This window comes from Epinephelus fuscoguttatus, linkage group LG13 (genome assembly GCF_011397635.1).
Source record: "Epinephelus fuscoguttatus linkage group LG13, E.fuscoguttatus.final_Chr_v1".
Taxonomy (NCBI): domain Eukaryota; kingdom Metazoa; phylum Chordata; class Actinopteri; order Perciformes; family Serranidae; genus Epinephelus; species Epinephelus fuscoguttatus.
In genome coordinates, this window is record NC_064764.1 from 38597458 (window position 1) to 38716408 (window position 118951).

At 42.2% G+C, this 118951-nt stretch overlaps 1 protein-coding gene across 1 annotated transcript; it reads right to left on the reverse strand.

Annotated features, from left to right (window-relative positions):
• Positions 1-10375: 10375 nt before the first annotated feature.
• On the reverse strand, positions 10376-75652 carry LOC125899237 (SH3 domain-binding protein 4). The gene is made up of 5 exons (XM_049593349.1): positions 75506-75652; positions 44099-44316; positions 39545-41898; positions 17281-17469; positions 10376-13569 (listed from the first exon to the last, which is right to left on the reverse strand). Exons 2-5 carry the CDS (start codon positions 44220-44222, stop codon positions 13345-13347), a joined length of 2892 nt encoding a protein of 963 aa, XP_049449306.1. The 5' UTR covers positions 44223-44316; positions 75506-75652; the 3' UTR covers positions 10376-13344.
• Positions 75653-118951: the final 43299 nt, after the last annotated feature.

Here is a 118951-nt window from a genome sequence, read left to right on the forward strand (position 1 = left end):
TTGGCGTGTCATCTAGGCAAGCTGCATGCAAATGTTGGAGATCAATTGACAACACAACCAGCTGTGTTTTTGTGAGTCATTGCTGGGTTTCCAGTGGCTTTTCAGGGACCTGTTGCTGCTTTTCCAGCCAGGATTGTGCCTCAAGAAATGGGATTCAAGGCCAAAACATGACCTTTTCCTAACCATAACCAAGTGGGTTTCTGTGCCTAAACATAACCTCACATTAACCACAGTGTTACATAACGCTGTGGTTTGCAGAGACATAACATGCCACCATTTGCTCTGGCGACTGGGTTGCGGTATGACCAAACATTCTCACATTAGACTGTTTGGTCACTGTTTGTGTAAAACATGATTAGTGCAGCTTTAAATACAACAAATCTCTGGAAAGTGTTACAGCATGAACTGTGCGTCTCAAACTCTAATTGTCATTCATAACTCATCTGAGACAGTTGGATCAACATGGACGTGTCAGCTCTCAGATGAAGTGGAGGCATCTGTCATCAACATAAAGAATGTTTATATAATATCAGCTGTGGACGATGGATTGACTCTGTTGGTTTATAAAATGTCAGACAGGCATATTATAAATCGTGTTTGATCTGACCTTGCATACTCTCCATGTTCCTCTGCAGGATTAACAGCAAGTTTCAGATGAGACAGGATGTTGCCAAAACCTGTTAAACCTCCGAAGAAGACAAGAGAGCAGGGGTTCTAAAGACTAGGGTTTTCAGAGACAGAGGAAAATGGTTCCATTAAGCGACTCAGAGGCTCTCGGGCTGAGTGGTTCATCCAGACATTGACCTTTTCTTGGAGCTGCTGATAGCTGCCACAGTGAAATGACAGCACAATGATAAAAAATGACTCAAATTACACTGAGCTCCTCTTCAGCTGGCAGGGATGTCGCAGCTTTTGCCACAGTCTCAAATGTAGTTAAAGTGACATTTGGCCGTTGTTGATGACAGAAGGAGCCGTCGCTCTTCACAGAAAAACAAAACATCACAATCATTGTGTCAGAAGACGGCCGGGCTTTTTTCTGTCAATGCTTTGTTTACATTCTGGGATGGATATCGGAGAAAAGTTGAAGATAAAATGCAAAACTGTTGAACACTTTGTGAACACTGGAACTCTGTTGAGAAACAATAAGTTTTGACTTAGCTGTCATCGTTGTATCCAAAAATGGGTTGTGTGGCATTTGGTGGTTGCAATACATATTTTATGAGGCCAAAAGTTTGTGAACACACACACCTTTCGTGCATGTTTGGTCTGAGCTGTTACTCCAGGTTTGGGCCTCTTAGTTCCAGTGAAGGTAAACTTTAATGCTGCTGAATACAGTGAGATTTTAGACAATAGCTTGTCTCCAACTCTGTGTCAACAACGGATGTTTGTTCCTTTCCTGTTTCACCATCACAATTCCTCTGTGCTCAAAGCCAGCTCCATGAGGATGGAATAGTTTCCCAAGTTTGGTGTGGAAGAACTTGACTAGAAAGAAAGGAGTCCTAAATTTAACCTGATGCAGCACCTTCTGGATGAACCGAAACACTGACTTTGAGCCAGACTTGATCAGTGTAAAGGCCCTGACACACCAAGCCGATGGTCGGCCGTCAACCAAAGTCGAGCCGTCGGTGTTGTGGTGTGTCCCGCGCTGTCTGCACTTCGGCTTTTCGGCCGATTGAGCATGTTGAATCGGCAGTGGAGCTTGTCGGTGAGAGAGATCACTCTGATTGGCTGTTCAGGTTTTATTTCCTCGCCCCCGTAGTGAGTGAATCTGCCTGTAGTGAAACTGGGGCTAACCTGTGCTTCCTCCTCAGGCTCCACTTCACTCAGCTGCCCACAGATCAGCTACTTCTTCCCACTTTAACCTGAATAACAAACTGGAGCTAGCTGGGAGCGTTAGCTGCAGCATGACCAGAGGGAAGCACAACCAGTTAGCCTCCACTAGTCTCTGAGCTAGCCCCGGCTCTCCGTTTGGATCCAACCGGAGCACCGAGCCCTGGTTTGTTATTCAGGTTAAAGTGGGAAGAAGCAGCAGGTTTATCGGGCAGCTGAGTGAAGTGGGGACCGTCTGGACGTAATAGTCTGTGGAGGTGCTGCGGTGCTCGGCTGCACAGATAGGAAACCCCTCGGCTGACAGGATGTACCACTCTCCCACTCCGCTCTCTCTCACGCAGGCGCAGAACGTACGTGCCACTTGGCCGTCGGATGTAGTCCGTGTAGTGTGTTCAAATGCAACTGGCACAGGGCGACGTGAGGCGACGTAGACAACGCAACAGTTGGCTTTCATCGCCGCTAGTCCTTTGATGTCGGTTTGGTGTGTCCGCACCTTAAGACCTCTAACGTTGGTGTGTGAATGGGAGTAAATCCCCCGCTCATTCACAAGAGGAAAAAATGTTTGCATTGTACATTTCTGCAAATTATAGATCCATCACTTTTGATGGTATTTATGAAGCAGACACGCTGAAATGTTGCATTTCATATAGTAGTGGGCTGTATAATACTCTCTATTAATCACAACTTGTTGATGTACATGTAACTGTAAATGTCACTATATCCCCAGTGGGAAAACAGCGATGGGTCACTAAAACACAACCAGTTCTATTGTTAGTTGGTCTTGAACAGTGGTCTGTAGCTTGACAAAGTCAGCTCATGTACTATGTTACTTCATAAACAATGATATAATGCATATAAAACCGTATGCATGTGCAAAACGTTTTAATGGTTTGCAGAAACATACAATGCAAGCATTTTTCTCTGCTGACTGGAGTATTCTCACGCTCTCGTCTGGATGGGAGCAAATCTCTGTAGCAGGTTCAACATTCAGTGGAAGACTTAAACTAAAGGAGGGGAGTCTTATAGAGCAGCAGCCACTCTTAAATTTAAACCTTTGACTATCACATGGGGTGGGATGTTTGAGCGTCTACAACCTTCTGCCCTTGTAGTGCACCATGTAGTGGTTATAAAACCTGGGCAGAGACTCATGAGAGTGACGGCAGGTGTTGACTTTTCTGCTGTCAGAGAATTATTTGAATGAGCTGTATGATTCAAGTCTGGTCCTGGACTCCAGAGACTCCTCGTCTCTGTTTGGCTGCTGACTACTGACCTCATGCAGCCCACCTTGTTTCTCATTTGTTCTATTTCCTGTTTTGTATCTTATATTTACTGCAGGCAACAAGTGGAAAATGAGTACAAAGTCTTGTTTCGGTTCACACGGCCCGCTGCACCTTTCTTACAGTTGGGAACACATGTCCTGTAGTGGCTGTTGTGTGCAAGGAAACAAAGGAAGGACCCAGGTGCAGATAGCTCAGGCAAAAATGAGGATTTTCAGTGAGTTTTTGAATAAATCAGCTTGCAGACAGGTAGAAAAACAAACATGCAGATGCACCAACAATGTAGCAAAGCAACTGTGATGAAGTGACAGAGTACAAGTAGAGATGAACCAGTATATGTACCACTGGACTGATTAATGGAAATGGGAAGCAGGTGAGTGAGTGGGCGGGAAGGTCAGGTGTGCAGGGCAGGAGGGAGGGGCTGGAGTCAGTGGGTGCATTTCATCATGCTAACATGGCTCCTCGCTTCCCTCACGTGCTTTCTCTCCTCTTGTCTAGTCCCTCCTATGGGAGAGGCAAGCGGGGGAGGCGAGGAAGGGACGCAGGGACGAAGGAGCCGAAGCTGCTGAATGAGAAATCCTTGGTTCCATATAGCATCAGTTACACATGATGTGCTGCACAACTGTATGACCTTACAGTATAGATTAGATCGATAGATAGATAGATAGATAGATAGATAGATAGATAGTTTCAAAAGTCATGAGGTGTGTAAATCTGTGTTTCAGTGTGTCAGCAGATGCATGAGTGGGTATTGTGTGTATGGTGTTGCAGGGTGTGGAACTCAGATTTAGGGAGAGAGGAAGCTGACTGAACAGGCAGGTCTTAAATAAGCTGCTCCTGAGAGACTGGCCAGGTGCTCCCAGTTGCACCCATTAGCTCTGCCCACCAGGACCTGCAAGACAAGAGAAAACAGACAGACCAGGGGAAAACACACAGCAGGCCCTGCTGCTTCAGGGCTGTCACACCCTTTGGACAATACTAAAATGTGAGCAGTGAATAAAGAATCATGAGGAGGGGCAGAATACTATGTCACAGAACGTAAGAAAAGGATCTCACCATGACCCCTGGGGAGCTCTGTAGTCACACTACCTAATAAAAATGTAGAATACACCAATGTTTCCCCACTCTTAGCTCCACCTCTCTTCTTGTCTCCTTGAAGGCCCTGACACACCAAGCCGACAGTCGGCCGTCGACCAAAGTCGGGCCGTCGATGAGCGTTTGTCGCCCTAGTTTTTGCGGTGTGTCCTGCACCCTTGGCACTTCGGCGTCTGCGGCTTTTCAGCAGATTGAGCATGTTGAATCGGCAGTGGAGCTTGTCGGTGAGAGAGATCACTCTGATTGGCTGTTCAGGTTTTATTTCCTCGCCCCTGTAGTGAGTGAATCTGCCTGTAGTGAAACCAGGGCTAACCGGTGCTTCCTCCTCAGGCTCCACTTCACTCAGCTGCCTGACAGACCTGCTGCTTCTTCCCCCTGAATAACAAACCGGAGTTAACTGGGAGCGGCTAGCAGAGCGTTAGCCGCAGCATGACCAGAGGGAAGCACAGCCAGTTAGCCTCTGCTAGCCTCCCAGCTAGCCCCGGCTCTAAACAGAGAGCCGGGGCTAGCTGGGAGGCTAGCGGAGTGTTAGCCGCAACATGACCAGAGGGAAGCACAACCAGTTAGCCTCCACTAGTCTCTGAGCTAGCCCCGGCTCTCCGTTTGGATCCAACCGGAGCACCGAGCCCTGGTTTGTAATTCAGGTTAAAGTGGGAAGAAGCAGCGGGTTTATCAGGCAGCTGAGTGAAGTGGAGCCTGCGGAGGAAACACCGGGACCGTCTGGACGTAATAGTCCGTGGAGGTGCTGCGGTGCTCGGCTGCACAGATAGGAAACCCCTCGACTGACAGGATGTACCACTCTCTCACTCCACTCTCTCTCACGCAGGCGCAGAACATACATGCAACTTGGCCGTCGGATGTAGTCCGTATAGTGTGTTCAAATGCAACTGACACTGGGCGACGTGAGGCAACGTAGACGACGCAACAGTTGGCTTTCATCGCCGCTAGTTCTTTGATGTCAGTTTGGTGTGTCCGCACCTTAGGGTGCGTTTAAGGAATTGGAGGGTCCTCCATGATGGCAGAGGGGGAACGATTTCCGGGTCACAGCAGGAGAAAGGAGGTGAGGAAGCATAAATCAGCATGATGAAAAGGACCCACTGATAGGGCTGAGGCAGGTGGAATCGTCAAGGGGCATTTAATGGACAGGTAGAAAATGTCCATGGGCAGATTTGGAGAAGTGGAAATGTGGCTGGAGAGTGAAGATACAAAATAATGTGCTAGCAGCTTGTTTCTGGTGACAACAAGTGGACAAATGGAACAGTTACTGCAGGTTTATTCGATGATGATCTGTCTCTTGACTTTGTCTCGAGACTGTTTGGACTCTTGACTCAATCTTGAAACTGCAGAGGCATCAAGAAGGACTTTCTCAGATTCCACTCCAGCATATTTAACACGTGTTAAAATCTGGTTTGCTGCCTGAGATGGTGCGACTGTTGAGGAGTAAAAAGGAAAACGAAAGTAAAAAATTATGGGTTTCTGGTTTGGAGGAGGATAAAAAGCAACTTGTGTGCTTCTGCGTGGCCTGTCTGCATCCCAGGGGAACTTTGATTTCCTGCTTCATGCTCAGTCACCACAAAGGGCCAAATTTAGAAACAGCATTATGCGAACGGAAATCTATCATTCAGTGAGCAGGAGCCAGGGAGGGAGCCAGAAACATCAAGACTTTATCCTTTATAAAAATGTTCAGCATGCGTAGCCACTGTGATTCAGGACAAAGAAACAGGGAGATTATTAATTTCCAATTTTCCATTCTGACCTGCGTCTGTGTGCAAAGTGAGACCTGCTGGTTTTTAGGAGGCTTAAACTATAATCCACTCATTTATGATACAGCGTCATTTGCAAGTAAAATATTTAAGGTTAAACTAAAACCTTAAGTCCAATGAGCCCGGACACGTCGGACATGACAATGAAAAGTCAACATGTTGAATGAGCCGCCCCCGAGTCCCGTCTTTGTACAGATTATCCTTGGATCTTGAAGCTGAGTGCGGAGCCGCGTGCTGTTCTGTGAGCCCCGTCACCCTGGGGGAGCTAATTACCGGCACTCCAGGCTAGGATTTGAAGCATGTCAGCCCATACTCTGCCGTATTTAATTCCAACCCTTTTGGCTCTTTTTTTCTCCTCCATTAATCTGTGTATTTAATTAAGGTCTGCTTGCTTTAACGGCACAGAGAGAAAGAGAGGCAGAAAAAGGACAGAGATGAATGGGAAGAGAAGATGAGCCTTTAAGCTCCAGATGATTTTATGGAGAAGTCTCCCAATTATGTGAGTGAAGAAGCAAGTCTTCCCCAGCCTCCTCTGACCCAGACACTGTATCTGATGCACTGTAGTCACATGACCAGTGACCAGATATCTTCATCTTCTTCATCCTGTCAAGACATGAGTAAGATGTTCAGCATGTGGAGCTGCCAAAACTCTTTTAGCAAAGCTCTAGGGACGGTGATGTTGGTTGGTCCAGAATGAAATATCTTGAACACTGTTGGATAGATTGCAATGATATTTTGTAAAGACTTTCATGTTCCCCAGAGGATGAATCCATGTAACTTTAGTTATCCCTGACTTTTAATCCTTGTTCACCAAGAGGTCATTTTCTTGCATAAACATGCTTAATATAGGAACCTTAAAATGTTAACGTTCATTCCATGTCTACAAAAACATGGGAAAACCTCCCGTCATAAGGCAACAAAGCAAGCAGAGTTATTTCAGGCGCTCCTGGTTTTGGAGGCAAATGTCCCATTAATTTTTCCATTGAGAGTAAAACATGACTTGGAGCTCTTATACAACTTGGATCAGCATGAAACATTTGTACAAAACATGAACAACTGAGTTCCTTAATATCCTTCCTAAAAAGGTCAAAAGTATGTGTCTGTGTAAAGCTACACAAAACTTTGGGGAGGAAGTTAAAGGAACACTTCATGGACCATATTTTCACATGTTGTGTGTAAGTGACTCATGGAGACAATCATTTCTGAAACTGGTCCAGTACTGAGTGAGAGTGCTGCAGCCAGCAGTTGAGAAACAGGCTGCAATGTAACCACTTGGGGCAATTATACTCTGTCAGTGTAGGTCCATTAAAAGTGCTTATTTTGCCACTGACAGGATCAGATTGATATTATAACCATCTGACATAGAAATAAAATGTTTTTCTTCACCTTTCGCTGATCCAGTCTGTTGTTAGAGCGTGTAACCAAGTCTCACTTAGAGAGAAGAATCTCATGAACTTTTCCACATCATCAAAATTAGTTAAATCTTCAGCCATGACACTGAAAATCTTCTAGATAATACTAAGCTACACTTTCTGTACTTGCACACAACAAACTCTTCCTAACACTTCTCTCTCCAACTCTCACTAAGTTCTCTACAGTTGTTTTCCTGAAGCAAGATTTCAGAAGGTAAAGAAAAGCATTTCATTTATTTGTAGGGATCATTTCCATAAAATTGTCAGACATTTAGAATAACAGTCTGAATCTGTTGGTGACAAAAGCTTTTAATGGACGCACATGTTAGCCTGCAGCCTGGTTTGTTTCTGTCAGCTGCAGCCTTCTTACTTAATACTGGAACAATCACAAAACTTGGTGTTCCCATTCAGTGTTCTCTCATAGAACAGTTTGTATGATATCCTACAAAAATAATAGGTTTAGGCAATAAAAGTTACTGTGGTTAGGTTCAGGAAGAGAAACATAGTGAGGACGTGCCTTAAAATGACTCAAGTTCACGCAGATCCAAACACGCAACTTCAGGGGAAAGTTCTGGGGGACAGTCTGGAGTTTAGTTACCCATCCACCACCCCATCACCCCAACCTGCCTCCTTACAAGTGAGTGGGACTGCTTGTTTACTGCCGTCAGCACATTGGTCATGTGATTGCAGCCTTTCAAAACTTGCGAGATATTTGGCTGCTGCCTCTCTGCTCTTCTCGTTTTCTTTTCTCTTTGTACCCTGGCTTGTTATTGTTTAGGACCTCCTGATTTTTACTGAGGCATTCTGACTTACCTAATCAGGCAGCAGTCCACCATATATATTTATATTAGCGGCACTTGTGAGTTTTGCACATCGCGCACCTGACCCATGTCAGATGGACCACACCATTCCAAGGTACCTGCAGTGGGTGGGTAACCTGGAAATCCAGATGCCCCGCCCCTAGCAAATTTGCTCTGCACGGGGATCTGGCCCCGATGAGCCGAGCCGAGCCTGTTGAATCGCCATCAGACCAATCAGATCAGTCTATCTGACAGAGGCAGGCTCTGAGCAGGCTTAACATGATGAAGACAGCCAAGATGGCAGCTGCCGAAGGACCACATCCATTCAGTTTAGCTTTGGAAGAAACGCGAAGCCAGCTACACTTATCTTTTTCCTTGAGAGAGGAACAGAAGACTGCCCTAGAGGCCTTCACTTCCAGGAGGGACGTTTTTGCCGTTTTGCCAAGAGGATACGGCAAAAGCATGATATATCAGTTAGCCCCACTGGTCGGCAAACCAATGGTGCTTAGTGCAATGAATACCTCACCTTGTTTTTTGCTCTGATTGGCTATCGTGCTATCCAAATGCGTGCGGCAGCATTTGATATGCCTCAGTTAGTGCCGCCCCTTGGGTAGGAAGGGTGTATCGGTGAGGGCCAGACTCAAAATCTTTCTAGATTTGAGTCTGGATTTCCAGGCTAGTCGGAGTATCAGATGGCACACTGAAATGTGTTTTAATGAAATAAATACATTTATCTATCATGTAAATACATGTACCTTGTGTTGTTAGCCATCTAAGTCTGTAAGTAAATTGTTGTACATGATCCCATTTTAAGGTCAACCATAGACCTTTTCATTGGCCGCCCCTTGGCCTTGGGCCGGGCTCACCTGCAGTCTTTGAACCCACCTGATGGCAGGCCTGCTTAGCATGTATGTTTAGCACGTCATGATAAGCTGACATGCTACTTGTCAGCATATTAAGAGTCTTTGTATGTAACCATGTGAACATGCAGTGCCATCCAAAGTGTTCCTGCCTCTGCCAAGGAGATTATGTTTCTAATTTGGTTTGTGTATTTGTTGGTTTGTCAGCAGTAGCATGGAAAAACTACTGGAACAATTTTCATGAGATGTGGTGGAAGGGTGCAGCATGGGCCACAGAAGAACCCATTAAATTTGGGAATGGATCCAAATCACAGGGTGGAAACCAGAGAATATGAGCAGAGCATGTGTGAAAGCAACAGATGGATTTTGGAAGGACCAAATAGGGAATTTTTCAAATTCCAATTTTGCTGCAGTACCACTCACACCATGAGCTCAAAGCACACCCAGCCTGCCTGTGTGTAGCACAAAGTCTGCTGCTGCAAGCTCTACAACTGAGTTTACAAAGTACTTTCAAAAGGGAAATGAGAAGTCATACAGGTGAGCTACCTCCATTTTTCAGAGCCAGCAACGAGCGATGTGAGAGGAGCAGGGTGAAATCTGAGTTGAACGTGGAGCGATATTGAGTGGAGCAGCCTGGAGAACCTTAGTGCGGAGGTAAAGAACAGCTCCGTGAGTGAAGAGAAGAAATTCTCACCACTCTACGCCACTCACATGCTCTGGTGAATAAACTACTTTTCACTTTCATTCAGATGATACAGCGTTTAGCCTGGGCACAAGTGTGCGCTCTCACGGTGCCCTTCTGCTTCTCTCTATGTAATGATCAAAAGGATGCCTGTAGATTTTTATTCTTCCTCTAGTATGAACATGATTATCTCTCCCTCCAGGAGAGCTCTGCTGTGGGGAAATACGACAATAAGTCAAGCTCCAACTTAAAATGTAAGACCATTTTTTGAAGCAGCAGCAGTTTGATGTCTTACACATAAGACGTGAAACGATGAGGGCAGTGTGAAGATAAGAGGACGAGCCGCTGGAGGTCATCGAGACTTCTCTGCTGCAGAATCCTCTTTTTCACTTATCTTTCCCTCGCCTCTGTGTTCTGACCTTGCTGTCTGCCCCCCCGAGGCCGGCCTGTCTTCCCTCCTGCACCGTCCCCCTCACTCTCCCCTGCACATTTTCTCAGATGCTGTATTTTCAGGGTGTTTTCCACAAACAGAACGCTGATAACACACAAAACATGGCGGCCTATCACTCCTGCTTCAGATAAGGCACTGATGCACTGCTCGCTGTATGCTGTTACAGAGAGACTATCACAGCAGCCAGAAACAGGTACGATCTCACAAATGGTGTGTACAAATATTTACATTTTATTTAGAGTCTTTTCCACAAAAGTATGCAGTCACAAAAAGGTTTTCAAAGTCACCACATTATACAGTATGCAGCACTGAGACAAAACTGAACCAGAAGCTTTGACAGACAGTGTCATCACAACAGTGGTCTCAACATTGTACAAGGTCGTGTGTGTAGAGCTGGAGTCAGTTTTGGCAAGCTTTGGTAAAAGGTACTTTGATGGGACAAAAGAAGAACAGGCAAGAGACAGCAAAGAGTAGAGACACGAGTGGAGACAGTTTGTGAGGAGGTGAGGCTGAAAATCTTTCATTGATTAATCAAAAAAATTATTAATCGTCGACAAATTCTAACTCAGTCTACTCACTCACTTGTTCTGGAGCTCTTAGTCTCACGGGCAGATTTTTCATCCATATTGACTTAGGCCCAGTTCCACTTATTTTTTTACCCCTACCCCTTGATTTTGAGTTCCTCTTTGCCCCTTGGAAAGGTTACAAGGGGTAGTGGTTGAAATCTTCCCCTATGAAATGGGTCACCCCTTCAAGACCAGTCAAGAATAGTCATCAGTGACATCATTGATGGTGTTTACAACTATGGCAATAGTGTCCTTATCACAGTAACATTTCACACAATCGATCAAACAAGTCATTAAACTAGAAAATGTGTGAATTTCCTGCAGAAAGTAAAACAAATATGTTGCACTTCACTGCTGGAAAACCTGCAAACTGAACTGTAAAACTGGAGTTGGAAGCTGGATTTCATTACCTAAAGAAGTGCACAGCTGAATTACATTGCTAGAAAAGCTAGAGGCTAAACTGTAATACTGTCAGATGTAAAAAAAAAAATTTTTTTACAGAAATTAAAATTACGTACAGGCTGTCTAAAGCTTAGATGACAGCATGGAGAGCAGTAGAATTTCAAAGTGGAGTAGATTGAAGATTTTAAGATGCTTTCAATAAACTACAACTAATAAAATCTGTTTGAATACATAACCATCTTGGAGCTTTTATGTTGAATGTTCAGCTGTGGAAGAATCCTTAATGGCTGAATGTCAAAGAGGCTACCTCAGCCAACTCTGCAGAAGGACTGTTCCAATGTCAAGGATCCTTCGAAATCTAATGAGGACTGAGTCCTTCCTTCAGGGAATTTTCAAAGATGCATGTGTGTATCCTTTGCAGGTATAAGCTGCCCATAATGCTTTGCACATGATTTGCCAGAATTGAAGGCGGGGCCTTTTCAGTGAGGCACATCTGGGCACTCACCAGCCTGTTCCAATGTGTGTTCACCGAATGTTAGGAAGAAGTCTTGTCTAGCCTCTGTGGGACCCGATTTGGAAGGACCTTTCCTACCCAGGAAGCATCCTTGACTCTGAGAAGCACAATCTGTCTGTCTGTCTGTCTGTCTGTCTGTCTGTCTGTCTGTCTGCTTGTCTGTGTGTTGAGCACTCGTCTCTCTTGATCTCTGTTTAGACACAACTGAGAAAGCAGTGATACTAGGCTGTTCCCAAAATCAAATAGAAAAGAAAATAGACCAGACACCAGAAGTATCGATGCTGCAGTGATAGTTAAGGCAGCCTCTGGACTTTGGCCTTCTCCCTTTCTTTGAGAAATTTTGTGGCACTTATGCATCCTTTCTGAGCCTGACAGCTCCAGAGAGCTTCGTTTGCTCCACTGAGAAGCGCCCTAAACTGGGGAGTTCTATGAGTGGCTTCTTGGTGCTTCCGCCTCCTGTCTGATCCCAGTGTTGTCATTAGATGCGTCCTTTGGGACTGAAATTTGCCACCAATTGATTTTACACAAGCCAGCACTTGGTAGTACTGACATTATTCAGTTGGTATCGTGTTCAGTACCCAACCCTGTAAGGGCTACGTGGTAGGGGCAAGGGGTGTATTGGGATTGAGCCTTAAACTCACAATCATGGAGAGACTGAGTGAACTGAATCTGCTGATGAAGAACCTGAGATTTGGTCAAAAGCACCAGAAGAAGTGAGTGAGTAGATCTTGAGTTGAGCCTGTTTCTTCAACGGCTGTTTGGGTCAAGGATGAACTGTGTGGATCGATACAAGAATAGTTTAGTCAGAAAACTGAGAAAAATGTCAGAAATAATTTCCAAAGGACTTGTTTTGTCCAACCAACAAACATCTTGTTAATGAGAATATAAAAGAGAAAGCAGCGAATTCTCACATCTGCGAAGCTGAAACCAGAGAGGATTTAAATCCAATCAATCTAGACATTTAATCTGCTGCTGATTAACCTCCTGTTCAGTGACAATTCAATTAATTGACTAAATATTTTGGCACTAGTGGAGAGCTTCATTCAAACAGGATTAAAGAATGATTCTGTTTTCTTCGGTGCCAGGTGTTAAACACACAGACTGACAGCCGAATATTTGGATGTGTGAAATGAGCGGGACCGCAGTGAGAGAGAGAACCTGAAGAAGACAAGAAAAAGTGACTTTTCTCTTTGATGTACAAATAAATACAACAGATTGGACACATGTGACAAGGCTACGGTAACAAGGATACGATATCTAAAAGTGTCTTTTCTTGAAAAAGTGTCTGTCTTGGCGTTCAATCCAGAAGTTCTTAACCAAAGGGTTCAAAGTGTTGCTTTAAAAAACGCTGTGCCATAACAAGAGTACAAAAATACAGAACTATGCAAGACAGGAACTATTAAAAGAGTCTTTGTGAATACTGCGAGCTCCGTACAGCACTGTGTTGTTTGGCCGGCAGCCACGGAGATGCGGGGGCGGTCCGGCGACGTTCCCCTGGGCACGAGGAGCTGAAGGCAGCACCGCAGGAACAGCACAACACACGACAGCAGTAGTGGCATTCAGAGTGAGCAGACAGCTGATATGCAGCATTTCAAACTGTGTAGCTTTTCAGAAGCTCCAGGAGAGCGAGGTGAGCTGGTGTGGGGAGGGAAACACCAGCAGGATTAACAAGGGGCGGTGAGGGAGGGGCTTTCAGATGGCGTAGTCGTCCTGAGCGGCGGGGCTGAAGGCGGAGCTTCGCAGGGCGTCCAGGCAGTTGACCAGGATGAGCGAGCCGGTCAGGTGCTTCCAGCGTTTGGTGATGGGGTTCTTCATCTTGTCTAAGCCCATGTGCAGCTCCTGGATCACATCTCTGTAGCTGTCACCGATCTGAGCGGCCCATGTGACCAGGAAGTCATATGCCGGCTTCCACATGGCCTGTAAACAGAGAGAGAACAAACATCCCATAATCCCATAATCTAATCTGCTAAATATTCATGAGGACAGAGTTAATTATTTTTTAATACAATAATACTTTCTTCATCACAACAAATATAATTATTCACCCCTCCTTTGTTATTCTTGCATGCCTCCACAGTGAACGGAGAATCCAAAAACTGAGAAAATTCTTGATAAACTACATCACAACATCTGTTTAATAACTCTCACACAACTTGTGTGTTTTTGGTGTTTTACAGGGTTCGTTCAGAAGTCCCACAATAACACAAACTAACTGATCGAGGCAGCAGACCAGCAACTCCATATTCAGCGAGGTAAAATTGTAGTTTTTGTCAACGAAGTCTGGCTTTAAAGAGAGCATAGATAACTTTTTACTTTTAGTTCAGCCCCCCTGCAGAATGGATTATGTTTTAAAGAAGTACTGAGCATATGGCTGGATAAATGAAACTTGTGTGAAGCGCTTGTGTGAGAGTTTTTACACAAATTTTTTTATATGGTTTTGCAGTTGTTAAACGCAGACGTAAACCTATGACTTCAGTTCATCAACAGCTTTCTCAGGGTTGGATTCTTTGTTCACTGGAGGCATGAAAACAGGGTCCAAAACAAACTTTTTCACTTACTAGCCAGGCAGATATTTTATCAGCCAACCAAATAAAAATTGCTTTTAAGCGTTGTAATTTGCTATCAGTATTATTTAGCATGTCATTTGGGTCTTGTATGTGATTCTCAATCAATATTTTAGTAGTGTGCACTAATATTAGTAATAATGCATGCTAAAATATGAATAACTGTTTCAAGTGTAATATTTGGGTTAATAAATTCTGTGGTATTCTTACTACAGTGCAAAAAGAATCTTTCATTAAGGAATTTTACATGAATCACTGACTTCATTCCCCTTTGGACAACTGAGACATAAGATTTTAGCTCGACCAGACTGCAGCAGCAGGGCCTGCCCTATATAAACATGAATGTCTGACCAGTGGTGGACAAAGTATCCAGTAAGTAAAGATACTCTTGGTCAAATATTACTCCAATACAAGTGAAAGTTGTCATATTTTTTTACTTAAGTGAAACTGCACCAACTGATTAACATAGTGAGGATCAAAATAAAATAAATAAATAAAATGAAAACCAGCCACCCTCCTCCCCTGACAAGTTAAGAACAGTCCCTTCAGTGCGGTGAGGTTTGTGGGCCGTTACCTGCCACAAAGAGAGAAATGTGAACGGCTCGTTTCTCCTCTGACACGCCACATACCTGTGTGCCGCCACGGCTCGGCTGTTCGGGTACTTTCGGGCAGTCATGACACCAATTATTGGACCTGGAGCCCAGACTTCTCGGTCGCCGGTAAGCCGTTATCATGCGCTGCGGAGCACTATGGCCGCCGTATTCGACAGGAATAGGTATTCCTGTCTGTGTCTGTGACCCCCGTTCAACCCACAACCGGCAGGATTCGCCTTTCGTTTCTGCTGCTGGTGGAAATCTGTACTTGCATAGCGTGCTGAATTTTGCCCGCACTAAACTATTTTTAGTCGCAAATGCATGTGACACACTTACGTGACCAAAGATCATCTCTGCCTGAAATACACATTACTCTGCCGATACCAGCATCATTCTCCAGTAACAAAAAATGCATTTTTCGCTGGTAAAAAAATAACTTGCCAGAGTGGCGAGTGGTCTTAAAAATTTACCAGCTAGAGACAAAATCTACCCTTAACTGGCGAGTGGCGAGTGTTAGTTTTGGACCCTGCATGAAAATAAAAGTTTTCTTTATCTTAACTTGAGTTATGATTCACTGACGTATTTTATTTCTGTGCCCTCAGTCATTCAAGTGGGTATGTTTACTAAAAAAATGTTCTGTGCTTTGTCTCATAGTGGCACTTCACATTGCAGCTTTTAATAATTGCTATGGAACACATGATGGGACACACTGGTTTTGAACTAAGAGCACGAGTCTGTTTATTCTTGATAAACCAACACTACAAATGCTGCACTCTGCCAAAAATTCTGTAATTCTTTTATTTTCTTGGCTTTTTGCCTTTCTTTGACAGGACAGAGTGAGGCATGAAAGGGAAAAGAGAGAGAGAGAGAGAGAGAGAGAGAGAGAGAGAGAGGGGATGACATGCAGCAGAGGGACAGTGTCCCACGTACAGTGCCCCTGTACGTGGGACACCTGCTCTGACCACTGACCCACTGGGCGCCCCCAAATTTTGAAATTCTCAACATTTTATCGGCTTTAGGTCTGTGTCCAGATAGGATGGCATCTGGGCCCAGACCCAAGGGATAGAGCGAGATGGCAGATAAACAAAGGAAATGCATTTTGGTCATTTTGCTAAAAGGGGGATGCCATACTTCTTCAAATCACCTCCGACTCAGACACTTATATAATATCACATTATGACCCAAAAATCAAGAGTAGTAATGGCAACTTTGTGTTCAGGACTCCCAAAAAGATTTCCACTAAATCAGAATGGACACACCAGCACACTGAGTGTTGGGTTGTTCTCTCGATAAAGTGCTCGTGCAGAAAGAGTAACCTACTCTTGTAAAGTCACACAAATCATCAGTCAGCGACACCTAAGCTGACAAGTCGAGCAGTTTTGGTTTGCTTTTCTTGTCAACTGTCTCGATATTCTTTAGTACAGGCTGCAGTGGAAACGATACATGTAAGGCTCTGAGATAACATCATCTTCTCTCTTCTGCTTGGAAGTCTTGAATTTACAGCTCACAGCAACTTAATACGACACAGTCTTTGGCTTCTGTTTGAGCTCTAGTGTCGGAAAAAATGTTACTGCACATTTCTGATCCACTGTTAGCGCCATCAGCTTGTTTTACATGAATGTCGTTGTCACACTGACTGTCCGGCTGAACCTGTTCAAACTTTATATGGAAAAACGTAACTACCCAGAATTGTCGAATATTTGTATTGAACTGCCAAATCTGATTTGACTGACATGATTATAGATTACAGAATAACCCACTGTTTGCTGTGTAATCCTGCATGTCCTCTGCAGGAGGATGCTCGCCAAAGCATCAGGATACTAAGATTTATTTCCCAAAATCAACTCTCCAGATACATTTGTGAATATTATGGAGATGTGAATATCTTTATCCAGTTATGAGTAATGACTCATTAGTCATAGACCCATTAGCAGGTGTACAGCGGGCCATTATAACCTGTCACTTCTCACTGTTACTCTGCTGATACCATCGAGCCAACGCAGCTCCTCTAATAACCAAACCTCATGTGCTACATTTTTCTTACTTTCAGATTTTATGTTCCTGTCATGTCGTGCACCAAATCTAACAGTATAAACGGTTCCTAAAGCAAAATTTAAATTCAAGACTTTTTTAATGTCACTCAGAATGAAATGACTAATTTTACAATGATGAAAATTGCAGGAAAAAAACATGAACCGACGTCAGTTACCTAGGGTTAGAGACATTTCTGCCCATAGGTAACAAATTAGCTAATAGGGCTCAGTGTCATTATAATAAAATTCAAATCACATGAGTCAGAGGCCACCGATCTCTCCCACGACAATCCTTACCAGATGGCAGTGATATTGTATGCTGCTGTTGACCATCCACCATTAAACTAAACGGTTCCAGTTGCTTTATAACACGGACAGCCAGCCTGAATTAACAAACCATTTCTAAGACATCAGTAATTTCCTATGAGACAGACGTACCTCACTGTCCACCACCCCGTTCTTGTCACGATGCGGCGCCTCGTAAGCATCCATCTGCTGCCGTGACACCTTGACGAGCCTCTCGGCCAGCTCCCTCCAGCGTCCGGCCACCTCCACCGCTGTGGTCAGGAGGACAAAGTCCATGACCAGTCTGGCCACGAGACCCTGACAGTCCATCTTCAACAGAGCCTGCAGAGAGAGGACACGAGACAGATATAGACTGAGGTGAATAAATAAAAGAGGAGAGAAAAGTACAGCCTGAAATGGTGGAATCAGATTCTAGAGACATGCACGACTTGAATATTACAGAATAATCAAATATGAGCTCTGACTGGGAATCAGTGGACGGGGTGAGAGAGAGGACAACGCTGAATTCTTAACGAGGAGTCCGGTGAAGTTTGACTAAAACCAAACACTACATAGCGACTAATAAATGTACATCTACAGGTTTCATTCCAGTGACTTGATCCTCTGTTATTTTCCAGCCTGTCTCCACAATCCCCCTGTAAATCTCAGCTTTGTGCATTTTTCACATGCTTTCTGCTGGAAACAGAAATAAGAATCTCAAGTTGCTTCAACAGCAACACTCAGGATTTACGTCCCATCTGAACTGAGGGGAAGAAACGCCTGGTGACCAATACTGATACGACAATGCTGCACAGCAGGACACAACAAGGCTGTATTTACCAAGAATGAAGATTTGCCAGCGTCTCCTGAAGGCAACATACTGATGATTTATCTGTCGTCTGTCCTCAGGGGGGCGTTGGAAACGTCAGGGTCAGTGATAAACAATAATTGTCAGGTTATCTTGCTCTGCACTAAAGTTTAGACAGCTCAACAATAAGTCTTGCTGCCAGTGAGGCACAAACTAAGAAAACACATGCAGATACATCTGACCAACACATACGGGTACTCCGCAAAATGTCAAGGCCATGCCTTTAAAGATCTGATACAGTCTGATGCTGCGATGCTGTGGGACTGTACTACAGCAGCCTCCCACTCAAGCTAACATAAGCAATCCAATCAGCAGTAACTGTCACCAGCATCATTTAGCCATTTACCACACTGACAGTGGATATTCACGTATATTATGAGCCACAGATCTCAGTGTGAAGTCTCGGTAAACCTGCTACATATAAGCTTTTCATATTTTCAGTTCCTCTCCTTAGTGACAGCGGCATTCCTTCCGCTAAAAGGGGACAAGATCATGGTGATGGCAACAGTGATGGCACGATGCTGCTCAAGTCTTTAGCTTAGAGCCAAAGCCCTTCTATCCGGATCATTTTTACGACATGATAAGGGAAGAAATCGAACATTTTTGGATTTAGTGTTGGTAGGGATGAACCGATTTGTCGCTAACATCAGTATTGGCCAATATTGACCTTGTTGACTGCCATCGCCAAATAAGAGGACAATCACCGATGGCAGTGACCGATGTTTTTCTGTTGTGTCACATCAGTTTTGCGCAGGCTTAAAAGCAGGGCTTGAGACTAACAGCGTCCCGTTGTCCTGTCAACAGTAGGAAACTAGTTTGGGATGAGCAGAGATCTTCCCTGGAACGCCTTAGGAATGAAAGGACGCAGTAAACTCACAGAGGACGCACAACAAATCTGTGTTAAGATCAGCTGGATGAGAGCTTGTTAATGTTAGCTGTTAGCAGCTGGTGGCCAGAACTAACAGCTAACGGAGGTTGCAGTGAGTTTCATTATGATGTGTTCAAGCTCTATTCAGTACAACTAGTATTAGGCAAATTATAAGGTTCTCATGATGTGTTCAATGTAATCTTGTAAAATAAATAAATAAATATAATATAAAATAGATATTGGAGAGGGGATTATAATATATTACATATAGTAAAAAGACTTTTAATACAACTATTTCTTTAATTTTTAAAAGACATTTTTCATCTGAAAGGTTATAAAAAAAGAAGTTGTTTCCTATATGTGTACAATATAATCTGTTCTCATTTAAAGGTCGGGTAATAAAGTGCTGAATGACTTTAAAACAGGTTATCTTTTATTATTCAGATTTCTTTGTTGCGCTGGTGTAAATAAATAACAGCATAGGGGCGTTGGTGGGTTAGTGGATAGAGCATGTGCCCCATGTACAAGGCTGTCGCCACAGCGGCCGGGTTCAACTCCAGCCTGTGGCCCTTTGCTGCATGTCACTCCCTCTCTCTCTCCCCCTTTCACACTTGTCTGTCCTATCAAATAAAGGCTGAAATGTCCAAAAAATATCTTTTTTTTTTTTTTTTAATAAATAACAGCATAAATAAAACAAACTGCAATAACAAAAAACAACAATGTCGGCTATTGGCTAATTGTTATTTCAAACATCGGTATCTGTAATGGCCCACAGTTTCACAATCAGTGTTGAGTTTGGAGACATGTTTCAGCTTCCTCTGTTTACACTGTTGCCATCTACGTGGACATGCTGAATTGTTTTCCCAATAGGGGGCGTGGTGATGAGCGCGTACTCTGAGTGATGCATTTTCTGTCTGATGTATGTGGCTCCTGTTTGTTTGGGTCTCACTGGTCTGAACACAAGTCTGGCTACTCCCATCAGCCCCTGTAACCTCCCTGTCTCCATCAGTTCTGCCCAGATTAGACTGGTGTTAGTGGGAACAGAGAACACTGTGGAGACTCAGTCTGTTCCTGCAGCCGACACAACCCGCAGCACGTCACGGGGGATTTGCAAATACAAATGTGGCACATGCAAATACATGTGCATTTGCACTGATGGATACACATGTACTCATTCATAACAAGTCTGTACTGTTTGTTTTTTCCAAAGTTCTTAAGTGTTCTTTTTATTTTAAGAGAGATTAATCTGGATGTGGACCACTTTATAAACAAGTCCTAACTTTACAAAAATGTCCCTACTTTCCACGTCCTCATTCTGCAGGTCTAAAACTTAAACTGGTCCCCACAAAGACAGAAGGACACACACACACAGATGGCCCGCCACACTGGGATGCAATGACTTGCAGACTCAACAGAGCGAAGGTGAATTTAAAGCTCCACTTTGGGCCTCAGCTCCATGTGCAGGAATGTGTGGAATGACAGGATATGAAGGGGGGAGGAGGATGGAGGATGGAGGGTGGAGAGGGGGAGGTGGGGGAGGAATGCAGATGCCATGCTCCAGCAGCCTCTCTCACTCTGAGACGAGACCAGAGGATGAGATAGCAGCGGCTGTGGGCCAATCAGATGCTGCTGACTGTTCTTCAGGAACGCTGAGCTGCCACCAAATCAAAGACACAAACAAATCCGTTCTATTCTGACTCTGAGTCAGACTGGAGGCGTCTCACAACATCTGTTTGTTTCTGGGTCTGTGTGGATGTTGGGGGGAAGAGGCTGTCGGGGAGATAAACTCTTTGACAAGCACCTGTTTCCTCACTGGATAACAACGACAGGAAATTCCTACCAAAATAAAGGGGACCACTTTCTGTCTTACTACAGGTTTAAGTCTATCAGTGCACAGGAGAGCTGCTTGGTAACAATACTGCATAACAATTACATTTATTTGGTGTAGCACCTTTCACAAAAAGAAAATTCACAAAGTGTGTCACAAAAAAAGATGGTTAAAACACGCAATCAATAAAACAAAGACAAAACTACAATAAAAACAAAAGCTACAAAACAAAAGCAAAAGAAAGACCATGAAACAAACAACAAACAGGCTACTGCAGACCCCCAAAAAGAAACACACAGAAGCACAAGCACTAGACATCTTAGGGTGGAACAAAAGACACTTTGAAAAGATGGGTCTTCAGGTGTTTTTTAAGGATTTCTAAGGAGACTGCAGGGTGTTTACCTAATGGAAGAGAGTTCCAAAGGGTCGTAGCCACCACCTCAAAGACAATATCAGCTTTTGTTTTCAGTCTGGAACAGGGAACAGCCAGCAGGTCCTGGTCAAGAGACCTAAGAGACCTACTGGTGATTTAGGGATGGAGAAGGTCACAGATGTACTCACGTGACCATGGAGGGCTCTATATGTGAGAATAAGTATCTTAAAATTAACCCTGAACCTGATGTGAAGCTAATGTAAAGAAACTAAAATTGTAGTCATGTGTCTTGTCCTGCTGGACCTGGTTAACAGGCTAGCAGCGGCATTCTGGATTATTTGCAGATGGTTCAGAGATGATTTAGAAATTTACAGTAGTCCAGTCAGGAGGACACAAAAACATTAATAATCATCGCCAGCTCAGATCAAGACAGAACAGTCCTGAGCTTTGCAATATTTTTACTGTAAAAATACAAGTACAGATAATTGATTTGATATGTGATCAAAATGCATGCCTGATTAAATATAACACCAAGGTTTCTTAGATTTGACCATTTTACTGAGAAGAGGGACCCGACACTCCAAATGCAAAAAGCTGCTGGACACAGTTGGAAACAGTTGCTAACAGGCTTTAATGAGACATACAGCTGAATGTTGTCAGCATAACATAGGATATGCCACCTAACTGGCTAATAATATGATCAAATTACGACATATTTAAAGCAAATAATAAAGGACCCAAAACAGAGCCTTGAGGAACACCGCAGGAAAAAGCAGCCGTTTCAGACTTGAAGGGACCAAGAGACACAGAGAAACTCCTCTCTGAAAGACAAGAGGAATACGAGTCGAGGGCACTCAGAGACACCCGCCCACTGACTAGGCCTTTCAATCAAGATACTGTGACCCACAGCGTAAACAGCTGTGCTTGAGATCCTAAAGCACCAAAATGAAACACTCAACAGTGCCAATATACAGTTGGATTGATAAAGTCAGGCAAATATTTTAATACAGAATAAACATCAAGATCGTGTCTGGGGTTGCTCATAGTTTGAACCTTCTGCAAATATAGACCTTTATTTCTTCACATCAGCTCAGTTCTAGTTGGCTATTTTAGGAAATTATTCACTTTCTTTCCAATAGTCAGACGAAAAGATTAATTTCACTCTCATGTCTGTGTGGTAAATATGAAACTGGAGCCCGGAGACATTTAGCTTAGCTTAGCATAAAGACTGCTTGTTTGTGTTTATGGTTTTGGCAGTTCATTAATAACACAGTTTATGATTTAAGAACATGCAGGAACAGATTCATCATTTTAATGAGCAGCAGGGCTTTCTGTGCACTCTGTTGTTGTTGTTACTCTGTAGTTTGCATTCTTCACATGCAAACTTGGCGTTTGCTGCAAGCAGAGTAAAATCTGTGGAATTTTTATCCATCAGAGGACCTACTAGTTTCCTCCTTCTCTTTTTGTATTTGTCTGTAATTGTGAAAAAGAAATGAGTCTGAACAGTCAGATGTGTGTGTCCCCTCAGAGCCTGCTGCACAAACACTGCTGGAAAGCCTCCTCTGAAGTCATCATGTGATTTCTGCAGTTCTCAGAGGCCAGTGTCGGACTCTTTACTTAGTGAAGGTATAAAAGCATCAAACCTCTCCATTATGAAAAGACAGACGGTGAATTAAGGAGTGACTCAATCAATAATTCCTCCTGCATCACTCCCTGGTGCCTCTTTTTGTTCTCAGCAGACTATTAATTCCTCCAGATCAAATTTAATTGCTTAAAGTAAACCTGATCCGTTCTTCACAGAGACATGGTTCTGAAGCTAGAGGAGTCTGGGAAGTTTAACATGAGCTTAAAGGCATTGTGAAGAGATCTCAGATGACGGTCCGTCCCCATTAACTCAAATATTCAATCACAATAAGACACGTTTAGTAACTCTCTGAAATCACACAAGAAAGATTATCTTTATTTTTGCATATCTTTACTCATTAACATCAAATTCAGACTTTTTTCTTCAGCATCAAATCTAAGGTGATTATAGTCCATGGTTACAATCAATCAAGAACTAGTAGCTAATGCAGCATGACTTGACATTGTGTAGATTCACCAAACTGTGAAGACATGCAGGCCTCAGGTGCAGTGTTGGTTTAGTTACCCTAAAAACAAATCACTTTTTACAACCTTACTTTTGTTGTCTTCCCTCTTTAGATTGGAAATCTAACTATCGATCACATCACTGGATTCACTTTTGTAATTGTTGCACGTTGCATTACTCCGATTTTGTCTAGAGGAAAGAAATGAGGAAGATTGTTGTGCGACTCTTTCCACTGCAAAAACACAACCTCAAACCTCTTGAAACACTCCGACAGCACAACATGAAACTCCAGGAAATACACTCCGACAAAGGTGTACACTAAACAGTCAAAATGGATTTTAATCGTGGAAAGCTGCAGGCTACAAGAGACAAAAAATTAATGAAGCTTGTGGCTTGATATGTGTTGGATGAAATGTTGCCACAATGGACTCTGTCTTTCACACAGATCGTTGGGAAAATACCACTCAAAGGCAACAGAGAACCTAAGGTAAAAAAAATCATTTGAAGCTATCTAGGACTGTCACGACAACAAATTTTGCTGGGCAGTTAATTGCATCAGAAATTATTGCGATAAGTGATAATATTGCGTAATATTGTGCTTTTAAGAGCATTTTTATTATTGTTGTAATTTTGCTGTTTTTAGACCTTTCTTTAAACTTATATAACGATAATAAAGGCATATTGATGCAAGTACACCCTTTTAAAGAAAAATAAACATTTATTTAACATGAATATTTAGGAATGCAAAAAGAAAATGTAAATATCCGAAATAGCACATAAAAATATCGAAATAAATAAATACAAAAAATAGACTGAGTCTCTCACTCTCAGGTGTGCAGTTAAGTTGGTCGTATTCGCTCTTTTTGTTGAGATGGTTTTAGAACAAACCCAGCACACCGGCTCGTCCAAAACCCCATAGCCCCGCCTCCCCCACAGAGACAAAGACACTCGATGACAAGAGCTTTCCCTCCGTTCATTGCGCTAATGAACCAACTCACCTGGCTGCCAGACGATGCACGACAGTGAACGCTCTTGTCGTCCAGTGTCTTTGGTGGAGAGAGACGAGGAAAACAAACAAGCATGAATATGGCAATTAATCGAGGCCGGAAAAGTTACCGTCTCCCTTTAAATTTACTGTGCAATTAACCGACTTATTGCATATCGCGACAGGCCTAAAGCTATCCACAGCTAGCATCAGCTGCGCTTATTGGAAAGTACCTTGACATTCACACAGACACACACATTAAAAGTCCAAAAAGAAAGGATGCGTTGACCAATATGTGGGGTAAGACAGAAAAATAATATAACGAGTAGTGTAATGAGCTAGCCTGCGCCACACTGCCTATGTCAGCAGCGCATGTGCGTCACAGAACTACTTGTTGTTTTGTTTCTTTTTGACTGCGCCCAAGTTAACAGGTCAGGGCAAAAACATACAGTGAAAACAGTCTTTTGATGCTTATATTGACATTCTACTTTGTTTCACCACGCGTCAACAGTTTCAATGTCTACATCTGTCACAGACATGACAAAACAAATATTTTTCAACTCAACACTTCATGTTTCTGTTTCAAAATAAAAGCCTTCTGACAATGTTTCTGTGGACAGAATCCCTTCATTTGTTAACAAAAGGCTTTTTATTGTGAAATATTTGCAGGATTGTGTTATTAAAATGCAGTGGCTTGCACAGCTCCATAAATTAGGGAAACACCAGCTTTCAATTGTGACAATACAGATCTCATAGCAGCAAGTATCTCTGCAGCAGCAACACTGTCTGCTTGAACAATGACTGAGACAATTAGGTGACTGTCAAAATAGTTGCTGATTATTTTTTGGTTTCACAGGGTTAAAACATAAGATAGAACACTGATGAATAATCTTATCTCTGTTACTGACCACACACTAGCTTTTTCAGAGCTTTCAAGTGCATTTCATGGTCTTTGTTAGCAGTTTGCTCTGGGCCTTGAGATTATTATGTCAAAATAATACTCCAAGGTCAAGAATGAACTCTTGCACTGCAGGCGAGAGATGGTGGTCAACAAAACTTTTATGAAGTGTGTTGAATTTAACTTTTTTATATGTAATGAAGTTGACTGGTCAGAGCTTTAAGAAGTTTTGTGAAGCTGCACTTTGGTCTTTTCCTGGTTGGAAACATCCCGGCTGCTGTAAATCTTTGATGGTACGTTGTAAAGTATTTATCACTGAGCGTTGTGCCATGTGAGTCTCCAGACTGATTTTAAACTAATAATTGCACTGCAGAAGATGGCGGCGGGCGCACCATCATTACAGCAATTCAAACAGCTCCTTTGCACCGCAACAATACACCGAGACAGAGGAGGAATTAATGCTGTGCTGTGTTTTTCTTAAATGTCAGCTGGTCTATAAGGATGGGTTATGGGACTCTGAGTGTGTGTGTGTGTGTGTGTGTGTGTGTGTGTGTGTGTGTGTGTGCGCTTTAGTTAAATGCCACAGAGTTTGTTTCACAAGCTCAGCAATCAGTGCTCTGAAGCCCTGCAGCTCCCCCCACTGCATAAATCATCTGCTTGTCAAAACGAAAAGAAAATTCCTGCAGACATATTTTCGGAGATAACGTTGATGTGGAAATGAAGCGGGCGCTTCAATCATGTCTGTCGCTGCACAGCAGCGCGCGCGCACACACACACACACACACACACACACACACACACACACACACACACAGTCCCTCCCTGCTCTCGCGTTCGGAGAAAACGGCAAAACCAAACCCTCGGTGTAACCAACAGTGAGCTTTTTGATAAATGACTTGTTTCTTCCGTCCTCCTGTTTCTGTTTTTCCTCTCTGACACTCAATCTCTCCACTTCAATCTCCACTTTATTATTTTTCTATCCCATCTTCATTTTCCATCTGACTTCCTCCACCTTTCCCATTTGCTGCCTTTCCACTCCATCTTAGCCGCACTGTGGCTTTGCAATTTCATTCCTCTTCCAGTTTTGCTTTAAAACCTGCTCGCTCGTCTCTTCACCTTTTTGTGAACAAACCTAAACCTCAGGGATTACAGACTGTGGGTGCTGATTTTGGCACTTTACCCAACACGTGAACTCCCTTTATTCTCCATAGCCTGGCTCCGAAACGACTCCCACATTCCCAAACAAGACCAAAATCTCCAGAGAGTGAGTGATCTACTGTTCAGTCAATTATTCCAAAAGCAGCAGCTCACCACACCCAGCCACAGAAGGAAGGGAGAGGAGGAAGTGAAGGGAAAAAAATGAGGAAGGAGGCCGGAGATGGTGGAAAAACAAAAATCCAGATCTGTGTACAAGAATGGCAAAGCAGTGAGCTTATCGCACATAATGGGCCTGACTGTCAGAGTCCTGCTCCAGAAATAGGATGTTGTTATTATTCCCGGCTCTACCTGCCACTGATCGCAGTGCAAATAATTCAGAAGGGTCAGACGCTCGGCTGCAGAGCTGAGCGAGAGCTTCAATATGAAAATCTCCTCTTAGCACCAAGACACAACAAAAGTTCCACCTCTGTGGTCTCAGGCTTCAAGATGTTATAAAACCTGCTGTCGGTTTACTGTCCGTCTGCAACAAGAGGAGGAAGAGGAGGAGGAGAAGCACTGGAGGAAGTCAAACAGAAGCAGCAGAAGAGAAGCTTCAGTTATATTCTCATCATAGGAAACTGGAAATATTAAATAAGAGAAAACTGTGCACGCAGGTTTCAGTGTTTGGTCCTTTACTAACAAAGAAAATATACAATAAATGGCTTCTTTTAAAAACATATATTTAGCAATAAATGAATCAGTGCCATTACTGATGATAAACATCAACACTAACAACAGTTTTCAGACACAGCAGTGACTCTTGGGAGGGCACTCATTTCTGGTTGGTCTCTAATGCACATTTTAATAGGTAAAGCACTAATTAGTCAATTAGTTTATTAGCTAGGATTATCTATGAATGCTGGCATGGTCTCGTTCAAAACAAAGCAGCTTTTCTTTCAACTTAGTTTTTCAAAACAAAGCGTCTACAGTCATGCTCGCAGCTCTGCGAGGTTATATTTAGCCAAACAGAGCTTTGAGATAAATACTGGGGCTGTACCCGGCTCAGAGTTATGTCAGTCAAATCAGATTTGGCTGTTCAGTATGAATATTCACCTATTTGTCTATACGAGAGCTTGAGAGTTTAAATGGGGCTCAGCGGGACGTTCAGGGAGTTTATTAATATAGTAAATAAGCTGATTGCGCTAACGACAGATAGGAGAAGTGCAACATTTTTTGCTGACACAAAATATCAAACAAAAGCCAGACTGTATCATACTAAGTCACAACTTCTGAACAGAAGGCAGAGGGTTAACATAATACCAAAGCCTGCCAGAGCAAAGCCTCTCCTCTGTGTCTGCAGCTGCCTCTGTGTCTGCAGCTGCCTGGACCAAAGAGCAGCATGAATCTTCCTTAGCAGTACACTGCATACCAACTGGCAAAAACAAACAAACAAAAAAAACCCTGACTGCTCCACTTGAAGGAATCTCAGTCGACTGTGGGGTCTCCGACTGCTGACCTGAACCTCCGACTATCAGGGGGCCGCCCTAATAGATACTAACATTAACATGTTTACATGCTCACAATGACAATATGCTAATGTTTAGCAGATGTGCTCACCGTCAAACTTGTAAATCAGCACAAAACCCAAAATATAGTGAAGGCTGCTGGACATATCACTGATTTATGAAGTACTGGACAAAATAAAATGTGGACCTGATGAAGAGTCAGAGGAACATCAAAGTTATTACAGTTCATAAATGAAATTCAGTGACAAAACACATTTCATCAAAATCCATCCAATAGCTTTTTGGTAAATTTCATTCAAAAACACAAATTTAAAATCAGAGTCAGGAGGATTCATCCTCTGGAGACCCTGAATGTTCAATGTCAATCTATCTAACAGCTGGATATGGAATATTTGATATAGACTACCCATCAATGGGTAAAAAAATAAGTAAAGATTCAAGATTTTATTTTAGGTATGCACCAATTTGTTGGCTTAACATTGGTATCAGCCGGTGTTCTCCTTACTGGCTGCCATCAACCGTTAGGCAAATAAGGTGACATTCACCGATGGCAGCAGCTGATATTTTTCTGCTGTGTCACATCAATTTTGCACAGGCTGAAAAGCAGGGCTAACTAACTGCATACTGTTGCCCGGGGACATTAGAGTGCATGTCCGAGATCTTCCCAGGGACGCTATTTGGATGGAAAGACGCAGTATTGACACATCAGTGGGCCCACACAATTGTTTCCCTGTAATCAACAGGAGGAAAGTTAGTTAACGTTAGCTGTTGGCAGCTGGTGGAACTAACTGCTCATGAAGGTTGCACTGGGTTACATCTTGATGCGTTCAAGCTTTATTAAGTAAAAATGTGTATTATTGAAGGTTAACACCTCATGATGTGTTCAATGTAATCTTGGAAAATGTAGTTTTTGGCAAGAAACTCGAATAAATACAGCTGTTTGAGGCAGAAATGTGTTGATTTCACAGCAATATAAACATTACTTTTTGTTATGTTTTTCATATCAAATGTGCATGATTAAATTTATGCTCACTCAAAGGTAGTGTAATTACAGACCAGATGTCTTAAACACAGTTTCAGTTATTTTATATTTATATCATGAAGATTTCTTTGTTACCCTCCACAAAAAAGGGGTATAATAAAAACTAAATACAACAACAACAAAAAAACACCAGTATCGGCTGTCAGCCCAGAATATCACAATCAGTCCATCCGTTGTATGTTCAATATTTATAACATTTATATTTCTCTTCGTTATTAAGTTTACTCTTGCTGCTTAATGAAAAATGTCACGACTGAAGAAGTGCAGGATTGAAACCAAATGCAGACAAAGCAAGCAGACAGTCACTGACTCAGTTTAAAGTGAAGGTTATATAAAAGCGTACCGGCAGACAGGTACAGGTGAAGGTGACAGTAACAGAAGCCCAAAAGCAAAAACACAAAGCAAGAAAGCAACTTTCACAAACAGACAGAGCACTGCTGAAAATGAAGCAGTGTATGTGCCGCTGGGCTGATGAGGGGAAATGGGAGGCAGGTGTTGTGAGTGGACAGGGAAGGTCTGAACACTGCAGGGCTGATGAGGGTAAAGTGGGAACAGGTGAGGAGGTGGGGGAGGAGGTCAGGTGACTGGGAGTCTGGAACTGCCCATTAAAATGTGCATTTGTTGCTGCAATCGTAAATCTCTACTGATAAGAGAATGAGCTCTGTGCGGAAATGTGCTGGAGGAAGAGTTACATTTCACTGTAAAACCTGTATGTGCCTCAACATCATGTGGAAGGAGAGGTTACAGCAGGACACGTGCAGACGGAGAGAAACAAAAGGAAAGAGAAAGAGAGATCGGGTGGATTAGTTTTGTTTTGCATTTTTAATTTCTATGTAAATCCCCAAAGACATCTGCAGCAGCTTAAGACACAGAGCCAGAGACAGGGCGAACCTGTACAGGCCTGTCCTGTGACAGTCATTTCACAATGCTTTGTTGAAATCAAGTATAATCCTCATATTAAAAAACTGAGGAAACTTCCAGCGTCATGTGTCAGCTGCCCTGAGGTCACATCTCTGACTGACTCAGACCTTCTCAAGTCTGGACAATCCCTGCAATGTGGGATCTTTGGGCAGTTATGGGGGAAAACAAGTTGTGAAAAACAAAACTAAAATATCATCTTTCAGTTGATATGTTGAACTTGTGAGCCAATAGTTTCTCCTTTCCACATCCAGCAGAGACAGAGCAACATGATTCATTAGGAGTCTTTGTGTTTGTGTCACCTGATGAATGTCAGTCCAATATTCTCTCTTTAAATTCTGTTTTTGGTCTCCACCAACTCCTGTCCAACGAGACATGTTAGATTTGTTTCCACTGAGTTATGGAGTTTATATTGTGACTTTGCTGTTCTAATATAACTGTTGCTGCTTTAGAAACAACATTTAGTTTGACAATATTCAGTTGTATTCTTGTTCTGAATTTATTCTTTTTAAAAAAAAAAAAAAATTCCTTGTAAATTTACAGTATTAGCTCTCTGAGAATCTTCTTCAGATACTAGCAAAAATTGGTATTGTAGCTGATATATCCCCAGTCAAATCAGAAATAGAATCAACCTGGGACTTTGTAAATTGATTCAGGAAATCAGTGGTAATACCCACCCTAGTGGAAGCATATAAGCGCAGTGCATGAAGGGGCCATGATGGAGGAGAAGCTCCTGGACCAACTGGTGGTACTCCCTGTGAAGCACCATCTTTTTTAGGGTCTCATGTACCCACACAGATCTCCATTTCCCACTGACCAACAAACTATCTGCTGACAGCCTCTCACCCTCAACCAGAGCTACAGACAGTACCCTCTGCCTCAACATGGCAGCAGCTACACACTGATTACTGTCAAATAAATAAATGGATAAACAGTAGATTGATTACACAGGAAGGTTAGGGTAAGGAGGTGATGGGGTGGTTGCCTGGCAACGATAACAATTTCTTTTAATAGTGGTATTCAATTAAAAGAAATAAAAATAAAAAGGCAGTGCCCCTGCAAAACACTTTCTGTGTGATCAGGGTTTAAGTCAGGACTGCGGCAAGGCCATTCCAGAACTTAATTCTAGCCTGATTTCACCATTATGTTAGCACTTTTTAAGTGTTGTGTTCAGGGTCAACTGCGTTCAACGTTCTGGCTGATGATTTTAGGTTTTCCTTAGGAATGTGAAGGTAATCCTCCCTCTTTATAATTCCATTCACTTTCTGTAAAGCACCAGTTTCACTGGCAGCAAAACAGACCCAGAGCATAAAGCTACCACCACCATGCTTGAAGGTAGGTATTGTGTTCTCTGGGTTAATGCTTCACCTTCTCTTCTCCAAACATACTTCTGGTCATTGTGGCCAAATAGCTTAAATTTTTGTTTCATCCGTTTTCTTTGTCAAAGTAGACAAAAACAAAGTAGTATGTGCTCTAATAATTTATCACAGAAACAAAAGAGATGTGAATGATTGGAAACTCAAGACATGTTCATTTTTAAGTGTATATAAACTTCTAACCACAACTATGAATACAAATTCTCTCCCATCTCAGGTTCACAGATTGTTCACAGTATTGGTTTCTTCAACCTGTCACCAGTCACTGTTTGCTTTCCATTGTGGTTTGCTAAGCATGACAACACTCCCACGTGGACACATGCATTATACCTCCAATCTGTGCAAGTACAAAAGAAAAACACACGGGAATGTGTCCGAACAATACCAGTGTATGTTCAAGTGAGTGCACCCTGGAGAATCATAATTCCAGCTCTCCAGAGGAGAAAGCACACAGTTTCTGCAGCACAGATTTGATTTCACAAACAGAGACCAAATTTAGCATTTTTAGACTGAACTGCAGGTTTCATGCAGAGAAATCTGAACAAACACACAAAGCTCTGTGTTCTCACACTGTGGCAGGACGTGTGTTTAAATGTGGAAACCAGAGCACAAGAACATCTGAGTGAAATGTACCTGAATGATTAATCACTTAGTAATTACACTGACTATTAATCAAACTAATGAATGGTGTAAAATGTGCAGTGCAGCCGTGCACTGACAAACAGAAATCATGATCTGTTATCTAACAGAGAACAACTGTGTGTTAGTGTGACAGTTAGCTGTGAATGTTCATATATGCAGAGAGTGTCTGGGTCAAGGAGGATTATGGGAAGGACATGGAAGTGGGACGGACTGCAGGCGCCTGCAGGTCCACAACTGGAGCTTCTGTTTAGTTTCTGAACAATGAGGCAGGAAACATCTGCAGGCCTGAGATCCAACAGACACAACCTGGATCCTTTCCATCACCTGCTGACAATGACAACAACACAAACTCTTCACAAACCAACAACACACACACACACACACACACACACACACCAGAGGGTCCACTCGGTTTCATATATGATGCACACACACAGATGTTATTACCTGGGAACAACCAGAATGAATACATAAGTGAAACTATTTTTAAAAAATCAATTAATCAGAGTCTGTTTCAGTCTGTTTTGCAGTGTTATGAACACAACATCAAAAGCATTAAAATTCTGCAGCCAGATCAGATCATACTAATGGAACGGTAACGATCAGTGGATATGTCGCAGGTGAAGCAGAGGTTTCACTTCAGGTTCCACTTTGATGAGATTTGAGCTGAGAATTCACACACTCGCCTGTTAACAAGCTGTCTTGTCAGAGCTTTTAAACAAACTGCACCAGAAAAGAGGAGCAGTTTACAGACAGTTTTGCGCAGACAGTCAGTGATACAAACACATCTTTGAATAAACAATGTGAACGTTTCCATAACAGCGACACTTCATGTCTTCATTGTACTGCAGATTGTGGTGCTTTTCAAGTGGTTTATTGAGTTAGTTGTGTTGCTTTGCAGCACAGACAGTCTCGTGCGCTGTTTGCATATGATTTGTTCTCTCCTCCAAACAACAGATGATGGTGGTTGATGAATGCATGACTTTCAATTTGTTTGTCTGCAGTCACAACATTCAGGAAAGTTTTTCACAGGCTGCTGCTGCAAGGTGCGTATGTAGCAGACAGCTCTTCAAAAGTGGAGGCAGGCTGTTAGTTTAAGGAGTGCTTGATTCAATATGCAGCAGAGTTTTCTGTGAGCAGAGCATGTGTTAGACGTCAATATTACAGTTGATCATGTTTACTTAACTGTAGGAAGCCAAAATCATGATCATGGCGAATATTTAATTAACTGTGAATGCAGATAAATAAAAAAGCTAATAAAAAGTCAAACACAGATGATTGCATGCTGGCCGATGTGTAACGCCTTTTTTTCTCTCCACACGTACTGTTTGCCTGCAAACAACCAAAGCTTGCTCAAACTTGATTGTTCAATACTACTCAGATGACAAACAGAAACTAGAACACATCCGATACCAAATCCTCTCCTGTTGCCTGCATTTACATATACACACACGTATCTGTTTCTAGAGGTAAGTAGTTCACCAAGTAGCCCTGCGACTTGTCATTACCTTACAAAGCATCTAAAACCAAACATTACGATGCACATGATGTTCTACTTCTCTTGTTAATCCTGCAGTAAGAAAGTTTTGCAGCAACATCCCTCTAATCAAATCTGCGATGTGTGGTCACTGTAAATCTGTCTTCTAACCAGCAGCAGCTAAGTCAAGGTACAGTTATAGCTCGACTAGGCCTTTTAATTGGCCTACTGTCCTTGTCCCAGAACACAAGCACGGGAGGGGAATCAACTTATTGACCAAAGTATGTCTGACTCCACTGTGATAGGTGGAGATATGCCCCCTTTCTGCTTGTTAGTATTGGACCTTTTTCTGGTTGATCTATTACGTCACAGACCAAACAATGGACATACAAGGTAGCTACGGTTAGCTAGCAGCTAACTGGTACCATGGTGGACAACTTTACAGCTATGACCTGTAGCTTCTCGTCTGTCCAAAAATGCACGGCTCTAGATGTAGATTTTGCCATGTTGTTACTGGCTTCTTCTTCTGTTTCGCAGTTAATGCTATTCGACTTCCAGGTCAAAGTCCAGGGCAGAAACTGTGGAGCATGTGCAGAGCGCAGAGACTAGTTCGGGTCTGATTGACTATATACATGCAGGAGTTACATTATCTGGGTGTGTTAGTCCGACTTTAAGAAATTTGATTTAGTACAACTTAGGTCGGGCTAACATCTTTACATGTATTCTAAAAGTCAGGTTTCAGTCAGTCTAACATAAGAACTAGATTTTCTCTCAGTCCAGAGAAAATGTCTGGCTTCACTCTCACCCTACATACATATACATACAGACACCTGAAGCAAAACTACAAGTCAAAGTGTTTATGAATGTTGTTTCCTTCCAGACTAAATGTGATGTCACAAGTAAAAGAAGAGAAGAAACAAAACTCTGTTGCTAAGAGATCCCCTAAGTGAGCAAGCTACAAAAACACCATCTGCTGAGGTTCATACCACTCTGCTGACACACACTGTTCTGACACAAACACACACTCACTCAAATACAGTATACACAACTGTGGCTTCACAGAGTGTGAGAGGTTCCTTGAGGAATATATTGTTGAAACATGCAGAAGGTTGATGACATGAAGTTAAAAGTGGAGTTAGGGCTGGGTGACATGGAAAAAGACAAATATCGGTATGTTTGATCAAATACTTTACGACAAAATTGTAGGTCTTTGAGGCACCCAAAGGCTGCCTCTCAAGCACAGCAAGGTCAGTGGATGAGATAGGAGGGAGTTGAGAGGAGAACGTTCTCTTGGAAGGAGCTGTGGGACAAGGAGGCATGTCCTGCCATCTCCTGGGAACCTCAGCCAAAGACCCTTTGTGCCACATCTGTCCATCTCCAGCAAACACGAAACATGTTCTGGTTGGCTGCAAGACAAGCCTGACACAAGTTCATGATACCTGGCAGCACAATCAGGTGCTTAAGTGTCTAGCAGCTACCCTGGAGACCAGATGGACATCCATCAATGCTCCACCTCCTGCATCATTCCAATCCAAGGCCTGTACAGTTAAATCAGACACCAGCCAACTGGGAGGGGCACGAGACCAGAGGTTACTGGCAGATCTGAATCAGAGTTTGTACTCCCCATCTGCGATTGCCTCTACTGACCTCAGACCAGATTTTGTGCTTTGGTCCTCCTCACTGCGCCTTGTCTACATCATTCAGCTCACTGTGCCCTGGGAGCATGCTGTGGACGAGGCCTACAAGTGCAAGAGCCTTAAATACACCGAGCTGGTAGCTCACGCTGAGCTAACGCGGCTGGAAATTCATTATGTTGATCTGTTCTGTACGACATCTACTGCACGTCTGTCCGTCCTGGAAGAGGGATCCCTCCTCAGTTGCTCTCCCTGAGGTTTCTACCATTTTTTCCCCATTAAAGGTTTTTTGGGGAGTTTTTCTTTATCCGCTGCGAGGGTCCTAAGGACAGAGGGATGTCGTATGCTGTAAAGCCCTGTGAGGCAAATTGTGATTTGTGATATTGGGCTTTATAAATAAAATTGACTTGACACTTATAAACAGCTCATGGAAGAAGATCAGCTCTGCACTCAGGGTTTCAGGTAAATAGGCCATGAAGCAGTGCTTGTTAAGGTTGCTTGGCAACCTTAGATGCAACCTACCTCCACGCTCTTGATAGCTGGCTCAAAAAAGGCACATAAGTAGCACCCAGCCCCTGACCTTTCATTTTCCAAGCAGTTAAAGAAGCGGCATGTGTACGGCCCCCAAGAGGAGGGACACTACTTGAGCCCTGAAATGCCACTAACAACAGCACAGCTCAGGGGATTAAAAGTGGAGGAAGGCAAACATGGGACGCCTGGGAAGCCTCTCACGGTGCTGTGGGCCTGTCATCGAAACACCAGTGAAGAAGGGTACCCACCTGATGACCCCAGTGAAGCTTTTGACAACCCTCTGCCCCCAGCATGGCTCCAACTATCACTCACAATGTCTTGCCTCATCAAATGAGGGAGTAGGGAAAGGTAGAGTGTACAGCCCAGTCTGGCAGGGGAGAGCTCGCACAGACGTCACTCCTTGGCTCTGCCTTCCCTATGCTCCTTCTTAATTTTCTATCTACCTCACCTTAACCCTTTGTCTCCCACTCTAAAACCCCCAGACGCTACTATCACTACCACTCATAGCCTCAAGTATGTGCATGAAAGGATTGTAACATCTAACCCTAAACTGAACTAACTAGGGTTGACTATTGGTGCTTCAAAAACTTAATTACACTATGATATTTTTGATAAACAATCCTCAGTAATGTGAATATAATGACAAAGTGGTTAAAGGCAAATCATTTTTGGTAAGTTTAGAAAATGACATCACAATCCAGGAAAATAAAACAGAGACAGGGTTTCCTGGTGGCTTTCTGGGTTTTAGATACTGAGTGTGTAATTACAACGTCCATGCTTCAAGTCTGGAATGGACCTTTGCAGGACTTCCCCGATCTCTCTTCCTTCATTCACTGTCAGGTATCTACTGTCACTGTCTGATAAATGGACAGATAATGGTTCAATCTTCCAAAATCCCCCAGAAAAAATAACTGAAGGAGTAAAAGTCAAATAGAAATATTAATGTTGTGTAACTATTGTCGTATTTTGAAATGTTGAACAAGATGAAAAGTGAAAAGGAAAAGCATGCAGTGTTATCAAACAGAGGAAACACTCTGCTCCTCCTTCATCTTGTTTTGAATAAAGACTCTGAGAGGCACGCAGCCATCAGGCAGTTGGCACGGTGACACGTGATGATAAATCTCAACCTGTACTTCTGAGATTCACACTGAGACCTCGGGCTTGTCACTGCCTGCTGCTAACCTCTCTGTTGGTGTGCACTCTTCCTGTGAACAACTGATTATCATTTGCAAACATAATAAATAATCACCTGAGGCAAAAAGCACAAACGCTGAGTCTTGGAGTCAAAGTGTCACATCCAAGCTGCACACACTCACATTGCTCTGCTTTATAAAACATCTGCAGCCATTGTTCACATATTCAACACGCTAATATCTGTTGTTTTGATATTCTGTAGACAAATGCACAGGCGACACTGACCAGCCTGTGAAGCAGAATACACAACAGATGGAAATGAAAAATCTATATTTGCAACAAATCCACTGTATCTGGTACATGCACTGCTGCTGACCCCCTTCCTCCACCCACAATCAAAGCAGACCACAATGGATTCAGACATTTGAGCACAAAGAAAGCGACCACAGCGCTTTTGAGTTGCCTCTCTTTCTTCTAAAAATAGACGTCTGTCCATGTCAAATGACACACCGGCAAATCATGAAAGATTGTCTTCTGTAACAGAGAAACGAGAGGAAGACGAGGATTTCATCTGACAGTCTTTAGACTCACTCAGCTTTACTCCGAGGCCCACACACAAGACAAAATCCACTTTTAGGAGGACAAAAACCCCCCAAACATCAGACGTTTGCACATGGAACAAACAGCATATTTGTGCCGGTTAAACAAAGCGTCCTCGTGATTGCAAATTTGCTGGACTGCTGCGTGCTTTGTGCCCGCAGCAACCAGTAGTTTAGGTGCAATCCTGGCAGGAACACAGACCTATATTCAGACATGAATTGTACAGAACTCCCTCAAAGGCCATATTTTCACTCACCACCTTTTATTATGTTCTTTTCCATACTGCAGTTTCTCCATCTATAAATGGTTCTAACTAGTGTTTACAACCTCGCGTAAATTACAGTGTTTCGGCTCCGTGTTACTTCAGCTGTAGTACGTCCGTGACCTCTGACAGAAACTCCCAGCAGGATCACGTGCTGGCAGAGAAACTAAGTCGAGGAGCAGGGAAGCTGAGCACCACTCTGAGAGAGCGTAGGATTTCAGGCGCAGAGAATAATAATGAAAATGCAAAGGTTTATGTAGCATTATAGGTCATAAGTGTGTGTCAGACTGGCCATGATGAGGGTGTTCAGTGTGTTTAGACATCTCAGGATGAGAATGGCTGCCCTGAATGCCTGAGGCGACAATGAAAACCCACATTTCCGTGACAGAAGATGCACAAGCGAGTGCCTGAGAGAGTTTGTTAGCGCACTTAAAGCGAACACAGCTCAGCACTTTGTCCTCTCTGAAGAAAAGCTGAATGTACTGAAAAAAAAAGAAAGGAAAGCATGAGGCATGAACGGGCCTGTTCATCTGCTGCGGACACATCTGTTCTTTTATTAGAAAAGCACGAGTCAAATCCAAACTAATGGCTGACAGGGCTGAAGTCTGATATTCTAATTACAGTAGAACACTGTGGAAAAGAAACTTCTGTCATTGCTGAATGTGGGTTGCTCTGTTTTTAAGATACTCAGCAACAGTATACAGTATTGGTTATTGATGAAAAATGACGTACACATATTGCGCACTAGGACTGCACGATATATTGTTCCAGCATCGACACTCGCATTGCAGGATGTGCTATGTCATGTAACTTAAATTAACTCAGCCACTTCATGCTACAACTTTTTTACTGCTTGGTACAAAAGGTCTCAGACGTAGACACACACCACAGAACGCCACAGGACATCTTTTCTACCTGTGCCCATCAAACTGTGTAACTCCTCCCCCGTCTGCAGGGAGGAGAGCTGGAACAAAGGACAGTGAAAACAATATTCACCTACATCAGTTGCACTATTACTTTATATGGTGTACATTACTACTTTTCAATATCTCGTTCATTATCAGGCACAGTCTGCTTTTCTCCACCATTTCAGTTCATTTTTAGTGACTGTTGTACTCATTAAATTCCTACTGTTACTCTGTTAGGAACTGGTTTTGCTTTGCTCCTTGTATATTTGCATATTTTGCCAGATGTTTAACACTCTGCTGTCTCTAAAACTGGGCCCAGTGAGTGACCCTGACCCGGGGAAACAACTGTTTGTTACTAGTTGTTAGCGTTGCATTGTGGTTACGGTACATAGTGTTACTGTAACTGAAGCGTTCCCTGGCTCAAGAATTTCCTTGGGGTTAAATAAAGTTCTGTTGAACTGAACTGAAAAGACAGGCTACATGTGCATGTGACATAGTCTGGTGATGTTATTTTTTGGGAAGTGTGTGTAGACTAGCACACACACATGCTTTGTCCAAGTTACAGTAGTCAGTAGTCTGCAGTTTTTTTTAAATCAAATCCATCATATACATCAATATAAATAAGGTCAGTGTTTTCCAATATCCTGCAGCCTTAATTCAAATTAAAGCAGAACACGTTCTGGAAAAGAAACTTCTATCATTGCTGCATAATGAGAAAGGTTATGCTTTGTTTGCTCTGCCTTTAAGATGCTCACTAACAGTTCATAATATTGGTACACTAATTTCTCAAATGACTTTATACTGCAAATATAAATGTATGGGGCTGTTTCATAAAGTTGTTTCACTGCGCTGTTTTCTCCCCGTGGGCGTTGATTCACATGTACATAAAGAAAGAGAATTATCTGAGTAGTACACATACTGCACACTAACTCTTCATACCAGCCTCTGTTGAGTAACAAAGTATTCTTTTGCCCTCCACAGCTCCTCAGGTCCCGATTAGACCTCTGTGCCTACACAGCAGTTATCGACTGCACTCCCAGCAGAATTAACAGACTGAACCACAGCCTAAAGCCAAAAGCTTGAAGCAGCTGTGGGCAGATAACAGGAGAGAGGAAAGATTTGTGCTCTGAGAGAGAAATCTCCTACGAGGAGGATACAGACACAAACACACGACCGTTTAATTTGACACGTGAAGGACAAAAGACGCCACTGAGACTCCAAATTTAAAACAGGGGAGGACAATTTGCATTTCTCAAATCAATGACTCGGAGAAAATGCTTAGTCACTGCAACAGGGGAGCGTGCCAGGGGTTGTAACTTACCGTCAGGAGCTCTTTCTGGAAGGACTTGCGCTCTTTGCTCTCTGCATTGTTGCAGTCCTCCTTAAGCTTCTCCAGCACCGATGCGACCCGCTCAGGCTCGCTGTCCAGCTCTGCGCGGCAGAAATGAGTCAAGGGCAGGTTGACGTATCCAAGGGCGTCAGCAAACGCTCTCCAGCTGCCGATGTTCTCCATCAGTATAGTTCTTACAGAGGCGTAGATGTACGTGAGGAACTTGCAGGGCTTCAGTATCTGCTCCAGTAACAGTGATGTCGTGAGGTCGGGCCCGCTGAAGTAAATGGGCTTCACTTTGCCGACCACCAGCACATTCTTCGCATGAACAAATCCCATTTTGCCCTGATAATATCCAATGTACCATTCTTTTGTCCACAGCTGGCCCTTCAGCTTGATCTTCTCTTCACTCAACAGAGCTACGAAGTCTCCTTTTTTGTACTCCAGCAAGTACTGATTTTTTGTTTGTCGGATGACGGTTTTGATTAATTTTCCAAACTTCAGGTTATTAATTCTCCTGTCCTGAAACACAGGGTACTTGGTGGCGATGGCGAGAGGAGACAAGACGATCTTACCCACCTCCTTCTTCTTCAGGAAGCGCCGTTGCACTGATGTCTTTGGGCCTGCTTTGGGTGGCGGTGTTGGCGTCTGGACACAAAACTGAGCCAGAATACAATCTTGGTCGTCTTTGACCTGGATCCTTAAGGTGAAGTCAGAAACATCTTCAGTGTTGCGCGAGGAAATGATGTAGACAAGCCGGCTGACTTTGCCTAGTTTGACCTGGAAGCCCCGCACCACTCTGGCCTGGTCGCTAGCCTTTACCTCATAGTTGGCCATGTTAGAGTAAACTCCAACACGGAGGTCCTGCGGTTTGGACAAGACAAACTGGTGTTTACCCCACAGCTGCAGCACTACTGACGGAGCAGACTGCGTCTGCTTGCCGACCTCATTCACCAGTAATGACTTTGGGGCACAGTCATGGCCGAACATAGCCACGACTGTCTTGAAGGACGGGTGAATGTGTTTGGGACCGTATACTCCTAAGGTGATCTTTTTAACCACATGCTCCCAAACTGTGGAGTCTGGAGACAAAGACTGTGACTGAGCCACAACACACACATACATGCACGGTTCCAGGTTATCTAGGCACACCTGGACTGTGTCCCCATACATGTACGCCTGAGGAATGGGAGTGTAAGGTCCTTCTTTACAATCACTCCTGACACACAAGACTTCTGTCGTTTCCCTGCTCTCCATTTTCACCACGACGGACACTTTCATCTCCAGGGTTATGGTGGTTTTGGTCTCCATGTTGCTGAGTTTGATCTCAACCACAGGGCTGACGGTGGTGCAGCGGTCGTTGTTCAGCTCTAGCGGCGGGTCGAGCAGAGCTTTGATAGAAATCTGCTGGGTGTCCCCCGGGGCCACATGGCCCTCGGGTATATGGATGCTGATGTTGGTGTCCGGAAGCTGGACAGCCCCTCCTGAGCTGTCCAGCCGACAGACAATGTTGGTCTCCACCGGTTGGGTCTGGCCCCAGCCTGGGCTCTGACCCAGTGAGTCCAAGTCATGACAGGACCTGGCTAGCTTGCGGTGGGTGAGCCACGCTGTCCGGAAGTCCTCCCTGCTCTTGAACTGCTCTGGCGCCGGTGCTTTCAGGCCCCCGAAAAAACCAGAGGAGCCCTGAGGGGCATCGGACTGAGCCTGCAGGATGGACAGCTCAGACAGACTGTAGGACCGTTTACTTCTAAAAAACGGGTTGTCCCTGCGCATTGTTTGGCCCACCCCTGCAGTGGGACTGAGTGGGTTAAAAACGCCACTGCCAAAACCATTGATGGCGGTGCTGCTGGTGGAGTTGGGCACTGATGGAGTGAGCGTATCAAACAGAAGGAGGTCAACTGATTTCTCATTACTGTTCTGATCAAGTGAGCTCTGAGGACCCCCATTTAGGAAAGGGTTTGTAGAGGTATGGGTTGTTGCAAAAGGATTTCCGTTTTGGAAGGTGGTTGGTTTCAGGATCACCCCTGCCCACTCTCCTAGAAGGTCCATTTCTTTGGCTGCCTCCTCGTTACAGTCTCCCACAGTGTCAATCATCCCGCTGTCGCTGAATGACGAGTCTCTGTAGTTGATGGGCTCCACATAAGCTGCAGGGATGTAACCCATCTCTGTGTTGTTGTGGGCGTACCACCACTCTCCTCCCGACGAGTCCAGAACGTAGAGGCGGTCCCCTTTAGAGAACTTCAGGGTGGTGAAGCTGGATGGGCAGTAGTCCTTAATGGCAACGACTTCCCTGGCAGCGCCAAAGGAGGCAGTTGCATCCAGTCGCAAGGCACTAGGAGAAGGCACTAGAGGAAAAAAACAAAACACAGTGTCAGGTAGAGACATCAAATCTTAAGTTTTATACCAGTAGTAATACTTGGGATTATAACATCTTTCACGTTTTTCTGATGGTATAAAATAGGTGCAGATCCATAAGGTGAGGGGCACATCGGCATAAACTGCTGTCCACCACAGTGTCTTTTTTATATGTCACTGTGGAGTTCAGTCTGAATTAAAAACAGTCCCAGACATGGGAGTTTAATCAACTGGCAACTCCAGGGCTGAATAATGAAGCCAATGTGGAGGTAACAAAAACTGCAGTTCCTCAAATGGCCACTTGAAGCTGGCTCCAAAAGCGAGTCAATCCCCACAGACCCCCATGTTAAAATGCCCAACTTAACAGCAGAAATAAACATGTTTACAGCCTGGTACAAAAACAGTTTGGTCTCTAGAGCTACTTTCAACATTCATGACAACTGTACAGGGGCTGAATCTTTATAAAACTCACAACTTAAAATGTTACTTAGGCTTAAAAATATGCATAATTAGGGGCTTGGTCGCTTTGATTGACAGGCGGGTATTAGCCATCGACAAGTCGCTACCACTGCAAGAAATGTAGCAACATCGGCGAGCTAGTTCAGGCACTTAACTCAACCTGCACTGATTCATACACGCATGTCATAACTCCCTCCATACTATGTCATCTACAAAACACACCCTCCCAATATGGTGGTCTATTTAAGCTGCAGAACTTTCCAAGCTTTCTCTCTGCCTTGTCAACGCTGCTGCTACCCTGCGTCAGTTTTGCCGCCTGCTCTTTCAGCCCAACATCAACCTGCAGGCTCCGGCTAAGGGACAAAGATATTTAAATATCACTCCCCAACATCTCATAAAAACGTATCTGTGTTGAGGGATGAAGCTAGAGTCTAGACGCAAAACTCTGACTATGTTCCGCTGTTGAAAGACATTTCAAACACATGTTGGTTAGTTAACGTAACCAAGGCATAACCCTAGATTCACAAAGTGTAGGTGTAGCTGTTAGGGATGTACCGATACGATCTCAAAGATGATTATCGGGACCCATCAAGGCATTTTCTCTAACTGATCAGGATTGGCTGTACTGAGCTACGTGGAGCCCAATCTGTTCCATTTTATGTCAACTGTCACACAGACATTTTTCAGAGAGAATACTTTAAGCATGCACTGTGCAGCTGTATCTAGAAAAATATAAGTATCAGATCAGGACTTGGTAACAGCACATACTCACTACTAAATGTTTCGGATCTGACCCTCTGAGGAGCCGGAGGTTTAGTTTTTTGGACGAGTACATTATGTTTTAATGGTTCTAACCCTTTGTTTTCGCCAATGAAATTAGCATTAGCATTATCAAAGTGATCCATAGCGGTAAATGCACTGTGCTAACCAAGCTAGCTGCTAGCATTATCTCAACCCTCTCATCCAAATATGGTCACTGCTCGCTTCAAATATTCAAGATGGCGACGGCCAAAATGCCAAACTTGAGGATTCAAAATGTGACCCCACAAACCAATGGGTGACGTCACGTTAGCTACACCCATTATTTTACAGTCTGAGGGTTTGCTGTTTCTTGCAAAGTATTAAACGAGTGAAAACAAAATTGGAACACATATTTCTGAAGCCTACATGTGCAAAACAGTTGATATGAAAAACAAAGAGCTGCAATGCGTGCAAGGACTTCATCATTATGCATCTTTAAAAAACACAGGCTAACCCACGCAGCTCTGGACTGTCACTACCAGATGCTCAAACTAAGTAGAGCACAGACATCCACTTAATCTGTCTCAGCTCAGACAGGGGGAAAACTGAAAGTCTGCTCACTAATTCATCTGCTCCTGCTGTTTGTGTTTCTTGAAGGGACAAGCTGAACAAAGTAAATCCACGCACTGCTCAGTTTCACCTCTCTAACCAGACGTGGGTCAATATCTCATCAACAAACACCAACAACAGATGTGTGCAGGGTCTTTTCTCAGTCTATCCCTGCGAGCCACAACAGTCCTGTAAACTGAAGCAAGTACACAAAGACTATGCTGGTATTCTGGCTGACATTTAAGGGCACATGTTTTAGAGATTTTACACATCATACAATATCCACAACTTCAAAAGAATCAGATTAAATAAATGTATCCCCCAGTTCGAATGCCATTAAAACTACTGATGCGACTTTTTCTTCCTGTCAGAGCAGCTGACCTTTGACATCATTCAGACTGGCTTCTGACACTCCGTCACTGAGATCGATGAGCGTCCCCTCGGACTTGCAGCGTGGCAGAGAAGTGTTGTTGGTAGTGGTGGCTCTGATTCGATGGGCGGCCATGTTCAGACCTCTCGCTGAGCACCAACCGGTGTGTGCAGGCTACTCTAGTGGGGTTCCTTCAGCTGGTGGCCGAGTTAGCAGCCTCCCATGATCTCTGAAAGACACAGGAGACATTGGGTTATGAAACATATTTAATAAAACTGCTTGTTATTTGTAACTTCAGATATCCAGTGCTCTGTGTGAAACATCAAGAATCTTGATGATGTTGATGTTGATCATTTAAATCAGCCACAACATTTTCAGCCCACTTTTAATTCAGAATGTTTTTGGCTTTCTACTCATGAGCTTTCAGTGCGCTACAAATCAACATAAGCTAAGCAATGAATGCCAGTTTGAAGTAAATGTGAATACATATGAGTGTGATTAAAGTTGTAAGTATCTGTGATCCTTCAGCCTCCCCTCAGGAGTTTGGATCTTCATGGACAGAATCAACAGAAGAAACAGAAAATCAATATAAACAGAATAAGAAATTTTAGAGTTTTGCCCTTTGACTCAAAAATGGAGATGTGTGATGTTCAGACATATCAGATTATTTATTCATATCGATTCAGCCCTCACTGATACGTGACTCTTTGATCAGTAACACGCTGGTAAACTGAGAGAAAAATAAATATTTCAACATCTTTAATTCTTTTCATCATAGAAAACTAGACTCAGCACCCCGCGGAAGTATGTCTACGTGCAATTTAAGTTTACATCCATGTCTGTAAGAATATGGATGCTCTTGGAATGAACGGGGCCCTGCCTCCAAACACTGTATCTAGTTTGTACCACTGACTCCTGTCTGTTAAGTGTGCGCAAAGTGTTCCTCTTTTGTGTAGCACTTTATACTAAATACTTCCAATTCACAAAAGACACTGTTGTAATATTACAGCTCGATCACGCCCATTACGTACTGCAGCTCAGTGCACTTTGCCTACATTTGCATCTGATTGCAATTATCCACGTGGCAAAGTATGAGTGTTGCCTCTGCACCAAGAACACAGTCGGCAGAACAATGAGGAGTAAAAAATAAAACTGACATTTTCTGACTATGAGCTAAAGGTCTTGACCAATGAGGTGCAGAGACATTCCTCAAAACTACAGGCAGAGTGGAAAGTCTGGGCCCTCTGGGACCCCCTTGTAGATGTGCTTCACTCATCACCAACTCTATGAAGACACTAATAATTCCACTGTAACTGTGTGTGGCTGTTAGCTCTGATCTTTGTAAATTAGACTATCTGGCAATCAGGCTCATTTGCATAGAAAGTGGCCAATTTTGTCCCAAATGCATGCATACTGCTTAATTTAAATAGCACAGGAGCACTAAGATGTTCTTTGCTTGGCAGTGCAGTTGGAGGTGCATTTCACCCTTTGCAGATACTTAAAGAATTACAGTTTCTTTTCGTTTTATTTCTGCAGGTTTAACTGCTACAAGTACCTTTTTGTGAATTTGTCACTGATAATGGAGGTTACATGAAAATGAATACTTCAGCTCAACCGTGCAAATTCACCTGACAAAGCTGAACTCAGTTTAAAGTCACACAGATTTGCTTTGTCCCTGTTTTAAACTCTGGTGTGAAAGCATTTAATCGCTCTACATATCATTGTAATAAAACATGTAATGTCCGACAGTAACTCTGCCCTTTTCTTTGGCATCTATAGAAACATCAGAATCATTCTGGTTTGTCGTCTGCTGTTTTCAGTTATCACAAACCGCAGATATGAAACATTTTCTGGAGACTGTAGAGGGGGAAGTTAAACACTGACTTCATACCTCAGCCATTTGTATTTAGTCATATCCAACAGTTACACTGTTGACTTCCCCAGCCCCTCGCAGGTTCAGCTGGAGCTGCTACCTTTAAATGGTATTATAAATACTCACACCACTGTTGTACAATGTAAACTCACTGACTAAAACAAAAAGCAGAGGGCTGAGAGTGCAAACAGCAGATGTGGGTCAGTGGAACACAGCGGTTTGAGAGACACCAGGCTTTTTACTTAAATCCATAATTCATAAGGGTGTCAGCTCAGGGACAACACGCTGCACGGAGAGGAAGAGGCTGATGATAGTTCACTACTGACGCACTTCTACAGCAGGAGACGTTCAGCTGGAACTTCTGACAAACTCTGCCAACAAAGGCCACGACTGCTCCACTAAGTTATGATGATCTTATATTTTTATATCACACAGTATCATGGTGTTTATGCTTTTGTCAGTCTGTAAAACCTGCAGTGAAACCTGCGTCACCAATATTATAAATATACACATTCAGTGGTGAGTTGAGTGGACAAACAGAGAAATCTTTAAAGGGATAATCCGCTGTTGTTGGATCTGTTTTGTCATTTTAATGTAATTAGTGTTATCATGTGCCGCCTCCTCCAGTATACTGGGTGTCAAGAGAGAAGCAAAGAGGCCTTTATCACAGAGGACATTCTGACTCATAAGAAAAGCACAGGTGTTACAGTGCTAATCACATTAACAATGGCTCTGCTCTATTCAAATGAGTGAGGCCATGATCACACACAAAGTGTTTAAGCAGCTGGAGGCGGCTGTTGGGAATTGGTTTGAATGAGAATGCTGTTTTTGCATTGCAATGCACCTTGGGTTGGATTTTTTTGCGCCTAGGATCAGTACATCATCTCTTTTTGTCGTCATCTTTTTTCCCATTGTCCAATGGGATGGTTTGTGAGGCGGGCCTTCTGTGGTGGTCACGACAACAAGTTTACAGCTGGTAAACGATGGAGGAGAAACTGGTGGTAGCAGCTGCTGCATACCCAGAGCTATACGACCCAACGATAGACAGCAGGCTGTCAAACTGCCCCTGAGTCATCCTAAAATATGCCTGTAAACGTCCATCATGGAGGAAAAGCTCCTGGACCAACTGGTGGTACTCCCCATGATCCCGCCTCTTTTTTAGGGTCTCATGTACCCACACAGATCTCTGTTATCTGCTGACAGCCTCAGCAGGAACTAGATACTAATTACTGTGGAAAAAAAGAAATAAATAAGCAGTAGACTGATTACACAGGAGGGCTACTTTAGGGTAGTTGCCTGGCAACAATAAAAAGGTGCACCAATGTTTTTTTTTTTCACTAGTGGTATTCAATTAAAAAAAAAAATAAGGCGGTGTGGTGCGTCTGTCTGTGTGATTGAGGCCTGAGGCATCACAGTGAGTCTGGACAACACCAAGGAACTGCAACTGAAGCTGCTAAATGGAATTCAACCCTCATTAACTTTATTATTTGCACCAGCTTTTCCCACTGTGACAGAACGTCCTCTGTGAAAGGGTCCTATTGTGATCATGTCATCATGTCATCAAAATTCTATTGTCTGAATGTATACATCTGAGCATGATGAAATAAAAATGTTCTGTCTGTTCTCAACTATTGGAAGCATTGCAAAGAATTGTGGCTCCTGAACATGTGAAGATAACACAGCTACACTTTCCACTGGTTTCCAACAGTGATGGACTTGTTGGACTGGGAGAACACAGCCATCCTCTTTCCTTCTACCACCATCTTGAAAAGGTCAGAGTTAAGATATTTGCAAATATCCAAAACCTGCTGATATCCAAGGCTTTCATAATGTTTAAAAGTAGGTGTGAATCTCCTTCTGGCCACAGATGTGGGCTTTTCTTTGGGGTCTGCATCCCTACACCAGCCTTGCAAACTTTTGTGTCCAACACACAGAGCTGAGTGTGAACAGACACGAGGCCGTGTGTTGCAAACTGCAGCAAAAACCCAGCTGAGATGCATGCTCTAAATGTGCTGTGTACATGTCCAAAGAATGCTCAGCCTGAATAATATCAGCATGTTTTAATCGGAAAATGCATCATTTGGATTGAAGCCTAATTGGAATCATTATAACATAATATACTGTTTAAATAACCCCTATCATGTCCAATAGTAATGTAATATTAGGGTGCATGTACACGCAGTCTTTGTATTTGCATTCAGCTGTCAACAGAGACACAATTAGACCACCCAAATTAGTTGAAAGTGGGAATTCAGACAATCATAACAGTCAGTATCTGATATTAAATTATCTGAGGCTGACCCAAAGCATCCTGTGTTTTATTGTTTTCTTTGAATAACCAATTATTCTGAATGTTGGTGGGATACTTGTGTGCATGGAAATGTAGTCAATGAGAGAGTCAGAGTCAGTTCAGGCTGAGTATTTCCCCTCGTTTATTCCTGTTACAGTTAGCTTTGTAGATGGGTGATTTTGAGACAGGTTTTTAAAAGAATAATCTCCCATCATGCTGTTCTCTCTGTGTACAATGATGCAGCTAAAAGTCAGTGAACCAACAAAATGAGGTTTGACTCAGGGGTTTAACAACTGATGGTTGGAATCTAAATGCTAAGGGGGAAAGCTGTAGCATATATTTGATATTTGAAAAATATTATCAATATCATGATTTAACCACATCACCCAGCTCTTTCTTGCTCACTTCCATTGACTGAACCAGTTTGTTCCAACATCTAAATGACAGCACTATTCTGTTGCAGTCACACTGCAGTTAGGCAGCAGCACAAACAACAGAACTAACTGAGATACAAAGAGCGCACAGATTGAAACAAGCCATCAAGCAGCTGTTCTGCTTTGTGTTCTGCTTTTAAGTTTGTTTTCTGCAGCAAAACCAGAAGCCACCATATTCACAACTTCCCGCTGTGTTGCTGTGACATTTAGAACTTCAGAGGAGTTATTCTGTTGTGATTTTATACCACTAACAGCCCATCCACTGATGCCGAAATATTATCCTGATAGATAAACCCCACGGGGTTACTATATGAAAGAACATAAACCTTACAGCAGCATCACAGCCTGCTCTATCAACCTACACATGTACGGTGCCTGAGCCACATTAGACAAGACGACATCATTAAATCTGTATCACTGTCAGAGATATGAGAAAAACTCTCAGTGCAGGAAAGTTCAAGAATATCTAGGCTGCACCTTTATGACATTTAACAGTCATTATTCTTACAACAGTTAAATATCTGTGTTTTAACTCTTAACAAACTAAATCTGTCTGATGCCTTCCAAAAAATATCAGTCAATATGACATCAAAAGCAAATTCAAAGCCACATACTGACTGAGGCTGCCTGTTGTTCTGGGCGTCAAACACTAATCAAAATGATCTCGAGATTGGATTCACCAGGATCTGACTGGGTTATGACCTCTAACTAATGCAAACCAATATTACAGATCAACTATGACATTAAAAATCCGACACCAGTATCAGCCTCTTACAAAGTAGATAAGTTCAAGAGCGCACTGCCCCAAAGTAGAGTCATCTGGGGCTGCAGCTGATGAACAGATATTAATATCGCAAATATTTTGACTGTAAAATGTCAAGATAAAACATGCACATCACGAGTTCCCAACATGACCTACACATTACTTATTTTGGCTGACCAACAGTCCCACTAATATTCAGTTAGCAATGAATGAAGACACCAGCTGAGCCGGTGACACGACGCTCCTAGCTTAAAAAAAAACGTGAAGTTTGAGTATGTAAGAGCTAAATCTGTTTATGGAAAATTATTTTTTTCAGCAGACATCTTAGTCGTTACATAACTGAGCTAGCAAAGCAGTTTTGTGTTTATATGTGGGGTATTAATTTAGTTTGGGAAACCCAACAATCCCTCAAAAGTATGAAGCTCATGTTGGCTTGCCGTCTCAGGGACTATAAACACGTCTGTAGGTTGTTACTATGGTTTGAACAACTTGCTGGAGTAGTAAACTAGAGTCCCTTTTACACTGCCAGATTTTCGGCAAAAGTTGGGCCGTTTTGCCGGCAAGCTGAGATTGGCGAGTTGATCCGAGGTGCCCAGTTTTCTGCTTCGTAGGGTAGACATATTGGCGGAACCCTTTTGGCGTCCTTCCACAACGGGAGGAGCTGTTGAAGACTTGTGGGAGGAGCTGTTGATGACGCCGCATGTGCGAGCCACTGGCGGTGGATAAACAGGAAACAGCTGATAGCAGGAATTAGCGAGCAGCTAGTAGCAAGAGGGAAACACAAACCTGACAGACACTGTAAAGATGAGCAGCTGGGGAGACAAGGAATTGTGCGCCCTCCTTGTCCTCGCAAACGAAGAGGCCATTAACCGTCAGATGACGGGGACGGTGAAGAACGGGCCGACTTATGAGAGAATCACCGAAGGACTGACCAGCCGCGGCTTCCCTCCCACGTCACTGTTTACGTCACATGCTGAGCTACACGTTTTGTTACTTGCTCACGCCCCCCATTGCCCCGAAAAAGGCACATTCTGTATAAACAAAAGTAGGTAGGCGGCATTTTGCTGCACTCCCCGATTTTGTTTTTATGCTGCCAATGCTGAAAAAAGACTGATTGGACTTTCCTGCAAATTTGCACCATTCCTGTTTAAAAAGGACTTAGGTTTCATTACATATAGCAGTCTGCTGACGTGACTGATTCCTTTCCAGTTTTTAGTCAGACCCTACGTATTTCCATTGAAACTGAGACAACAGTCCCTCAAGGTCTTTTATTTTGAGAGCTAATTGCCCCTCAACATGAATAGATTTTGATTATTTATTTTATTGCTTGATTAGAGCGTACCCAAAAAGTTCTGTCAGCGCGAGCGCACCCACCCCGGATGATGCAAAAGGTGTCACCAGGGAGATCTGGGCACTGGCAACATGAAGGGAAGTTTAACACAGCTCATTTACACATATAATCAGTGTTAATTTCATCAGCTCAAACTAGACTAAAACTATGAAGGATAGAAAAGACTAAATGTGACAACAAATGAGGATTTTCATCACAAGACTGATAAAATCTAAAATAGCTGTCAAAATTAACACTGAATACTGCCCACATTGTTGTGATGCAAACCTGGGTGAAGTATCCCTTTAATCGACTATCATTTCAGCACTTAGTAAACCATTAGTCACAATGTGATTAGATTGGCTGGAAAATGACTGTGATGAAAGTGGAATAATCCACTGTGACACATGCAATGATTAAAATAACTCACGCCATGGAGGCAGGTTATTTCTAAACAGCACATCTAGATGTTGATTATATAATATAGATTTTAAGTCGTTTGCCTGCTGGTCAGTGTTTAGTACACAAGGAACAAAGAAGGCCTCTCAGGTCGTCTGCACGAGAGCTTTAGTCGTTCCAAAGTGCAGAACAAGAAGTGCTGCAGATTTTAGCTTTAATGCTCTGAGCTGCTGGAATGAGTCAGTGTTGACAGCTTTATGCATCAATTTAAAAGCTACAGTTTTAGCCTGGCAGGTTTATGGCTCTTATCTGATTTTCATCTTTGACTGCCCGTTTTGTTTTTATTGTTTTATATCTTATTTCATTCAGACTCATTTTCACTCACATTTGAATCTTCTGTTGGTGCAGCAGTCGCCCTTGTCTTCATATTTTTTTCAGTCTCCTGTAAAGACTCTGATCTGCACTAGTACATGTGTATAAAAAGTACCAGTAGTTTCATTAACCAGTGCGTTCAGGTATCTGCAGCTTTGATCCAGAGCATCAGTATCAGACTCAATAATCCAGCTCAGTCAGACCCTGAGGGAAATTCTGTCACTCCGTTAATTCCATCCTAATGTTGCCGCGCTCTGCTTCCTCGACGACATGACGTCTGGATTTCATCTCTTTGAAGCGGGGGAGGTGTGAGAGGTGTGAGAGGGGAGGGGGGGGGGGGGGGGTGATGTCAGGTCATATGTCTGGGTGGTCTGCAGCAGCTATCCAAACCTCAGCCTGACCACACTGCACTGTTTAACTCCCAGCACAGAACAATGGTGGGTGGGGACTGCTGGCATGTAAATCTGAGAAAAGCACAACAACAACTCTGTCATGCAAATCACCACATGTTGCCTGGTAATAAGGCGCTTGGAGAGGCCATAATGAGGCTCAGCCAGCTTCCCCTGCTTACAGCATGTCAGGAACCCTCCCTCTGGACCTCTCTAATAACATTTCTGCAGAGTTTAACCGCCCGGCCGTTCGCACAGACTTTCATTATGTGTGGTATTAACAGCCAGCACTATTTCATGTGTCTCATCAGGGGATTGTGTCAAGAGGAAAGTCTTTGGCTCTGATGCCGGTACTTTCCTCAACAACATGAACACGAGCTCTAACTGCTGATTGATGGTTTATATTGCTAATGTTGCTGTTGGAGTCTTTGGGGATGTTTGGGTGGAGCAAAGAGACAGAAGTAATCAGAAATCCTCCCAGGATCTCCACCAGTCGTCTCTTATCTGATACATTACATTTTATGTTAAGTTCTGGAGCCTAATGGAGGAGAAAGTTTAGCCTGATCTGACTCTGAGGTCACTGGACCGATGCAGAGGAAAGTGCAGCAGCTGGTCCCTGCTCATTATCGGGTCGCAGTGTTACAGTAGATTGTAAAGCCTTTCTCCCAGTCTCCAGTTTGTTTGGGGGGAGGGGGACAGTTTATTTTGCTCTGACCGCTGTGTGGTGAGTGATGCATACATCCCCTCGGTGTCATTTTCAGTAGCGATATAGAAGCAATTTCAATTTCTCACAACTTCATTCAATACATAAGTTGATTTATTTTGAAAGGCTGTACAGCTGCATCCATCTCATCCTCACTTGTCGCCATATTTGTGGCCTTTTTCCTGTTGCTTTTTTATGGCTCTGATGCAGGAAGGTGACGTCGATAATCTTGATCCTGCCTTTAACGCTTTAGTTGCCATGGAAACAGAGTATAGTTTGAAGTTTCAGTCTGACAATTTTTGCACACTGACAATGTTTACATGCACGAAATATTCTGTTTTTTGTCGTAATTCCAAGAAAGACAATACTTATATTAAGCTCTTTACATGGCTGATGTACATGCAGCCCCGCATACTCTGACGAACGTGTCCTCATCATGTCAAAATATGGAAAAGTGGAACAGCAAGAGCCGCTTGTGCCTTTTTGCTTCTTCACATGAAAGTATTTTTGATTTTTTTTTTTTTTTTCAAAGTTTTCTTCGACTTGTTGGATCGTGTGAACATAGCCGCCCACTTTTGATCTTTCAACAACCGCGTATCCAAAAACCTGTTGATATTCAAGTCTTTCATAATGTTTAACAGTAGGTGAGTTTCTTTAAGCGACCACAAATGTGGGCTTTTCTTTTTGGCATGCATCTCTACCCTCAGCCTTGCAAACTGTTGGCTAGTTGGTTTGTGTACAACGTCTCCATGACAACGCACAGAGCCGACTGTAAACAGGCAAGAGGCAGTGTGTTGCAAACTGCAGTAAAAATCCCAGTTGAGATGTGTTGCACATAGGCCCAAATAATGCTATTAAAAAGCAAATAATATCAGCATATCTCACGTCTTAATCACAAAATGCGAGATTCAGAAAGGCCTAATTTTAAAAATCCAAATGAATATGTTGTTTAGCCATTAATATGTCAGCAGAGCTGGGTACAGCGCCAGTTGCCGATTAATCCCAGTTTATATCTACACTAAAAATAAAGTTTTATCTCATCTTGGTCAACGAAGGTACTGCAACCAAAAAGAGTCCCCTGCAGCCCAAAAAGCATTTTCCCAACAGACCGCCTTTATAAAAGAGAGAGATGCTCTAAACTAAAAATAATGTCAGTTATTACTCTTTGTATTATGATTTTTTACCCATGAAGGTTTAATATTTGTAAAGAAAAGGGATTTTTATGTGTGTGACTGTGACTTCATCACACAGCCCAGTCACCAGAGGAAAATGTTGGCATCGTATATTTCTGCAAACCACAACATGTTACATTTGTATGTTACATACGTATCAACGTTTCTAAAGTGATAGTGTAGTGTATGAGCTGACTTTGTCATCTGGAGTCGGAGGGGATGGTGTATGGTGTGACACTTAGATGGGATGCCTGCCAGGCTGTGGACCACTGTTCAAGACCAACTAACAACAAATGTATTTTTTAGCTTTGTGTCGCTGTTCGTCCAGCGCAGACAGTGCCACAAAATCACTTGTTTTTTACCGAGACATCACTGCATATCGTGTCAGGATAGTGCCAAATAATGAAACATGTATTTTATACCCAAACATGATTTTATTCCTGACCATAACCAAGTGTTTTTTGGGCCTAAACCTAAACACAGAATAAACACAGCGTTGTTGAAAAGTTTCAGCGTATCCGCTACATAATAATGTACAAATGTAATGTGTCTTTGGATTACAGAAAGGTACGCTGCCACTGGGTTGCATCATCATGTAAAATCTTATTCAAACATTTTTTTTAAATTGAAGTAAGGATCTCAAAGTTTCCAAAAATATTAAAAATGTTTTGTGGGGAAAATTGTCTAAAATGATGCACAAAACATCTTGAACATTTCTATGTGATGTCTCGGTGCAGCTGTAATAAAACATGGAGTCTTGGGTTTCAATATTCCACTCAGTGTAAACATCATGTGCCTTCAATTAAGAGCTCAAAGAAGGTGTTAAAAAGTGACACTTGCAAAGAAATTGCAAGACATTTAGTCCAGTCTTCAGCAGAAACTGATTTGTTTGATTGGTCTGTTTGTTTTTTCTTATGTCAGTCTCTCAATCTCAACCTTTCATATTTACCTGAACATACCTGTAAAAAAGACTAATTGTTCCTTTTACAGCTGTTGGCATTCAGACTTTATATCGACCAAAACAACTTCACAGTTGGAGAAAGAAGCAATAAAACCCTAAATTATTTACATAGAACATTTAACAGGCTCCAGATCGTCCAGTAAGCTCTGGTGCAGAGGTCTGTGCTGCAGACTGTAAGAAGATAATTTGGTCATATCTTTTGTTTGGTGGCCTTCTCTGCAGAGTAGTTTAACGGTACAGATCCGCTGTCAGCCCTGTTAAAGCTCAGCCGCCTCGGGCTGCCTGCTGCTCTGCCCTTCAAACTGTCTGCAGCAGCAGGAGGAGGGAGGCTCTGCTGTGTTGGCTGCTGCCTCAGACTGATAGGACTCTTCCAACGCAAACCAAAGCTATGAATATAAAATTATAATCATGTCTGCCCTTCTCCAACCTCTGCTCTCATTTCCTGTCTGGGCAGTGAGGTGGTCATTGTCAGCGGGCAGCAGGAGCGGTGGCGCGTTGACCCTGCTGAGGCACCATAAGCCGATTTCCACACTTGAATTCACTGCAGAAGCCGTGGGAGAACAGCCCGTCTTCAGAGAAAGGGGAAAAAAAAATCACTCAGCCTTTCCTTCACAGTCCCCACAGAGGAAGTGCTCCATGAAGCTGTCAACCATCCCACTCCTTTTATTCAGCAGTTCACTTCCTGTGGGGTGGATGTCCCCCGGGAAAGGGCCGCTGCCAAGTGGTATTTTATTACAGATTCACGGGGAAAACACAAAGCAGCTTTGATCAGCTGATAGGACACAGCAGGTCCTCACCTTCTACTGAGAACACAGATTGAAGGTTCAGAAATCACGAGTCCTCACTATGGGCTTTGATAGTGAAATGTATTTTTAGTTTTTATGCTTTGAATATGATTCATAAAAGCTGGCAACAGACTTGTGAATGATCAAAACCTAGAAACACCAGACACAACAACGTTTTCTTCCAACAATGAACAGAAAGAAGCACTGACTCAACACTGATCTACGGTTAGACTATGGTTGGAGTTCTGTCATCAGTCTTGCTGTTTCCCTTTCTGAATGACAATTACAGACCACTGTCGTCTGCTGGAGTGAAGAGTTATTTCCTCTCACACATGCGCAGAACGCACATGCTAGTTGGCCATTAGCTGTTGTCTTTGCAGCGTGTTCAAATGCAACTTTTTGGCTGAGACTCAGACAGCATGAGGCAACGCAACAGTCTACCTTTGTCGCCACGAGTTCTTTGAGGCCAGTTTGGTGTCGCTGGGTAATTAGACACAAGTTGCCAGCCACCACAAAACAGGAGAAGAAGTGACCGAGACCAGCCACCAAGCTAAAACGTACTGTAACATTGTCAGGTTCATAAAGTTATTTTTAGTTTGACTGTGCTGACCACAGATAACAGCGCAACACTACTCCACAACTGAATTCACCACACAAATTGGAATGAAGTGACATAACATAAAGAAAGGTAATACACATGACATGAATCAAAGTATTAATCTGTGAACATGATTTCTGCCTGAATCACATCAGATTTTCATTGGCAATAACACACTCTCACTCCCAACTGGTCACATATTGCCACTTCATCAGTGGACTTTCACGTCTTCATATGACACGCTAGGTATCCTGGTGCGTCTGTTGTTAATGTTCTGGGAGGCTGTGTCAATTTACGCCTGTTACATGCACATGTCTACAAAATACGCTTCTGTTTTTACAGGAAATGAAGAGTTTCTGCTCATTAGATGCAGGAGGTCTTTTTCAAAATAAACTTACAACATCCATAAAACACCTCGTATTTATGTTAGTTAAAAATCAGCCTTTAAACTTGACAGAAATAATGATATGACATTTATCGTGATAATTATCTATATCGACTGACAGGAAATTTGTTATCATGATGACATTTTTGGACACATCACCCAGCCCTCAAGACGCCCCCGAAATTCTGCAAAGCATGCACACCCTCCTGTACCAGGACAGAAAACAACAGCCATCACTTCCTGATGTGAAGACGTTTGGGTCAGGGATTGTGTCTTGAAGCTCCTGCTTACTCATCATGTTCAGCTTCTGCTGTTGCTTACATTAATAGGACAATATATTCTGTGTGTATCTGTACAGAGGAAACGACTGCAGAGGAAGATCATTAATGAGGCCCGGGCTATAAAACTGGTCACTGTACAAGGTCAAAGACAAAACAACGCTCATCCCGCAGCAATAAAAGCATCACGACGGCCCATATGACTGGCTCCGTATCACCCCTCGGAGCAGGCCCTGTCTCTGCTGTGAGTTTAAGGACGACTGCTCCTGAGCAGGAAGTGGCTGAGGAGGAAATGCCTTTGTGATGAGAGGCGGCCAAATCTCTGCTTGCTCTCCCTGCCTGCTACATTTCCTTCAAAGCACCGCCTTTGACGCATTGTTCTCATCTGCTCGCTCACAGTGCAGAAGGATGCTTGAGACTCAACATGAAGAGAAGAGATATCAGATTCCATTTTGTGTGGACACTGGCAAGACATCATCTCCACACAGGAAGTGATGACACTTAAAGAATAAAATGAAAACTGTCCTCCTAAAATGAGCTGATACTCCACTCTGAATGTTGCTCAGCAGTTCAGGCTGAGTTCAGGGAATGCTTTTTGTTTCTTACCTGCTTTGTTCTTTCCTTAGAAAATTAATCAGCTGCGTCAGAACTTTCAAAATGTAATTAAGTGAGCTTTCATTTTGGTTCTGCAGGCGGCGTGCATCAGGGAGAACACATTATTATGAACTATTTTAAACAGTTAAACAGAGACTGTGTAACTTCTGAAAGAGGAAATAAATTCTTCCTCTCACACAGCAGAAGTTAAATCTGTGAACAATCAAACCCACACTTGCTCAGTTCAATACCATTGTGGGTTTTGCTGCTACAGCTTTTCTTGGTCTGACCAGCAGCTCATGCGCCACTAGTTCACTGACTTTATGAGTCTTGACTTGTGCACTGCGAACCGTCTGTTCACTGCGACCCCCGCTCTCTACCACAATGAACAGGAGAACACAGAGACAGCACGGAATATTCTCATATTCACTAATGAAACAAGGATGACCTTCCCACTGTTGCTTGTGTTACAAGGTGATTAAAAGCCCAGAGCGGGACATTAAGGCTCGTCCAGGACAGGAGGATTTTTTGCAGGTTGAGTCGAGAAAAAAAAAAAAAGACTTTTCCCAGCAAGTTAAAAGTCAATAAAAAAACCCCACTGTATGTCTTCACCTTCTGTGCCACTCATTATTCCGCTATTTAGTTAAATGAACACACTCAGAATACTGATTTGAAACTAATGCAGTCTTCCCATATATATGCAGAGTAGGAACCGCTGCAATTAAAAGATTTCACCTCACAAGAACAGCGGCAGCTTCAGGCTTTCGCAGCCTGGCCAAGTGCCAGGGAATCCACCAATACTCCTTTTCCACAGTCATGTGCTGGTTTGGTTTAGTTTGGCTCGGCCCATCAGCACAAGGCCGCAGGGATTTGTGTCTCCATTACAACAAGGCTACCCGCATGAAGGTGTGTCTTTAACTGACTGTTTTGAGTGATGACATGTTTCCATCACTCAGCAGGTCAGGTAAAAGAAGTTCTTGTTTCTGCTTTTTCTCTTCCTCCCTGCTGTATTATTAGACCTGCCTTTATTGAAGAAGAGCCGTTAACAAAGTTCTGCTAATTCAGTAATAACACATTTCATTTCCTATAAATTCTTCGCAGGAAAAGTTCCCCCTCATTTTGTCATGTAAAAGCTTTCATTGTGAAGCAGCAAAATGAGGAAATGTTGAGTTTTCATCAGCAGTGTCTTAACATGACTCCTAAACGCAGTTGAATAAAGCAGATATCTCAAGCAAGAGCAAGAGCAAGCACACGCAGGACGCAGGAGAGAAACTAAACTCCAAACCACAGAGATTCAGACAGAAGCTAGTACTAAGGGAGTACTGTGATCTGAACACAGAGACTTCTAAAAACACCTTTCTCTCTGGTCTCCTTCAAAGAAAGGGGTGAGTTGAGTCTCGCAACACACAAGTTTGTTTCAGGGGAAGGAGGGGATTTGTCAGGGATTTACTGATGTTGGCAAGACATCGCCGCTACCCACTTGGAGGCAGACAGCACCTTTTTGACCCTGCTCCAGAGAAGGTCCATCTCTGGTGCAGTCTGGCATGTTGAAACTGACTACGTAAATGCAAATCGCCACAACACAAGCCCTTTTTAAACAGGAATTGTGCCTTCTTCCCGTCATCTGACGGTTAATGGCCTCTTCATTTGCGAGGACAAGGAGGGCGCACAATTCCTTGTCTCCCCAGTTGCTCATCTTTACAGTGTCTGTCAGGTTTGTGTTTCCCTCTTGCTACTAGCTGCTCGCTAATTCCTGCTATCAGCTGTTTATCTACCCTACGAGGCGGAAAATTGGGCACCTCGGAACAACTCGCCAATCCGGCTCTGTGTGTCTAAACGCTCGCAGCTTGCCGGCAAAATGGCCCAACATTCGTGGATAATCTGGCAGTGTAAAAGTGACAATGGAAAAAGCCCACAAGAAAAACTAGCATTACTGCAGCACATGAATCAAAAAGAGAAATTCGTCAGCAACTGGAGAGACAAATGTCAGTGGATTCATAAAACAAAGAGGAAGAGGTAATGTTCTGCCAACTCAACTTAAAGTGGAAGTTCCATTTTTTACAACCTGGACCTTATTTCTGGCATTAAATACGGTTGTTTACTCACCCAGATAAGTTTGGTGTCATTTGGAGTCCGTCAGAAGATATTTAGATCCGCCAGAGCCGCGTACATCCACATAGTGGGAATGATCGGGGCACCGACAACAAGGCTCTAAATAACACATTATCTGCCGCGAAACTCGTTCATTTCACCAATACGTTTTTATGAATCGCTAGAGTTGCTTGTCATCATCATCGGGGTCATTTATACTGACCTACTAACCTCTGACCTGAATGATATCATTGCGTCGCCGCACACCCGGCAAGGCTCTGTTTACTGCTCATTTGCTACTGATAGTTTTTTGAAACATGGCGGAATATTTGTCAGATTTTGAGGTTGTGGATGACGACTTTGAATATGATGGACGTCCTTATCGTTTTGAGCCAGAGTATACGGATGAGGAGCTCTTTGAAAGGAGGATGCGGAGGCAGAGAGAGGAACAGCTGGCCAGAGAACAACAAACCGCTGCACGTCCGAGAATAGATGCTAACTGGTGGTGTTCTTGTGGACAATGTTCCACTATGCCAACAGAGGACGAATGCCTTTGTTGCTCCGAGTGGGATTTGAGGCCAGGAGATACACGTCTGGATGTCTTCAGAAATGACTGTCTCACAACTACAGAGGATCTCACTTCTATGATCAACCGGGCTGTTGTAGAGACTTTTTTTTGTGTCCCGAAAGTAAACTGGAAGACCCAGCCAAAGCCTGCAGGACCAAACGGGCAACTTTCGATTGAGTAAGTAGCCTACACACATGCATGAATTGTTTATTTTCCTTGAATTTGTTTGCTTGATAAGTAAATAACTATGAGAATTTACATTTCGTTAGTTTCTTCTCATCGCTTGTGTAGAACGGCCCGCACACTGCACAAAAAGCAGAGGCACTTCTTAGGCAAAACGTGAATTTATTATTACACAGTGCTCAGTGACAAAAAGTGAGAAACAGAAAGGTTGAACGTTTCGGTGGTCAGAGGTTAAATGACCCGGTTGATGATGACAAGCAACTCTAGCGATTCATAAAAACGTATTGGTGAAATGAACGAGTTTCGCGGCAGATAATGTGTTATTTAGAGCCTCGTTGTCGGTGCCCCGATCATTCCCACTATGTGGATGTACGCGGCTCTCGTGGATCTAAATATCTTCCGACAGACTCCAAATGACATCAAACTTATCTGGGTGAGTAAACAACCGTATTTAATGCCAGAAATAAGGTCCAGGTTGATAAAAACGGAACTTCCCCTTTAAAGATCAACTCAACTTAACGTTATCTTTATTTAAAGTAAAGATAACGTTAGCTAAGCATCAGTCTAGAGAACTGTGACCTGCAATCACTGAATCAGTCAGTCGATACCTTAAAGGTACCAAGCACCGACACCCTGCCCTACCGGTTGCTCACTATGTTGACACAGTTAAGATGCTTTCAACTGTTTGATCGTCTGAATTCTGCATTTTTTCAAACAAAATAAAAGTCAGCTATTTTCACTTCTTTCTCTGACATATGTGTCTGGACAAGTGAAAAGTATATTTACTTCACCAAGTAAATTTAAACGTGCCTCAAAAGGTTCATGTCGAGCCCTAAAGCCTGTTAGGCTGAGGAGAAGACAATTTAAGTCTGATCATGTTTGATACACCAGTTTAATGATTTGGTGACATCAAACACTGAACTATAAATCAAACCCTGCACCATCTGTGTCTACGACAGGACTCCGGTTGACACAAGCAGCTCAGTATAAAGCCAACTACATGTGCCGAGGAACATGTGGTTTCAGAGTGTAAAAAACAAGGATACATGCAGCGTATTCTGGCGAGGACACACTGAGCATAAACAGAACAGTGTTTGTTTCCAAGAAAACTCCACAGGGCATCTTTAAACAGCACTTTACATAATGCTGTGACAACACACCATCCACAGCAGCACAATGTTTCTATAGACACACCTCGTATTATACAACACACATACTGTGGATCATGACAGCAGAAGGACGACTTAGCAAAACTGTGCTTTACAAACCAAGTGTTATTTTTATAAATAAAAGTGCTGCTGCAACATTTAGAGTTTGAGATCTGTTTGTTTTGCGTTAATCTGCTTAAGATGTAGAGATGAAAACAAGCTAACTCTTGTTATCTCTTCTCTAACCACATATGGACTGAACAGAAGTCAAACTGATCCCAGCACAGCCTCACATTCAGAGCCACAAACACGCAGAGTCGCCTGGTTGTGTCTCCAGTGACGGAGGATTTAGGAGCAGGTGAGCACCGGCTCAGCGAACTCGCAGACCTTGAATTAGCTCTATCTGATAATGAGAGAAGCCCAGATGCTGTGTTCTCAGGCAGCAGCTCAGCCAGAGTCTCACACCGAGGCAACACGGCCGAAGCTTTAAGTGTTTTGAAACAAAGCTCCGATATCTCCAGGTGGAGCCGTGCTGCAGAGCATGTGCACTCACTGCTGACATTTTCCCATTGACACATCTGGGAAAAAAGCCATTGATCAAAATCTTGTGCTGATACAACTTGTGCACAGCTTCATGCACACAGTGCGCAGCAGTGGGTGCAACTAGAACCAATATTAGAACAAGGGACGGACATTTCTTGTGATGTGTCTTGATGCTGTTGACTTTCTCAAAGAGTCTAAAGAAAGTGAGATAAGGTGAGTCAACAAAGCGTGGGAACCAGGGAAGCAAATCCAAAAGGTGCTATTTCATTCACAGCAGTTACTTCTTACTGAATAATTAACTCACCTGTGGAGACAGGTGCTCTGGAGGTTTCCGTCTCCGTCTCCACCTCTGCATGTCCCCTTTTAATTTATTCATGACATTCACTCAAACATCAGAGTCATGCAAGACAAAATACAAGCAACAACAGGAAGACTGAGTTGTAGTTTCCTCCTGAGTGAAAACTGCGTCTCACATGGCGCCGACGTTTTTAATCCGTCATCTGACTGATTTGCCTGCGAGTCTCCAGATGTGGTGGAAATGCAAACAGCCATGAGATGTGGGGTTTCGCCTCATCAGTGCTGTTTCCTGTTTCCTTTCTGATTAAAACAAAGATAATGATATAAAAGAAGCTAACACCAGCCAATATTTGTCTTTTTTGCTTTTGAGTTTAAGTCGATCGACCAATCTATTACTTGTACAGTCAGCACTATTTTTAAAGTGTCTGTACACAGAACGCTGAACACTAGGTCACAGAGTGTGGTAGAACATTAGGGACAATGTTCCTAACAATATCCAGCAACTACTGAATTGTCTCTTGCAATAACTGTCCCTCCTCTGAGCGCCACATCTTTGTGATGGATGGGTGGAAAGCCCTGGGGGAAGCCATCCTCTGCAAATGGAAATCCACAAAATCAGCCTGAAAAATGAAGGAAATCTGAAACAACTGCGTGACAGTCTGTGAGCACAGACGTGTTTTTGTCGGACCCTTGATGGAGCTGGCCGATGCTACGCTATGATCGTCTACATTCGAGGCACAGGACTTAGCGAATGATTCATTTTTTAATCACTGTTGTCCATCAGTGTCTAGTCCATGGTACACCAATGATTAACAGACCTTGTTCTCTAAGAAGACTCCTGCTTCTTTAACGCAATATCACCAACAGGACTCACTTTTGCTTACACATGAGAGACTGTGGCTACATCTGGCTTCATCAACTAGACATGCATCCCGCTGACCTGGAGCTCTGAGTCGACGTATGTGCCTCCTAATTAAAGCTTGGGTAAAAAGCTGTGAACTGGACTTTATTGCAGGTGGTAAAGTTAACATTTATGTGGACAGTAAGTCACACAGTGAAGAGATTTGTGCCTAATTGAATAAGTATTTTCAGTTAGTTTCTTTTTTTCAGAACAGTGCAGCCGCCTCCTTAAACTTTGTCTTATCTAGAAAGTCCTGAATGGTTCTGAATAATGTAATGCACAGCAGACCACAGGGCACACTTAATTCTCATTAGATTGCAGGTTTGTCTTTGTAATATTACAACTTTTTCTCAAAAATCTCAGAGAGCACAGATGTGCTGGATTTGTTTTGAATGTGCAGGAAGTTTTGAACATGAGCAGAAATCCTGCTAAAACACGTGACTTATTAAACCCCGGGTGGTTATGAATTATTTAAATTAAATTAAATTATCATTGAGGTGAATAGGTGCCACATGCACATTTAAAGAGATTAATACCCCAAAGACATTAAGGAAGACGGAGGAGTAGATTACGCCTGTAGGTGTATTGACTCAGCAGAAAAGTTGATCTAAAGGAGAATAAATATTTGAAGCAAAGCAATGCAGAACACCTGAGAGTCTTACTGCAGTATATTCCATTATATATTGAATTGAATTTCTGTTTTCCTTTACATAAATAAAAACATTTCCACCATAAATTGGTGCACTATAACCAGAGAGCAGGAAATTTAGTGTTTGACGCTCGAAATTTCCAGAAGAAGGACCTCCTGCTTCATACGTATCTCACCCATGTTGGAATGAACCCTGCGCCCTCGGCTGTTCAGCGCAGGCTATGAAATAAATGGGTTAAAAAAACAAACCCTGCGAACCCTGTGTGATGTGCCAGCCTCGGTGAGAGGACGAATCATATCCCTGCTCCTTTTTAGAAACCACGTTCATTATTTCTCACTCCTCTGACTGTCAGAGCTGTCAGGAGTCTGCAGCCGACACTTCTGACACCCTGAGGTCCACACAGCCTGAGGACTAATTGTCTGATCTGAGATAAACCCACAGACTCGTAGACTTAGAATTTTAAATGCTGTTTTTTATATTTCATGAGACGCACAGTCTGTTTGTTGACTTACAAACTCTCCTCAGAGTGCTCTGCTGCTGGCTGGAGGCAATAAACTGCATGCTAAAACACTGGGGCTGCAAACACCTCTGGCTCTGTCAGTCAGAGGGAACATTTGCTAAAGTACATATTTACAGATGTTTACGAGACATTCTGCACGCAGACAGCAGTTCAATTGGTTTGTTTTCTGCGTCTGCCACCAGAAATGTATTGTGAGCAGACTCCGTCAGTGCTGCAGCAGCTGCAGCCATCATTCATCCCTTTACTTGATGATATAAACATAGCAAGGTGGAATGGCTGCGGGGCTAACGCGGGGAGGAATGTGAGGAATGCCGAGCTCCGAATGAAATCATGTATTATTCATGTGAAGAAGGAGCAAGGAAGGAAAACGCATCATTCTTGTGACGACAAAGAGGAGGTTAGAGAGCATGTTAAACTGTCACTCTGGGCTTTTATCAGCAAATTCATTGGGCTGCTTTTTCGTTGTTGCCAGTCTTGTCACGAACCAGAAAACAATGACATTACACTCCCACCTCTATCCCCCCACCCCATCACCCATCACACACACACACTTCACTCCCTTCGCTTTCCTCAACATGGCTAGTCACGCCAGCAGACAACAGAGCTGATGGATGAGTGAAACTTTGCTGTTCTTTACCAGGATTGTGACGTGCGTCCTGAAGGAAGGGCCAAAGCTCCACAGAGCTTTTCTCCTAAAAAGGATGTTATCTCTACCTATCTAGCCAACTCCGCAGATATCCATATAAATAAGCGACAGAAAACTGGCTGCAAAACATCGACAACTGTAAATGAGATGGACTCAGCTGTACAGACTGTTATAAGTAACCATTCCAGAGCTTGAAACAACACGTGCGTGTGCATGGTAGTGCCCGTAAAATTTGTTTCTTAGGTCTACATGCACCAGTGCACCTTACTTTTCAGGGCTGCAAACTCCACGTCCATCTTCTCATGCAGTTTATAACTTTAGTAATTTATAACTAATAGCATCACAGCATGAGAGGAGGTCAGTGAGCAGACAAGACAGAGCAGCACAGTGCAACAGCAGCACTGTAAAACACTTCCGTCAAGCCACCCACTGCTTGGATTTTGATGTAGGTCTATCTGTGCCTGCAGCACCCAATAAGGACAAAGGACGACTCACATTTTAGCAATCGTTTCTCACATTTTAGACACCAAACTAGAATCACTGCCTCGCAGTTGTACGCCTCTGTGAACCAGACTCATGTGTAGCCATGACAGTGAACAATGCTTCAAATACAGATGTTGCTGCAAAGAAGCTTCATATTACAACACATGGACGCTTCACACACACCTTCAATCCAGCAGCACAAAACGGTGAAAGTGAAACACTAGCCCCTTTTACACTGCCAGATTTTCCGCAAATGTTGGGCTGTTTTGCCGGCAAGTTGCGAGCATTTAGACCCACAGAGCCGGTTGGCGAGTTGATCCGAGGTGCCCAATTTTCCGCCTCATTGGGTAGACATATTGGCGGAACCCTTTTAGTCTAAAAAGGCCAAGGCAGCCTTCTGCAATGGGAGGGACTGTTCACTTGTGGGAGGAGCTGTTGATGACGCCGCATGTGTGACCCACTGGCGGTGGATAAACAGGAAACAGCTGATAGCAGGAATTAGCAAGCAGCTAGTAGCAAGAGGGAAACACAAACCTGACAGACACTGTAAAGATGAGCAACTGGGGAGACAAGGAATTGCGCGCCCTCCTTGTCCTCGCAAACGAAGAGGCCATTAACCGTCAGATGACGGGGACGGTGAAGGACGGGCCGACTTATGAGAGAATCACCGAAGGACTGACCAGCCGCGGCTTCCCTCCCACGACACTGTTTACGTCACACGCAGAGCTACTCCTTTCTTCCTGCCTGCTTCAGCATTCCCCTCGTCCAATGCAAGTTCTCCACCTTGTGCCAACATGTTAACCTCCACAGATTTTCTGCATCACAGCAACCACACTCAATCAAAGCGTCTGAGATGAAAAAAAAAAAACGTTCCGCCTCCCAAGCAATCTCAAAGCTCCTAGCTGGGCGAATCCCGCGGAGCACCTGTCGCTTTCAGCCGAGAAAAGATGCTCTGGTGGATGTGGAACGCTGGTGCAGGTTAAAAAGAAAAAAGTTAGGTGCACCATTGAATATACATTTTCAAGCCTTGTAACAAGTCTTAAATTGGTGCGTTTCTTTGTTTGTAAAACCTGTTAAATAAACTGCTCCTCAGCAAAGCACCCTCCCTGCTTCTGTGTCCACTGAAAAAGACACTAGTGGGACAAATATGAAAAGTCAGGAATCACCAAAGCAGTTGTTGCAATGAAGTTGTTCTGAAGACAGTAAGTGTCGCTGCAGTTTGACCCATATTTCATGCACCCTGCAGACATATAAAGTCGTGCCAGAAACCACAAACTCTACTCTGGACCAAACTGACAGACTGACTGACACAGCGTGTTAATATGCTGAATATAAACACAGGGAGCATAATTCCCCTTTTCAGCAGTCATGAGCTGGTTTGGTTTGGTTTGGGCCGTTAGCACAGCGCAGCAGGGATTTTCATTTCCATTACAACAGGGCTACCAACTAGGAGGTGTGTCTTTAACTGACAATGGTTTGTCTTGAGTGATGACTTTAAAAGTCCCTTGTTATTTTTTGCTGTGTGTGTTTTTCCATCACACAGCAGGGCAGGTAAAAGAAGTTTACCTGTTAGAGGTGATCTGTTTGTCTGCAGCACTGAGGCTGTTTCTGATTTTTCTGGGGTACCATTAGACTTGCCTTTATTGAAGAAAAGCCACTAACAATTTAAATTCCTCATAATGAAAAACTTTTACTGTGAAGCAGCAAAACAAGGAAATGTTGAGTGTTCAAGCAGCAACTTCACACAACTTCTAATACGGCTCAAAGCGAACATGAAACAGTAAAATAAAGTAGATATCTAAAGTACAAACAGGACGCAGGAGAGAAACTAAACTCCAAACTACAGAGATTCAGTTAGAAGCTACAGACGTACTGAGAGCTGAACACACAGAGACTTTCAAAAACACCTTTCTCTCTGGTCTCCTACAGAGAAAGGTGAGGAGAGTCTCGCACAACACGCAGCTTGTTTGAGGAGGGTCATCAGGGTTTGGCTGCTGTCAGCGAGACATCACCGCTACCCTACTCAACCTACTCTGGAAAAGGTCCATCTCTGGCACAGCTTGGCATGGCAGAGCAGGTCTTAAATGATAACAGCAACACAAATCGGTGCAACATGGCTTGACTCAGCGCGAGCAAAAGTGACAGTGGAAAAGGCCCATAACACTGATTGCCATCACAGCTCAAAGGCTCAAAGGCTGGATGCAAATCAATCTAATATAAGTGTACTTCCTCTCTGATAACAGATATGATGAGAAATGATGATGAGGGAACAGTGAACTCACTCTGCGCTCCAGCTGACGCTGAGCATGAAGGAACGGGGCGGTGGGGGTTGCTGAGGGAAGACCGAGCAACAGGATGAGTCACGCCTGATATAATGGCTGGCTTCAGTCTCTGACAAGCAAAGATGACAAGGGTGGCCCTGGGCTGGGGTTGGGACGGGGATGAGGGGGGAGTGCAGGGTGGTACCAGCTGCCTATCTGATGCCAACTACAGCCGTGCCCTCCCGGTCATGACTCGTGCTGTAATCAGCTGGAACGGAGCTTCAGCGACACCAGAAGACGCACGTTTACCCCTGGAGGGCGGGGGGTGGGGGGTGGGGGGGTTGGGGGGCTTATCTGGGATCACATGCATTCATTCAAACAATGAAGTCTATTCAAGTCCAGCTGTAACCCAACATCAGGTCCTCAAACACACAGAGATGAAGTAGGTTTTGCTCAGAATGTGGTGAAACATCTAGAAACCACTTTCAACGGTCAGACTCATGAACTGAAGTCAAATCCTGAGTAATTCCTCACTGACCTGCCGTTACAGTTGCTTCATGCTCCAGTTACTCAAATCTACAATCAACAATGATGCTGCTGTCTGTGTATTTAGTGAGTGCTTGTTAGAAATGTCTGACAGGGAGGAGTGAATCTGGACTGAGAAGGAAAACGATCTGCCAAAAGAAAACTAAAATGATCTCAGAGTATCGTTCAGTGTGAAGCAACACATACTGCAAGAAATGATGACACAAGATAAGATCTTCACACTTACTCTATATTAATCAAGACAGCTGCTGTTGAAAGTCATGTTTTCTTATTTTTGTTGCTAAGGATGAGCAATGAGAAACTCCCAACTGGTGGGTCACAGTCCAAAAGAAGGTCGCGGGTTCATCCTGAATTGGACCACAAGTGATTCAGTATAAAGTTCCAAAAATACACACATCATTTTCAAGTATAGTGAATTTTTGGCTCAGAAATTTTATTTTGAAGTGCCATTTCCTGCTGTAAAGTGAGCCACTAACAGACAGCTACTAAACAGCGTGTCCAAACACAAGTATGAGCCTGAGTATATGAAATTGCGTGGACCTTGAACTAATGACTAAGAAGAAATCTGGACCACTGATGTAAACTGTCTTAGAGTCTACAAGCTGGGGTAGACAGTTTTATTTCGGTGTCACTGAGCAAAAATCCCATCATAAACTTTTAGCATATTGTAATTCAAGTGGTCTCAAGGAAAACTAAAGTTCTGCACTGCCTCTTGGCTCTGGTTTCAGTCTTTAAAAAATCTAACTTGTGACGGAGGGTTTGATCAATCTCGGGTCATTTCAGAGAGACAGTGTTTCTATTGGCTGATCTACAAATGCAGATAAGCATGCACGTCCTATCAGATGGTGAAAGCCTGATTCAGTGGTGGGGAATTCTGCAGGGAAAGTTGTTATCCTAGCATTGGCAACAACTGCCTGCACCGCAAAGCATTCAGGTTGCTTCGTGGTCTTCAGACTCTCCTTTGGTCGGTCCGTCTGAGAGAGAGTCTGACAATAAGTGAAATAAAACCTGTCAATATCTTAAGTGTTTAAGAGATGGAGAGAAAATATTGCTAATGTTTAGCATTCTGCTAACTGAAACCAAAGACTCATTGCTGTGGCTTCAAGTTCACGTTTAAGTAGCTGATGTTAGCTAGAGCCTCCAATCACAGCATGTCCTCCGTCTCACTCCCCGCCACTAAAGACCATCTCGCCAAGAGGAGAGCGAGCAGGAGCTCCGGAGACCCCTAGTCAGCGGCTGCAGCAATCTGAATCCAGCCAGCGCAAACTCCAGCTCAGACAAACAAGACAGTCTCGACTCTCCATTGGATCATCAAACTTTCTGTTGCTGCTGTGACACAGGTTAAACCCAACACCCTGCACTGAGGGGGGCTTGCGCTGAATTTGAGCCAAATAAAGGTCCATCTCCCATGCTGCTGCCCACTCTCCTCCTTGGAGAAGCAGTCCACGGCTGTGGGAAGCGAGGCAGGGGAACTGTGGGGCTAGCAGCTAATTCTTGTCTCATTTGTGATCTGATAAACAGAGAGGGAGCAGGTTAAAGAGGGACTGAGCGAATGAGCTGCAGCCAACTCTACAATGAAATAAGACTGAAGATTAAATCAATATATGGGAAACACTGGGTTACTGTAATAAGTGTGTGCACATGTCTGTGGTCATCTGGTGGGAGGGGCTTAAGACAGAGAGCAGCAGGAGGAGGGTGTATGTCTGCCTACTTTACCTTTAAAGGGAATTTCTTCAACACACAACTTTTGGAGATGTTCCCCATTTCTCTTATTGACAACAGGTCCCATGAACACACTAAAACCAGAAGTAATATATCTTCTTCCTCTGTGCCACAGAGTTCCATCACTGTCCAAAAACAGTCTGCAGATACTTTAGTACTCACCTAACGTATAGCCGACAACAGCTAGAGGACTAAAACAACATGATACACCATCCTTTAATCAATCTAGGCCATCACTGAGCCTGTTGAGTCTCTGGTGCCATTAATTATTGCAAGCTACATTATTTAATTCATATATGAAACATGAGAGGCCTCATAATTTAACCACTGCTAATGTAATTGTTTTTTAATTCAAATATAAATGAGTCATTAGATATAACAACCGTGATACGCCTACATTAGGGTTTATCTTTACATTTCTCATTATATCCTCCTCCATAACAGTGTTCAGACACACATCAGCTTTTTGCATGTGAACATGCAGACTGAGTGAGTCACGGTCACACTGTCGGCTGCAGCTTTCTGGAAATGAGCACATATTTCACTGAGTGCTGGAGCAGAGAGAGACACTTCTAAATCAAACACACAGTATTCGTGTATCATTCAATATGGAAATTATATCAAGACTTGATGACAGTGTGTGGTTACCAGTTAAATCAAATCTACCAGGAACTGAAAGCTGTCGTTGAGCATGCTGGGAAATCACCCAGTTTATTTTCCATGTTGTTTGTGCCGCAGCAGAAAATATCACATCCTCTTTTCATATTTAACTGAATAAACTGTCTGACATATCTGAGGGATAATGTGAGTTTTGACGAGTTTAATGCAAATCACACATTCTTCAATCTCCATTGTCAAGTTTTATTGTATTTTTTTCAAATGTGCCTTTTTGTCAGAAAAGTCGTTGATTGAAATGACTTCAGTGCAATAAAAAATCAACTTGCAGACAGCTGACACTCGCCTGACATGACACACATCACAGACTTTGTCACTGTCACGTCTACATCATCAGATCATTTCAGTGTTTCCCACAAAATTAGATGTGGAGGTAGCTGATGGTGGCAGGGTGGGGGGTCCCCTTTAAATGGGGAGGTTTTTGTGGGTCCGTGAATGCAGCACTTAAATCTTGAAGGGATAGTGCACCCAAAAAATTCAGCCATTATCTACTCACCCATATGCCGAGAGAGGCTCAGGTGACGTTTTAGACTCCTCACATCACTTGCAGAGATCCCAGGGGAGAGGAGGTAGCAACACAACTCCACCTAATGGAGGCTGACGGTGCCCCAGATTCAAACGTCCAAAAACACATAATTGAAACCACAAAATATCTCCATACTGCTCGTCCGTAGTGATCCAAGGGAACCTCATTGTAACTGCCTCTCTGGGCATCGAGCTCAAGTGTGCGCGCTTGCACACAAGACCAGCGAAAGCATGTGAACACACGTGCGTGCAGTGCACAGAGAGGCAGTCAGAGCTACAGGCTACAGTGAGGCTAAAAACAGAGTTCAAATGACGTTTTTCCAAACAACTTTTTATGTCGGGGCTTCAGGACACTTGGATCACTACGGACGAGCAGTATGGAGATATTTTGTGGTTTCAATTATGTGTTTTTGGACGTTTGAATCTGGGGCGCCGTCAGCCTCCATTAGGTGGAGTTGTGTTGCTACCTCCTCTCCCCTTGGATCTCTGCAAGTGATATGAGGACTCTAAAACTTCACCTGAGCCTCCCTCGGCATATGGGTGAGTAGATAATGGCTGAAGTTTCATTTCTGGGTGCACTATCCCTTTAATGAGTTCAGTTTTTCCTCTCAGCAGCAGCTTGTGGAGTTTTGAGTTGCAGGGTGGATAATTGATCAGTCGATCTGATCAGAGCTGATCAGACCAGATTGATGGATGAGAGGCAAACTTAAAGACCCAGTGCAATGAACGGTTAATTTCGGTTTCACTGAGTCTGACGTTCTGCTGCTCTGGGCTCTGTGAAAGTGGAGAAATTAATAACCGAACGGTATAACAAACAGTCCAGCTCCTTAACAAAATAAAAATATATTAATGTGCGGCAGCAGATGTGCTAATCGTGGTGGACTGCCACAAATAATTTAATGTATGGGAAACCCTGCATTTCGTGACGTAGCACACATCAGACTTCAAGGAAATTTCTTTACCTGGTTCCTTAATCTTAATTTCTTTTGTCCATGCTTCAAAAGTTTTCGATGAATTCAGACACTAAACACAAATCTGAACCAACTTTCATGTTCAGTCGGGGCCAAAGCGGTGAGCTGACCAACATTTCCATCCCAAGATCCAAGCCCCACAAACATGACCTCAGTACTGTGTAGAACTGAAGATGCTCTCTCATGAAAGGAAGTCAGACTCCAACAAAGCAGGAACTGCGGCCAGTCCAGCTACCACACAGGTTGTAAACAAACCCCCAGTTCAGCATTTCATCTAAAACCACATCATTTAGAGGTGAAACCAAACTGCCCCCACACCTAAACGTGCATAAATAGCCCCCAGTGCAGAGGAAAACTGTGAGCACAGAATTACACCAAATCCAGTGGGTCAAAGTTGAAGCAGGAAGTCTGTGTTTACAACAGACAGCTTACATAAGAACTTTAACATCTGCCTTACAAGTAATTTGGTTAAGATGAATGGTTTGAGTCCAGTTTAAAACCACATCATCTGAAAACTTGTCATATGGATCCTCACGTCTCAGCGCCAGAGTTGGTTTGAAACTCATTATCATGATATAAATGATGTTCAAAGCTACAATATGACTCAGGATTGTTACAGCGAAACACATTTTCCTTTAAAGAGCGGCTTAAAAGTGCAAACTTTAAGCAAAGGAGCAAACCCAGCATGCTGCTGTCAGATATTGACTAAACCACTTAAGGTGGTATGTGTGGAGAGCAGCAGGGCGGCTCAGAGGAGAAGGAGAAAAAGTCAGGAGGCTCGGCCTCAGCATGTTAACAGCTCTACTGCCAGGAAACATACGGGTGAGTGATTAGGAGAAAGGAGACATATATGCTCAGTTTCCATTTCACACTCACGATATTGCAAATTTATTTTAAGATGATTTTCAGTGGCTTCAATCAAAGGAATACTGTGACATTTTTGTAAGATACTTATTTGCTTTCTTGCAAAGATTAACATCACTCTCATATTCATAGTTCAATATGAAGCTTCAGTCAGCAGCTGCTTAGTTTAGCTTAGCATAAAGACTGGAAACAGGAGGACACAGCTAGCCTGGCTCTGTCCAAAGGTAAGACAATCCACCATCTAAAGCTCAATGACTAACAAGCTGCATCTCACTTCTTTATCTAATACAAATATCAAAGTGTAAAATCAACAGTTTTCCACGTTACAGGTGGTTGTGTTATGTGTGGGAGTGGGACTATCTCTCAGTCAAGTTGCAGTGAGTTCCTGGAGTCTAGTTGTCGTATTGACGTTGCCAGGCAACCAGCAACTCTGTGAAGTCGCTGCTCTCTGCGAAGAAGTAGTCCCCCAGACCGGTCCTTTAACTCTCACTAACCATGGATTAAACTGATTATAAAGACACTAATACATTATTAGGGACTGTTCTTTATTTATCAGAGAAGGGGGTGTAACTTTAGGATTTGTTTTGGCGGTTTTTTGGACCCTCAAAAAAAAAATGGCAGAAATTGCACAACCCTCCGTCCACCATAACTTTGTTATTAGATTTGATTTTTAAAACGTTCCCTTTAATGTTTTAAAGTTAAAAGCATGGTCATGTTTTTTTTCTGACTTCTGCATTATGGCACACGATGTGTCCAGAGACCGTCCGAAATGTGAAAATCCGATGATAAAATCTTTTTGAATCGTTTTCACAGTTTCTGGCTGTGAGAAATGGGGTCATCTTTTCTTTGAAAACTGGCAGTAAAATAAATTATATTTATATATATATATATATATATATATATATTTTATTTTTTTTTAAGTTTTTGTATTTTGGCATAGGGCAGGGGCACACTGCAATAAACTATATTTATTATGTATTTAGATTTTAACCACTTTAATCTACCTATAACTCTTTCTTTGATGTTTGTGATGCATGTCTTTGCCTCATGTAAAGTTCCTTGAGTTGCTTCTATGTTTAAGGTGCCAAACAAATTAAGATTCCTTACCTTAAGTCAACTTCAAAATATTTCTACATATCTTATTTCCACTTTTTACAGTATTTTTCACTGAAATTTACTGTTAATTTCCATCTTTGACTGTTGACTTTCAGCAACTGTAAAATATAATAGCTCAGTATATATTGTTGCCACAGCTTTTAAATAGCCCAGCTGGAGGGACTTTGACAAATATATATATATATATATATATATATATATATATAATTTTGCATTTTACAATTTTAATTAGCACGGTGCCACATAATTGTTTCAATTATCCACTTATCTGCAGATAATGTTCATGATTAATTAATTAAACGGTCCATAATGTGACAGAAAACTGTGAAAATGATGTTTCCAACTGCCTCGTGTGACATCTTCAAATGTCTGAAAACTTAAAAAATATATATATATTCATGTACTGTCATAGAAGAGTCATAAAAGTAGCAAATATTTTGAAAAGCTGAACCCAGAGTTTGATTTTGCTTATTTATTTTTTGTTTTGTATTTTTGTTTATTTGTTTTGTTGTTTTGCTTTTTTCTCAATCAATCAATATCAAAGTTGTTGCCTAATATTTTTCTGTTAATTGACTCAGTCAGATAAATAATCGCAGCTCTAACCTCCATCCCTCCTCCTCATCATCTTCCTCTCTGTGTTTATTTTTGGCTCCACAGTTCAGACTCAGACGGCTCGTGCAGTGTGAAACCTCTGTGATCCGGGTTTCCTGCAAACACGTACTGTGAAGATGATGAAGGTGATGATGCCAAATCTCCACTAGAAATCAGAGGAGGTGTATTTGATGCTATGGCAACTGGTGTCCCCAACTCCAGCCACAGACAGAGACACAGAGGCGGACACACAGAGCACCGTGTTCATTATAAACAGCTGCACAGAGACTTAACGGGCCGTCAGCTTATGACACAGTATCTGACACGTATCATCACAGCTTTAGTTTCTCTCAGGCTGCTTTTGAACTTGAAACGATGGCGTTATAAAGACAAACGCTGCAAAGCGCCGTTACAGTAGTTTCACAGCAGGTACGGTTCAGTTCCACCCACAGACAGAAAGAAAGGCTTCAAACGGTCCAACTCGCACCGAGACGGAAAAACAGAGGACGCGGAGCTTCACCGTTAAACTCTGGGTGTTTTCAGGACTTGGAAAGACTGCAAAGAATCCAAAGCAGACCAGTTTGTTGTCGATTAATCGTCGTTTTCCCCCAAATCTGCTCCACTCCAGCTGAGTCCCCACAGTGAAAAGTTCCTTCTGTGCGCCGGGATGAAGCTCCGTCGCTCCCAGGTGGAGCCGCTCAAACATGTTCTCACACTTTCACATTATGAGCAAGAAATGCGTTTTGAACAGACACAGAGGGAGATGAAGAGGAGGAGACATGTCAGCTTACCTGGCACAGAAGAAGTCTTGTTTTGTCCCATGAAGAAGGCGATAACAGCCGAGCAGGCGCAGTTTCCGTCGAGCTCTCCCGGTGGTGCTGGATGTGTGTGTGCGGATCCACCGTGGGCTCCTGGAGGAAAGCAGCACAGCTCCGGCTGATGTCACCGGGACAGGGAGGGGCCTCACCGGGACACATGATGTCACTTCACTGGTTCAAATGGCTCTGACTCCACACGCAGATATACAGTACACAGACAGGAACAGTTATGTTATTATCAGAGACTGTTAATGGTGAAGGGTTTGTGGCGAGAGACCCTCAGACACGGAAACAGCTCCCACACAACACTACAGCAAGGACACTAGATGTGTGCAGAAGGAGCAACACAGTGGTGGAAAGCAGAGGTGGGACCAAGTCACCAAAGTGTTTTCAAGTTACAAGTAAGTGTCAAGTCATTGCACTCGAGTCCCAAAGTCTAGTTTTGAGTCCTGAGCAAGTCATAATAAGCTCCTTATCAAATGTAATGTCACCTTGGAAATAAACCTATAAAAAAAGAATATTATTGATTTAAAAACAGCGTCATTTGCTGTATAGACCCTCAAAAAGGCAAAGCCATCATGGTTTCCTTTTTTTTTTAAATCTAAATAGTAGCTATCTAAAACAAAATGATATGCTTTTTCGATATAAGCTACAAAATCTTAACCTGGAAATCGAAATTCGAATTTGCTCTGCATGGGGATCTGGCCCCGACAAGCAGAGCCTGTTGAATCGTAACATTACGTAACATTTGTTCTTCATGATTCTCTCCTGCAGCTTGATTGGATGCTGACTGGCTAAGACATTGTGGATCATCTGGGGAGATACGTCTCACTTGGCTTGAAATTAATTGCGTTCACATAAGATGATTGAGAAAATGAAGGGAAATAATTGATTTGAGGCACATTTAATTTAAATGCTTTTTAATCTTTGGGCTTGGTGAAAGGTATCAGGGAGGCAATTTTCAAGTCAAAGGCTCAAGTCCAAGTGAAGTCACAGGTCAGTGGTATTAAAGTCCAAGTCTTTTTTGATTTTGAGTATGTCGAGTATAAGTTCATCAAACACCAGACTTGAGTTCACACCTCTGTGAAAAGAATTATTACTCAGGTATAGAGTTTTAAATACTTGTATTTTAATTGAGTATTACCATTTTATGTTACTTTATGTGTCTTCTCTTTTACATTTGACTCCACTCCACAGGCCAAATTATATCCCTGATAACACAAAACATATGATGCATTCATGAATAGATTGTTAAACCAGTTGTTCCAAAGCTTCACTGTTTTAGTGGAACTGATAACTTATGAGAAGTGATACAAACCAAAGAGACATTTCCCTCTGAACTTTTCACATGGTTTCATTTTTTTTAAAAAATGAGGTGCAAACAGGTCATTTTGTCCAATATTTTACAAAAAGCGAAAAAAAGTGAAAACATATTTGTGTATCAGAACTTAGTTTCTTCTTATTGCACCAGTTTCAAATGTTATCAGCTGATTAAATGGCTGCTATCACTTGTTATCACCACCACTATAGACAGTTTCACTGGAGTTGCTAGTCAACAGCTTTGGTCCATGTTTACTTCCTGTCAGCTGATGTCATTCACATACAATGCAAGGAAATACAAAGGGACCCTTTCAGGATGTTTATGATGCTTCAGACGGGGCAAACTGTGTCTACTTGCATGTTGAGAGAGAGAAAGGGTCGCAGTTTTAAAACATGGTCAGCATTGACAGTTGAAATAAACTACTTGATTAGTTTAGAAAAATATTAAAATAGGTTAAAGGTTAAAATAAGTCTGTTTGTTGAGGAAGTTAACATAGGTCAACGTTTACTTCTGGTTTCACAAAGTACACAAACAGCAGTGTCCAGGGTGGAAGTGCTGTGTTTGTTTGACCCATACATCCACTTTGACCTCTCCTCTCTATATTACATCACCTGACTTCTTCTGTACTCCAGTCACAATTACTATGACCACTAGAGGCCACCACCGAACAAATTTGAACCACCCTGCTGTGATACATCTTTAAAAAAAATAAATGATATCCCTCTGAGCCAATTAGGAGTGGAGTCTGGGAGATTTATACTTGTGCATCAGTTCTATGCAGAGCTTATGCTGTTGGGAGCATTTATACTTGTTTGGTGGTGTGTGTGTGTGTGTGTGTGTGTGTCACTCTGCAGTTACACCTCCAAAACACTGGTCAGTTGATTCAAAACACACATTAAACACACATTACACATGGCTTAATAGCAACAGTTTTAATTAGAAGTCCACAAATCAGCTTCACTATTACTTGCAGGATTCAAAGACAAAGCACTTGTCTTTTACTGGATGTGTTTTCCAAACAAATACAACATGCTAATGTTATTAGCACAAGCCTATGGCATTTTACATTGTATACATCACAAATGCCACAAAAACAAAGGACATGTGCATTGATTTTAGACGCAACCACCCTGCCCCTGTAAACACCACTGTAAATGGAGAAATTGTTGAGATTGTCGATTCGTACAAGTACCTGGGCATCATCATCGATGATAAACTGACTTTTGAGGAAAACACCAACATGCTGATCAAGAAAAGCCAGCAGCGTCTGTTTTGTCTAAGGAAGTTGGCAAAGTTCCAGGACGACAGATCTCTGACGACAATGTTTTATAGATCTTTTATTGAGTCTGTTGTCACCTTTTCTTTTATTTGCTGGTTTGCATCACTAAATCTGAAACAGAAAAACTCATTAACCAAGATAACAAAAGTCAGCAGTAAAATCATTGGCACTCAGCAAAAATCCCTTTCAGATCTGTACAATAACCAGCTATCAAAGAAGGCAAAATCCATTATGTCTGACAGCACTCACCCCCTGCATTCAGAATTTAAGTTCCTGCCCTCTGGTTCCCGTCTCAGACAACCATCAGCCAAAACTAACAGATACAAATTCTCCTTCATACCCTCTGCCATCTCACTGCTTAACTCTGTACAGTACAGGTAGCATCATCATCAGTTCATATTTTATTCAAGTATGCGTTTTTATTTATTTAGTTATGACTGATTTTATGTGACTGTTGCCTTGTGTGTGTCAACCTTGTTGTTGTCGTTGTTTGTTGCTGTTGTTTTTATTGCTACTGCAGCAGAATCAATTGCCCCTCGGGGACAAATAAATGTCTTGAATCTTGAATCTACATTAGCCTAGCAGCTAGCAGAGATTTCCTCTGCTCATATGAAGCCAGGATAAATCACACACAGGACTTTAAATGCTATTTTTGTGGAGGCCTTATTGTCTTCACAATTTATTGTTTCTTATCTGTGAAATTAAAGTAAATAAAAGCTTTGTTTCCACTGAGGGAAATGGTTTCAGCTCGCAGAGACAGACAGGAGGTCTGCGTCGCCGCAACATGTACTTGCATCTCTGAGGAGGTGCGTGTCAGGCTGTGGCGAGTGTTATGCAGTAGGCTCTGCATCAGAAGTATAAATCCCACTTTAGAGTCGAGCCATACCACTTTAGATCTATGCTCCTGGTGACAGCTGATAAAAGCCATTTAATGGGTTGATAATATTAAAGACAGGTGCTTCTTTCCTTCCCATTAATCATCTCATGACCCCTCAGGCTTATCTGGGGACTTTGGAGGGGCCCAACCCCTGTATTGGGAACCACTGGATTACTCTAGCTAACAGTATTTAAAGTAGTTAAAACTGGTTCCACCTGCAGCAGCTACAGTAATAACATGCTGCTTTAACATTGATGCATCAGTATTAACATTACATTATGAGCATTTTTACTTCTGACACTCCTAGTACATTAAGTGATAATTATTCTGTACTTCTACTTAAGCAGGATATGATATGATATATAAACTGATTGATTGGTAATAACTTTGAGGTAAGTCTACTTGTACTTTACTAGATACTTCATGCTGCTTATAATATATTCTCCTTCATATTTAGAGGGGTAACTGTACTTTTTACCCCACCACATATTTATGAAATGACTAACCATTTTGCAGATTATGATTTTACATAATTCATTCATTTTCCATTACTGCTTATCCTGTTGAAAGGAGGGCTGGAGTCTATCCCAGCTGTCACTGGGTGAGAGGCAGGGTTCACCCTGGACAGGTCCCCAGACTATCACAGGGCTGACACATAGAGACAGACAACCATTCACACTCACATTCACACCTACGGACAATTTAGAGTCACCAGTTAACCTGCATGTCTTTGGACTGTGGGAGGAAGCTGGAGCACCTGGAGGAAACCCACGCTGACATGAGGAGAACATGCAGACTCTGCACAGAAGGGCTCCTCTCTGATTTTACATAAGATATAATAAAACTGACCTGCAGATATCAAAGCCATAAGCTAAAATAACATGCTTGGCATCACCCACCCCTTACTATAGAATATATTTGTTTAACAAAAACAGAGCAGCTCTTTATTGTTTATGCAAAACCTGTTTTTATGTTTGTTTTTACAACCACCTGTGGAGCCCATTATTCTAAAGGAGCGAGGCATCATGGAAATGTCACTATCTATGATTGTTATCAGGACACAGTGGGCGAGAGCAGGCATGTCCTCTCATATAGATACTGTAAAGTTAGATTTCACAGAATTTACAGGAAGTCTGGCATTATGTGGAGACATGTGAGCAACTGTGCGAGGTTCAAAATAGTGTCTGACAGAATAATTCATGATCTGCTGTGGAAAGTTCAGAAACAGAAGATCAAACCTGTCTTCAACCTCCACAGAGACGCAGCATCAGAAATAAGAATCTTTATGATGGTAGAAATTTTTCTGTTGGATTCTAACAGTGTTTGTTTTCTCTCTTACTGAATTATTATTATTTGTTTCTGAAACATTAAAAATAATGACTGATGATTTGTCCACAGTGCAGACACACAGTTTATTTTGAACTAGTTACTGTTGTGAATATAAGCCCCCTGAGCATCCCCTAAAGGCTACATTGTTCATTACATCCCACAAAACATGTTACAACACATCCCCCTCCTCATCTGCACTCTTCATCTGTTGATAGAAAGAGTCATCTCTCTTTCTTTGGTTTACTGAACAAACATACGGTCTATTCCTGTTTTCTGTTGCCGTTCTTGTGTTGTCTTTGCCTTGGATTTGGGGACTATCTCTCAAAAACAACTAAAAAAAAACTTGTGGTGTCTCAAGACAGATTTTCACTCACAATGACTTTTATTTGAAGACAACAGTTTCTGAAAAAAACACAGTTTAATTTAGGAAGTAGTATACTCGAGCCCTGTACCGTGATGTCATTAAAATCAAAAGGGTTCAGTATCTGGGGAGCAGGAATATGCTCAATACATTTAGACAAACCCGCCCTTTGATTTTAAGATACAGTATCTTGTGTGAGAAGTTGACATTTTGTCCAAAAGGTGGCACTAGAGGGGAAGCTCACGGTTCATCCTCTGGGGAGCAGGAATTTGCTTAATGCTTTTAACAACAAACCTGCCTGTTGATTATAAGATTTGGTATCTTGGGTGAAAGGCTGACATTTTGTCTTAAGGGTAGCACTAGAGGAGAAGCTCATGGACATCCAAAATGGGAATGATCTATCCTCTGGGGAGCAGTAATGTGCTCAACAAATTAAACAACAAACCTGTGTTGATTATAAGATATAGTATCTTGTGTAACAGTTGAGATTTTGTCCTGAGGGTGAAGGGGGGATTATTTGGATGGCCAAATAAAAATGGTTCATACTCTGGGGAATATGATAAACTGTTCAGAGTTCTTGTGTACAGACAAATGGAATTGTTGGTCTGATTGTGGCACTAGAAAAAAAATCTGAGAGGCACCGAAATTATTAGAATTCATCCTCTGGAGACTGATCTCATCCTCAGAAATTCTAATGGAAATCCAGCCTGTCATTTTGCAGGTCCTTTGTCATGGGCCCAAGTGTTTGACCACTATCAAGACTTGTGCCACTAGTGGAATATTCTCACATAGCCAAAAGAGAAAAAGGAGTCTGCGTTGTTTGTATTGCTTTAAACCCATCAATATCATCTTGGGCAATGCTAATCCCAGGATACAGCCATGGTGCCCCTGCAAATAAGTGTCAGGCCGGAACTTGTCTTGGCGAAGAGGTAAGTGGTGGCATTAAAACACCTGCAAAAGTGGACATCACATTAAACACCATGAGATGTTTTAGCATGTAGGTTGCGGAAGGAAGCTAAAGGTCCAAACGTACTTGGGTGGAACATACGCAGAACGGACTCCGCGGAGGTCCGCGCGGACTCAAAGCGGATGTCCGCAAGCCCTGTGTGCGCAAAGCTCAGATTTTACGACTGCACGGACTCCACTCCGCACACCAGTGACTGCTCGGCATGTATTTTTCACATCGTGGGGATTTTTCACAGACATTTTTACAGGAAACTACAACACGGAAGTGCGCTCGACTATGAAAGCCCAAATGACTGCGGACATTCCTCGCGGAGTCCGTTTCGCTTATAGTACACCCAAGTATGTTCGGGCCTTAAAAGCTACAGTCCACACCCGCTGAGTCAGACAACCAACTACTTCATTAAATTATTAACATATTTTAACATCAATTTACATGCAGAACTGGTTTGACTATATGACAGTATGTGCTGTTTTAATCACATTCAGGCAGATATACTTTATGTTGCATTTTAGTTGATGGTTTACCTTTACGATGTGTGCCTCCGTTGGTGCTGCCATTGTTTTGTGATGTCAGACAACTGCTTCCTCTTTATAAATGGATTTTCCCTGAATTTACAAGTAGGAATTCAAACTTTGAGTGATGGTATCTGTACTTATTCTAGTACAACATGTCCTAACAGCAAGTGAACCTCTGGCTGTCACACCACATTACTTTACACTGGACTACATGTCCCATTGGATGTATAGATTACACCTCATTTCAGCCTTGTGAAACAGCCATACCTCATCCATTGCAGCACTTTCAATACGAAAAGTTTCACTCAATATGGTGCGACGCAATGAGATGTGGCGCCTACACAGTTAGGACAGTCCATAGAAAACAATGCAGTCAAACTGATTTAGTCGATGATGCTCACTTGCCTTGCATCCAGTTAGAACAAATTGTTAGAAAGTTGGACATTTTCAAGTTGTGACTTGTCTAAAACGCAGCATAAGGCACATTGGTGCTTTGAGCTAAATGCTAACATTAGCATGCTAACTAAATCAGTGAGAAACCTCTGAAACTGGTTAGTTAACTTGACTCTGCTTTGTGTTGTGCTGGATGAAGGAATGATGGACAGGAGGTCTACGTCTATTTCTTTGCTGCCATTTACTGTCTTGATAGGACCCAAATGTATAATCTATACAATAATAGTTGAGATATTTCAGTCTGGACCAAAGTGATGGACCAATGTTGCCATCCTGAGAAGAAAAACAAAATAAGAGTAAAAACTGAATGATTGATCTTCAATCAGTGTGATGAATGACAAGGTGGAGGTGTAGGAATTGATCGACTCCGAGGCTGTAATAAATCAGAGTCTGGGTTTATATCTGACAGACAAACAGGCCGCCACATCACGTCCATGAAACTAGATTGCATTACACTAACACCACAGAGCAGGCAGCTAATATATACAGTGTATAATAACTCAGAATACCTAACAAAATGTTTTATGTTTTATAGCCTCAACCCAGAAAAAGCAGATGTACTAACAGCGAGCATTCTGAATAAAAATCTCTTCATTTATATTCAGTGGGAGACGTCGGCTTGATAAAATGCATTGGCTTCTCTACATATATAAAGAAGATGTGTGGTGTAATATTGAGGCTTATGGGCAGATTGAAGACGGATTGCAAATGCATCAAGTAACTGTGGTTTCATAATACGTGTTTGCACATGAAACAAATGGAGCCATTATTGCAGAATGTTCCAGCACGTACCGTGGAGCCTGTGAAGCTCCATCTTCAGGCGAACGCACTGATGGCTTCTGGGTAAACTGATTCCACAGACAAAAACTTATAACGCATGACTGGAGGTGTGGGACATTATTTTAAACTTTGCTGCTAAGTTTATAAGTGCACAACGTGGCCAGATGTATGTGGACGCCTGTATAGTCAAGCCATGTGAGATAGCTGTAAGTTACAGTGAAAATGGTAGAAATAATAATATGATAACAAGTTGTACGCTTCATGGTTGTAATGAATAAAGTTTTCACCATGACTATGAACCTCTGCATAACCTTGGAGGGTATTATCCTGCTCATAGCACTTGCCCCCAAAATGCCATGTTCTTAAATTAAAAGTACCAGTGGTTTATTTACCCATATTCTAACCTGATCTCAATTTACTGTTTCAAATATCATAAAAAAGTTCCTTAGCTGCAAAATTTCTGCGGTTTGCATTGCTTTACGACCTCTAGCTTTACAGAAGAGGTTCAGGAGACTGATCAAGGAGTGTTAAAATACTTTTGAAGGCTGGAGAGACTTAGATTTTTAACACACCCAAACTATAGCCTGCGTACTGGAACTTGATGTTAAAACTGTCACCCTCACACTCATGCTAGTTAACTACTTAGCTCTCTGACTCTATCTCACACTTTTAATTGCAAATACTTTCTTTTTTTGTGCAGCTTCAGTCACGTTTCCTTCCCCTCTTCCCTGCAGCTGGTCCTCAGGCTGCAGCTTCACCTCCTCCTGTCGTGAGATGGTTTGGACCTCCAGTTTCTCATAAATATCAAAAGCTTTGGAAATGAAATTTGGGTGTTTTTCAGCTTTTGTATCTTTTTTTTTTTTGTTTGTTTTCAACAGTTGGTGGTGGTTACACAAATAACCCCAGTTCCAGGATCTTTGGCTGAGACTTACAGTCCTACCTCCAGTTTTACCTTTAGTCTAGTTAAGATCTGCAAAAAAGCACCTGCTTCATAGGTGTCTGTGATACTGTCCAGTTACTAAAACTGTATCTACGACTTCCAGCCAGTCAAAATCTAGAATTCACATTAATTATGGTATAATACACTTTAACCGAGACTGTCCACTTTCAAAAAAAAATTTCACACAGGTTGTTTGTACAACAGCTTATTACGACCCATTTTTACATTCACTGTTAGACGGCAACCTCTAGAGCTCATAGTAATCTTGACGGAAGCACTGAAAAAGTCAGGTGACATAGTCTAAAGAGCAACAAAGTCCATGTCAGGAGGTCAGAGTGGACAAATGTGTCAAACAAACACAGGACTTTGATCCGGGAAACTGCTGTTCATGTCACGTGTCAAACCAAAACTCAACATTGAGTTCTTTTAACTATGTTACTTTTTTATTTTACGGAGTAATGCAGTTATCTGCATAATGTCGACATATGGACTTACATACGTAAGTTAAGTAACAAATTTTTTCTTCTAAACCTAACCATGTAATTTTGTTGCTTAAATCTAACGGTCATATACAGCATATTCTGTTGTTCAGGGATGAGGACATGTTGATCTCCTGCCGCTGGTATGGAGCACTATTTTAAGAAACATGTTTGAAATAGATACATCGGTTTCAAACATTGTTAACTGCCCTCATACTTCCATGTGTCCTTTATGTTGGTATAGATACAGCCAATAGAAGGCACTAGAGGGCGGAGTCAAAAGTTTCACACAGCAACAAACAAAGCGACAGTGGAGGAGGTCGTTATAGTGTACCTTTTGTACAATATAACATTGTCGCTGGCAGCGGTCTGCACGGCCATATAATGTTACATCCCGACATATGGACGAGGAATTCTTTTCACTTTACTACCGATTTGTTCTCACATTATTTAAATTTCTTTGTGATCTCCTATGGTTGTATCTCGCTTGAACGACACCACACTGTCTTCACGATCTCCAGCAGTGTGGGGCAAGTTACTCTCAAAATATAATATATTACATAGCCTATTACTAGTTACTTTCATTTGAATGTGCCAGTAAGCTACAACAGCACCGTAGCGAGAGTTATGCATAAGAACGGCATTGTGTCTGGATTCCTATGCAAGTATGGAAAGTATGGAAACAAATTTGATCAATTTCCAGATATTAAAAAGTATGGAAAATGAAAAATAAAGTATGGAAAAATATTTTTATATAAATATATAATAATATAATATATAATATTATAGTTTCCAGACTATTACCACTGTTCTAATATACTGTTTTCTAAAATAGAAAATTAGGTTTTTCTTTGAATTGAATCAATCTTCATGTGATTGCTTTTTACGGTACAACTTTGAGTGGAACAATCAGAAATGCACATGTAACCATATGTAGGTTTTTACATGTTATTGCACATGTTTAAGTTGTAATTCTAACAAGTTTAACTTGTTGTTTTTGAGCCAGTGTTGCCTTTGTAGTTGACTGTTGACCTCACCTACAAAATGTTGAGATGGGACATGTTGTTTTACTTCTCCGTGTGTGTGTGTGTGTGTGTGTGTGTGTGTGTGTGTGTGTGCGTGTGTGTGCGTGAGTGTGAAACAGTATTTACAGTTTTATGTTCAGACACTTCAGGGACACAAAAAAATTGTAAACACTGAACTCTTAAATTGTGTTAAAATAAAATTCAATGCATTGAACTTACCTGAGTTTTTATTTGCATGCCATTATGGTACTTGGCTACAATCGCCTATTAAGAATAATTAAATATGATGTGAAATATGATACACTGATATATTTACTCAGATGTCGCATATTCTCTGGAAAAAAAAAAAACAACAAACGCTGAGAAGTCTGGAAATTAGGGTATGGAAAAGTATGGAATTTTGAAATTCCAAATGTGTAGGAACTCTGCTGTGTGCCAGCGTTGCTCTGCTGTTGTAGGGGACGTGGATGGAAACACAACATATACTACCATCACCCAGACTTCGGGACGAGGAAAAAACAAACCGGAGGCCAGCTCCTTATCCTCGCTACTTTCTTGCACCCGTAGCACGCAGAACAGGATACGTGATAGATTCAGGTCCATCCCATTAGTCCAACGTCCCGTTGTTCCGATATGTGATTATACTAGGCTATACTGTATTTCTGTACCAAGTGGTTTTTGTGCCTAAACCTAACCAGACCTTAACCACAGGGCATCATGATGATTTCGGAACAATGGGACTTCAGAACAATGAGTTTAATATGGTCGGAACAATGGGATGTCGGACCAGTGGGCAGTTCCCATAGATTCTGCAGGTATTTTGCAGTATCTTCTTGTAGTGTACTATGACACGACAAGACACAGCAACTTTTTGGGGATATTTTTTGTGGTGGCGCACTGGTGGAAGCAGAGCGGTGTAGATCAGTGTGGATAAATTAAAAATGAAAAAAATTTAACAGATTATTTTGGGTGATAACGTGTTATGTAACATTGTAAAGGTAATAATATTAGCCGAAATCCTGTTGATAATGTGTTACATTACTTTGTTACTGGCTAAAATGTAATAAATAACTGTGGCGTGTTAACCCCAGCAGTACTGACAGAAGGCTCCTTCCATCCCGTATCTTACATGAAGCATGAATGAGCGTTAGAGGGTCGGAACAAACGACCTGTGTGGTTGTATGTGTTGGAAGACTTGTTGCTGTAACCTGTTCTGAAAATTTAAAAGCATGTAAAATGAAGATTTCATCTCAATTCTCTACAAATGTCCATGCAAAATGTGAAATAGAGGCACACTGATCAAACATGTTTACAAGTTACATTTATATCTGTCGTTTGGAGGTTTCCATCCCACATCAGCACCAAAGGAGCAGCCCTGTGTTACAATTTAATTCTCTCCAGAACCCCAAATGCCTGAATAATAATCTGAAACAGGATTTGTATAATGTGTACAAGTATGGAAACACAATATCCTCACAAACTACAGTGTATTAGGCTGTGGCTTGTTAGCAGGATAATTCCAGTGTTATCTTTAAAAGAGAATTAGCTGGATGGAAAATGTGCTGAGTCAGAGAGAACGTTCTGTAATCCACAGTGTGTCCGATGGTACAAACACACTGTTCACGATGAACAAATGAACCAGCAGTTTAGCCCAGTTAGGCAAAATAAAGCATGACTCAGCTCCCAGTCTGCAGGAGATGTCAGTTCCAGCTGTTCCTCTGAAAGAAATGCTGGAAGTGGCCGAACAAAGGAGGGAACACCAACCTCTGGGCTGCTGCTGGCACTTAGTTTTCCTCCACTTCCCACCATAGTTTCATTAAACCATTCTTCATTCTCTCAGAAGAAGTTGTCTTGTGTCCATCTTTTGAAAAGGTGTCACCAGCAGAGAGGGTTAAAAATGTTTTCCTACTGTGTATCATCAGTTCACATTGAGTGTGAGGTATGTGTGTCAGTGTTGAGCCAGGAAGTAATGATCTTAGTGATGGATGGGTGTGGAAGTGTTTGCCTTAAAACTTGGCATCATTCATATCCTGTCTCATTAGGCTATAGTCGTCAGTGTTGACAGTTTATAATGTAACCATGACAACTATTTTTCACTTAATGGCCTCAGCTGCCGAAACAATGAGTACTTTAACACAAGTTTTAGGTCATTAACGACAAAAATGTATGTACTTCAGACTTTCACTGACCATTTTTAAAAGCTGTCTATATATTCAGTCTGAGATTTATGGATGTATTTTTTAATAGTTCCAGGCAGCCGTTGGTTTAAACTCATTTATGTATGAAGCAAAACTTGTTTGAGTTGTGTAATTCATCTTTAAGTCTGCTTTTTTTTTTTTTTAACAATGTCATCTCAGATAACACGAAGCAGATAAAGGGCAGATTCATTTAACAGTCCTGTTGCTGTGTCTCGAATCAGATACTTCCATTAGTACATACAATACACTGTTCTTGCTAAAGTAGTGTGTGAATTTTGACAGTGTGGAGTTGTCTAACATGAATCACAGCCGTTGCGTACTTACCAGAAATGACGGTCACAAGATTTTACGTACATATTTTACGTCTATAGGTTGTGTAGTTTATGCCACAACACATGTAATGTCAATGTCTAATGATAAAGTGTGCTGCTCTGAAGCAAGCTAACATTCATGTTGTCATTTGCAGTACCAAATTATTACTCTCCTGATCAGCCATTTTCACAAGTTTGAAAAGCATTTTCGGTCCAATGTCTTGTGCTACGTAGGCAACATTATGAACACTGAGTGTGAGAAACATCCAACACTCCAAAGCCGTCCTTTTATGTCAGCTGTTTATGTGGCTGGTTGGTGTTATTGTTTCACAGCACCTGGCCGTGTCAAGGGGAAACACAGCGAGACAACACCCACCGACTTTAGCCCAGGGGTCAGTGTTAGCTTTCTGTGTGATTGTAAAGCCAAAGCCATGTCATTTTGCACATGCTTTTGTTGCTTAAACTCAACCAGCATAACACTAAACACAACCACATGTGTGTATTGCTGAAGAAAAAAAGTCAGTTTGCAGTGTTGTACCGACGTTGTGCTTTTATTTTGAAAGAGACTGTATGCAAACTGTAGCCTGGAAATCCAGACCCAAATCTAGAAAGATTTAGGGTCTGGCTATGAGTAATGAAAATGGCCCAACTCGAGGGGCGGCACCAAGCATGCATTTGAAAATATCACTGCACGCAATTGGATAACACTACGACCAATCAGAACAATACACGGGGTGACGTATCCAGAGCTTAGCTACCAGCGGAGCTAACTGGTAGATTAGACTCTTGCCGTATCCGGTCGGCAAAACAGCAAAAACGTCCTTCATGCAAAGGAAAGACTCGAGCGCCGTCCTCTGTTCCTCTTTTAGAGAAAAAGCCAAGTCTAACTCGTTCATTGTAGCGGCTGTTTCAAACAACTGGTGTTCATCCGTAGCCATCTTGCAATGTTTACTGACTGATTCCGGACTTCGTCGTCGCAGCGCTGTCGTCATCTGTTTAGCTCGGTTCTGGCCCGTCTATATCAGATACACAGATGTGATTGGTGCAGCTCGGCTCCAACGGCATGGGTAATGATTACTGATTGCCAGAGTGACTCGCTGAGCAAATTCAAATTGTGCACAGAAGTGTATTTTGAAGTCAGACAATGCATGTAACAGGCTGAAGTTGACACGGCGTCCCAGAACGTCAACAACCAACACACCCAGGGTAATTGGGTAATAAGCGGTAAAGTTGTCAAGTAAAGGTGTCGGTTTGTCTATGAATAAATACTGCAGCTCCTCAAGACAAAGGTAGCGAGTGATTAATTCATAATCCCATGCAGCAGATTTCCCTGGAAAGAAAAAGAAGGTAGCAGTATGTCTAGAAACATATCACTGTGAACATAAAACACAATCTAATTTTATAGGAGCATAATTTGTAGAAGATACAGTAGGTATCTGGGTTTAACAGACTCATCTCAACTGTCCTCAGTAACACAGCAGTCTTTAGTGCAGTTACTTCAAAATGTCCACACAATAACACAAATGGAGTCTTGTGGTGAAGAGCCTGCAGGGACGCAGAGGAAGAAAAGGACCTACTTCAGCAGTCTGTGAAAACTTCTGTGTTATCTCAGGAACATTTCTGCGTTATCCTCCTGAGAAGGATTTCGCTCGTGTTAGCCCTGCAGCAGCAACATATCCCATCCCAAAGCCTTCAAAATAAAAGCCTTATCTCCACAAATTGTAACCACAGAAAAAGGTAAATTCCAAAAAACATAGCCGCAGAAATTTGACATTAAAATGACCCCTTGAATGCAAATTTAACTAATCTACTTGATATTCAGGTGCCATGTTGTCCAAAGCTGCTCCTACTGAATGACACTTCCTCTTTAGATCTTTGGTCTCATTAGAAACTTGCACTTGTGTCGGCCTTACAGCAGCAAAAAAAATGTTAGCACTTCTCTGGCAGCCTCCTTTAATGTAATTTATTTATTGTTATTGTTAATATTATCATTATTTTCCTTCCTTAAGTAATTTATTTTCTTCTTCAGTTGATTTACTAAAGCCAAATTAAAATGAAGGCCAGAAGAAAGTGTTGGCATTGTCCTTTTCTGCAATCCATGAACACGTTACATCTGCACATTTCATACGTATCATTTATAGAAACTGACTCCTTGAAACTAAGCTCTACTCCCACATTTTTGACCCTTCCGTGTCAATAGAGCCCGCCCCCGACCTTCTAGGACGTCCGGAAGTGGGTGAACTCGACGCTCAAGGAGTCAGGTCCGCAAATGGGAAGGTATGGCTGTCAATAACTTTTGATAGGAAGGTGGTACAGACTTGAAACTAAGCTCTACGCTCCCATTTCTGGCCCTTCCACATCAATAGAGCCCACCCCCAACCTTCTAGGACTTTGGGAAGTGGGTGAACTCAAACTCGAGGAGTCAGGTCCACAAACGGGAAGGTATGGTCGTGAATAACTTTTCATAGGAAGGTGGTACAGACTTGAAACTAAGCTCTACTCCCCCATTTTTTGGCCCTTCCGCATCAATAGAGCCCACCCCTGACCTTCTAGGACTTTGGGAAGTGGATGAACTCGACACTCGAGGAGTCAGGTCGACAGGAAGGTATGGCCTGAATAGAGTGTGCCAGGGCTGACGTCAAAACCTGGAAGTTTAGCATCACGCTGGTTCCTGGAAGAGAAAGTGAATGTGATTTTTGCATTGCGTTTTGGATTATGTCAGAAAATAAGCTCTGTGGCTAACACAAGTTTATAATACTTACAGGTTTTGTTCAGCGAGATAATCTTCACATATGAACACCTTTCATACCGCATTTGAAGCTTAAATGCGATCGTCAGAAGTAAAAAGCTAACGTTAGGCTTTAACGGACTACATGACTACTCCACGGTCGCATGACTCTTGACGTCACTGCCACTAAGCTTTCAACTGATTTCGGCCGCTTTACTTTAAAAACACTGTATAATGGGGAAATCGGACTGTTTAAGCTAAATAAGAAGCTGTAATGGCGGACTGCCAGCACTCTCGCCTGTTCGGGGGTGATGACGTTTAATGTCCCCGACAGGGTTTGTAGTCGTATTGAGCAACTTGTTAGCAACCGCCTTTTTTACGACACGTAAAAGCTTCAAAATTCACAAGTAGGGTATTTACTGATGTGTTTTATGTCGTAGAACAAAACCTGAAACTCACTTAAGCTTTTGTTAACCACAGACCTTATTTGAGGCATTTTACCAAAATCCCATTCAAAAAACGTATTGACTTTTAGACGAGAGAACTGGAAGTGCTAAAAGCGCTAACGGAGTTCCGGGTTTACTGGCACACTTTATAACTTGATAGGAAGGTGATATAGACCTGAAACTAAGCTCTACGCCCCCATTTTCGGCCCACAACACGATCTCTTCCTAACCATAACCAAGTGTTTTTGTGCCTAACCTAACCACACATTAACCACAGTGTTGTCGAAACATTGTTAGAAAATAACCACTACATAATAACATGCATACGTAACATATTCATGGTTTGCAGAAACACACAATGCCAACATTTTATCTGGTGACTGTCACACAATCTGTAGGCATGATTTCTATTTTGAAAACCTAAAATTTCTCTTTTTTCAAGGCTCTCACATTTTATGTTCCATATTCCTAATAATATTCCTTATGTTCCTTTTCTAAGTGACATGAAAATGTTCCCAAGAAAACACAAAATAATATCTGTCTTTTTTTTCATGTGATTTATAATTTCCTTTTCAAAGCTCTCTGGCTTTCAAACTTTTATCAATATCTGTCAAGGGAAATGATTTTTGCCTCCGGCTCATCGTCCCTTCAGCTGTCTGAGCAGTTTCCAGGCCTGAAGAATGTAGATAAAGTACAACATGGCGAAGGAGACTTAATAATAGAGATACTACCATTATTTTGAAATTACTCCATGAAAGATAAGAAAATTACCACAGAATTTAATTTCACCTGTCAGAGCAGCAAACTCAAGAATCAATCTGCTGAAGCACCTAAACAGGAAACAACCCCACGTCATCAGGTGAACAGATAATACTGAGACTGTCCTGATAAATACAACTCATTTCTACTGTCTGTGCAGTGATGGATGGATGTATAGATAGCAAGATGGCAGTTAAAAATTATTACTTTCTCCACTTAGTAACAAATAAGAACCTCATGAGAATTTTAGTAGAGTTGTAAGTCCTTGAGGTATCAAAACATTTAGAAGCAGGGGTTCGGAATCAAAAGGCAAAGCAGCAGCTGCAGGACAGACAGACTGTAAGTAGATATTCTGGATCAAAGTGAGGCACACTGTGTGGAAAAACTTCGACAGTAATAACCCTGTGGTCGGGACGCTGTGTAAAAAACTTTAATTGACACAGGGCCCGACTGCAGCGAGTGCAGCTGGAGTGTCTGCATGAAAGGAAATGTGTTGAAAACAACTTTAAATATTTAACAAGCAATCCCTCAGCAATCAGTCGCGCTGTTGCTGGAAAAAGGAAATGTAAACACACTTTGAGTATCCTGATCGTTGGCAGCTTGCTGAGCAGCAGACAGACAAACATGTTTAATGAAGGTTTGGTTTCAAATCAGTCAAACACTAATATCTGGTATTAAGCTCATCAAAGTCTTCATCAAAAGTTCAGCACAGCTTTAAACACAGTTGTAATTAATGATAGTAACACCTACTGCTATTAGTGTTTGTAACAACTGTGCATCTCAAGTCAAAATGTCTGCAGATGTCAATCCAATCACCAGACTAAATGTTGGCATTGTACAATGCAAACAATGGATATGTTAAATTTGTACGTTTCATATGTAGCAGATATGTTACAAAATTTCATTTCAATTTTTGACTTTATTTTGAGACATCACTGTGGTTAACCTAGATTAAGGTACAAAAAACATTTGATTAGGGTAAACTAAAAGATAATTTTTGGGGATTAAATACACCATTTGGTCGACACAAACACAGCTGGAAATGTCCCCACGTCTTTTTAGTCCTGTTTAGTCATCACAAACAGAACTGGAAATGTCTCAACCTATTGTTAAAAAAAATACCCAGTTAGGTCACCACAAACACTGCTGTAAATGTCCTGACATCTTTTAAAAATACCCAGTTTAGTTGCCACAAATGCAGCTGGAAATGTCCCAACGTCTTGTTAAAAAAATACCTGATCTAGTCCCCACAAACAAGCCTAGAAATACCCAACATCCTGTTAAAAAATGCCTAGTTTAGTCGCCACAAACACAGCTGGAAATATCGTGATGTCCTGGTAAAAAATACCCAGTTTAGTTGCCACAAACACAGCTGGATATGTCCTGACATCTAGCTAAACAAAATACCCGGTTTAGTCACCACAAACACAGCTGGAAATCTCCCAATGTCCTGTTAAAAAATGCCTGGTTTAGTCATCACAACCACAGCTGGAAATGCCCCAATGTCTTGTTAAAAAAATACCTGATCCAAGGCGTCGGTGGCTTAGTGGTAGAGCAGGCGCCCCACGTACAAGGCTGTTGCCGCAGTGGCCCGGGTTTGACTCCAGCCTGTGGCCCTTTGCTGCATGTCACTCCCTCTCTCTCTCTCCCCCTTTCATGCTTGTCTGTCCTATCAAATAAAGGCTAAAAATCTTTAAAAAATAAAAATAAAAAATACCTGATCTAGTCTCTACAAACAAGCCTAGAAATACCCAACATCCTGTTAAAAAATACCAAGGTAGTCGCCACAAACAAAGCTGGAAATATTGTGATGTCCTGGTAAAAAATACCCGGTTTAGTCACCACAAACACAGCTGGAAATGTCCTGACAGCTTGCTAAAAAAATACCCGGTTTAGTCACCACAAACACAGCTGGATATGTCCTGACAGCTTGTTAAAAAAAATACCCAGTTTAGTCACCACAAACACAGCTGGATATGTCCTGACAGCTTGCTAAAAAACTACCCAGTTTAGTCACCACAAACACAGCTGGAAATGTCCTGACAGCTTGCTAAAAAAATACCCGGTTTAGTCACCACAAACACAGCTGGATATGTCCTGACAGCTTGTTAAAAAAAATACCCGGTTTAGTCACCACAAACACAGCTGGATATGTCCTGACATCTTGTTAAAAAAAAATACCCGGTTTAGTCACCACAAACACAGCTGGATATGTCCTGACAGCTTGCTAAAAAAAATACCCAGTTTAGTCACCACAAACACAGCTGGATATGTCCTGACATCTTGTTAAAAAAAAATACCCGGTTTAGTCACCACAAACACAGCTGGATATGTCCTGACAGCTTGCTAAAAAAAATACCCAGTTTAGTCACCACAAACACAGCTGGATATGTCCTGACAGCTTGTTAAAAAAAATACCCGGTTTAGTCACCACAAACACAGCTGGAAATGTCCTGACAGCTTGCTAAAAAAATACCCGGTTTAGTCACCACAAACACAGCTGGAAATGTTCTGACATCTTGCTAAAAAAATACCAGGTTTAGTCACCACAAACACAGCTGGAAATGTCCTGACAGCTTGCTAAAAAAATACCCAGTTTACTTGCCACAAACACAGCTGGAAATCTCCCGATGTCCTATTAAAAAATACCCGGTTTAGTCATCACAACCACAGCTGGAAATGCCCCAATGTGTTGTTAAAAAATACCTGGTTTAGTCACCACAAACACAGCTGGATATGTCCTGACATCTTGCTGAAAAAAATACTCGGTTTAGTCACCACAAACACAGCTGGATATGTCCTGACAGCTTGCTAAAAAAATACCCGTTTAGTCACCACAAACACAGCTGGATATGTCCTGACAGCTTGCTAAAAAAAATACCCGGTTTAGTCACCACAAACACAGCTGAATATGTCCTGACAGCTTGCTAAAAAAATACCCGGTTTAGTCACTACAAACACAGCTGGATATGTCCTGACAACTTGCTAAAAAAAATACCAAGTTTACTTGCCACAAACACAGCTGGAAATCTCCCGATGTCCCATTAAAAAATACCTGGTTTAGTCATCACAACCACAGCTGGAAATGCCCCAATGTGTTGTTAAAAAATACCTGGTTTAGTTGCGGCAAATACAGCTAGAAATGCTGCGATGTCTTGTGTAAAATAATTACTTTGTTTAGTCACCACAAACACGGCTGGAAATGTCCCGACATCTTGCTAAAAAAATACCCAACTAAGTTGCCACAGACATGGCTACAAATGTCCCAATGTCTTGTTCAAAAATACCCGGTTTAGTCACCATAAACACGACTTGAAGTGTCCAAATGTCTTGTGTAAAAAAAGTACCAGGATAAGTTGCCACAAACATGGCTAAAAAAATGATGTGACATTTTGTTAGAAAATGCTCGCTTCAGTCACCACAAACATGGTTGGAAATGTCCCAACGTCTTGTTAAAAAAACACCTGATTAGGTCACCACAAGCATGGCTAAAAATGTCCCAACATCCTGTTAAAAAATACCCGGTTCAGCCAACACATGTCAAAATGTCTGGTCTGAGAAAAGATGTTTCAAAAGATAAAATCATGAAGATTTTGGAGGGTTTCCTTTGCCTGTGACTTACTTTGAGTAAAGTTCCAGATCCTCTCTGTTCTCTGTTTCTGGTGAACCATGTTGTACAAAAACAATGAGAAGAGAGTTGCCACCATGTTGGATTGTCTCTCAAAGGTCAGCGTGCACAACACTTCATCTCTGCTGTCAGAGTTCATTACTCAGGCGTAAAATTACAACCTCACATTATTATGATAATTATAATTACACGCTTTTCAAAGGTCCGGCCACGTCACCGTTCCAGCGCAGCTTTGTTGTAATGCATGAAGTGATGTTGGCATTAACTGACGGCTCTGTGGCTTTAAAGAATGCTTTCAGCACATTACTGTAAGATATCAAAAATACCAATTATGAAGCACATGCAGCTGCCAAGTGGTTGTGAAAGTCAGAGATAAAGGCGAGGGCTGAATATTTGAAAAACACTGATAATGGGTTTGAGTAAGGGTGAAATCACCCGCAGGCAAATCAGTCTTAACCTTCAGTTTAAGTTAAGCAGGGATACAGACAAATACTGAATGTTAATTATTTTTTCTTTTTAAGAGGCTGAAGCTGCACACATTTACATTTTAAGTTAAACACTGTGACACCTGATATCTCTCTGTTATTACTGCAGACTCATTCAAGACCCACTGGTGCCAACAGATTGGTTCTCAAATGGCAAGTAAGAGTGATGAGAACTTGTCTCATTCAACAATTATAAATGAAATCTTTGACTGGTCCACACCATAATGCCTCAAAGGGACAATTCACCCTTAAATCAAATATACATATTTTACCTATAGTGCTCTTTATTAAGTAAGACTGTTTGTGTGAGTTGCAGTGTTGGAGATATCAGCCGTAGAGATGTCTGCCTTCTCTCCAATATAATGGAACAACTCAACATCCATGTCTCTTTCTAGAAATCATGACCCAGAAACTCCACAGACCTTGTTGTGAGCATGGACGGATATGAGACAGTGGGCCCCTGGGCACAGATACGCAAGACACAAAGACTTAGTGGTCATTTTGTGTCTGTTCCTGGTCAGTACTTGTTCATTTTGACATTCTGCAGGTGAAGGCGAGGGGGAACCCTGACACTTTGGGCCCCTAGGCCTGTGCACGGTAGTACCGTACGGTAATGTATCAATGGTTGAGAGCAGTTTCATGTAGGAGCTACTTTCTATCTGCCAAAGAACACCCACCACCAGGCAGAAAGAAGCTAACGTTATGTTTAAATATAAAAAGATAGCAGGACAAGTTGATGAAGATATATATGAAATATGTAATATCAATATTTATTTTTATTTTTTTGGTATATGCTATATATATCATTACATTCGGACTGGTTTATACTTGTGAGTCATGGATAATTGGTAATTTATTTTGTAAGAGAGATATTTGTTAATCATTATTATATACATATGCATGGGTTATTTTGTGTGACAAAGTTAAAAGTTAAATGGTATATTTAGAAAAGTCTTAGGTACAGATTTATCAAAACAAGGAAGCTGTCTGTTTCATTTAACACAATGACAGGGTGGGATTCAATAAGTTTATACTTCCTGTCACTCCTTTTCAAATGTGTAAATCAAATAAGATTTAACAAGATTTCGTAATTTAAGATTGTGTTTGAGTTCATGTGTGATGGGTACATGATTGGGTTGATTTTAGCCATGATTTTGGTCCTGAGTTGCAATAGTTTGTAGCTCAAAGAGTGAAGACTGATCTACCAGACTCAGTAGGTCTGTGCTGAGTGAACTCACACCTCCAGGTGAGCAGGTGGAACTCATCAGGCTGTAACGAGCAATCAAGACAGTTTCTACAGGTGAGAGTTTGATGAATCTCACTTTGAACACACACACACACAAACCCTCAGAAAAAAAGTAGCAGATTTAGGAGAACAATAGGCTACAGAAATATTTTTGTACATTTGAATTTCTTCAGAGGTCAGAGGTCATGGTTAGTCACAAAGTCTTCTGTTCAGCACTTCAGCAGTTAGAATACGAGCTGCCCTGCTGAGGCTGCAGTACTGAGTATTAAGAATCCTCTCACCTTCTCTTCATTGTTGTTTTTTTCTTCTAATTTTCACTTGTTTGTAACTCACTCTCACACCATGACCTCACCTCTGCTGTGACTTCTCAAACATGCTGCCTCAGTCCTCAGATGAGTGATTGATATTATCTTCTCACCATCAGACAGTAGACAGGAAACACCCAGACATCCACCTGAAAAAGCACCAACTGTTTCTCCTGCTTGTCATCCAGTCAGAATCGTTATCTCTCAGCAGCAACATTCATTATTTTATTTAATACTTGTTGAGAACGCAGCACAATTAACCCCTTAACATCCAGTTTACCACTTTGTTTAGTTTCTCCTTAAGCAGCTTTTAGGCAAGAAAAAATTATCTGCATTATTTGACAGTGTCGTACAGCAGCTTAACTAGGTTTAAAAATGCACACTAATATTCCACTATTATTCTGAATATGACAATATTCCTTATTTGATAAAGGTCATGTTATATATTTTCCGATTAAGACATTTGGGATATGCTGATGTTATTCAGGTTTTAGGAGCATTCTTTGGACATGTGTACAGCACACTCAGAGTATGTATCTTACCTGCGTTTTTTTGTGATACACGGCCTCTTGCCTTTTTACAGTCAGCTCTGTACATTGTACACAAACTAACCTGCCAACAGTTTGCAGGGCTGGCGTAGAGATGCATGCCCAAAAGAAGAAGTCCACAATTCTGGTCAGAAGGAGAAACTCACCTACTTGTAAACTTTAAGAAAGACTTGGATATCAACAGGTTTTAGGATCTGAGCAAACACCACAACACCTTCCTTTTCAAGAAGGCGGTTGAAGGAATGAACAAGTCCATCACTGGTGGAAAACTTTGGAAAATATCCTATTTTGATATTATTTTATTTTTTTGATATTTTGTTATTTTGTTAAGAGTTTGCACTGCTGCATGTAAACAGGAAGGTTAGTGAAGTAATCATTTTCGTTAGCCATGTGAAGAGCTTAGTAGGAATTTTGTCTCTTTTAGAATAAGAGCAAAAAAACAATGTAAACATAGTCACTAAATCAGTGATTTTTATTTCTGCATCATTCCATCAAATAAAAATATTTTAGACGTCTTGTGCATCTCTCTCCGCAGAGGTCTCTCAGGTGGTTTAAACTGATAAAAACACTGAATAAAGCAGCTTCAAGTTTAAAAAAATGTTTTTCCAGTAACCCTTTTTACACAGAGATAAGAGCCGCTACAAAATCCCTTCTCTATAGGCCCGTTTCCGCAGGAACTTCAAGATAATTTTACGGAGCCGGGGCCGTTGGTGCGTGTCTCCATCGCAGGAACCACCCCGAAGGACAGAGTTCCGGAACTTTTACAGGGGCTAAACAAGTCCCTGCCTCGGAGTAGGTACTCAGAACGCCCTGAGAAACTCCTGGCTGGGGCTTGGGGTTTACTTGGTGCTGATTGGATATACTCAAGGCGGGATGTGACGTTCGGTAAATAACAAAATGGTTATCGTAGTTTAGCTGGGCTAACCGTTAGCTGTTAGCGGTGTCTGTAATAACTCAATAAATGGTCCGTGAAAAAAATATCTTTTCCAGCAGATATCTTAGTTACAACATGACTGAGCTAGCAAAGCAGTTTTGTGTTGCTATGTGTGGTATTTATTCAGTTTTGGGAAATCACGATGTCTAGAAAGCATCAGCTAACAGCAGCAGCAAAGCTAACATCAGGACGTCATCTGTTAAAAGCCTCCCGTTGTCGGATACGATATGAAACTACTCCAGTTAGCTCAATCATGTTGTAACTAAGACATCCGCTGGAAAAAATATTTTTTTCACGGACCATGACCAGAGTTATTACAGACACTGCTAATGGCTAATGGCGTCCCTACACCACTACGTCGCCCCAGTCAAAATGGTTGCGCAACGATTACGTCACATCTAGATAACTAGGTAACTTTACAGGAACCTTCCTCCTACTCCGCTCTCTCAGTGGAGACATGGCGGTTCCTGCCCCCCAAATAGTACCAGGAACTTGTTCAGTGGAAACAGGCCTTATGCCTCCTTTGCATTTTTACACAGAACCATGAATGTGGATTGTTGTATACAGTCACTGTATTCCTGTTTTGTAATCTTTGAAAGTAAAAATTAAATAGTGTATCTGACCTGTGATTGAGTTCTGTCTTGGCCCATGCTCTTTAACCAAGTTTCATGAATATTGGGCCAGTAGTTTTTCCATGATCCTGCTGACGAATAACACACCGAACCAAACCAGAAACAATACAGCTGTAAAACAGTACAGTGATGTAATATGGAGAGTTTTTACCAATATAATCCCAAGTTAAAGGTATTCAATGTGGGAAAAAACTCATAAAATTCCCGCAATGGCAATGTAAAAGAGACTTTTATCCATCGAGACTCTGCCCTCTACCTCTATTGTATTACTCTCTTCTTATTATGCTGTGTTTGGGATGTTCCTGAGCACAGCGCACAGGTGGGGGACGGGACTTTATAAACAGGTATGTGACCTGATGCCAGACCACAAGCAGCATATATTCAAGAGGAAGCACCAACAAAATGCAAATACAGCCAGGCAAAACACTGCATGAATCTGAGGTTAGCTTTCATTTTTACATTTGCTGGCTGTACTGTTTACAAAGTAACCGACAGGTCCTGCATAATCAACCTTTAAGGGCACGTAAAGTTTTTAAGATAGATAGATTGCAGGAGAGAGTAAGAATAAGCAGGAGTATGTAAACTTTTTTCTTTTGCCTCATTCATGGGTATCTGTCATCTTGCAATTTAACTATCGGGAACAAATTATGTTTTCAGATCTTAAAGCTTCAGTAGAAGAATGCTGAATATATGAAATGATAAAATCACATTCATTATGAGGAGGTGTGAAAGCTGTGGGCTGAAAGACTGTGTGTCTCACTTCACTATCAAACTGTATCTGTTTCATGATTTTCTCCCCAGACATACAAGTGAAACACACACATCATCAGTATGAAGGATGGAGCACACGCTGTAGGCATCATGCTCGCACTTTCATTCTTACTGTGCAGGCTTATCGAAACTACACGAGATACAAACTAAATTACAAACTCAATCAGCTTTGCTTATGACTCAGTTTGTCTCCGTCTCATGAGGGACTTCAGCACATGAGAGAAAGATGATAAATATTTGATGAAAGAGGAGATTAATGAGCACAATCCTGAGTATTCTGAGAGGGTCAGAGTATAAAACAGAGGAGTAAGTGGCATTTTAATGTCACAGATTCTGTCCTCTGTCGTCTTTGCCCATCAGAAATGCATTTCAGAAACGGCTGCAATGTGAAATCTCAATCTGCTTTGAAATGAAGTGCCTCTATGTATCCTCTGTATCTATCACATCCTCATTACAGCCCACTACTCCCACAGAGGCACTTCATTCTCTGCTCATAAGGCATGGTGAATGGTGATATGACACACGTCTGGGAGCTGAGGCCGCAACGCATTAAAATTCAACTCACAGGTGAAGCCGAACAACAGCAGAGAGTCTCAGAGGAAGCCCGAGTTCAGGTGTTCGCACTCGAGAAAGAGAGAGCTGCTTCTCTTCACTCCTCCCAACACAACAGACACGCTGCTCAGAGACATCATTCACACGCACATGCGCTCATTAGCATGCGTGCTCATGTGCATCTCGGCTGGCACGCTGGGCACATTGACGCAGGCATGCTGGCGCTCTCATAAACACATCCAGACACTTACAAACATGGCAACCAGTTCTCACGGGAATGTATTTTATGAAACGATGATACCATTTTCACTTTTTGTCAGATGATAACTAAAAAGCTGTGCAGCTACTGTTCCCAGGGGAGCGACTGTAAATGAACAGCAACTTAAAGGACTAATTTCACATTTTAGGAAATACACTTACTCACTTTCTTGCCAACTTAAATGAGAAGATTGACACCACTCTCATGTCTGTCTGTTCAATACAAAGCCAAAACCAGGGCAGCCCAGTCACCAGCAGAAAATGTTGGCATTCTGAATTGCTGGAAACTGCAAATATGTTACATCTGCACAAAACGCACATAGTGACATAGTATATACACTGATTTTACCATCAGGAGGTGGAGGGGGTGGTGGATGCTGTGTCACTTCAGCAAGATGGCTGTTCAAGACCAAGAAACAGCAAAAACAGTTTTTTACCAAGTCATCACTGTGTTTCCAGCAGCAACACAGTGTTTTGTAGTGACTCATCACTGTTTCTCCTGCAGAGGTCGTGGCAAGAAACGCAATTGTTCTTTACTGAGACTTTGCTGCTTTTCCAGCAGGTCTGTGCCCCCAAAACTGGGTATTTTAAGCCAAAACATGATCTTTTCCTAACCATAACCAAGTGATTTTGTGCCTAAAACTGACCTCACATTTACTACAGTGTCATATCAGCTACTTCAGGCATGTCCAAAATTTTAAACAGCCCTTGGCTTGACTTTCAAAATAGACTGTATTTTTTATTTTCACTTTATTAAACCCATATTTACCAGGTAAGTCCCACTGAGATCAACTATCTCTTTTACAAGGGAGACCTGCCAAGACAGCAGCATACAAAAAAGTTACAGCCAAATACCAACACAATAAAAAAACAAAAGATACACAGTCACATGCAGAAATATTATGCTTATGTTTATTTGATTTAGAGAGGGACAGTACACATTAATTAACATCGCTTGAGTCACATAAATGTGCCAGATTTAGCCATACAGGCTCATTTTCATCTGCAGTCACTGTGAGGTTGATAGTATATTTGTATTTAAGAAAAAGACATTAAAATAATGAAGCACAGAAACACAGATAAAAGTGGATTGATGGCATGTCCACAGAAGGGCACATGAGCACAGAGCAAACATATAACCATAGACAAAAGCACATCACAAGGCACATAAGCAAAAGCAACAAGACATAAGCACTGTAAATAAAGCAATGACATAACCATATAACCAAAAACACACAAAAGCACAAGCAAGGACAACAGCACACAAGCACATGTAGCAAGACAGTGACATCACCATAGAACCAAAGCATATTGAAGAAAACGTACTGTACACAAAAGAAGCTCTAAAATACAGTTAGAAAACCAGGACAAACACCTATGCGCCCCGACAAGAACCAAACAGTTCATTCATCCTTGTACTTTTGAGAACTTTAAAGATCTCATAAGTTCTCATAAAGATCCAACTCCCACTGCTTATTCCAATCAGCTGACATTAGCCCTTTTTAGATAGGAGTTGTGCAAATTTGCAGGAAAGCCCAATCAGTCTTTTTTCAGCATTGGCAGTATAAAAACAAAATCGGGGAGTGCAGCAAAATGCCGCCTACCTACTTTTGTTTATACAGAATGTGCCTTTTTCGGGGCAATGGGGGGCGTGAGCAAGTAACAAAACGTGTAGCTCAGCGTGTGACGTAAACAGTGACGTGGGAGGGAAGCCGCGGCTGGTCAGTCCTTCGGCGATTCTCTCATAAGTCGGCCCGTTCTTCACCGTCCCCGTCATCTGACGGTTAATGGCCTCTTCGCTTGTGAGGACAAGGAGGGCGCGCAATTCCTTGTCTCCCCAGTTGCTCATCTTTACAGTGTCTGTCAGGTTTGTGTTTCCCTCTTGCTACTAGCTGCTCGCTAATTCCTGCTATCAGCTGTTTCCTGTTTATCCACCGCCAGTGGCTCACGTGTGGCGTCATCAACAGCCCCTCCCACAAGTCATCAACAGCTCCTCCCATTGCGGAAGGCCGCCTTGGTCTGTTTAAACTAAAAGGGTTCCGCCAATATGTCTACCCTACGAGGCGGAAAATTGGGCACCTCTGATCAACTTGCCAATCCAGATCTTTGTGTCTGAATGCTTGCAGCTTGCCGGCAAAACGGCCCAACATTTGCCAAAATTCTGGCAGTGTAAAAGGGGCTTATGTTGCCTGCCACACTGTGTTGGATTATCAGACAAGATAATTTTGCAAAATAAAGGTTGTGGTAATTTCATGTATCGCTGTGCGACCAGGCTGCGAAACTCGACTTTGACTCAATGCTTCTGATGTGTTGTGTACAATTTGCAGCATATCTGTAATAAAGCTCAGCCTTAGTTTAATCAGCAAGACTTTGTTTATGCTATATCCATTCACAATTCTCTTTCTATAGTCAGTCAAACTTTGCCACGATCTGCTTCAGCCATTCATGTTGCTGCTGCCAAACTTTAAATCTGTCCTCCTCTCTGCTCCTGTCAGCTGTCTTTTGAGGTGGAATCGTTGCGCCCTCCTCCATCCCATTCACCTCCAGTCACCTTGTCCAGAGCCCAGGATCAGCTCATCAAAATTCCACTCCTCCTCACATCCAGATCCTCAGCTCCCTCTTCACCTCATTACCTCCATTGCCACCACCAGTGTCTAGACTCCAGGGGTCTCTCAGAACGAGTCTCTCTGGAAGGTGTGCTGTCAGAGCAGTGAAAGTTCCTCTCTTTTTGTCGTGGGTCTTCTTAAGTTGAGTGTTGAGCTCTCTCAGCCTCAGCAGGCCACAAACAAACACCTAATCACCAAAGAAGAGTACAAACATACATAGAGAACTGTGTCCTGCCAGATAACCTTTACCCCAAACACATCTTCTCTGGCAGTGATGGAGGACAGATTCTCCTTTAAGACAAGCCAATCTGTCCCGTTTAACATTTGATGTTTAACCAACTCACTTCACATCGCCACAAATGTCAGGCTGGAATTAAAGTTCTGCGGAGACAAATGTAAACCTCTCTGCAAAACACAGGAATGGCACTGAATGACACCTGCACACATACGCCTACATGCTCGGAGAAGCGTGTTCCTTTCCATCAATGAATGACAGGAGAGCCGGTCTTTGTTTCGGGGTGAGGTCAGGTTAAATTTGAGGTATTCTCTCTGCACTTCTGTGTATTGTTAGTTTTGTTTTCAGCCTGTTTATGGTGTCTGTGTTGCAAAATTATTTTCATTCGTGACCAGATCTCTTTTTTAAAAAGAGAATTTAATCTAATTTAGACTTTTATGTAGTTAAATGGAAAAATAATGGTGGGTTATTTTGTCTGAAGTCAGTTTTTCATATGACTGCTGACAGAAAACATGTATTTTTGTATCTGATGGGTGTGATGTCTCTGCAGCTGCACCTCTTGTTCATCAGCAGCAGGGATTAGGTTTGGGTGATGAAACAAACACAGTTAATAACATCCCCATTCAGCAGCAAACTAAATGACTGTATTCACAATCCAATTATTATGATCCTCAGTGTGGCGAGACCCCTTCCTCCCTCCCTCTCAGTTTGATGGCATTTGTCACGCCATCAGCCCGAATAAAGAGCAGACACACTGAGTGTTGACAATGAGACAGACGCTTGATTCACATGTGAACAGACAGACAAATGAGCGGCGGGCGGCCATCGCTCCCAGAGCCTTTGATGATTTTCTGAGGGCCACCGCTCCTTTTTCATTTAAACGCCTTTTTTCCTGACGCACTGGCCATCAGTTGTTTTCTACACTGGCAGGTATTTTAAGTTTCCTCCAGCGCCAAATGAGTTCACTCTCTCATTTCAGAATCGGCACCCTGCAGCAGCACAGTAATAAAGGAGGTTAACAAATGGAGCAGGGAACCGGTGGCTTCATTTCAAAGGTGGAACAGTTGGTTTATGATTGTCAGGGATCGGATTATTGTCTGGGAGGAGGGAGAGATCGGAGACAGCAAACTCCTCTCTGTGTAAAACAAGTCAATATAACAACACCTTTAATTAAAGCAACAGCTCATCCAAAACAATATAAAGTGTATATAGTGCTCACCTCCCCAGACTCTGTGTGGAGCCCAGTCGCCAGAGGAAGATGTCAGCATTGTAAGTTCTGCAAACCACCATTATGTTACGTTTCATCTTTATCATACCAAAGTTTATGAAGTGGCGTAGCAAATGAGCTGACTTTGTCGTCGGGGGGGGATGGGATGGGATGGGATGGGATGGGATGGTGGATGGCGCGTCACCAAGGCAAGATGCCTGCAGACCACTCGTCGAGTCCAACAAACAACAAAACTGATTGTGTCCTAGCAACCTGTCGCTGTGCTTCCAGTGAGGATAGTGCCATGAAAAGCAGTTGTTTATTTACTGAGACATCGCTGTGTTTCCTGCAGAGATTGTGTCACTGAACCAGGTATTTTAAGCCCAAACATGATCATTTCCGAACCATTATCGAGTGGTTTCTGTGCCTAAGCCACACGTTAACCACAGCATTGTTGAAACGCAAAGTTTCAATATATCCACCCTATAATAACATACAACGTTTTTTTCTGATGATTGGTGAAAATCTGTAAAGCAGTTCCTTGGATTTCCAAGAGCCCACACATAGATTCAAGACAATAGACACAGTTTTTCAAATACTTTCTAACCTTTAGGTGCTCCCATCTCCTTAACGCTATTTGATAACTTTTTATGTGACCATATGTGGACAGGGGGATGGAGATAACCTTTGCTGGAGCCTATCCCATCTGACATTAGCCATGTTTCCATCAGCCTGTTTAGATGCGCATCTAGAAGTATCACATCGGAAAATTATGATGAATTATTATGAAGGTGGTAATGCATTTACAAGCTGGTTGCCAACCACCAGAAAATGCAGAAGAAGAAGAAGAATGCAAGACTCGTTTTGTTTCCGGGTCTGCAGAAAACTCACATGAGTTCGTAGTTTAATGGAAACACACATTCCATTGTATTGTATTCGTATTTCTTTTAATACGCATTTCCCAATGATTCAAATCACTTTTGGATGGAAACATAGCTATTGGGTGAGAGGCAGGGTTCACCCTGGACAGGTCACCAGACTATCACAGGGCTCCCACCCTTGGCTCGAACCCCTCACCCCAGGTTTGAACCAGGAACCCTCTGGTGGTGAGGTAACAATGCTAACCACTCATCACCTTGCCGCCTAATGTGATAATGACAATGCTAATTTTTGCTAGCAAAAAAATGGCTTAAAACCATTCAAACAAAATATACTTTCTGGAAAAACTGAACATCCGACTACTTAGAGGGTCTTCTAATACAACCAAACACTGAACTGAAGATGTTTTTTGCTGAAATGTTACAATTAAATTTCTTTAACTGAAAACATGCTGAAGTAGTGACAGCTATGGCTACAGTTATACCCTGTCAGTCTGGGTTTACACCATGGTTATGTTACCTAACCAACACTGTTGATGTGGTAGTGACTTGTCTATGAGAACTGACTCCCTCTTGAAGCCAGCCTCTAGTGGCCATTAGAGGAACTTCAGTTTTTTGCACTTCAGTGTTGGCTTCATTTTTCAGCCCTGGAGGTTGCTGCTTGGCATTGACTGACATTTTAGTCATGAAATTTCATTTAATATGGTTTCTAATTTCCAAATATGTATATCAAAAAGGTGGAGTTGGTACCTCAGTAGCTTCAGTTAGAGCTGCTTCAAAACCAGTCAAATACACATGCAGGTGAGGCTGGATTACAGGTTTGTGTTTTCCTTGTGTGAATCATTTGACCTCATGTCACCTGTGTGCTGTAAACTAAACCTTTACTGACATTGTGTGCAGAGTCCCACAAAAATATTCATTTCCTTTATCCAGTCAAACATTGTTGAGTGAATGTCAAAACATTTCTGAGGGTGGCAGTCACTCAAACAGTGCCACAGGTACATCTTCCCATTCTGTTGCACTACCAGCTTAAGATTGTGAAGATCACATGCACTTCCTTTGTGCTCCGGCTACTTCACAGCTCTCGTCCAAATGAAAGGATTCCCAGCTGACAAAAGGCTTTTCTAACTTTGCCCTTCTACTTGAACCATTGAATCACAGAGTGGAGACGGAAAGTTCCTTTCAGAGAAAAGATGTTTGCTCACCAGAGCTGAACGAGCTCCAACAACCTCCTTTTTCTCTCAGCGTGACTCTTCAGGCGTTACCTGAGTCGATATTCAGCCTGCTGGTTGAGAGCGGCTTCGGGGGCATTTCTCTTTGGTCGTACGTTATGAATCTGACACTCTTTAAGACCTTTTCCTGTTTTCCTGCAAAGACAGAGTCATTTAAAGTTTAGTACAGCTTTCTAGTGTGTTGACCTGCCGCCCTTTCATTTTGAGGGAATGTTGTGCCTTTGGGATGTCAGCTGTGCCTCAAACTGTCGGGTCTCAACGTGATCAAACGGTAACAACGGGACAGGTGACCTCCAGGGTTAGCCGCTGAAAATACATGAAAAACACTGAAGTGCTATCAAAGGTAAAATTAAAGATTTTTTCATTTAGTAGTTTCAGGACTCTGGTATTTGTCACGCAGCTATCTTTAATGTTATTCATTACGCCTGTGCTGCGAGTCAACAGTTTATCCATTTACAAAGACGAAGTTGCATGAGTCACAGTTGGAGCACTTCTTCAGATTCAGCATGAAACACTCAAGATTAAATATTCAGGACAAAAGATAAAGCCTCACTCCATCCCAAGCCCACAGGAACAGAATGGAATCACACCGTTCAGGTCAGTATTGTGATCTCATGGGCCCCGAAAGACTTTTTCCCATTGTCAAAGAGACGTCTGTAAATCAGTAGATACATTTTTTGAGCGTCACAACCCTGCAAAAAAACATACGTTTCACTATCAGGATTTGATCTATTCAATCTGATAACATTTGAAAAGTCTAGATGAGCCTTACGATTAAAATATTTAATCCTCATTTAAGTATTTCTTCTGAACTATTATTGTAAGTCAGCAATACTTATGCAGCTCCTGAGCCTAAGACAAATTTCATATCGTATCATATCGTACCGCATCATACTGCACTCGTAAGTCTCTACTGTGCTTGCTCTGTGGGCCCCGTAATGCGTAAAATAAAGTTTTTTTGTCTTAAAGCACCACTGAGCAACTTTCATAGGAATAAACAGGGATCCGTCTCCAACGCTGTATCCAGGTTTCTTAACACATCTGTGCTGCATTCAGTGTTACTTTCTATTCTTCATGTTAACATTCTTTCACAAACAGACAATGGTTATGTGGTTAATTATCGGACGTAATCTATTACCATGACAACCAGATTGCTGTTTTATTGTACATGTCAAAGCGAGAGCATTGATATTAGCATGGATAGTGATAGCGGCCACTCTAACATGAGGTGGAATTCAGTCACTTCTGGATGACACTCACTTCACTTAACTATTTAACTACTAGTTTCCTTAGTGCCAACAACCCCAATTTTTTAAGACAAGTCAAAGGTAGGAGGTAAATGTTACCACTTCCAGTTGGTTCATTTGATATCCTACAAATTAGTGCCAAAACGAATGACGTTACATATTTAACATAAAGTTACATAAGTTAGATTTAGCAAGGTTTTCTTTGAAATGTATGGTCTGTGTCTTCTTAGCTATAACAACAAACATTTTGAATTTGCAACCACTCTGAATTCAGCTAGCTGGACCTAATAATTTGACAACTCAGTCAGTGCTTCTGTTGTCTTTTTCTTTTTCAGCTGTATCCCAATTTGCTGCTGCAATAAGCTAACTTCCACCCTGCAATCAATAAAATCAATCAACATGTCATATGCGCAGAGTAAATAGAAGATTTTTTCAAAAGTGACGCGAGGCTCAGCCTTCGATCAGGGCCATGCCACTTTGAATTAATTAAGTTGGCAAAGGTGATGCCTTCTCCAGCTGCTGACCAAGGCCAGTGTCTGCTGGCAAACACTGACAATCACAATTAGAGTCTTAATTATAATGAGTTTGGCCAGACTTCACCGGCTGCTGCTGCTGTCACCCGTTCGTTTGACCCTTTAAACTCAGAAAGTGAAACTCAGTTAGCCACAGACTTCAGTTTGGGAGGTTCTGCTGAGTCAGCTGGATGTTCATTACTCTGACAAATGAGTGACACGCTCCTTTACTGTGACATTTATCATGTTCCAGCCTATAAATGGCCTGATTATGAGTTATAGTAAAACCAGTGTCTAACACAGACTGATGCAGATGTCACAGAAACAGACTGCTCAAGTGACTTCAGGAGAAATTCATGACCAACTCAAAGGTCCAGTGTGTAGGATTTAAGATGATTTATTGGCTATAATATAATATAATATAATATAATATAATAAGTATGTTTTCTTTAGTGTTTAATCACCTGAAATAAGGAAGCGTGTTTTTGTTACCTTAGAATTAACCATTTATATCTACATAGGGAGCAAGTCCTCATCTGCAGACATCACCATGTTGCACTGCCATGTTTCTACAGTGGCCCAGAATGGACAAACCAAACACTGTCTCTGCATAGGGACATTTGTGGTGTCACATCTGCCACTGTTGTTAGCAGACCCTCTGAAACAGAAGTGTTGGAAAAACGCTGATTTTTTAACCTGAAACTGCTTTATTGAATGTTTTTACCAGTTTAAAATCACCGGTTCTGTTTGTTTCAGACAGGAAGAGACTCTGTGGATAATTTGGCTCCTGGTAAAAACTTTCTGAACATCTAAATCTTAAGTTATCAGAGAAGAAAGATGAGCAGGTGCTAGGCTAGCTGCTGGTCTCTGACGTGCCAAAACAGCATCAAAGAAACACTGACTTTTCATGTGAAGCTGCTTTTTTACCGGTTAATTTCTGTTTGTTTTGGAGAGAAAGAGACCTCTGCAGATAATTCAGCTCCCAGTAAAAACCTCCTGAACAGTAGTGGGGTTTCCATCCAAATGTATCGAAATTTTTGAGCGAATTTTGTGAAAATGCGCAAAAGTTTGTTTTGTGATTATTGGGAGTCAACAGGAAGAGCAGTAGGTGGTGCTTCTCATGAAAAATGAACAAAATAAAAACACCCCCGTAGAAGAAGAGTGGGCCGTGAGATGACGTCATAAGAGAGCGTCTTATGCCCACTGTAAACAACAACACACTTAACTGACACTCAACTGACCATGGACAGATTCCTGATTAACCTGTCGGCTCTTGGGAGAACTCTGGTTAGCATTTTGTCAGTGTTCACAGCGTACCTAACCATCTTGAAGAAGAGATGACAAAGAAGAAGTTTAATGTTAAGAGTACTGTCGGAAATAGCTGAAAGGAGACCACCGCGTCGTTCTCCGTGTGTATGGGAACGTAGGCATGTGAAGGACTTTTGGGAAGTAGTTGTCCAGCAGCATTTCACTCACGAACTCTGGCTGAAACATGTCCGTATGTCAAGGGCCACATTTGAGGATCTGTGTGCCGGTACGTCATCGTTTATTAGAAAAACCAGTTTCCATAGCAAAAAGTCACATTTTTCTTTTATCGATACGCTGACAAATCCACCCCCTCCAAGCGGAAAAACTTTTTCTGAGAATTTTCGTCCTATTTTTATTCGCATTTTTGGATGGAAACCCCACTAACGAACACTGAAGGAATTCTAACCAGGAGAAGTTTCAGCTGGTTGAACTCTGCAATCTTCACCACTAGATTCCACTAAATCCTCCTAAATCCAACACACTGGACCTTTAAGAATACTTCCAACCCAAATGGCCATTTATATATCAATTACTCACCTCAAATTACATTGAATTGTGGAGTAAATTTTGTTTTTCTCTCAGGCCTTCACGGAGAACGAAGAATCCAAAAACTGAGAATATCCTTCATGAATTAAACACATGGGGTTCCAGTTTAAACAACAGCAAAACTATGCCAAAACATCCGTTTACAAACTGTCTCATTTATCCAGTGGTATGCACAGTTCTCCCCACACATGCATTATAATGAGAACCCCTATGACTTTAACTCTTGAGGAGTATCCTCTGTTTTTGGATTCTCTGTTCACCATAGAGCCATGTGAGAAAGTTTTCTTCACAAACTCAACGTAACACAGGGTGAGTAACTGATATACAAATAGGAATATGGGGGGGCAAAGTATTCCTTTAAGTCACTGTAAAGGAAACAGTTTTGCTATCAAGATTCCTATAATTGCATGCAACACAGCCATATCACAAAATCATGTAGGAAACTTAAAACCAAGACTTTATGTAGAGATTAAAATCTTCCAACTTTAATTCCCCTCAGTGGCATTATAAAAGACAGACAGTAACTTTTTACTGGAGATGTCTTTATGTCCTATCAACTAAAATGTCTGGCATGAGAATAATTTGAAAAATGCTATAATTTGTAATGATCATGTTTCTGTTGATATGGTAAACAGAGAATCATTATCATTCATTTGGAGAGCTGATATTCACTGTCTGTTCAGCTGCTGAGGGAAACACCTGTCTCTTTAGCAGCTAAATGCTCCACATTGTTCACCAGCCAGTGTCTAACTGTGTGTATCTGCTGTGTGCTGCTGAGCAGGTAGAGTACAGTGGGCTTTTTACATCTTATTATTTATTAAAAAAACAGCTTCCTGCTGTGTGTAAAATGCTGCTAATGGGAGCAGTGAGGGTGCAGGCTATAAAACCAAACAGAGAGCTGGAATATAAAACACCTTAGGGCTGAGGGGAGGTGCAGAGTTCTCACTTTGTCACCGCAACTGACCCTTTTAACGTACAAGTAGTCATGTGGTTAATTGTCAGCGAGCAAATATTGATTAGTGAAGCTTTAAAAATTATTTTAAAAATGTGTAGTCTCCAAACCAAAGTTGAGAAAGCCTCAGAAACACTTCATAGCTGTTTTTACAGAGTAAAAAGTGTTTTGCACGAGGACTACAGTGATCTTCATGTGTAGAAATCTGTGGATTGGCCCTTTAAAATGACCTCTGGATTTGGCTGACTGTATTAATTTCATTATAAACTTTAATTCAGACTCTTGCCAGTGTTTTCTGAACCTGGATATGTACCAAAAGCAGCTCATCCTCGGGCTGGTTAAAGCCTCTATTATGCTGTACTCTGACTCACATGCTCACTACATTAGATGTCTTGGAAGTGTCTCACATGCAGGAACACCAGAGGGCACAAACAGAGACTGTCACGATGCAATCTGGGAACATTAAGCAGCAACTTCATGGCATCATTATAAACCACTGTGAGTTTCTGCATACTGCTTTTCCTGTAGATGGTGCAAAGGTAAGCTCAAGACATCAGTGTGCAGAGAGCTTGAAATAATGAACATTTTACAGTGAACACATATCAAACCTGCAGAGCAACATAATGGCCTGAGCTTACAGTTTACAACACTGTCGTTAAATATCTCTGTCATTATTCAAATCATCGTAGAGCTCATGGGAAATGTAGGCTTCATTCCGGCAAAACACTACCGCTTTTGTCCACAGGGTCGTCAAAATCAACTCAAAATGAAAGTTCCTTGTAGGAGCTTTAAATAACCCACATGATGCTATAAGCAGTGGACCCCCAGGTATTTTCACATTATCTAATCTGACCCCTGTTCAAAAAAAGTTTGGACACAGCTGCCGCACTGTGAGCACACATTCAGTAGCTGCTGCAGCCCAGCACTATTTGGACAAAAGAATACAAGATCATCAGCATACATAAGGTGATTGACAACAGTTTCCAACGAGGCAGCCTGTGTTACACAAATGCAATAGTTTTGATAAGTCATTCATGTACACAGTGAAGAGAAGAGGGGACAGATAAAATGTCAGCTCTGGCCAAAGACCTTTGTAGTGCAGTCTAAACATGTTGATAAACTGTACTAGTATTGCTCCTCACAAATGGCTGTGCACATCTTATTAATATTGAACTATCTTCATCACAGGATTTCTTTGTAGTAGCAGCTGCTTCACAGCTCTGGACTGAAGAGAAGGGACCATGGTGAGTGTTGTCTCTGAGCTGGTCTAGACTTTGTATCAACATTGTGATACCATCACTCTCACCACTTGCTGAAGTGGTCTGGGACACATTTGACCACATATATTTTGTAGTAAAAACACTTAAGCATCCTGACACGTCCCTGACAAGGATTGCGTCATTGGTGCGGGATGCAGCATTTTTTTTGGTGACAGTGCACTAAAAGCTCTATTTTATGTTGCGCTGGACGAAGTGTTGTGTGACCATCCATTGTTTTACCTTGTGGAAGAACACATGTTGAATTCTGCTGATGGTGGTATCTCTTTAGCTGTACCGATACAACCGCTAGCGTAAGTAGGTAACAGCGGCGTGTCTCCACTGTCCACTTGTGTTCAGATCGTCACAGTGCATGATGATACCAGGTCTAAACAGTCGCTTTGTTGAAAGTTCTCCCAGCATTTCCTGTCTGTCTTCACTGTCATGAGTCAAATAGATGAAATACAACAAAATAAAATGTTGTAATGTCATTGATGAAATGTTCTGATATTGCTCCTCAGTCATGGTTGTCTACATTGTATTTGTACTGAGATATTTTCATTAGAGGATTACAGGTCTGGACCAAAGAGAAGGGACAGTGTCGAGTGTTTACTTTGTCTTTCCCTGTGTTTCTGCTGCTGCTGTTAATCAGGACCTGACTGACTGTGATTGAAGACACCTGTCTGTTTCTAAACTGGACTAATCAGTAGATTAGCAGCAGCAGCTGAAGAGTGCCTCAGTGCAGAGACAAAGTGCTGTGGATGGTTTAATCTGGAGACGGCAGACTGATGTGATCCAAACCTACTTTAACTACAAATGTAGTCTCAGCAACTAAAGTCAAAGCAACATTTTGGAAGCTGCTTTAAATGGATCATTTAATGTACAAACAGCAGACAATAAATAAATCAAATGTATTACTTTTGGTGTTTTTTTTTTAAAGCTACAGGTCCCCTCAAAATCAGAAATACATATTCTTCTTCTTACCTGTAGTGCTGTTTATTAGTCTAGATTCTTTGGGTGTGAGTTGCAGAGTGTTGGAGATAACAGCCGTAGCGATGTCTGCCTTCTCTCCAATATAATGGAAGTAGATGGAGCTCAGCTTGTGGTGCTCAAAGCATGCTCAGAAATACATTCAAGAAATTCAGCAACAATATCTCGTTGCAGAAATCATGTGTCTTTTTTGATTTGGGGTTGAACTGTCCCTTTAAAGGTTTTTTGCATTTCTATTTTTTGTCAATAAACCTATATTTGCAATACTGATGAGCTGAGACATATGTGTATATTGTAATGGTTATAAGTGACTGTAAATTGCTTTTAAATTGAAATACAGATTATGAGATGTGAAAAAATCCTCACTGACCATCATGAGGCAACATATGTTTGGCGTTGAAAGTATCTGCTGCTCTCTGGTGGTGGAGTGTATGTACAGCTCAGCCACAGAGCGAGGATTCCACTCCAGTATGCACACTGGCTTATTCACACTGTCCCCTGCTGTCCACTGAAATGAAGTGCATCAGATTGGAAGTAATTTACTGTTGAACTCTTTTGACAGTATTTAGATTTTCCAGACAGTGTCTCAGTGTGTGAGTGAGGAGACTGTCTAAAGGTTTCTGAACAGGTCAAAGCACTGACATACTCAATGCAAAGCTGCTGCCAGAGGTGGAGAAGCTTCCAGTTGATCAGCTGGCATATGTTTTTGAGGCTGTGCAGTGACTATAAAGCTAAATGTAACTTATGTTTGTAACAAGCTCTGACTGCCTCAACTGCCTAACTGCCCCTAAATTTTACACACTGGATCTTTAAGTCTATGTTTTCATTTTCTTTAACCCAAATGTAATGTTTTCCAGGGGGTTGGGTCAGGCCCATAGGAAGTGCACCATTAGTCAGTGTCTGTTTTTGTAGTGGTCATACAGTAATACTGCAATTTCTGGGGTCTTTCATTTGATGCCCTTCCGGCTTTTAACATGGCGAAAGACACGTCTGTAAATCAGTTACTGTATTTTTTGAGCATCACAGTCCCTACGCAATGACTCGTTTTGACATCAGGATGTAATTTAATCAGTCCGATAACATCTATAAAGTCTAGAAGAGCTGCAAGATTAAATATTGATTCAGTTTAGTGGAGTGCTAGGCCGGAAGTCAGCCATTAGGTTGCACTCAGTGGAGCTCCGCCTCCGTACGTCTCTAGTGTACTTCCTCAATTGACCTATGACTAAGCCACGCCCCCCTCCACTCACTTGGACAAACTATCAACATTCAGTGACCGGCGCTACGGCAGGTGTCACAGTGCACGGCGTTTCACAGGAGGCAATTTTTGGGGACATAACGATCAGATGTCATTGAGAAGTAACCAAAAGGGCCTAAACTACGCATTGGAGGGATATATTCATCATTTTATTGTTGAGAAGGTCGATGAAAAGCTTAAATTACAAGACAAAATTTACAGGTCACAGTGTACGCTTGTGAACCGCATCTGGTTGCCGTCACCATCAAAGACAACAAGTTAAAGTGCCACTGAAGTTAAGGTTTTTGGCTCAGAATATGAGAAAAGGATAACGGCCTTTTTACCATCTTTACCAAGAGTGTCTCTCCGTTAGTTTGGTGCTACAGTATTTACACTGAATCATTCAGCATAACGTTTGCCAACCTTTGTTATCTCTGCCATTACAGATAAGTTAATGAAGCTAAGCTCCAGAAGTTAACGTTAGCTTAACTAGAGCCCTTTGGACAACAGCTAACAATGATGTACCATCACCAAAGTACAAAACTAGAACAAAATAGGCTAATGAACTCCCAGCAAACAAGGTGACATGATGAACAACGCAGCTAGGAGCTAACGTTAGGCTAACTTTAGCTAACGTTAGCTAGAGATGTTAAAGATAACTTTATATTTCTTTGCAGCAAAGTGACAATATGTTGCCTCAAACACAATGTTGACTTACCTTAGAACAGATGTAGACATCATTGTTAATCTTATTCACGTTGAGTTGATGTTGTGGTCTAACGTTACCACACAACTTTATCCAAAGGAGACACTTTTCTCGGTTGAGATGTGGTTTAAAGTGTAAAAATACACCTGGTCGCCCAGCCTCTCAGGATACCTTGTGTCCGAGTTGCATGTACCCCATGCACACCGTTTGACCATTTTTAAACTTCAAATCTCCGAAAAAGCTCATAAAACCGAACCAAACTGACTTTCTGTAATGCATTTCAATGGACATTCAGGCAGAGAATGTCCAAGTGTATGGGAATGGCTATACGCACTGTGATTGGCTCGTTGCGTTTGAGGGCGGGACTTAGCCATAGGTCAATTGGTTTAAGTTGAACCAGGTGAGAACGGGCCGCACATTCGATGCTGTATCCAGTTCTCCTAACACATCCATGGTTTAGGTCAGGAGAAACTCTAATACATGTGCCCTTTACCCTGCGCCTGTTTGCCCGACTCTCCCTGAAGCCCGTAACCATCCTACATCAGCAGTCTGACACTTCCAATACATTCACCAGCTGTTTGTTAGACATTTCAGACAGCTTACCTGAAAACTCTTGATGCTACTTTTGCTTTAAAGGGCCAGTGTGTAAAATGGGTTGAAAACAGTGACATCAGTGGCCAAATTCTAGATTGCAGGGCTCACTCGCTCACCCCTCCCGTCGGGTAAATGACGGTGGCCTCGTAGGGACAAAAAGCCTTGCACATGAGTTTTTCAGGAGTAGGTCTATCTAGCCACGAGTTGTATGTTTATTTAGAAATCTAAACCATGTTACGATATTGTAATGAATCCCTCACGAGCAGGAGACCAGAGGAGCGTTCAGGAAAAAGGCCCGTTTATTTGAGCACTCCAGAAACTCCGGTAACACTCCAGGGGGTAAAAGACTCCGTCCCAAACTCTGACTCTTCTAGCGTAACAGACACACTTCATAACTTTACACACATACTCGTTTACCATACCGAGTGGGGACCCCCTCCCCTCTCTGCTCAATCTCCAGCCGGCACACTGACTGACAGCGTAGCCTGTAAACAGAGCTCAGCTGTTTATTTAGCCTAGCGATATCTCTGGACTATAGTAGCTGCAATGGCCGACTTTGAACGCAATTTTGAAGAGTTTCTTGTAGCGGACACAGACCCAGAGCCATACCTGTTTGAGCCGGAGCACACAGATGAGGAACTCCATGTGTTTGATGCTGAGCGGGCGAGAAGAGAGGCTGAATGCACAGAATGGGATTCGGTGCTACTGCTACCATCGCTGGGAAGACATATCACCAGGAGGAAAAGTGCCGCAGAGAGTGCATCACAAGGAGTGAAGTTGCATCTTCTTTTCCTCGCAGATGACGGTTCGGGTTCATTCTCTCCTGTTGCGTGGTAAGTGTGGTCCATTCGCAAACTTTATAACTAAAAAAACTTTTCACTACTCTCTATCGACGAACTACTAACACTCTCTGCTGTTTCCTCCTCCTCCTTCCTTCCTTCCGCTGTCTTCGTTGGTTCATTTATACACACGAAACGCGTTCTCTGGCTGGCTGGATTGTCCGCTTGGTCTGCCGTACATACATGGCGGCGCAAGATGGCGACCTCTCTAAAGCAAGGCCCTTGCTATATATATATATATAAAAGCATAATTTTAAGGCTACGAAAACCAAACGAATTTTATTTTATAGCGATTATACACTTGTATAAACATATTAATGGGTAGAATATTCAGATTCAGATTGACAATAAACCATGCCAGATATTACACACTGGCCCTTTAAGCTACTTTGCAAACAGTTGAGAAACCGAGATGTGACTGGTTACCTTGCTGAGTTTACAGTCACAGTTCACTGATTTGAGGTTTCTGTTCTCCCATCAGGCTGCTGCTCACTGCCAGTCCCACAAAGTGAGGTGAGCCTGTTGTTGTGTAAAGACGACCTTCGACCTGTAGTTCATACACCCTGCAACATCATGTGCAAGAAACAAAAGACTATAATAAAATGATAGCAGGAGGGGAGTGGAGATCTGAATGTTTAATACAATTATACAGAAAACAGCTGTACAATATACAGTGCACACACACACACTCACACACACTCAGTCTTTCTCGCACACACACACAGAGCCAAAGAGCACACGATGACTATAGCACACATTGCATGAACGAACACAGTGCTCAGAGGATCTACAGAGTTTTCACTGTCGGCCATGTTGGCTCCACCTTTCAGCTCACTGGCCGTTGCTATAGACACTGTTGTTTCTGTTGCCCTTGTCACCATGGTGATAATATGGATGACATCTTTATTCACAGTCAGAGAAAAGTGACAGTAAGGTAGTTTTATTAACGA

Coding starts and splice junctions, on each gene's coding strand:
- LOC125899237 (XM_049593349.1), bottom strand. CDS start 44,222: ATGGCCGCCCATCGAATCAGAGCCACCACTACCAACAACACTTCTCTG. Junction 41,899..44,098: donor CAGTCTGAATGATGTCAAAG/GTCAGCTGCTCT, acceptor TTTTTCCTCTAG/TGCCTTCTCCTAGTGCCTTG. Junction 17,470..39,544: donor TCCAGAAAGAGCTCCTGACG/GTAAGTTACAAC, acceptor CTCTCTCTGCAG/GCTCTGTTGAAGATGGACTG.